Below are 102,477 nucleotides of genomic sequence, written 5' to 3' on the forward strand. Positions count from 1 at the left end.
TATTCCATGGGGACTGTTACAAGTCACCGCAGATTTGATGGTTTAACACAATAAACATTTATTCTCTTACAGTTCTGGATGTCAGAACCTTGAGATTGGTTTCACTGGGCTGAAACTAAGGTGTTAGCAGGACCCTGCTCCTTCCGGAGGCTCTAGGGGAGAATCTGTTTTCTGGCCTTTTCTAGCTTCTAGCGCCATGTGCCTTTCATTCCTTGACTCATGGAGCCTTCCTCTATCTTCAAAGCCAGCAGCATAGGATCGTCAACTCTCTGCTTCGTTATCACATCATCTTCTCCTCTTCTGTTTTTGTAGTCTCATCTCCCTCTGCTTACCTCTTATAAGGATACTCGTGACTGCACTGGGGGCCCGCCCAGATAATCCAGGATAATCTCCCCATTCCAAGAGCCTTAACTGAATTCCATCTGCAAAGCCTCTTTTGCCACAGAAGGTCACGTTCCCAGGTCCCAGAGATCAGGAACTCATATATCTGGGGGCCACTATTCAGCCTGAAACAGTGGTTCCGCTAGAAGCAAGGATTCAAGTGAAAATAGTATATTTGGAAAATGATTCCAGGAAGAAGAGTGAGGAAATGAAGAAGCCAGGAATTAGTATGTTATTGAGATTACTGCTGTGGGAAACTAGGCTCGATTCTACTGGAGAATTCTGGGAGAGAGTGTGGAACTGTGCAATAAAGGGTTACCCTCACCCAAAGAGAGGTCTGGCCTTTACCTTTGGCTCCCGGTAGGTGACCTCTAAGCCCTAGGAATGTCTTGCTTGATAAGAATATCTTTGTTTGAAAACTAACACAACATTGTAAAGCAATTTACTCCAATAAAGATGTTATTAAAAAAAAAAGTATCTTTGTTTGGGACTTCCCTGGTGGCGCAGTGGTTGAGAATCTGCCTGCTAATGCAGGGGACACGGGTTTGAGCCCTGGTCTGGGAGGATCCCACATGCCGCGGAGCAACTAGTCCTGTGAGCCACAACTACTGAGCCTGCACGTCTGGAGCCTGTGCTCCACAACAAGAGAGGCCGCGATAGTGAGAGGCCCGCGCACCGTGATGAAGAGTGGCCCCCGCTTGCCACAACTAGAGAAAGCCCTCGCACAGAAACGAAAACCCAACACAGCCAAAATAAATAAAATAGTTTGCAACAACTTTCAGATTGTTACCTTATTAGGACCTCACAGTAAATAGTTTTATGGAGTAAGTGGGGTAGAGATGATTACAATAATTTACAAAAAAAAAAAAAAAAAGAATCCGCCTTCCAGTGCAGGGGACGTGGGTTCAATCCCTAGTCAGGGAACTAGATCCCACATGCATGCCTCAACTAAGAGTTTGCATGCCACAACTAAGGAGCTGGTGAGTCCCAACTAAGGAGCCCACCTGCCAAGACTAAGACCTGGCGCAACCAAAAAAAAAAAAAACTGTATGGGGATAGACAGGCTAATGAACAGAATAGAGAACCCCAAAAGAGACCCACAAATATGCCTGACATTTAAAAAAAAAAAAGAGAGAGTATCTTCGTTTATCCGGGGCCTTGGTTATGCCAGATAGCCCATGCTAACACTGTGATTTATGGTTGGTGCCTTGGGCCACACTAGATAGTAACAATGTTATTTATGATGGGGGCCTTGGACCACCCAGTATTAGCTCGACCTCTGGAGGGGCTGGAGACTGAGGTCAACCACATGGGTGGTCAATCATATCTATGTGACCAAGACCCAGCAAAAACTCTGGACATCAGTGTTGGAGTGAGCTTCCTAGGTTGGTAGTATACCATGTGTGTTGTCACACATCACTGCTGGGAGAAGTTATTACTGTACGCACAGCTCCACCAGATGGGAACAAGTGGATACTTGCTCTTGGCGTCTCCTGGATCCTGCCCCATGCACCTCTTCCCTTGTCTAATTTTATTATTTTATTTTATTTTATTTTATTTTAGGCTGAACCTTGTGGCTTGTGGGATCTTAGTTTCCTGACCAGGGATTGAACCCGGGTCCTCAACAATGAAAGCAAGGAGTCCTAACTCCTGGACTGCTGGTGAATTTCCTCCCCACTTGACTGATTTTAATCCGTATTCTTTTCCTGTAATAAACCATTACCATGAGTATGAGAGCTTTTCAGTGAGACTTATTGAAACTGAGGGTAGTCTTGGGAACCACAAACTTGCTATTGATGGTAGAAGTGAGGGTGGTTTGGGGGACCCCAATATTTGCAGTTGGTGGTAGAAGTTTTAGAGTTGGGAACTCTTTTTTTTTTTTCTTTTTGATAGGTAAGACGTGGATTTATTTGGAGAGAAACACACTCCACAGACAGAGCGTGGGCCATCTCAGAAGGCGAGAAAGGCACCAGGGTATGGGATTTCAGTTTTTATACTGGTGGGTAATTTCATAGACTAATGAGTGGGAGGGGTATTCCAGCTATTTCTGGAAGGGGCGGGGATTTCCAGGAATTGGGCTACTGCCCACTTTTTGATCCTCATGGTCACCTTAGAACCGTCATGGCGGCTGTGGGTGTGTCATTTAGCTTGCTGATGTGTTACAGTGAGCGTGTGCTGAGGCTCAAGGTCTAGTGGAAGTCGACTTGTCCACCATCTTGGACCCATTTGGTTCTAATCCATTTATGTCATGTCCTCAGGCTCTATCATTCTTTCAAAGGTTTTGCCCTGTCCCCTTCCCTCCTGTTTCATTGCCCCCTCAGAGATTTTACTCCCATATTCTTAGGGGAAGCAGAATGGCGATGGTCTGTCTTCTGTAACTTCTTCAAGGTTGAGTAGGGGTGTCGACCCTGCCTGTCAGGGAGTAAAAATCTAAGAGTTGGGAACTCAAACTTTGCGAGAATGCACCTCAGCGTCGTCCCACCTGAGATGCGATGGAGCTGGTGTATTTATCCTCCAAGTCTCCTCTTTCATTGGCCAAGACTGCTCCTGGGGGCATTACCTGCATATCCTTTCTCCTGAGAAAAATCCCTCAGGCAGAAGGTTGCAGGTGCTGGCAGTACTGGTACAGCAAATGTCAGGGGGACATGGGCAGGACACCCACAGTGTGGGTGGAACACACAGCCTGTCCTGACTAATACTTGACATCTGTCGAGAGCTTTGTAAGTGCTAGACACCGTTCGAGCCCTTTATTTCCTTTTGGATCCTAAAGATACCCTATGGTCTATTAATAAGCCCATCTTTCTGATGAGGAAACTGAGGTATGGAGAGGTTAGGTCACTCAAACAATGTGCATTAGCCTGCTTGGGCTGCCATAACAAAATACCATAGGCCGGATGAGTTAAACAACAGAAGTTTCTCATAGTTCTGGAGGCTAGAAGTCCAAGATCAAGTTGTTGGCTCATTTGGGTTCTGGCGAGAGCTCTTTTCCTGGCTTGTAGATGACTACCTTCTTGCTGTATCCTCACATGGTGAGAAGAGAGAGCATTCTTCTGTCTCTTCTTAAAAGGGCACTAATCCTATTGTAACAGGCCTCCACCCTTAATGACCTCATTTCACCTTAATTATCTCCATAGAGACCTGGACTCCAGATACAGTCACATTGGTGATTGGGACTTTAACATATGCATGGTGGGGGAAGAACATTCCGTCCATAACACAGGATCACAGAGCTATTGAGTGCTGGAACTGATATTCAAACCCAAGCCCCTACCCGCTGCTTCTTATAGCTAGTGGAGAAGCAGAAAGCTTGCAGAGGGGAAGGGAGAACTGATGAGGGAGGGCAGGTGGGGATCATGGGAGTGGCTTGATCTATACCCAGGAAGCCTGGGACTGTGGAAACCTGAACTTCAGCCTACTTGGGGCCAAGAGCACCCTAAGGTTTTGCAGCTTGAATAGTTATTTTAAACCCTAAATTGGACCTGGTCACTCCCTTGCTCAAAACCTTCCATTGGCTTCTCATCACTCTTTGAAAAAAATATGGGCTCCTCCCCACAACCTATAAACCCCTGTCACCTCCCTGCCCTCATCTCTTACCACTGTCCTCCCTGACTTTACTCCAGCCCCCTTGATGTTTCTCAAACACACCAAGTGAGTGCCAGCCTCAGGGCCTTTGCATATGCTTTTGCTGGCATTTGCAGGGCTTGCTCTCTCTCTTCACTCAGGTTTCTGATCGGGACAAAGACTGTTTCCTAATATTCCTTTTCCTTGTCTTTTTTTCTTACTTTTTTTTTTGTAAGCAATTATTTTTCACTGTGCTAAAATATATATAACATAAAATTTTAGTAAATGAAGTATCAGTACATTCACAACGTTGTACAACCATCACTACTGTCTAGTTCCAGAACTTTTTCATCACTCTCAATGGAAACTTCACACCCATTATGCAGTCGCTCCCCATACCTCGGCCCCCACTTTCCTTGTCTTTTGTATTAATAGGACAAGTCCATTTTTAAGCTAGGTGCACCGCCATCCACGAAAAAGGGTACATTTCCCAGCCTTCCTTGAAGCTATGGCCATGTGACATTCTAAGCAATGACACATGAGCAACCGTGATGTGTGCACCTTCTGGGCAACGCCCTTGAAGGGGAAGAGCAGAGCCTCCACCTGACCTTTCCCGTCCCACTGGCTGGAAGGTGGATGTGATGAGGAATCATCTTGGCCCACCTTACAGGTGGTAGAACAAAAGACAAAAAGAGCGTGGACCTCCACCGCAATGTTGCTAATCATTCCAGCCCTGGACTACTTATACCTAGATTATTAAGTGTATGCTAAACAAAGTGGTCTCTTATTTGAGCCAATGTAATGCTGGGTTTCTGTTCCAGCAACCAAAATGATACTGTAACTAACACAGAATTTGGTAATAGAATCTAAAATACGTGGCATTTCCTTAGCAAGTGGGCAACTGGTGCGGATTCAGATATGACAGGCTGGGAAGCTGATGGCCTTTGTTATGCAGGGACAAAACATTTAGGAGGCCTGCTGCTATAGACTGAATGTGTGTGTCCCCCCAAATTCAGAGGTTGAAATCAAATCCTCAGTGGGATGGTATTAGGAGGTGGGGCCTTTGGAAGGTGATTAAGTCCTGAGAGTGGAGCCCTCATGAATGGGATTAGTGCCCTCATGAAAAAGACCCCGGACAGCTCCTGGCCTCTTCTACCAAGTGAGGATACAGGGAGAAAACAGCCATCTATGAAGCCCTCACCAGACACCAGATCTGCCGGCCCCTTGATCTTGGACTTCCAGCCTCCAGAACTGGGATAAATAAATATCTGTTGTTTATAAGCCAGCCAGTCCGTGGGATTCTGTTACAGCAGCCCGAACAGACTAAGACATCTGCCATCTGTGCTATCCTTGAAGACAGCCTGTAGCTCTAGGGAGAGTGGTTGGCTTTCTGGAATACAAGCCATGCACCAGCTATGGCTACTATGTGAGTCAGAAATAACCTTGCGTGTCCTTTAAGCCATGATAATGTTTCCCTTGCTATCCGTATCCGCTCAGCTCCTGAGTTCAGATGGCAAGAGTCTGGATGGCAAGTTCAGATAGTGATGAATACTGCATTTTCCAAATAGCAGATGTTTGGACAGTGAAGGGTACCTGCACTGGGGGACCTTGTTGTCACAGCAGCCTAACATTTGCCTTAACTGATACCCATAAAATAAACTGCTTCCTTTATTGAGTATTGCGGTGATTCAGTGAAGGAATACACATAAAGCACCTAGCGTGTGCCAGGCACATAATAGGTGCTCAATAAATGTTCATTGTTTCCCCCACCACCACCATCTCTGGTTTAGGGAAGGAGACATTCCTTCCCAAATTACCGGGGAAGATGCTCTGGTATCTCTTTTGTTTCCAGACAAGAAGCCTTGTCCCCAGACTGGCTTCCTCTGCAGCAACAGCTCCCGTCTGGCGGACCCTCTCCCCACGTCTCTCTCTTTCTCTCTCTCTTTCTCATTCTGGTAACGCTGTTCCCTCCCTGCGCCCCTTCTTGCCTGGTTATTGCCTTTCAACCTGCCCTTCCTCCTTCCTTGAACTCCCCTCCACTAACACAGTAAGCACACGGGCAGCAGCACAGTCCAGGACCAGTTTCTTGCAAAACTTTTTATGAACCTCCCCTGACTACTAAGTGGTTAAAAATATCCCCCCTGCCCAGGCGATTTTGCTAAGCTGGTGTGGGTGGGTGGGGGCGGGGGGCGGGAGGGGGAGACGCGGGAGAGCTCACAAATGAAGCAAATTGCTGAAAATCGGATTTTTACTGTCTTATCTAGGAGCCACATGAGAGGAGAAGAGATTGCAATTTCTGCCAGAACTTTCTCACATCCCCGCATCTGGGGCAAGAAAGTGGCGGAGAGCAGGGGAGGAGCGAGTGAGAGAGACGATGGGGAACGAGAACAGAAGGAAAGATAGAGGCTCAGGAGGGAGGGATTGGGAAGAGATGGGGGAGGAAAAAATGAAGAGGAGGAAAGGAAAATTAGGGGCAGCACTGAGAAAGGCATGGGTGCCCCCAGCAGGGTTGGATGCCACAACCTCAGCCTGATTACCTACAGGGGCTGTATCTCTTGCAAAGCCCCTTTGCTCACAGCATTCAGTTTGTTTTTGCTATTGTTTTTGTTTTTGTTTTTGCGGTACGTGGGCCTCTCACTATTGTGGCCTCTCCCACTGCGGAGCACAGGCTCCGGACGGGCAGGCTCAGTGGCCATGGCTCATGGGCCCAGCCGCTCCGTGACATGTGGGATCTTCCCGGACCGGGGCACGAACCCGTGTCCCCTGCATCGGCAGGCGGACCCTCAACCACTGCGCCACCAGGGAAGCCCAGCATTCAGTGTTTTGTTTTTTGTTTTTCAAAGATCTTTTTTTTTAATTAATTAATTTATTTATGGCTGTGTTGGGTCTTCGTTTCTGTGTGAGGGCTTACTCTAGTTGTGGCAAGCGGGGGCCACTCTTTATCGTGGTGCGCGGGCCTCTCACTATCGTGGCCTCTCTTGTTGCGGAGCACAGGCTCCGGACGCGCAGGCTCAGTAATTGTGGCTCACGGGCCCAGTTGCTCCGCGGCATGTGGGATCTTCCCAGACCAGGGCTCGAACCCGTGTCCCCTGCATTGGCAGGCGGATTCTCAACCACTGCGCCACCAGGGAAGCCCAGCATTCAGTTTTAATTGCTCATCAAGCTGGTGCAACAGGTAGGAACAACTCACCCATTTTACAGATAAGAAAACTCAAGCTTAGAGGAAGGAAGCCTTTGCTCAAGATCATAGAGCTAACTTATTCATCATGGGAATGACCAAACGAGGGTCTAGGACAGGAGTGGGGAAACCTTTTCTGCAAAGGACCAGAGTAAATATTTTCAGCTTTGCAGGCTGCACAATCTCTGTTGCAGTGACTCAGCTCTGCCCTTGTATGGTGCCGTAGACAACAGGTAAAGGAATGGGCATCTTTGCGTGCCAATAAAGCTTTATTTACAAAACCAAGTAACCCGCTGGATTTGGCCCGGGAGCCTTAGTTTGCAAACCTCCAGTCTAGAACTGGAGTCCAGTATGGTAGCCACTAGCTACATGTAGCTATTTATACTTAAATTCATTTGAATTAAACAAAATGAAACACCTAATCCCTCAGTCATGCTAGCCATGATTCAAGAGCTCAACGTCTGTCTGCCTGTGGCCATGCATGGTGACTACTCTTCGATAGTCCAGAAAGTGACCATCTCCATCATCACAGAAAGTTCTCTCGCACAGCGAGTGCTGCTCTAGAGCTTTTGTCTCTAGATCATGTTTTCTAGTAGTTAAAAAAATGATATTTGGGTCTGTGGAAAAGCCTTTCCACTTTCATTTGTTCAATCAACAAACATTTGTCCACTGCTGTCTGGGTGCCAGACCCTGCTGTGGTTCTGGGGGCACAGAGAAGGCCGAAAAAGGCCCATTCCTGACTCGCTCGTTGCTTTATTGTCTCTCCGAATTGCTCCTCCACCCACATATCTGTGTGGCTCCCTCTGATGCTTCATTCAGGTTTCTGCTCCCTTGTCACATCCTCCAGGAAGCCTTCCCTGACTGCACCAGCTAAAGAGAGTCTTTTCCTCACGCTCTTTACCCTGCCTGATTTCTCTTCACAGCTCTCTCTGATGCTATGTTACATATCCACTTATCTGCTTATTTGCTTTACCTCCTCCACCAGAATTGAAAGTCCATTAGGGCAGGGGTTTTGTTCTGCTTTCTCTTTAACAGGAAAGGTGGTCGTGAGCCCAGGTTTTCGAACTGACTGCCTGAGTTCGCGTACTTCCCTCCCCTCTTGCAGGCTGTGTGATGTTCAGCAAGATGCTTGGGCTCTGTCTGTAAAATGGAGATAATAATAGTATGTTGAATGGTGGCCCCCAAAAGATATGTCCATGTCCTAATACCTGGACCCTGTGAATGTGACCATATTTCGAAAAAGGATCTTTGCAGGGAATTCCCTGGCGGTCCAGTGGTTAGGACTCTGTGCTTCCAGTGCAGGGGGCATGGGTTCGATTTCTGGTATGCTGCGTGGCACAGCCAAAAAAAAAAAAGATCTTTGCAGATGTCATTAAGGATTCGAGATGAGGTCATCATCTTGGATTATCTTGACAGGCTCTAAATCCAATGACTTATAAAAGAAGAGAAAGGGAGACAGGTAATGACATGATCCAACCCAGAAACGACACACTAGTTCTGTTCAAAATTCATTGGCCAGAACTCTTCATGTGGCCCCACTTAATTACAAGGGGGCCAGGAAATGTGATTCCGCCCAGAACGGGGGTAACAAGAAATATTTGGAGAACAGCAGTCATGACTTAACCCCATGGGCATGGAGGGGTGGTCTGGAGAGAGATGGAGAGCCCCAGACCCAACACTTAGTGACTGGTTAGATAAGGACCCTATAAAGGAGGCTATAAAGGTGGGGATGGGGAACGCTAAGACTTTTCTCTGCATTGGTATGATGGCTGCTACAGGCAGAGGACAGGCGACCCCAGACAAGGGCCAGGAACTAAGCGATGAGAGCAGGTGAATGTCCATATGGCCAGGCTGGAGATCTTCCCTTATCGGTAGCCTGATATTCCATTCTTCCCATAATCCCACTGCATTGGGTAGGCTCAGGCTAGGAAGACAGAATCCACTCTAGGTATTTCAACAGGAAGGGGTTTAATGCTGGGAATCAGGCTGCAAACCTCCCGGTAGGGATGGAGAAAGTCCCGCCAGCATCCAAGAGGGCAGAGCGTACAGGAACTATGGAGAATCATTGCTGATAATCTCAACTCCCAGCTCTCAACATCAAAGTAGGCGATTTGCAGGAAGACGCCCAGAAGGTGCCAGCAAAAGCCACACAACGGCCACGTGCCAAGGCCTGAGTTGCTGCTCGCCATGGACGGGAGCAACGATGGCTGCTGTCTCTCTTCTGCCTGACAAATCTCGCGTGAATGCCTCTTAATTGTCGGCTCCTCCCTAAAGCCAGGCTGACAACGGAGTTTCAGACACGTAGTTCCCAGAAGTGCAGAGTTGCTAGCAGACACTCCAGCACACCTAAAAAGGTGACACGTGGAGATGGTGGCCAGAAGGATTCAGGGCAAGAAGTTGGACGTGATGCTGAGCCATGGTGGGGACTGGACCCCACTCCAGACTTCCAAGACAGCCCTCTTATTTCATGAGGTTATTCCTTCCCAGGTGTTTCTTGGATTGAAGTCCTCCCTACAAAGCAATACACATGAGGTGACAAGGTAGAGCCCTGGTGATAAAACGGATGTTTAAAAGTAAAGAATGGGGACTTCCCTGGTGGTGCAGTGGTGAAGAATCTGCTTGCCAATGCAGGGGACAACGGGTTCAAGCCCCAGTCCGGGAAGATCCCACCTGCCGTGGAGCAACTAAGCCCATGTGCCACAACTATTGAGCCTGCGCTCTGGAACCCGCGAGCCACAACTACTGAGCCCACGTGGCTAGAGCCAGTGCTCTGCAACAAAGAGAAGCCACCGCAATGAGAAGCCCATGCACCACCACCACAAAGAATAGCCCTCGCTCACCGCAACTAGAGAAAGCCCACGCACAGCAACGAAGACCCAATGCAGCCAAAAATAAATAAATAAAGAATGGAATAGTATTCAATGGTCAAAAGAAATGAGCTACAAGAGGACATGGAGGAAACTTAAATGCATGTTGCTAAGTGAAAGAAGCCAGTCCAAAAAGGCTACAGACTATGATTCCAACTATATGACATTCTGGAAAAGGCAAAGCAATAGAGGCAATCAAAAGAACTACTGTTGGGCTTCCCTGGTGGCGCAGTGGTTGAGAGTCCGCCTGCTGATGCAGGGGACGTGTGTTCGTGCCCCGGTCCGGGAAGATCCCACATGTGCGGAGCGGCTGGGCCCGTGAGCCATGGCCGCTGAGCCTGAGCGTCCGGAGCCTGTGCTCCACAACGGGAGAAGCCACAACAGTGAGAGGCCCACGTACCAAAAAAAAAAAAAAAAGAACTACTGTTGCCAGGAGTTTGGGGGGGGGAGGGGGGAATAGCTGAAGCACAGGGGATTTTCAGGGCAGTGAAACTGTTCTGTATGATACTGTAATGGTGATCTGTGAAATCATGCAGTTGCCAAAACCCATGGAACATGCAACACTGAGAGTAAACCCTAGCGTAAACTGTGGACTTTAGTTAGTAATACTGCGTCAATACTGGTTCATCAATTGTAACAAATGTACCAAACTAATGCAAGATGTTAATAATAGGAGAAATTGGCGGGGGGTGGGGGGATATAGAAAGTGTCTGCCCTATCTGTACGATTGTTCTATAAATGTAAAACTGCTCTAAAAACTAAAATTTAGGGACTTCCCTGGTGGCGCAGTGGATAGGACTCCATGATCCCAATACAGGGGGCCCGGGTTCGATCCCTGGTCAGGGAACTAGATCCCAAATGTATGCCACAACTAAGAGTTTGCATGTGGCAACTAAGGAGCCCTCCTGCAGCAACTAAGACCTGGTGCAACCAAATAAATAAATATTAAAAATAAATAAATTAATTAAATCTACCAATTAAAAAAAAATAAAGAGGGAGTTCCCTGGTGGCCTAGTGGTTAGGATTCCGGGCTTTCACTGCCATGGCCTGGGTTCAATTCCTGGCTGGGGAACTAAGATCCCACAAGCCACAAGCCTCGGCAAAAAAAAAAAAATTAAAGAGTGGCTTCTTGGGGCTGGATCATTCTCCAACGTGCAGGTGCTCTCTGATGAACAGGAGCTGACTGCTTGAGCTGCCAGGGGTATACTAGGCATTGAGTTTCCAGGCCCTATGATTGGCAGCCATGAACTTCTCACTTTGGGCAGTTGTGGGGACTAGCCTGGCCTGCTTCCTTTATCAACCTTGAAGGTCTTTCTCCAGGATCTGGGCTCCCTCGGCAAGAACTATCTTGGTTTCTCCTAGATTAGTAAGCAAACTGGACCTCAGTTTCACCATCTATAAGTGGGGATATAATATGTAGTAGTCAGGACAGCCTAGGTTATGCTACATAACAAACAAGCCCAGATTGCTGAGCTAGAAGGGGCTGTGTTTCCGGGTTCCAGACACACTGCTTGTCAGTAATCAAGAAAATGTGACTTTCAAAAGACTATCAGTTATATGGCAGGCCCAGGTTTGCAGCAGGTCCATGTGATGGGACAGATATTTCTGAGTCTCCACTGCAGAAACAGCAAGCACAGAGATGCCGACACTTTTGTAAACACAGTTGCCTGCCCCCTGCCTGGAGCCAAACAAGGAGAAAGGACAGTTCCAAACCCAGCCTCTCCCAGCATCCACTCTCCCAGTCCCAGAGCAAGCCATATTCTGTCTTCCTCTCCTCTCTGCCCCACATTCCTTCAGAGCTGGAGGTTAATAAACTCATCACTGATGAGCAGGGAACACATCTACAGAGGTTTTAATTACAGCAGAAAATTGGCCCAATTGGTACTTAATGTAGAGTAAGTATCGAGTTAACTGGTCAGGACAGGAGTTGCTGAGGTTTGCGTGAAGGTGCCCTGAGCCCTGCTTGGCTAGTTTTCCCTGGGAATATCCAAGGGCAGGTGGAGGGCATGGTTCTGGTTCTCTGGGGACTGCAGGGGGACCTCAGAGACCCTGGAAGAGGAAAGGAAGCCGGCGGGGGTGAAGGAAGCCGGCTGGGGTGAAGAGGTGAAAAGACATTTCTGAAACCTCAGCTCAGAGTTCTGCTCTCTAGCCTCGGTATTTTTCTCCCTTGTAATATCTGATTGCCAGCTCTTACAGGCAGCAGTGGATGAAGGGTTGGGGCTACCACAATGAGGGTGTAGGAGGAGCTGGGGAATGGGGTGGATGTCTGCGAGGATTGGTCCCTCAGAAGGTCAAGGCTGAGCTGAATGAATTAAACTTTCTAAGTGAGGATTGGGGAAGGAGAAATTTCCCTGGTCCTCTCATCCAGCCTCCTGTGTCTCCCCCAGAGGATGTGATAAATGGAAACCTTCTAGGAGAGCCAGTGCTCAAGAGAGAAAGGAATGAAAAGCCCCAAACAATCAGATGAAATAGGATAGGAGAAACCAACCCCACCCAGGATCCACCGCGGTTTATGAATTTTCCATACATCCCAGGCCCCCAGAATGACTCCGTCTCACCCAGAGAGACAGTTTAGAAGTAAGAGCAGAGTCCCTGGAGTCAGACTGCCTAGACGCTATCTCTGAAAACTTCACTTATTAGCTAGGTGACTGAGGGCAAGTGACTTAACCTGTGTCTCAGTTTTCTCATCTGTAAAATGGGGATGTAATTTTGAATGGTTAGTAGAAACTAGGCTAGGCTGCAAAAACAAAGAAACCCAACCTCTCAGTGGCTGAAAAATCACAAACTTTATTTCTCACTCATGGTTCATGTCTGTTTTGGGTCATTAGGGGGGAGGCTTTGCTCATCATAGTCACTAGTGGAGCATTCACATTCTGAAACACTCTGGAACACTGTCGGCTGTCACACCGGAAGGAAATACTAAGAGCTTTGGAAGTTCATGCACAGGCAATTAGATGCTCTAGAGGGAATGTTGCGTGTCAGTTTCACCGTAGCTCATTGGTTAGAACTAGTCACACGACCTCTCCCACAAGGTGGTCAGGAAGCACAGTTCTTGGCCGGCAGCACTGGTGGTGGTTGTGAGTTAATGAATGCAAGGTGCTTAGGTCAGTGTCTGGCATGAAGTGAGCACCCTTCACATGTTCTCAATTTTGAGTTTCATCGGCAAAAGTGATCCCACTCACGTGTCTAATGTCCCTCTGACGCTGGTTGAGCCGGACCAAGATGGACCAGTGGCTGGAAGCCTGGAAGGTGTGCTCCACGTGTGCACCAGCTGTGTGCCAGGGAAGTCCAACCACTGAGGTCCAGGTCAGGGCACACTCGTGCCTGACCCTGAACTCGGACAAAACCACAGAGCTACATCATGTATTCCAGGGTGGGAAATGTGAACTGGAGCCTCCCCAGACTCTCCACCCCCTGGGCCAACAGGCAACCCCCCACCCCTACAGAGACCCACCTTACCCCCGACACCATCCATGCCACCTGGGCAAGGGCAAGTGCAGATGCTCATATCGGCTCCAGCCTGCAGCCCTCCAGGAGGTAGGAGCCCGCCATACCCCTCATTGTCCTTCAGGTATCTGCCGGTTGATATCCTTTTCTCTTTCTTTTTTTTTAATACATTTATTTTATTTATTTATTTATTTATTTTTGGCTGCGTTGGGTCTTCGTTGCTGGGTGCAGGCTTTCTCTGGTTGCAGAGAGCGGGGGCTACTCTTCGTTGCGGTGCGCGGGCTTCTCACTGCCATGGCTTCCCTTGTTGCAGAGCATGGACTCTAGGCACGCGGGCTTCAGTAGTTGTGGCACATGGGCTCAGTAGTTGTGGCTCGCGAGCTCTAGAGCTCAGGCTCAGTAGTTGTGGCGCACGGGCTTAGTTGCTCCGCGGCATGTGGGATCTTCCCAGACCAGGGCTCGAACCCTTGTCCCCTGCCTTGGCAGGTGGATTCTTAACCACTGCACCACCAGGGAAGCCCTGCATCGGGTCTTATTTGTGGCACAGGGATCTTCGTTGCGGCATACAGGCTCTAGAGTGCAGGGGCTTAGTTGCCCCGTGGCATGTGGGATCTTGGTTCCCCGACCAGGGATTGAACCCACGTCCCTTGCATTGGAAGGTGGATTCTTAACCATTGGACCACCAGGGAAGTCCCCTGATATCCTTCTCTCCTGACTAACTCGGAACCAGGCCCTTTCACTCACACAGGTGTCGACCCAAACAGAGGAGGCGACAAATAACAGGTGAGGAAACAGGCCCTGAGCGATGGTCACCTGCTCAGGGTCTCCCAGCAGAAAGTGATGGAGGCAGAATTCAAATCCAGGCTGCTCTGTTTTCAGAGCTTGTAAAAACGTCACCAGGCTGCCTCTCTGAGGCTGCCCCTGTGCCCCCGACTAGCTCACCGCACGTCCGTCCCACCAGCCTCCCACAAGCAAACTTCCCCCTCGACTCAGCCCACGAGGGCAGGCAGCCCTGCAGAGCTCCTGGTTTTCCTGTCACCCAACTGGAGCTCTCTTCCAAGGTGGGAGCTGAGGCCTCCCAGGCACCCAGGGAGCCCCCTGAATGATCAGCATCGCCCAAGGGCCTGAAAAGCATGGGCAACTCCAGTGAAAGCCCAGGTGCCCTCCTCCGACAAAGCCTAATTACACCAGCAGAGCCCAGCCAGGCCCCAGGCCAGGCAGCCTGCAAAGCAGTGCAGCGGTGCAGCTTGGCGGCTCCCAAATCCTCATCCAGCCCCGATGGGGACGGTGGGAGGCCACGGCTGGCCTGGCCACGAGGGGCCATTTACCCGGGTTTTGTAGCCAAATCCATTGGTGGGTTTCCAGACGGGGGAGAGAAATGGGCAGTGTCCTGGCATGCTGGCCGGCAGAGGGGAAGAAGTGCCAGCCTGCCCTTCTCAGGGGGATGTCCCGGGGTACACAACACACTGCCCCTCTTGTGTTACAGGGGAAGCGAGGAGCCCACCCCCGCAAAGCGTACCAGGTTCCCAGCCTTCATTCCTGCGAGCTAAACCCTGCCTGGGGCCTCCCTGCCCAGAAAGGGCAGGAAAGGAGAGTGAAGGAGGATTTGGAGACCCGCCCGCCTGCTGAGAGATTAGGTGAGAACAGTATACAGAGGGCTGGATGAAGATCCGTGACCCTGAGAGGTGATTAACAGGCTTGCAGGGGTTGGGCCAGAGCACCCCCGCCCCCCGCCGCCACCCCGTCCTCAGCAGCCCCCCCCCCCCAAGCTGGGGCTGGAGTCCTAGCTCCCTCTTTACTCCTCCACACCAGCCTTGTGCGTTCAGAATCTGGGTCCTCCATCCAGCCACTCCCCGATCCAGCCACTCCCCCAGGGAGTCTGGAGGGATCACTGGAATAGTCGCTGCTGTCCTTTACTGAGCGCTTGCTGTGTGCCGCCGCTGGCTGTCAAAAGCTTTACTTAGCTTCTCAGCTCTGAGGCCAGTTCTGGGAGGCAGTCACTAGCACGGGGTCTACTTTTCAGATGGAGAAACTGAGGCACAGAAAAGTGAAGAAGCTTATCCAAGGTCACATCACAAGGAAATGACGAATCTGGGATTCAAATCCAGGCCTCTGGGGGACAAAGCTTGGGCCCCCACCCTTCTGGACGACAGTTTCTTTTGCTTTCTCCCCACCCCCTGACCTGCCCAGACTCCTAGACAAGGTAACACTAATAACACCACCATATTGTCCCCAGTCCTTTTACGGGCACCTCTAACCATCTGGAACTCAACTGAGCATCTAAAGGCAAGGAAAAAGTATCTATGCAGTGAAGCACATACCACCAAGTCCACACATCAACCAAAGCACATGCCCAAGAAGGTCTGTAAGCTCCAAGAAGATGGGGATCCCATTAATCTTTTCTTGAGAATCATAAGGTCTGGCATGTGGTCAATATATTTTTGTGGAGTTGAATTGAACTGATGGTTGTGGCCCTGACTTATAGCCTATTTACTCATAATTTAGACCCAATAATAACTACTGTAATAATTGGTTATGTTAAATGAGCATAGGAAGCTACTCAAGGTGGACAAACCAACGGTGATGAAAGCAAGAGATGGGAGAAATCCTGCCTCTACCACTCACTAGCTGTGCCTGGATTCCTCCTTCTGTAAGATGGGTTATTACGAGGGTTACAAAAAATTACGTTTGTCAAGCATCTAGCATGGTGCCTATGCTCAAAACACTTGAACATTAGCTTGAATTTTTGAGGAGACCCATGGAAAAACTATAAAAACCTACATAAGAGCTCAAAAAGCATGGCAGCCTAGCAACAAACTTGTGAGGTTTGAGAACTACAGAACGGGACCAGAACTTGTTTCCGCCACAAAAAGGAGGGCTGAGATCCTGTTTTCTATAGGAAACCTGAATGGGTATTTGAAAAACTACCTATAACATTGCTATATGTAATAAGAGCTAACAACTATCAACTCCTGGGCATTTGTAACTCCCAGCAATCCAATGAAGCGTGTACTATGATAACCCCATATATACAGGAGGAAATGGAAGCTCAGAGAAGTTAAGAAACTTGCCCAAGATCACACAGCATGTAGTGATCAGGCTGGGACTCAGGCCCGGCTCTGTCTGACCCAAAGTCCTGTCCTGAGAAAGATTAGAAGGATAAACGCCTAAAGATCAACAGTGATTTCCTCAAGGCCGTAAATGTGGGCAAAACTTATTGTCTTCTGGTACACACTGAGTGTGCTTCCTGCCTGTAATAAGAAAAAAAAAAGGGACTTCCCTGGTGGCGCAGTAGTTAAGACTCTGTGCTCCCAACACCAGGGGCCCAGGTTCACTCCCCGGTCAGGGAACTAGATCCCACATGCATGCTGCAACTGAGAGTTTGCACGCCACAACTAAGGAGCCAGCAAGCCTCAACTAAGGAGCCCACCTGGCGCAAACACATAAATAAATATTTTTTAAAAATAAAATAAAATTACAGTGGAACTTTAAAAAAAAAGCTAAATATTTAAAAAGTCTCCCTAAATATAGGTAAGAGGAAAGCTCAAGAGAAAGAAGTCTTTTTGGTTAGGGTCCCCATGGGAAGCAAACTGCAGTTTAGGTACATGGCTTGAGGTCTGTTATAAAGATTAAGGAAGCTGTAGGAAAAGCTCATTCATGCAACCTGGGGCCCTGTGAGGTTGGGGAGCCATCACCACCCCTGGGAGCAGTGGTTCTGGTCAGGGGAGTGACCAGTTTGCAGGACAGGCTCAGAGCTGGCTTCACTCCCCTCCCATACTCCATCGCCTACCAGTGCCTCCTCGTGGCTGAACCCACTGGAAGCCAGAGGACCAGGGAGCCCCTGACCCACCCCAGCACCCCAAGCCGGATGGAGGAGGGTGAAAGTGGGTCTTGAAGGCCACACGGAAACTACCTTATCCAATTCCGCATCCCCCATGGACTGTAAAAGAGGGAGGGACAGAATCAGAAAGCCATCGTGACTTTTGGGGACATATGTCCTGAAGCAGCTGTGACTCTCTTAATGTATACAGGCAGAGGGCAGGCAGCCCTTCTCTGTACCCTCACTGGGGAGCCACGGGCCCATTTTACAGCTGAAGGATTGGGTGGTTCAAGGGTCCAGGATTACTGGGAGTCTGGAGAATGCCCTCATCTTCAAGGGAGCTCAAACATCAGTTCCCTAATCCATGAAATGGGTATGATCATGGCTCTCCCACAAAGCTGCCGTGACGGTTACATACATCATTACACGTAAAAGTGATTGTCCCAGGACCTGGAACATAAAAACAGTAATAGACGTATTGAGTGACAGTTGTGTGCTGGAAGTTGTTTAATCGCTTTTCACGTGTTAATCCATTTAAGTCCTCACAATAACGCTATAAAGTAGGAATTATAGATTCGGTTTTGTGAAAGAGGAAACAGAAAGGTTAAGGAATGAGCTGAGGCCACACAGTGAGGCTGCTGGACCCTTGACCTTCCTTCTGACTCCAAATGCAGTGCTCTTTCTACCTGCCACCCCACACCTCCCGGGGAAAAAATGAGTGAAAAAACGGGAAAAGTCAGAGCTGGAGAAAGACTATATTTTCTCGGGCTTTTCTAGGACCTAGGAGGGGGCTGGTATAACCCAGGGAGAGGTGTATGCCTCCCTCTCCTTTCTTAACCGTTGTCTGTGTTCCACTCAGACCCTCCTCTCCAAATCAGGGAGAGGTTTGTGGCAAAGCTTATGGGAGAAGCATCTTTTTCAAGATCAGAAGAAGGGGGTTCCCTCTCTCCACACTCCCATTTCACTTTTAAGGGGGAAAAGCTCCCCACGCAACAAGGCAAAGCAGTGGGTTCCTGGGGCCTCTCGGGCCCCGTTGCCACAGCAACCAGATTCAGTAGCAGTTTCTGGTACAGGAGTTGCCTGGACCCACAGCTTGGGCTGGAAGAGGTTGAGGGGTAGAAAAGAGACCTCAAGAGCATCCTCTTGCATTCAGACTGGACCACCCATTCCCCAGGGCCAGTAGAGACTAGAGGTCCAAGTCCCAGGACATGGAGGAGGGGCGCTCCCCCCCCCCTTAGACCTCCCTCCTGTATCTGGGGCCACTGCTTAAATTTTCCAACTTTTGTCCACACTAGAAGACTGTTGTGAAATGTCTGAGGAGGGAAGTGTCAGGATTCACCCAGCATATGGGTCACATATAGCTCTAGGGGACGTTTTTCTTCTCTGTTTTCCTTCCCCCCACCCCCTTTGAATGAGGTATAATTTGCATAGGTAAAGTGCTCAGATTTTTTAAGTTTCAGCTCAGTGAAATTTACACGTGTATATACCTGTGTATCTGCCACCCAGATCAGGTTCATCCTTCCGGAAAGTTCCCTCATGCCCTTTCCTGGAAGTCAATATTCCCCAATCTGACTCTGTCATCACAGATTACTTTTGCCTGTCCTTGAACTTCATGTAAATGGAGCCATACCATGTGTCCTCTTCTTTGTCTGGTGTCTTCCATGTTACATTAAACCTGTGGGAATCATTTTTGCTGTTGCAAGTATTATTAGACTGATCTTTTTCTTTGTTGTGTAGTATTCCATTGTAGGGATTATTCACAATTTGTTTATTTACTCTACTGTTGATGGATGTTTGAATTGTTTGCAGGTGTATGTGTAGTTTTAGGAAATACTGCCGGTTTTCCAAAGTCGCTGTATCATTTTACATTCCCACCAGCAGTGTGTAAAAGTTCCAATTGCTCCACATCCTGTCAACACTTAGTATCAGCAGTCTTTCATTTTAGCCATTCTGGTGAATGTGATATTTCCTTGTGGTTTTATTTACATTTCTGTGACAACTGATGACACTGAGCATTTTTCCATGTGTTTATTGGCCATTTTGATAACTGTCCAAGTCTTCTATCATTTTATCAATTTGGTTTTCTTTTTCTTATTGATTTGTATGTGCTCTTTATATATTCTGGATATGAGTCCTTTGTCAGATATACCTATGGCAAATATCTTCCTTCTGGGGGAATATGTCCTACTCCAAATATTCTCCCCAGGTTTTGGGCTGGGAGTGACCACAAGAGTATATAGCCACAGATTATCCTTTTCTGGTTCCATCCTCTCGAAGAAGGCAGGTGCTCTGGTTTATTGAATACCTGAGACATGTCAAGGACTTTACATCTGTCTTACCCTTACACAGTCACAACATTCTTATTTATTTAACTCACTTATTCAACACATATTTGAAAATCTAGTAGATGCCAGATATTGTCGGACACACTGAGAACCAGAGTCAGGGTCTAAAAAGAGATTGTGTTCCAGTGGGAAGTGGTAAGGCAGACTGTAAACATGAAAACACAAAAACAAGGCACTATCAGAGGGTGGAGAGTGCTGGAAAAGTGGTGGATGGAGAGCAACTGGAGGTGGTGGGGAAGATCCCATGGAGGTGACACGGGGCTGGGGCTTGAAGAAGGAGGCGGAACCAGCCATGTGAGATCTAGGGGGAAGGGTGTTCCCAGAGGGGGGAACAGCTGGTGCAAAGGCTCAGTGGAGTAAGCAATGGGAGAGGGATCCAGAAAAGGCTGAGTGAGGGATTTGGATTGAATCTAAGAGTCATGGGAATGGACTGCAGCGTCCTGAATACTCAGTCCTGATGGGGTGAAGGCAGAAGAAGGGAGTCCAAGGCAGAGGTAACCACGATAATCCAAGTAATCCTGATGGGGGCAGGACCAGGGTGGGGGCCACAGAAGTGGGAAGAAGTGGGTGAAGTCAGGTTCTATTTGAAGATGGTTGTTATCGTCATCAACTTAGAGGGAACAGAATCTGAGAGGTTAAGTAACTTGCCCAAGGTCACACAGCTCAGAAATGGGGAATGGGCAAGAAAATCCAAGTCTGACTTTTCAATTATATGAAAGATGTCAGGTTGTGGGCAGTGTGACCTCAGGTCACCTAGAGAGGTGGGGATCCAGGGTGCTGGTGGGGTACTAGGAGGAGGGGTCCTCAGACCCAGAAAATCCACCTGTCCTTATGTTGGTCCCTGCTTGCCCCTGGACTGCAGGGCTGGCAAGTGACAAGCTGCAAATTGAACTGAGACCCGGTGGGGAGACATATCAGAGGTGTCCCGAACTAGCCTGGACCCCGTATACCCAGTGTAGTGTAGCCCATTCAGAGAGATGACAGGGGCCATGGGACCTCAGGAGAGCCTGGAAGCCCTGGCTGGTCCTTAAGTGGGAAGGGATGGGGGGTGGGGGTGGGCTTAGGATCTGAGGCTGCACCACCTTCATTATCCCAGGTTTATGTGTATAATTCCCCCACCCCCAATAGCTCCAGCGTCTCCTCTGGCTGCAAACTCAACTCTCCCGGAAGCAGCCGCGGAGCCGCCAGCCACCGAGCCATTAGCAAGCAGGGAAGGGGTGGGGGGAAGCAATCAGCAGGGGGGCACCGGGAGTGCAAGAGAGAGGTGGAGGTAGGCGGGAACTGGAAAGGATGGGAGGGAGGTGGCAAGATGAAAGAGAACAGGGGAAGGAAACAGGGCCGGGAGGGGAGGAGGAGCCACGGCGGGTTCTTCGAGGCGGGCATGTGTCCCAGACGACTTGGTTGGCTTGGCCGCAGAGAGCGGGCTCCAGGGGCAACCGAGGGTCTTCTGAGCCCTTTCTGGCCAATGCCAAGGTCGATGAGGGGCTCTGTTGGGCTCCCTCAGTCCAGGAATTACTAGAAGCCCAGGAGCCCCTTCTTCTGGGAACCAAAGTCCGAGGCCAGCTGCCAGGTCCCTGGCGTCCCCCATGACCGAGCGAGCCCACCTGCGGGGGCTGCCCCTCAGAGCCCCGGGCTTTGGGGGTGGGGGTGGGAGGGTCCCAACTGCAGGGCTCTCGGTCCAGAGCGATGACTACCCGCCACCCCCGGGATGACCCCCTCCGCTCTGCAAGTCCCTCCCGGCCCTCGAGCCCCTGGGTGGGGGAGCGCGCGAGGCCCCTCTATGCCGGGGGAAATCAATGCCTCGCTAATGTAAGATTTCCAGGCGGGGGGTGGGGGGAGCGCTTCATAAAAGATGTATTGTTTCGATTGCACGCTCGCGGCTCCCTCCCCGGCAGCCTGCAAGATGGCGGCGGCCCCAGCGGCGGGCGCGAAGCCGAGCCAGCCGGCCCGGGGAGGGGGAAGTGCGGCCCTCTCTCCGGCTGGGGAATGTGGGAAGAGAGGCTGGGGTGAAGGAAGGAAGGGGAGAGAGAGAAAGAGGGAGGGAAGAGGGGGCTGGGAGGCTGGGAGAACTAAGGGGAGGCGGGAGCCAGTCAGAGGGAGGAGGGCGGGCTGGGGGCGGGGGGCGGGGGGTGGGTGGGTGATGGCTGGGAACCCGGAGGAGGCAAGAGAAAGGGAGCCCAACGAGGTGGCACCTAGGGAGCCAGGAGAGCAAGCCAGGGATAGGGGGTAGACGGAGGGCTCAGGGTCCAGGAAGGGAGGCGGGCTGGAGTGGGAGGGGCGAGGGAAGGACAGAGGGAAGGAAAATGGGAGAAAAAGGCAGTCAGGGGAGCCTGGACAGGAGGGAAGGGACACCCCACCCCCACCCACAAGTTTTTGCTGGGCTCCACCCCGCCCTCCAGCCCCGCCCCTCGCTGGCTCTTTCCTGGTTCCGGTGCACATTCCCCCCCCCACCCCCGCCACACGCCACCCCCGTGGACACGAGCCAAGGAGCTCCCCCATGGAGGTGGCTGCACCCCATTGGCCTGGCTCCCTACCCTCCTTCCTGTCCTGGCACCAGGGGTGCCAAACTGAGAGGGAACAAACCTACTCCATCCGTCTCTCTCTGGGCACCCTGCCCTGCCCAGGGGCTGGCATGGGGCAATATCCCCAGTGTCTCCCAACTCAGGGCCTCCAGGGTTGACCCCAAAGAGCCCCCCTTTCCTTAGCAGGATGTTTGTACATCTACAAATGTCCTACCTTCTGGAGAGGCAGGCCGAGGTTCCAGAGAGGGGAAACTGAGGCAGAAGAGAGCCAAGAACACTATAGATCTCCTTACCCCCCAAGGGTCCCACCCTCAGTGCCCCCTCCTCCTGGCCTACTCCCCATCCTCCCTGGCAAGCACGATGAGAGTTTCATCGCCCCCTCCCCCCATTCCAACCTTCCTGCTTCACCGTAGGGGAGCTCTCAAACGCCTGAAAATATCTTTAAATTAGGAAAAAGAGCTAAGCCGCCAGGGTCCTTTGGTCTATTAAAGGACGAGCAGAGGCCACTGGCGCCACCACCCCACTTTACTGTGGTTTTGCATTTGAAGCCCAGACGGCAGATCCAGCTGGAACAATGATGGGGCCTGCCCAGCCGGCCCCAGGTCCTTCCTTTTAAGTGTCCCTGTGCCCCCTGCCAGGTGTGCCAAAATTAGGATGGCTCCCTTCTCCAGCCCTTTTCATCCCCCCTCTCCCCCACCCCACCCCCCTCCCCGTGCTCCTGGGACTTCCAAGGCACTAATGAAGCTCTTGCAGCTGCCTTTTCTTTAGGCAGAGCCTGTCTGGGGGAACCCGAGTCAGGGCCGTGCGTGGAAATCCATCCTTGAAGAACTGCCCCCAGGGATGGATTCAGGTGCCATGTTCCATGAGGGTCTTCGTACAGGACCCTCCCTTCCCCACTCCCTGCTGCTCCAATCCCTCTAGGTCCTGGTGACATCCACCTCCTCCAGGCAGCCCTCCCAGCCTGCTGGCACTTGCTCCCTACTGTTTCCCATGGGGCTGGGCAATGGAGTCAAGCTGCCTGGGTTCAGATCCAGGCCTCACCTCTTTCTAGCCATATGTCTCCCAGGGCAGATTGGTTAACTGCTCAGAGCCTCAGTTTCCCCATCTGTCAAGTGAGGATAGTTACAAAAATCTATGTCATGAGACTTTTATGATGCTGAAAGGTCATATGTGCAAAGTGGGTACGAGAATCCCTAGGCCTGTTGCTGCAGCCACACCGGCCCCTCACTGAACCCCAAACATACCCAGCATGCTCCTACCTCTGGGCTTCCACTGGCTGTTCCTTCTAGATACCCATCCCCACAGCTCCCTCCTCCCTTTAGTCGCATCTCTGCTAGTATGTCACCTCCTCAGAATGACCTTCCCTAGCCACTTAGCCATCACCGAGTTGTTTACCATCACCTGTTTTATTGCCACCTGACATTATATTACTTAGCTTAGGCTCTGGAACCCAAGGGCCTTGGTTCAAATCCTGGCTTCACAGTTACTGGCTGTGCGACCTTAGGCATGTTATTTAACTTCTCTGAGCCTCAGTTCCCTCATTTATATAATGGGGATAGTAATAAAACCTGCCTCATACAGCTGTTGGGATGGATAAGCAACTTGGTAAATGGAAAACCTTCAGAAAAGTGCCTGGCCCACACTAGGTGTTATTCCCAAAGTAATATTGTTTCTATTATTTCTGGGTACCTTCTCTCCTTCCTTCTCATCCTCACCCCTGACTAGAATGTAAGCCCTTCTGAGGGCTAATACTTCAGGGGGCAGTATTTGTTTTATTCACTGCTGTATTCTCATTGCCCAAATGGCCTGGTACATAATAGATGCTCAATAATTGTTTGTAAAATGAAAGAATAAATGAGGTTCTAGTGGACCTGTCCGAGCCTCGGTTTTCTCATCTATAAAATGGGATGATAATAGCATGTACTTCACAGATGTTGAGGATTCCATGAAATAAGTGCTACTGTTATTATTTTTAGCAATAATTCACAGTGAGTCTACAACATAATGCCTAGTACTTAGAGGGTATGCAATATAATTGATCTAGATCTAGAGGCAGGGAGAATTGTGGGAGACACATCTTATTACCTCCAACACTCTTGCTTTCTTCCTTTGCTAACAGAGCATTCGCTAGTTGATTGACTTTCTGCCTTGCTCTGTACTTGCTACCTAGCCTCCCTTGCTTCTCACTGGCCAGAAGTGTGGCTGAATGACACATTTCTGGCCAATGAGACCCAAACAGAAGTTGGCTGGGGGGTTCAGGGAAGGGTGAGCATGTTATTTGAGCCTCAGTTGCTTTATCTATAAAATGGGGATAGAAACAGCAACTGGCTGGGGTGAGGATCACACAACTGATATAGAGGGATATCTAGGTGACCATGATGCTGGCTTTGATGCCGTCTAGCTGCTGGTTTCCAACAGCACCAGGCACCAAAATCCAGATTGTTTGGTGAGGAAAAAGCAACCTTTTTGTTTAAGCCACTGCAGCTCAGGTATTTTGATACTTGCAGCCCAATGCATTCCCAAATGATAATATTGAATTTTTCTGGATCTCCAAAAATGCTCAGGATAGGGTAGATGGTTTTTTTTTTTTTGCGGTACGCAGGCCTCTCACTGTTGTGTCCTCTTCTGTTGCGGAGCACAGGCTCCGGACGTGAAGGCTCAGCGGCCATGGCTCACGGGCCCAGCCGCTCCGCGGCATGTGGGATCTTCCCGGACGGGGCACGAACCCATGTCCCCTGCATCGGCAGGCGGACTCTCAACCACTGTGCCACCAGGGAAGTCCCAGGGTAGATGTTTATTAATAATTTTTTACGTTAACAAAGTATGGATTGAGGCTCAGGTGCGGGAGCATAAAAAAAAAAGAAAAAGGGAAAGTGGATGCATTTAACTGGGCCCCTGTACAGTCCAGGGAGAGGTGACAAGAGACAGTCTATAAGGGAGGGAGAGTGTTACAAGGTGAATTGTGTCCCCTCAAAAAAGATATGTTGAGGTCCTAACCACCAGTACCTCAGAATGTGACTTTATTTGGAAAGAGGGTTGTTACTGATGTATTTAGTTAAGATGACATCGTACTGTAGGGTGGGACCTTAACCCAATATGACTGGATTATAAATTTAGGGAATTCCTGGCAGTCCAGTGGTTAGGACTCCGTGCTCTCACCACCAAGGGCCCGGGTTCTATCCCTGGCTGGGGAACTAAAATCCCACAAGACGCGCGGTGCGGCCAATAAATAAATAAGTTATTCTAAGAAAAGAGATACAGATACACGACAGGAGAACGCCACGTAGTGATGGAGACGGGCTGTAGTGATGCGTCTACAAGCCAGGGAACACCAAGGATGGCTAGCAACCACCAGAAGCTGGCAGAGGCAGGGAAGGATCCTCCCCTAGAAACCTCAGAGGGAGTGGAGCTCTTCCGACACCTTGATTTCAGACTTCTGGTCTCCAGAACTGTGAGACAATACATTTCCATTACTTTAAACCCCCAGTTTGTGGTACTGTGTGATGGCAGCCCTAGGAAATGAATGCAAGAGGCGAACACAGCAGGATACCATGCAGGAGGCCCACTCAGGCTTTCAGCTCCGTGACTTGGAGCAAATTGCCCACTCCTGGGTATGTTTAGCACTCTCTGCAGGCTCAGGGCACAAAGATGGATAACAAGGGTCCTCCGCCCATGGGCATGGCGTCCCTCCACATGCTGCAAAGTCCTTCCAGCCTTCCAGAATCTCCCCAGGCAGAATTAACACATCCCAGGGTGCCCTCAGGGCAGGTTTAGGCGGTTGCTGTCATTCCTGTGGATTTAAGATTATCGATGCCTTTGTCTCCCCAGCAAGCCAGGAACCTCCCTGAGGGCAAGAAATGGCCCTTTCATCAATGCAGCCCAGCATGACAGAACCATCTCCTGGACAAAACCAAGGGGTGTAGAACTTCCCTAGCGGTCCAGTGGCTAAGACTCCATGCTCCCCAATACAGGGGGCAGGTGCTCCCGATGCAGTGGTTCAATCCCTGGTGGGGGAACTAAGATCCTGCATGCTGCACAGCGCAGACAAAAAAGAAAGAAAGAAAGAAAAAAAAACCAAGGGGTGTAAACCCACTTAGGTGCCTGGGCACTCAGAAATGCCCCTCTGGTTGAAAGCAAGAGAATTCACACATGGGTCTCAATGAAGACCCCAATGCTGGTGTTGAAAATGCCTGGGTCCAAATCCCAGTCCTGCCTGGGACTGGCTGAGTCACCTGTAGGTAAATGGCTTGGTTGCTCTGTGCCTTAATTTCTCTAACTGTAAAATGAGGAACAATGGCAGTCCTACTTGGTAGGGCCATTTCAAGGATTAAGTCTTTTTTGACAATTTTTATTGGAGTATAGTTGCTTTACAGTGTTGTGTTAATTTCCGCTGTACAGCAAAGTGAATGAGTTATACATATATCTACTCTTTTTTAGATTCTTTTCCCATATAGGTCATTATAGAGTATTAAGTAGAGTTCTCTATGCTATATAGTAGGCCCTTATTAGTTACCTATTTTATATGCAGTAGTGTGTATATGAAGGATTAAGTCTTTAATCCATTTTGAGTTCATTTTTACCAGTGAAGTAAGAGAAGGGTCTAGTTTCATTCTTTTGCATGTGAATATCCTATTTTCCCAGCACAATTTATTGAAGAGACTGTCTTTTCTGCACTGACTCTTCTTGGCTCCCTTATCAAATAGTAGTTGACCACATATGCATGGGTTTATTTCTGGGCTCTCAATTCTGTTCCATTGGTCTACGTGTCTTTTTTTAATGCCAGGACCATACTGTTTTGATTCCTGTTGCTTTGTAATATAGTTTGAAATCAGGACATGTGATACCTCTGGCTTTGTTCTTTCTCAGGATGTCTCTGGCTCATTTCAAGGATTAAATGAGATCATGCCTATCAGATACTCAGAAGTCAGATGCACAGTAAGTGCTTAATGAGTATTGGTCCCATGCATGGGTGGACAGCATTAGCTGAGCGTGTGCATGGAGGAAGATGTGAGGCCAGCAAGCTGCCCCCAGGGCCAGAAGTTCAGCACTGGTGGACTAAGAACTCTCCCCTTATATCATTCCCTTCCTTATGTAGGTACAGGAAGGGAAAAGGGCTGATTGGGGGGATATGAGAGACCCAGATAGCCTGACTAGACACCTAACTTAACTCCATCATTACTGAGCACCCACTGTGTTCCAGGATCTGATTTATAATACAAAAGCCTCTCTGGCTGTAGCAAATCAGCTGGATGGAGACTGGTGGGGAGGAGAGGCTTTGATGAAAGTGAGAGACAAGGATAGCTTGGCATGAGCTGGTGGCAGTACAGGTGGAGAAAGGTCTATGGATTCAAGATAGATTTTGGAGTTGGAGTTGACAGAGTTTGCTAATGGACTGGATGTAAGAGGTGAGAGTAAGGGAGAAGTCTAGAGCAATCAAGTAGATGGTTTACCAGTCAGTGTTCATGTGCCTTCCCTCATGTCCCTCTGGCACGCAGCATCACAACGTAACAAATTATCCCCAAACCTAGTGGCCTAAAACAACGTGCACTTATTATTTCACAGTTTCTGTGACTCAGGAATCCAGGCGTGGCTTAGCTGGGTCCCTCTGGCTCACAGAGGTCTCACAGAGGTCCCACAGGGGTCCCACAGCTCTCACAGAGCTGCAACCAAGATGGCGGCCAGGGCTATGGTCTTGTCTGAAGGATTGAATGGGGAGGATCCACTTCCAAGCTCACTTGCTGTTGGCAGGATTCAGTCCCTCACTGGCTATTGGTCAGAGGCGGCCTCCTTTAGCTCTTTGCCATGTGGGCCTCTCCATAGGGCAGGTCACAACATGGAGATGGCTTTGCTCAGAGCTGGCAAGAGAGGGAGAGTGAGAAGATACCTAAAATGGAAGTCACCGACATTTTGTAACCTAATCTTGGAAGGGATATCCCACCAGCTTTGCCACATTCTTTTTGTTTTTCCTTCTTGAAGATTTTTTTTTTTTGATGTGGCCCATTTTTAAAGTCTTTATTGAATTTGTTACAATATTGCTTCTGTTTTAAGTTTTGGTTTTTTGGCTCTGAGGCACGTGGGATCTTAGCTCCCCGACCAGGGATGGAGCCCGTGCCCCTGCATTGGAAGGCAAAGTCTTAACCACTGGATCACCAGGGAATTCCCACCTTAGCCACATCCTGTTGGTTAGAAACAAGTCATAGAGTCCCACGCATACCCAAGGAGAAGGAACCACACAAGGGTGGAGATTGACGGGAGCCATTTAGAGCCCGCACTATGCACATCAGGCCAATGGCGCCATATCGCCGGCACCTGCAACCCTTTGCCTGACAGCTCTCTCTGGCTGCAGAGGCAGCTCAGACCTGCCTGGGGGTAACCAGACATTCTGGAAGATCCATTCAATGGACATAACCCAGCTCCCTCATCCTTCACATGAGATGACTCTGAGGTGTGTGCCCCACAGGTCTCGGGGTGCGGGGGGGAATTAAGCCCTAAGTGGCCCAGTATAATCTGCAAATGGATACACTCTTTGCTGGGTGCCCTCCCTCCTTGGTCTCCCCTCCCCTCTCCCCTGCCGGTGCTTCCTGCAGTTGCCTTCCAGGTAAATCACTTGCGTTCGAATCAAGGTGTCTCAGAGCTCATTCTGGAGAACACAACTGCGTTCATTTCCTAGGGCTCCTGTAATAAATTACCACACACGTGGTGGCTTAAGACAACAGAAGTATATTGTCTCACAGTTCTGGAGGCCGGAAGTCCAACATCAAGGTGTGGGCAGGGCCGTGCTCCCTCTGAAGGCTGCAGGGGAGAATCCTTCCTTGCCTCTCTCCTGGCTTCTGGTGGCTGTGAGCCATCCTTGGCTTTCGTCGGCTTGTAGCTGCATCGCTCCCATCTCTGCCTCCATCTTCTTCTCCGTGTGTCCTCTCCTCCTCTTAGAAGGACACCTATCGTTGGATTTAGAGCCCAGCCTAGATCCAATATCTATCATCTCAAGATCCTTGGTTGATGACATCTGCAAAGAACAAGGTCACATTCTGAGGTTCCAGGTGAACATGAAATGAGGGCGGGGCATTATTCCACCCATTAGACCAATGGAGAACAGTGGTGCTGCCATTAACTGAGCTGGGGAAGACAGGAGAGGTGCAGGTCTGGGGTGAGTGGAGGGGTCAAGAGTTCTGTTTCAGACGTGATACTTGGGCATACCCACCGGGTTTCCAAGGGGAGACACCCAGGGGGGCAGCTGAAGGCGGTGGAGAGGCCCAAGCTGGAGCTGTCATTGGAAGATAACATTGTCAGATATAAGTGGCATTTAAGTCCTCAAACCTGTTCAAGATCACCAGGGAGCTGATTGTAGACACAGGAAAGAAGAGGGCAAGCTCATGGCTCTCTGTGCAATATTAAGGAGAGGGGATGAGGAGGAATCAGCAGAAGAGACTGGTCAGGGGCAGTCGGGGAGGTGGAAGGGGAGCTCGAGAAGCATACCGTCCTGGAGGCTGAGCAAAGGTCCTTGAGTTTGGCAGGATGGAGTCCTTTCCCTGGCTGGGCAGGGACAAAAGCCCAACTGGAGTGGGATGGAGAGGGGATCAGAGAAGAGGATCTAGAGCCGGGGAGGAGAGACAGCTCGTGGAATGCTCTGCTGGGGACCGAGAATGTATTCGTTTCCTGTGGCTGCTGTAACAGATAGCCAGATCTGGGTGGCTTAAATACAACAGAAAACAAAACCAAAGCAAAACAAAACCAGAAACCCCACAGAAATGTATTCCCTCACAGTTCTGGAGGCCAGAAACCCAAAATCAGTGTCATCAGGCCCAAATCAAGGCAACCCTCTGGAGTCCCTAGGGGAAAATCTATTCTTTGCCCCGACCAGCTTCTGATGGCTCCGGGTGTCCCTCGGTGTGTGCCTGGATCACTCCAACCTCTGCCTCCAACTTCACATGGCCTTTTCCCCTATGGTTGTGTCTCCCTTTCTCTTCTCTTCTAAGGATTAGAGCTCATCCTAACCCAGGATGACCTCATTTTAAGATTCTTAATTTAATGATAACTGCAATGACCCTCTTTCCAAATAAGTTCACATCTGCAGGTTCTGCAGTGGGAATGTGGACATATCTTTTGGGGGGGTCACCATTCAACCCACTACAGGAAGGAAAGGAAAAGGGTTGGGGATGGGGAGGGCCTCCCACAGCTGCTGTTTCTAAATCAGCAAAACAAGGACCGTCACTGGCCTTGAGACGAAAGGTGGAATATGCACAGGACAGTCATGGCTACATCTCAGTACAGGAGAAAACCTCTCTGTCCAGAAACAGGGCGAAAGCTCCCAAGTCTCTGGCCACTGATACACGCCATTCCTTGGCACCTACCTAGCCCTCACCTCACTGGACCCCATGACTTTTCTCCTGGGTCTGAGCCTGCACCATGTTCTTTCAAGCCTCAAGACGTTTGCCCAGGGCAGGACTTCCCTGGTGGCGCAGTGGTTAAGAATCTGCCTGCCAATGCAGGGGACACGGGTTCAAGCCCTGGTCCGGGAAGATCCCACATGCCTCAGAGCAACTAAGCCCGTGCACCACAACTACTGTGCTCTAGAGCCCGCAAGCCACAACTACTGAGCCTGCATGCTGCAACTACTGAAGCCCACGTGCCTAGAGCCCATGCTCCACAACAAGAGAAGCCACCACAATAGAAGCCTGGGTGCCGCAACTGCGCGCAGTAATGAAGACCCAACGCAGCCAAAAAAAAAAAGATGTTTGCCCAAGGGACATTCCTGGTGGCCCAGTGGTTAAGACTCTGCGCTTCCACTGCAGCACTGCAGGGGGCACAGTTTTGGTCCCTGGTCAGGGAACTAAGATCCCACATGCCGCGTGGCAGGGCCAAAAAAAAAAAAAAAAGATGTTTACCCAGGAAGTTCCCCCAACCTGGATGGCCTTCACGCCGGCAACTGTTCATCTGTCCTCGAAGTTTCAGCTCAAGGGTCTCTTCCTCAGTGGGTGGGGGCCTTAGTTATGCCAAAAATCCCGTTATCGATTCCATCACAACACTCACTCTCTCCTGAACAGTTTCCATGATTGTAATTACATAGTTTTGCACAATTATTGCTTTTTTATTATTTATTTATTTATTTTTGGTTGCATTAGGTCTTCACTGCAGTGCACGGGCTTCTCTTTGCAGTGGCTTCTCATTGCGGTAGCTTCTCTTGTTGCAGAGCACAGGCTCTAGGCACGCAGGCTTCAGTAGTTGCAGCACTTGGGCTCAGTAGTTGCGGCGCATGGTCTAAGTAGTTGTGGCGCACGGGCTTAGTTGCTCCACGGCATGTGGGATCTTCCTGGACCAGGGCTCAGAACCCATGTCCCCTGCATTGGCAGGCAGATTCTTAACCACTGCATCACCAGGGAAGTCCCATAGTTTTGCACAATTATTTTTAAATGTCAATCTCTCCCCCCATTCTAGAATGTGGGCCTGGGGAGGCCAGGCCTGGGAGACCACCGTGTCCCTTACACCTAGCTCAGGGATGGCACACACACAGCAGGTGCTCAGTAAATGGGCCCAGGTTGCTGGAGGAATTCCTTTGTTCAGGTGAGGGGGATGCTCTGGGTATCACCCAACCCAAGAGGTGACTTGGTATCTCAGTGGATGTTCTGGAATCTTCTCTGGGGCGTGAGGGGGACACCAGGCGCACATACACACACACACACAAAATTATCACCCAGACCCCAATTTCTCGACGGACTATTTTCCTCCCCTGGGCAGAAAATGAACCATTATTAAAACAACACGGCGACCGGCTGGGAAAACCCATTTGCAGCGATTTATATCGCATCACCGCGGCTGGCTGCCTAGAGGAAATGGGAGGAGAAGCGCCGGGTTTAAGCACTGGGTGAAGAATCGCGTTGCATCAGAGGGAGAACAGATGGGTGCTTTTCGTCCCCTCTCTCCCCCTGCTCGGGCTCCGAGTCAGGAATCCATGTCAGCCCTGGGTATGTTCTTGGTGCGATGCGGGCGACTCTGGGAGTAGGCGGGCCAGGCTGCTGGCCCCCAGGGGCCAAGGGGGGGCTTGGGACCCAGCCAGGATGCCCTGTCCTTCTGCCCACTTCCTGTGGTGCCAGATGGGTCAGTGGCCCCTTGATCTGAGCCCCTTCCCCCAATCCCCCAAGGGATTTTCCTCTCCTTTTATTTCCTCCCTCATCCATTGCCTCTTTCCTCGAAAGCAGTACCATGTCCTGTCCCTTCACCCCCATGGCGGAACGCACAGCAGTTGGTCAGATATACGCAGACATGGGCTAACCCACCATTACCCCGCGCATCATGTTCTGACGTTATCATTTATGCGTCTGCCCTCCCCGCCAAGCTGTGAGCACACTCAAAGGAGGGCGCTCTTTCATTTCTTTCACTCATTTATGGATCCACGGTACTTCCACCCCCAAAGAAAGCCTGACGCACAGCCAGCGTTGGGGTGGGGGGGTGATGCGAGCATGACTGAGTCATTTGGTCGTTTAAAAGCCATCAGTGGCTTCTCGCCTTCAAAGTTGAAACCTGTTAGCGTGGCTCTAATGGCCCCTCCCAATCTAGACCCAAAACACCTGTTCAGTTTCATCCTAACACCCCGCAGCCGCCTGGGACCCAGGCACTTTCTAGTCAATTCCGCTGGATGATCCGTGGTCCCTATCTCACCCATGATGCTTTGCGTGGCTACCTCTGAACATTTCCGCACCTGGATACCTCACCCTGTCTGCGTCCACCTTTTGAAACTGGGAGTTTGACACCCAGAGCCCAATCCAGCCCACGGATGTGATTTGCTTGGCCCATGCAAGGTTCTTAAAAATTGTAATGAGTCGCCACCTTTTAAATATCAGGCGATTGTTGCATAAAAATCTGTGTTCCTGGCTTTCCATCAAAAGACACGGCCTCTGTGAAGCCGAGGGCACATGCCCAGCGCAAGGGGCAGCGCTCAGTAAGGGCAGCCCCACACCGAGGAGACAGCACAGCTTTGCCAGCTCTCATGCGGTGAGTAGCTAAGGGGACTCTGGACCCAGACGGAACCACTCAACCTTCCTGTTCTGGAATCTTCTGCTTGCCCACCTGAAGCAGTTCTCCTGGCTTCTCCACCTAGCTTGGTTTCCTGGGAGGCTGGGCTGTGTGGACCCCAACAACCTTCTGGGTCCTCTGGCTCAGGTTGGATTCAGCCCATGAGGACCCCTGTGGTGGTGGTGGTGGGGGGAAGTGAGAGACATATCTGTCCCTCAGTTTGGTCCCTCACCCTGTGGCCTCTGTGGACCACCTGTGTCCCTGTCGCTCGAGGTCACGGGTTTTCCCCATCCACACAGCCTGTGGTGTTTCCGGCTTATGGCAACTGCTCCCTCCCCTTGCCTCTCGGACCTAAGTGTGCTAACCCTCCCCCCTCTACTAGCCCAAGGTGTGGCATTATTCCTTGTGGTTCCCTACATCTGTCCATGCTTTATAAATTCGTCCCTTCGTTGAACTCTGATCAAATTACCCAATTTGAATGCACCCTTTGTTTCCTGCCTAGGGCCCTGACTGTGATACAGCCTCTATGCCTCAGTTAACCCACCTGGTAAATGGGGATAATACCTGCCTCTAGAGTTGATGCAAGGGTAAATGAGTTAGTACTGTGTAAGGAGAGGGCTTAGCAAGTGCTGATAAATGTTAGCAATTATTATTATTCTTTGCCACAGTCCTCACCACTCCTTATTGCCCCCCATCACTGAACTGAAGGTCACCTGTGCTACTGCTGATGCAGTTGTCTTCTTGACCTGGCTGCTCAGCATGTTTATATTACCTGCTGTCCTCTATAGGCGTGTGTTGTCACCAGCTCTCTGTTGTCACCTCTGCTGCAGAGTTCCCAGGCAGTCCTCCACCCCATGGGATGTCCATCCCTCCATGCGCTCCTCCATTAACAGTGATCCCAGGAATTCCCTGGTGGTCCAGTGGTTAAGACTCAGCGCTTTCACTGCCATGGCCTGGGTTCAATCCCTGGTCGGGGAACTAAGATCCCGCAAGCCTCACCACATGGCCAAAATATATATATATATATATATATATATATATATATATATATATATATATATATATATATAGGAGTGATCTATTCAAATGTTTGCCTTCCCCACTGTACCACGCCTTCCAGGGGCTTCGTAAATGTTCAGAGAACTGAATATCAGGGCCTGTATTAGTCCCCTAGGGCTGCTGTAACAAAAGACCATAAACGGGGTGGCTTAAACTAAGGAATTTATTCTCTCACTGTTCTGAAGACCAAAGTTGAAATCAAGATGTCAGCCAGGTGGTGCTCCCTCCACAGGTTCTAAGGGAAGATCCTTCCTTGCTTCCTCCAGCTTCTGGTGCTTCTCGACTTGTGGCTGTATCACTCCAATCTCTGCCTCTGTCTTCACGTGGCCTTCTCCTCTGTCTTTGCCCCTTCTCTTCTAAGGATACTTGTCATTGGACTGGGGACTTCCCCTAACCAGGATCGTCTCATCAAAAGAGCCTTAATTAGGGCTTCCCTGGTGGCGCAGTGGTTGGGAGTCCGCCTGCCGATGCAGGGGATACGGTGTTCGTGCCCCGGTCTGGGAAGATCCCACGTGCCGCGGAGCGGCTGGGCCCGTGAGCCATGGCCGCTGAGCCTGCGTGTCCGGAGCCTGTGCTCCGCGACGGGAGAGGCCTCAGCGGTGAGAGGCCCGCATACCGCAAAAAAAAAAAAAGAGCCTTAAGTATATCTGCAAAGGCACTGTGTTCAGATAAGCTCACGGTCCCAGGTTCTAGGTGGACATATCTTGTGGGGGCCGCCATTTGGCCCACCAGCCAGGTCCCAACAGCTTCTGGAGCCCTTAGCTTTCTTGCTTTCTCTCTTCATTCATTCAGTTTTTTGAAGCCAGTGGAGACGCAGAGCCTGGAAGCCCAGCCCCTGGCCCCTGGCCTCTGGCTCACAGTGGGTGGTTCCCTCCCCCACCCCCAGCCCCACCTACGGGGCGCATAGGTCCAAATGTCACCCAATGGCCCTCTGTTTCTGCTCCTCTGTGAGCTGCCGAAGAGCTGGGGTGAGCCCCCATCTGCCCCCCGGCTCACAGAGAACACCCCCCCACCCCGCAAGTACTGTGGTGGGGGTATAGCAGCCCTCTGCGGCGTCAGGCTGAGCTGAGCGGTTGTCATTTCTCTTCCACGTGTCAGAACTCTGCATTCCCTTCCACAGTTCACAGGCTGGCCTCTGACCTGCCTGCAATTTCTTTCCAGGGCTGACAGGTTGGGTTAAGAGAGACTGCTCCCCTGAGCCGAGACATACTTTTGGCTGCAGCCCTCCCCTTGCCAAGAAGGCCCAAAGCTCCTGGCTCTGCACTTTCTCTGGACAGAAACTGTTACCTCACTTTCCTACCATCCCCTCCCTCCATTGCAAAAGGGCCAAGCTGGCCCAGGGACCCGTTCTGTTCAGCCTGTTTGGGTTAACGCTTTTTTTAAAACTATAATTTCTTTTTGAGGTTAAAATTCACCTAAGATGAACCATTTAAAGTGTACACTTCGGGGCATTTTTGTGTATTCAAGTGTTGTGCAACTATCACCAGTATCTAATTCCAGAACATTCCTATCACCCCAAAGGGAACCCCGGACCCATCAGCAGCCACTTTCCATTACCCCCTCCCTTCACCCCCACCCCCCCGCAACCACTAATCTGTTTTCTGTCTCTGTGGCTTTGCCTCTTCTGGACATTTGATATAAACGGAGTCGTGTTATCTGTGGCCTTTTGTGTCTGGCTTTTCTCACTCAGCATCATGTTTTTGAGGGTCATTCATGTGGTAGGGTTCACTCCTTTATTGTGAAGCACATACTTCTAAAATACAGTTCTGTGAATTTTGAAAATATGTTCCACCCTGATCACCAGCATAGCTTAAGATATAGAATTTGCCAGTCCCTCGAGAGCTCCCCAAGGCCACTTTGGGGTGAGTGCCTTGCCTCAAAATATCACTTTCCCAGTGATCCTCACCTGAAGGTGGTTGTGTCCGCCGTCCCACAAGGGACATTTATCTCAACTAGGCACATGCTACTGGCATCTAGTGGGGAGAGGCCAGGGATGCGTCTCAACATCCTGCAATGCACAGGATAGACCCCCTACAACAAAGAATCGTCCAGCCCCAGATGTCAGTGGTCCAAAGTTAGGAGACACTGGGCTCCCCCGACTCCACGGATTACTTCTGCCCATCCTTGAGGGTCACGGGAATGGGATCATGCAGTGAACCCTATTTGTGTCATGTGCCTCATGCCCAGGGCTGTGTATGAGTTCGTACCTTGTTCTTTTCTTTTTGGCTGCGTCGGGTCTCAGTTGCAGCATGCAGGATCTTCGTTGAGGCATGCGGGATCTTTCGTTGTGGCGTGTGGGCTCTTCATTGTGGTGCGCGGGCTTCTCTCTAGTTGTGGCATGTGGGTTTTCTCTTCTGTAGTTGTGGTGCACAGGCTCCAGGGCATGTGGGCTCTGTAGTTGTGGCGCATGGGTTCCAGAGTGCGTGGGCTCTGTAGTTTGCGGCACGCGGGCTCTAGTTGAGGCGCCCAAGCTCAGTAGTTGTGGCACACGGGCTTAGCTACCCCGTGGCATGTGGGATCTTAGTTCCCTCACCAGGGATGGAACCTGCATCCCCTGCATTGTAAGGTGGATTCTTTACCACTGGACCACCAAGGAAGTCCCCATACTTTGTTCTTTTTCATTGCTGCACCATATTCCATTGAATGAGTATACACCAATGAATTTTCCATTTGCCCGTCGATGGTCACATGGCCGGTGTCCAGCATCTGGCGATGGTGAATGAATCTGCTATGAACATTCACGTATGTGACTTTTGGTGGCAGAAGCTCCCATTCCCATTGAGAATAAACCCAAGAATGGAATTGCTGGGTCAGAGCAATTGACAGCAATTAGTAGATCAGTCTGTGAGAGTTCAAGATCAGGGAATTTTGCACAAAACCCCTGACTTCTCTCTTGAAGAATCTATTCTGTCAATTCCGAGCCTGGCTTCCCATGTAGTAGCTCTCAGCTGAAGCTGAGTGGTAGCAAGCGGCTGCCGGCTTAAAAGGGGGTGCATATCCAGCTCCCCACAGCTGTCACCTTCCCTCCTCGCTGCCTCACACCTGCCGCATTTCTGGTTTTCTTCCCTTGTCGGCATCCGGCATTGAGGCCCCTGTCCTGGGCTCATGCAAGTTCGGGAAGCACCTTTTACCTTCCTCCTGCCCTACTGCAGCCTGGACCCTGCTGGCATTTTTCTTGGCAACATCCTCAGAACCTCCTCTCTGCCCAGACCACCAGGGTCTTCTATCTTCAGCTGGTGGACTCCTGCTGTCTGCTTACAGGTCACTTCCCCAGGGCAACCTTCTCTGAGCCCCTGGCTGGGTAGCACTTCCAGCTTGAACTCTCCCACAGCCCCTAACTGTCTTCCATCCCTCACATCGTGGATTCCTTACCAGTTCCCAGTCAAGAAGGACTGCATCTGTCTCCTTCATTTGCCCACCGCCCAACTCAATGCACAGTGAATACTGGCCATGGGGCATGGGGCATGAAGAAGAGAGAGGGAGAGCCCTCCTGCCTGGTTGCAGGAGGAAGCTGGGTTCCTAGGCAGAGCTTGACATGCACACATCACTCCTCAGAAGCTCATTCCCCATTGCTGGCCCTAGGGGTCAAGGCCTGAGAAACTACCCTCCTCGCCCGTCCCCCCCCACAGTCTATACCAGCAATGGCTGGCAAAATGCAGGGCCCCTTCCCTGGGATCCTTAATTTCTCACAGGCCAGGCCCACCCCCCAACTATCCCAGCCGCCCATGCACTGTCAAAATGTCCCCCAGTCACGTCCTTCACCTCCAGGACTCTCCCTGACTCCTCACCTGTCTTCCCTCCACCAACTGTGCTCTATGCCCTCGGTAGTCCCCCACCTCCACCCCCCACCCCCGCCCTCGGCCAGACCCCTCAGCTTTCCCTCCTCACCCCTCCTCTCTCCCAAGCACTCAGCCAGCCATCGCCTTCTGCTCCTTACCTGACTCCTCCAACCTCCCCGTGGCTTTATTTTCTCCCCCACTTTCAGCAGCCCCCAAGTCGGACACGCTCAGCTCTCTCCTTTCACCCGCACTTCGTCCCCTCACCCCGGACTCCTCCCCCGGCCCTGCGCCCTTCACCCTCCTCCCCTGGCCCCTGGGACTTGCCTCCAGCGCACCTGGTGGAGAAGAGGCGGGGCCTCCTCACCTGGCGGCCACAGAGCAGCGGGGCGGCGGCCCCTAGCGGCCGGGGAGGGAAGCGCAGCCCAACTGGCCTCCCCTCCCAGTTGGTGGGAATGGACCACCATTGCTGCCTGCCTGCTGTTGGTCAGACAGGACGGGGGAGGCTTCCTGGACTCTTGCCTTCCGGGAGTGAGGATGGTGGAGTGTTTGCAGTTTTCAATAGCGTGATCGAGAGGTGACATTTGAGGGCTTCCCGGGCTTCCCTGGTAGCGCAGTGGTTGAGAATCTGCCTGCCAATGCAGGGGACACGGGTTCGAGCCCTGGTCTAGGAGGATCCCACATGCCTCGGGGCAACTGGGCCCGTGAGCCACAACTACTGAGCCTGCGCGTCTGGAGCCTGTGCTCCGCAACAAGAGAGGCCGCGATAGTGAGAGGCCCGCGCACCGCGATGAAGCGTGGCCCCCGCTTGCCACAACTAGAGAAAGCCCTCGCACAGAAACGAAGACCCAACACAGCAAAAATAAATAAATTAATTCATAAACTCCTACCCCCAACCTCTTAAAAAAAAAAAAAAAGAGGTGACATTTGAGTAGTCCTGATGGGGGAGGGGGGTGCATGGAGGGAGGGCGTCCTGTTGGCTCTGACCCTATGCCTCAAATGTGACCACTTCTCCCCAGCATCCTGTTCCAGGCCTCCATCGCCCTCACCTGCATTGACTGTGAAATCCATCTCCCCAGTCTCCTGGCTCCCTCTCCAATCCTCTCTATAATTTTGTTTTAATTGAGGTAAAATTCGCAAAACACAAAATTAACCACTAACCATCTTAAAGCGAACTATTCAGTAGCATTTAGTACATTCACAATGTTATAACGTTGTACAACCATCACCTCTATCTAGTTCCAAGGCATTTTCATCATCCCAAAAGGCAACTCTGTATTCAGTGGCAATAACTTGCCCTCCCCCCTCCCCCAGCCCCTTGCGATCGCCAATCTGCTTTCTGTCTCTATGGATTTGCTGGTTCTGGACATTTCATACCAATGGAATCATACAATACATGACCTTTTAGGTCTGATTTTTTTTTCACTCAGCATAATGTTTTCAAGGTTCATCCACATTGTAGCATGTATCAGCACTTCATTCCTTTTTACGGGTGAATAATGATTATACAACATTTATTTATCTGATCAACGATTGATGAACATTTGGGTTGTTTCCATCTTCAAACTTCTGTGAATAGTGCTGCTGTGAACGCTGGTGTACAAGTATCTATTTGGGTACCTGTTTTCAATTCTTTTAGGTACTTAAGAGTGGAACTGCCGGGTCATATGGTAATTCTATGTTGTATTTATTGATCCTATGATCTGTTACATGTTCAAATAAGACCATGCCATCCCCCTGATCATAGTCTTCCCTTAGCTCCTTCTGTCACTGAGAATCTAATCCAGACCCTCCCTACAGCTTCTCAGGCTGTGTCTGGTGGTCCCACCAAGCTGGCCCTCTTGCTCTTCAAATTGTCCCGTCTGTTCCAACCACAGGACCTTTGCACTTACTGTTTCCTCTTCTTGGAACACCCTTCCCCCAGATTGCACATGATGAGCTTTCCGCTTTCAGGTCTCAGCTCAAATGTCTCCACATGCACAACCCTCCCAGCCACCTTAGCCTAAATCATACTCACCCACATCCCATCTCATGATTCTTCATTGCTTTGTCCTTCATAGGATTGTTCACGTTCTGAAATTTTCTTCTTGTTACTAGTGAATCACCAGCCTCCCCAATAAAGTGCAAGCTCCAGGAGGACAGCGACTTTGTGTCTCTTATTCACCATCATACCCTCAGCTTCCAAAACAGGGCCTGGAACCAGTGTCAGGACCAGGGTGAGGCAAAAAAAGAGAAAGCATATTTCAATGCAATACTTAAAAAAAAAATAAAACTTCATGCAAAAATTCATGATGAACAAAATGTCAAAATCTTCAATAAGAAGATAGCACCAGTTTTCCCGCCGTTCCCTTTCCCCTCAGGCTCCAATGTGGCTCCATACGGCACTCATATTGATCCTGCCTTTATTTATTCTTTTTTTGCGGTACGCGGGCCTCTCACTGCTGTGGCCTCTCGCTGTTGTGGCCTCTCCCGCTGCGGAGCACAGGCTCTGGACGCGCAGGCTCAGCGGCCATGGCTCACGAGCCCAGCCGCTCCGCGGCATGTGGGATCTTCCCGGACCGGGGCACGAACCCGCGTCCCCTGCATCGGCAGGCGGACTCTCAACCACTGCACCACCAGGGAAGGCCCTGCCTTTATTTTAAAAGTTGATTCTTTTGGTCAGTGTGGATTTTTTACATGAATTTTGGGTTTCTTAACTATTGCATTGCAATATTATTTTTCTTGATCGCTGAGTTTTTTTGACATCCTCTTAAGTTTTGTGGCCCAGGAAGTGCCTCATTCGCTTCCTCCCAGTGCTTGCCCTGTCTGGAGCTTAGTATTCGCTTCCTCCATCTATTGGTGTTTGAGGATGAATGGATGAGCCAGAGGGAGGCTGGGAGCCAGGCGACCACCAACACTTGAGTAGCAGGGCAGCGGCTCCAAGCGAGGTCCTGGGTCAGGCAGTCCTACTCAGAAGCTGACTTCAATTTTTTTAACTACTTGGGCAAGCCTCAGTTTTCCCTTCTGTAACATGGGGAGAAAGTAACTACCTCACGGGGAGATCATTAATAGTAAATGAGGGACTTCCCTGGTGGTCCAGTGGTTAAGACTCCATGCTTCCACTGCAGGGGGCACAGGTTTCCCTGGTCAGGGAACTAAGATCCTGCATGCGGTGCAGCAAAAAATAAAAAACAATAAAGATAACCATTAAAAAAAAAAAAAAGACTAGTAGATTGTATGATATGTGAATTATACCTCAATAAAGCTGTTTTAAAAAGCCAAAAAATAAAGACTAAATGAGACTCGGTCCACTTCTCAGCCAGCCTGGGGCTCTCCTCAGTCACCTCCTCAGACACCTCCACTTGAATATCTATTAAACCAAATGTAACTCCTGGATCTAACCTCCAAAACCACCCCTCCTTCGAGGGTCTCCGTCCTTCCAGGTGCTCAGGCCACAGGCTTTGACCTGCCTCTTTCCCTTGCATCCCACTTCCCGTATATCTGCTCCACCTTCAAAGTACACCCAGAATCCACCCGGTGCTCACCTCCTGTCACCTCCCTGCTCCTACCCCAGTATTGATCACCTGGACCAGTGCAGTCGCCTCCTCCCTGGTCCCCCAACTTCTGCCCTTGACCCCCACACTCTGTTCCCCCACCAGGGCCAGAGGGCACCTGTGAACATCTAAGTCAGGGCACATCCCTCCTCTGCTCAGAATCTTCCATTGCTCCCAGCTGACTCCAAGCAAAAATCAGTTCTCCCCAAAGCACACTAGGCCGGCACGATCTGGCCCATCACCTCCCTACCCTCACCTCCTCCTCCTTTTGCCCTTACTCCCTCCCTCCAGCCACACAGGCTCTCTCATGGATCCTTGAACACTCAGCATGTTTCTGCCTCAGGACCTTTACATGGGCTGTTCCCTCTGCCTGGAACCCCCTTCCCCCAGATCTCCCCATGACTCCTCCCATCTCTTCAGGTCTTTACCCAAATACCACCTTCTCAGTGAGGTCTTCCCTGACCTCCTCTATCCAAAATTTCTGTCTTCCTTCCTTAATTTTCTTCCATAGCACTTATCATCATCTGACACCCTGTATCTTTTGTCTGATTTCTCATCTGTCTTCCTGATTGGAATGTCAGCCCCAAGAACAGAGAAGCTTGTCTCCCTTGTTCACTGCTGTGCCCCCAGCACCTAGGAGGTGCTCAATACATGCTTGTTTTTTTGTTTTTTTGTTTTTTTGTTTTGTGGTACGCGGGCCTCTCACTGTTGTGGCCCCTCCCGTTGCGGAGCACAGGCTCCGGAGGTGCAGGCTCAGCGGCTGTGGCTCACGGGCCCAGCCGCTCCGCGGCGTGTGGGATCCTCCCGGACTGGGGCACGAACCCGTGTCCCCTGCATCAGCAGGCAGACTCTCAACCACTGCGCCACCAGGGAAGCCCAATACATGCTTGTTGACTGAATGCATACCTCCCCCCACACCCAAACACAGCAGTTGGAATTAATCCCCGCCCACGCAATATCCCCCCAGCTCAATTCTGAGACCACTTTACCTGGCTTTTCATTTGAGTGAAGGCATAGGACAGAACGGGGCTCAGTCACTGCCCAAGATGGGGGTACAGGGAGCTTCCAGGAGAGCCAGGGGCACACAGAACCCCACCCATCCACCCCTCAAGGCTTGGACAGATTCACCATCCACTACCCTAGCCCCCTGCTCGCTTTCCAGAGCTACTTCCATCGTGCTTTCTGTAGCTGTCTTACCCACGGGATGGGAATGCACCCTGAGAGGGCCTCCAGTCCTGCTGCCAGGCCACTAGGGCATTCTCAGCACCTAGCACCCGGCCACACTGAAGGCTGTCAGGGGTCCTCTGTGTTTGAAGAATAAATGGAAGGAATGAATACACGAACCGAATGATGAGAAGACCCTCAGGGTTGTACATCCTGTGCCGAGCGGGCTCTAGGAAAAGCCGGGCTGGGGACGCCTGCTGGGCAGTGGAGGTCTGAGCGTTGTTCCTGAATCCAGGAACGAACGTGTTTCATCCCCAACCCCAAGCCCCGCTCCCCCCTCGCACGTGTTCTGGGTCTGCGCCCCTCACCCACCCCCCAGCCCCGCCACACACCGGACCTAAGGAACCCAAGGTAGGACACCCATGACTGAGGGCGCCAGGCCTGAGACAGAGGACGCAGAGCACTGGGGACAGGGGAGGGTGGAGGAGCGCAGCGCCCAGGACGGTCAGCATAAGAGCCTGAAGCAGTGGGCACATCACACATGGAGGGCACAGGGCGAGGGCAGAGGGCACAGGTGAAAAGAGCCATCCACGTCTGAGTACAGGGTGCCCCAGGTGCTAGGTGCGCAGAATGTAGGGTCTCCAAGACGCCGGGGGATCGCTACATGGCGTGTCCTAGGCGTGGGGCAACCTGGGTGCTGGGGTTTTCTGGCACAGGGTGCAGAGAAGAGTGGGACGTCCAGGCTCAGGATGCACAGGACGTTGGGTATCCAAGGCGCGGGTCACGCTGGGCGTGGGAATCCCGAGGCACAAGGTAGGATGCCCGAAGCGAGGAGCGCCCTGGTAGTAGGGAGTAGGGCGTCCTGGTCGCGGGGACGGACACGCGCAGTGCTGAGCACTCAGAGCCCGGGCAGACTGCGCGCGCGCGCGCGCGCGCGCGCGCGGACGCGTTAGTTTCCGGAGCCGGGCTGCTGGCGCGGCCTCCACTGCGACTGCGCAGCCCAGGGTCTTGGGAGAGAAGAGGCGCTGGGGCTGTTTCGCGCCCCCAGCCTCTACTTATCCTTCGCTTCGTGAGCCCCTCGCCCGTGAGGCCAGAAAACTGAGATGGAATGGAGGCTAGTGAACTGATCCCGGCCACGACCAGGGGTGCTCCGCTGACCACGGGCTTTGGGAGAAATAGGAGGGGCTGGGGGGGCGTCCTGGCCAGGATTTTTCCAAACTGAGCCGGGGGTTTCTTAAAGCATGTCACTCCTTACCCTGATATAAGTTAAAGACACTGCCTCTCGCAGCCACTGAAAAATGCAAGTTAGAGCCATCTCCCAGGCACCCTCATAGGTTCCCAGGGTTGCTCCACAGAGGGAGGTGGGTGGACTGCTTAGGACCGGAGGGTGGAGTGGTGGGAGGAGGCTTGGAGCCAGAGGGCTTTGGAGATGCTCAGCTTTCCCTGAGATGCACGTTCTTCCCCCTTTCAGTCCTGCTGGGTTTATAGAAAGCTGACTGTGTAGATGTGGGGGGAGGGTTCCTGGTTGCCCCCTGTGGCACCGCCCCCTCTCCCCAGCACCCCAAAGCCTTCCGTGGGTCCTACCAGGTGCTGTCGAGATGCCTCAAAGTGGGAAATTCATGTGTGGAGACGTGGAACCTCCCCCATCCTCCCATCCTGGTATTGCACCAACCACAGATGGTTGGTGCAACCTTTCCGCAGCCACCAACCTCAACTTCATACGTATTTGGTCCCTCAGATCCAGCTGATGGGCCGGGTCACCCAGACTTAAGGCCCAAAGTCTGCAGCCAGGGAACCCTGGGTGTGAAGGAGGAACAAAGGTAGCCCACCTACTCTGTCCACCCCTGAAGTTTGGGGGCTGGATTTGGCCCAGGTTCCAGGCTATAAGAATCCCTGCCCTGAAACGATGGCTGCCCACAGCAGGGGGCGGAGGGTGGTGGGTGCCTTAGAGGTAGCCCCTGGTTACCCAGCCAGCCTGGAAGTCTGGAGTCTCTGCCTTTCCCTAAATCCAGCCACAGCCACCAGGACAGGCTTCTGGGAAGGGATTCTTAGGGGACAGGTTCATTCACTTGCAGATGTTCCCTTCAGGCTTTCTTAGATATTCACAGTTCCCATCCTAGCCTGCCCCAAGTTTTGTGTATTTACCATGCTGCCACCTGCCCCTCTGCTACTTCCACACTCTTTCCCGATTCCCCACCCATTCTGCAGAGCCAAGTTGGGGTGATAACGCATTCTCTTCCCTGGAGGTAGAGGCAAGGGTTTGCCCCCTCCCGATCCTCAGCCAGTCCCCTTCCTCTATAATCCAGATCGGGACTTGTCTGCCCTACTCCCCCCACTGTTGCCCGCTCTGTGTCTGCCAAGATTCAGCCCGGACTTTGTATGAACTGGCCGGTTTACTATTTAGGCCTCTCTTGGATGGACTCCCTTCCCCGAGCATCCAAGCCAGGGATTTGCTCCTCCCCACCCATCAGTCTTCGCGTTGCACCCATCTTTCATAAAACGCCAGGCTTCCAGGTTCGCTCTCCCGAGATCCTCACCGGATCTTACCTCTCAGGACCTTCCCGTACCCGCCCCCCTCAAGGATCCTTGCCACGCCCCTCCAGTTTTTCCTCAGCCCCCACCTTGCACTGAGCTGTCTATTCTGCCCAAGTGCCTATTTTTGGCCCGGGACCCGGTTTTATAGTCCCCACTGTGGGTCTTGGCAGTCACAGCTCTGGCTCCGGGGATCTAAGCCAAGTCGGACTGTCTTCCCCACCCCGGGGTGGGGGAGCGGTGCAGGGCTCCCTTCGGAAGCCTCAGCCTGAAACCTGCCCCTCGCCTCACTCGGCCAGATGCCTAGGAACACGCTGGTTCCTTGCCCTACTTCTTCAAGTCCACCGGCTGCAGTGCAGTTGCTAGGCTGTGGAAATCCGTACCGAGTTTTTGCTCTTGCCGAGAACCTAAAATTCAATTTTTTTTCTCCCTTCCCCCGACCCCCTCCCAAAGCGAGACGTTTGAGGTGTTTATATAGATACTAACCTCCCCCTAACACCACCCCCCCTCCCCGCTCCTCCGGCCCGGTCAGCTCCAAGCCCTTGTCCAGTTGCCAGGGATCTTTTGCTGGGGGTCTTGTCCCATCCCGCATATTCCAGTCCTGGCTTTGCGGCCCTCCCTCGCCTTTCATTGTAGGTCTGGTCTCCCAGGGTAGCGGCCTCCTCATTGCATTCCCGCCGCATCACCCCTGGATTGTGAAATCGCTTTTACCTGCCCGCTTCGGTGCAGCCAGCGCTCCGGATCCTTTCGTGTTCGAGTCCATCCCTCCTTTTGCCCCTCCTTCTTGCACGTAGCTGCCAGGAAGACGGCCCACGCGCCTCAGCCGCTAAGCAGCCCCCTCCTGGAGCCCCCTGCGAGCCCAGGTCTGGGAACTCTAGGCCAGGTCTTGCTTGTTCCCACTGCATTAGGCATGACGCATTACTCCGTCTCCCGAGGAAGAATCCGGCCCGAAATTTGCGTGCCCCGGGTGCATTTGGCCCTGTCGCAGCTCCCTTCGTTCCTCCCATCTCTAATCCAACCCGGGTTTTGCATACCCCTTCCAGATCGCTCCCATTTCTCCCCTCACCGGGCTCGGCGCCTTTCCGTTACTTCGCTACGGGCAAAATCCGCTCCGGGTCTTCCTTGAGCTTGTCTCCCCTCCCCCACTTCCCGTTCCAACGCCGGGATCCAGCTCGTCTCCTTCCCTCTCCCCGTTTTTCCGGAGGGGCTAGAGGGGGTGAAGGGGAGTAAAATCCATCCCGGGTTTTCGGGCCGGCCCCTGGTGCGCTCGGGCAGGTTGCTGCGGCCGGTCCTGGGCGGCGGCTCCGCGCCGCGTTTTATGCGCGCCCGCGCCCGCGCCCCCCTCCTGGAGCTGGTGCGCCGGAGAGAGGGGTGAGCAGGCGGCTTGTCATTGCTGGTGCCCGGCGCCGGCTCTGTCCGCGCGTCCTGCGGTGCCCACGGGCCCGGCTGGGCGCCCCCCCTTCAGCCACCCCGGGGGCGCGACACCGCCTCGCCTGCCTACAGCCGCGCCCCCCCTCAAGCTCCGCGGCGCCCGCCCCCTATCCGAGCCCCCTGCGGCCACTGCGGGGAGCCCGAGCCGTCGGCGCGGGAGCTGTAGTCGCTGCGGCGCCCCCGCCCCGCCGTCTGCCGAGAAGGCCCCGGCGGATGGGGCCCCGCGGGCCCCGGAGCGGCGCCGCCGGGCGGCGGGGGGCTGCAGGGGCGCCCCAGCTGCCCCGTTAACCCCTCGGCTGCCACCGTCGGAGGGGGCTGGGAAGTCGCCTGGGCGCACACGTGCAGCCTCCGTCGGGGCCGCGGAGCTGCGGGGGAGATGCGGGCAGCTGCTAGCGCCTCTTCGGGGGGCTCCGCCTCGCCCCAGCCCCCGGAGCTTTGACACCGCCCCCGCTCCGCCGCCTCCCTCCTTGGGAGGGGCGCGGACCCGGTCGCCCCCAGCCCCGAGTCTCCGCTGCCGCGAGGGGGCCGCCTTTGGAACTGTGTAATCCGCTTTTTTTTTTTTTAATTTTAATTTTTGTTTGGTGGCGGTGGTGCTGGGCCCCGCCAACCCTCGCCCGTTTAACCCCCGCCCCGGTTCCGGGAGATGTGCCGGGCGGGGGGCCTGGGTTCGCGGAGCCGCAGGAGAGACGCGCAAAGCCGACCCCGGAGCGGCGCTGGACAGGTGAGTGTCTGCGGGCCCAGGGCGAGGGGGACGCCGTACCTGGGCCAGGTGTGTGGGCCGAGGTAGGGAGGGTGGGAGCCGGGGCCTGTGCTAGCCGGGAAGGGGGAGGGGATGCTGGAGCCGCGGGCCACCGCACAGGAGCGCGAGGAGAATCGAGGGCGGCCTGCACCTCACCCGCACCGGCCAGGGGACCGGGAGGGGCAGCCCCCATGGAGTGTCGGGGGTGCGGATGCGCGGCCGCGGGGTGCCCGGTGGGGGGAGGGGACCGCGAGTGTGCCCGCGCGTGGCTGCGTGTGCCCGCGCGCGCGCCAGCCTTTGTGGGGAAGCGGCGCGGCGGTGCCTGCGTGTCCCCGGTGCGTGTGCGCGCGGGTGCTTGGCGCCCTGTTTGTGTAGGTGTTTGGGTGTGAGCGGAGAGGGTGCGTGTGCGCGCCGCGCGCGGGCCCCGGCCCCCAGGGGAGCCGCGTTGGGGGCTGGCACCGCAGGATGCCGGGCTGGGGGGTGTTTTTCTCTGGGAGGCAGAGGCGCGGGGGATGGGGAGGGGTCTGTCTGGGTGTCTGGCCGGCTGTAGCCACCGAGAGCATCTTCCCTCCGCGGTACCCGGTTAAGCGTGGGAAGCTGTTGGGTTTAATCCACCCGGATTCGGGCTTTGAGAGCAAGCCCTCCCTCCCTCCCAGGTGTTCACTGGGTAAAGCCTGGGGGTTTCAACTGTCATCTTTCCATCTGAGGGTCCTGTGACCGGAGTCCGTGCAGAAGAGGGTGGGCAGCGCTGTGTGTGCTCCAGCCCTGGCCAAAAAGTGGCCCCACAGGCATTTCTCCAGTGCACCTCTGGCACCCATCTGAAGACAGCCAGCCCCCTGCTTGCACACAGCCCGCACGCACATCCCTGTCCCTAGTCTCCCAGTCTCGGTCAGCACCCAGCCCCATCCCTACCCAGCGCCTCACTGTACCTTCCCCCGCAGTCCACTCCTCCCTCCCCCACCTCTCCCCCCCACAGTCATGGCAGCTGCGTGGGTGTCCCTCCGTCCCAGCCTTGAGAACAGGGCCCCCTTTCCTCCCGGCTTCTGCAGGACCCAAGGCCTGGGTTCCGCTGCCCACCTCCAAACATGTGGTGTGCAGGGGGAAGCAGGGGGAGGGGCTCAAAATGGCTACCAAGATGGCTGGTTGTCTCTCCGCCTCTTTCTCTTTCTCTCCCTCTCTCTGCTTGCCCTGTTCTCTTAGCTGCTTCAGGAGTCATCGAGGAGACGGGGTTGGAGTGTGAGGATAGGTGTGGGGTACTACGCTTGAGAGTGGCTATCTGCTCTGGGCCTGTGGATCTCAATCCTCCTTGGGGAGAGGCCGTTGATCTCTGCTCCCCTCTCCAGCACCCAAGGACCGGCATAAGCCTGTAACCTGACCCCAGTCCCAACTCCTTCACCCTGGCTAGCAGCCTGGGGGGCTCCCTGCCCTCCACGTGGTCTCCTAGGCCTGATGCCCTGAATCGGTCATCGGGGTGTCAGGGTGCCCCACGGAGGGTCCCCGTCTCTCATCCTCTCCATCTGCTCCATGGCCAGGGGCTCAGGACTCCGGGTCGGCCTGGGTCAGGCCCCAGCTCTGGGGGCAGGTGACTTCTCCTTCCTCCCCACTCCCCTCCCGCTAATGCCAAATGTATTGCTTAAAAGTAGGATGAAAACAGGGAGACTAAGAGAAGGAATACGACTTTCATTGTCATATCGAGAAAGTTATCCGTGATCTTCCTAACTAGCAATTTGCCTGCCATGCTGTTCAGAACTGACTTGCCCATTAATTACAGAGATGAAAAAATCATCTGGAAAGCAGAAAAGGGAACCAATTCGATCCCTGGCTGGCAACAGTGGCCCCCACGCACCGAGCACATACGTGTGTGCTCACATGTGAGTGCCCGGCCCCTCTGCTGGCATTGCCACCTTCTTCTTCCTCATTGGCCTCCCACGGGGCCTTAGCTCACCCCATGCGTGTTACTCCTGCTCTCCAGTGCCCTACCAGGCCCTCCCTCGCTCCAGGGGGTGCCCATCCCAACATCCACTCGTGGGGAGCTGGCCTAAGGCAGGCTCACCCGTGCTATGTCTGCCCTTGGACGTGGAGACGATGCCCGGGGTTGGGGGAGGGCAGGTAGCTGGGGACCAGCGCATCTGGGCTGTGGGGCCTGCAGGGAGGAGGTGGAACGCAGGAGACTCGAAGCCTGGTTTCTATTCTCAGCCTGCCCTGGGGAGCCTCTTCTCCTGGGGGGGCCCAAGGAGGACCCTGCCGGCCAGTGGGGGAGGGGCCAGCGGGCGCCCTGGCCGCTCTGGAGTCTGTTCGCATCAAGCGATCTGGTCCCGGCCTGGGGTCCACCTGCATGTGCGGGGCTGCCTGCTGCCTGCGCCTGGCATCTGCGTCCTCCCTGGGTGCCCAGGCTGGCAGGAGAGAGTGTGGCGCTTCAGCCCCAGCCTGGGCATCTGGGGGTGGGGGTGCCGATCCCAGGAGGCTGTGCTGCTTGGCCCCAGAATGGGTGCCCGTGATGGAGAACAGGAGGAGAGGGATCCCCGATGTCCCCACCCTCTGGCCACGGGGAGCTGAAGTTTTCAGTCTCTGCCCCCTCCTACCTCTCCAGCCAGACGTGTGGCCAAGGACACACAGGAGGCTCTGGTTTCTGTGTGGGCTCCTCTCGAGGATTCAATTTCCAGACGCCAGACATTTCCCCTCCTCCAGACCCTCCAGGGAGGCGGGGGGCGGGGTGGGGGGGATGCTCTGAGATGGGGGTTCCCTGGGTCCGGAGCTGGACCTGACCGCACCGGCACGCCTCCCAGCTCTCGCCTCGGCCACCCTGATGAAACAGAAAGTGGGGTCCCAGGCGGGAGGGGGCCGCTGAACAGAGGTCTGGAAGTGGCTCCCACTGCCCCTGGAATCCAGTCCTCTGTTAACACATCTGTCCGCACCTGTGTGTACCCGTTCTGTGTGATTGGGATGGTGACCTGGACGAGCCTGTGTGCAGCCGGCCACGTGTCCGACAGGCTGGTCCTGTGTTCGTAAGGGTCTCCTCTGTACTCGTGTTTGTGAGTTTTGCAGAGGGGCCGGCAGTGTGTGTGTGCGTGTGCGTGCGTGTGTGTGTGTGTGTGTTTCCGTGTGTGAGCAGCTCTCTGCATCTTGTGGGCCCCTGCAGGCATGCTCCCAGGTGTATGTATGTAGGGCTCCTTGGAGCGAGGCTGGGTGCACCTTTTCATGAAATCTGTGGGTATTTGCCAAGTGTCTTTTCACTAGGCGCTGTGCTGGGGACGCCGTGGGGACAGTGCCCCAGCCCTGTCCTCAGGGAGCACACAGTCCGGTGACAAAAGCGATTTCAGTCAAGGGGCTCCTGTTGTAGCAGTGGGGGAGAAGGCTTGTGTCTCCCCATCCAGAAGGGCCAGAGTCCCAGCTGGGGAGAGGCAGCCCTTGACTCGGAAAACAGCAGCCCCTGCGTCTTGGCACCACAGCACATCCCAATCCCGTGGGGTGTCCTGTGGTCCAAACCTGCATGACCTTCCCTGTCACCTCTTCCCCCTCACCCGCTCTCTCCTCACCGCTCCTAAACGCAGTCCTACCCCAGGACCTTTGCAATGGCCGCTCCTTCACTTGGACCCCTCAGCCAGACATCTGCAAAGACTTTGTTCCCTCACCCGCTTCAGATGTCACCTCCTCAGTAACCTTTACCCATGCAACCTGTTTAAAATTGCAGCCTCCCACCCGCCTCCTGACTTGCCGTCGCGCGGACGGCTTTTCGCACACTCTGTGATTTCCCGATATATAGTGCCTGTTTATCGTCTGTCTCCCCGACCAGGATCCAAGTGCTCAGGGAATTTGTTACTTGGTTTGCTTTCAGATGTCAGGTGCCTAGACTTATGCCTGGCCCACAGTAGGCGCTCAAGAACTCTTAGCTGAGTAAGTGGGAGGGGGCCTCTCAAAGGACTGGAGACCCCCAGGGGACTCCCCCCAGGCTTTGCACAGTGAGGGCTCCCCATCGACCCCGGTCCCTTTGGGGGATCCAGGGCTACCCACCAGGGGCCAGACCAGGCCAGCTCTGCACCTGTCCCATGAAGACACCTGTGCGGCCTCTCCCTGAGGTGGCCTCATGGGTGCCCTTGTGTGTGAGGGTATCAGTGTGGGCAGGCGGCTCCCCTGCAGGGCTGCATGCATATAGGGTTTAGAGCCTGGAGGGTAATGTGGGGCCCCCCTGCCCTTGCCAGGGGTAGGAGTGCCATGGTCAAGGACTGAGCAACCCCTCCTTTGTGGGAACACTAACCCAGGCTCTCTCTCACGCCGCACCCTTGTTTCAGTGGTCTGTCCCGGCGCTGGGGAATTAGCCAAGTAGAAGCCCCCCTGCCACCCTCTCCCCAACTCCAAAATTTGGGGAAGATAAAAATTGCAATAAATAGATACCCAGGCTAAAAATAGCCTTGCCCACCCCCCCAAAGCTAAAAATAGCCAGGGCCTCTCCCTCAGAGGCTAAAAATACCCGGTGGGCCAGGCAGCCAGGTGGTTACTCCTGTCCAGGATGGGGGAGGTGGTGCAGACAGTTGAGGGACCCCAGGCAGGGTCTCCCAGCTGTGGCGTTCCTGACGCTGGGGCTGTGTCATTCTTGGCAGGGAGAGTGACCTGTGCCTCCTAGGACATTTTAGCATCCCTAGCCTCAACCCTCTAGATACCAGGAGCATCCCCCCCGCCCCCCACCCCCGCCAGTTGTGACACCTAAAAACGTCTCCAGACATTGCCAAACAGCCTGGGAGGAGGAGCAAAATTGTGCGCCCTCCCAGGTGAGTAGCACTGCTCTAGATTGGGGTCGGCAGAGTCCCCCTGTGAAGACCCAGACAGCAAGTACTGGAGACTTTGGTGGGCTTACCAGTCTTCTTCTCCCTCTTCTTCTCAACCCTTTGAAAGTGGCAAAACCATTTTTAGCCCGTTGGCTGTGGGCAGTGTCCAGGCCATAGGTACCCAACCCCCACCCTGGAGCACCACCACCCTCCCGCCCCATTGCCCCTGGTGGTGGAGGTCAGGGCATCCTTGGATGTACCCTCATCAGCAGAGGGACAGCCCCACTGGGGGCAAGTCTGGTGCTGTCTGTCCCTTTCACCTCCTCCCACTCCCCTGCGCTCGCTCCCTCACTGGTTCTCAAACATGGCAGGCCCCGGCCAGCCCCAGGGCCTTTGCACGAGTCTTCTCCTCCCTGGGCACCTCTGTGGCTCCTCCCTCAGCTTTCCAGAGCTTTGCTGACATGCCCAGCCTTTCCCCATCACCGTGTTTAAGATTGCATGACACCCACACACACACGTACACACAACACTAGTACGTCACGGGATTGATCTCTTTAGTGTTTGTTCTTCGTGTCTGGCTCGTGCATGGTTGTCTCTCCAGCACCTAGATCAGCGCCTGGTACACAGTACGTGCTCTAGAAGAGACGCGTAGGATTGCTGGGTATCACTTCTAAGCTCCATAACCACTGTTGTGAGACTTTCAACCCGTTTCCTTGGGGAAGAGACAATGCAGAGGAGGGAGGTGGGGGGCTCGTCACACAGCCTAAAGTGGGCACAGCTGGGATTTGAACCTAGGGCCCTGAGACCCAGGGCCTCTTCGCTCTTGCCCTGCGGAGCACCGTCTCCCCATCCCTCTGGTCTCTGCCCTTTCGCTGCTAGCCTGGTGGTAGCAGAGGGCCCCAGAGCCTTCTTCCATGCGCTCTGCCTCAGGCCCTGGCTCCCGTGGGAGCCAGCACTGCTCTGCATGCCTGGAGTGAGTGCGAGACTTGTGGCCAGTCAGGGAACACCTTGGGGTGGAAATGGACCACAGGCCACCATGGTACCAACCCACTGTGGCGAGGAGCGTCAGAGAGGTGCCCGGTTGGCCTGCAAGTCAGGGAGAGCTTCCTGGTGGAGGGAGCTTCCCAGCTAAGATCTGGAGGGGAAAGAGGGATAAAGTGGAGGAGAGGGAGAGTTTGTGAGAGGGAGGAACCTGCCCTGAGGTCAGAAAGAAGGGGGTGGCTCCGGGGCGGGGGGGGTGGTGGTGGAAGGAAAGACATTTCCTGGCCGGGTGGGGAGAGAGAATGCCGGTCTTGGGGGCCGAAGGACTGTTTGTGGGTTTGCGTTTCTACCTGTCCACGGGGCTGGGGAGGCCTGTGAAGGGGTCAAGGCCCATGAGACATGGCTGGAATGTTTAGCATGCGCTCCCTCTGGCTTGCTTTGTAGGAGAGAACTGCAGAGGGCGGGTGGGTGGGGCAGGGGTGGGTAGTGGAGAGGCCAGTGTGGGTAGGAGGCCGCCACAGCTGTCAAGGTGAAGGCCCAGGTGGAGGCCTCGAGACATTAGAGGTGGACCCGTGTGGGGCTTTCGAGACAGAGTTGACATGATTTAGTAGATGATAGATTGGAAGGGGAGGGGGAGGGGGAAACTGCAGGTTTCTGGTTCTGACAGCAGTGTGGACCTGGAGAAACAAAGAGGGAGGGGGTGGGAAGCACCCTCTGCTCTCAGCAACACCCCTCCTCACATACACAGTCTGATCTCCCCTTGCCAGCAGGAGTCTGTGAGTACCCGAGTCAGGGCACGTCTTGTCCCCACTCAGAACCTCCACGGCTCCCACCTCACTCCCACAGGCCCTGCTCGCTCTGCCCTGTAAACCCGCCCTCACCTCTTCCCTCTCTCCCCTCACTCACTGGGCCAAAGCCACACTTCAGCACATTCCTACCTCAGGGCCTTTGCATATGCTGTTCCCACTGCCTGGATATGCTTTCTCCAGTACCTAGATGGCTCCCCTCCTTGAGACCTTTGCTAAAATGTTACCACCTTGGCCAGGTGTTCCCCGACCACCCCATCTACATTTGCACCCACGCATACCCCCTCCACTCTCTCTCTCCCCTACAAGCCTACTTTCCTCCAAAGCACTTGTGACCAGGTGGGAGCTAGGTAACTATCCACTGAATGGACAACCTCTTCTATGGGTCTGTTTCGTCTTTGTTCATTAAACAAATTAACAAGAACCCTCTCCTTGCCCGGGGCTGGGCATGCAGCAGAGAGCCAGGCCGACCCACGATGGAACCTTCCCTGGTGGGATAGACTTTCAGCTGCAGAGCCCAAGTCCAATTAGGGGAGTGAAATGTGGAGCCCCAGTGTGCCGCTAGTGTGGGTACAGGAGGGACCAACACAGTCCTGGCAGGCAGAGCCTTTTGGAGGAAGAAGGGACAGAGGGCAGGAGTCCTCTGGGTATGTGAGAGAGAGATGTGGAGGGTGAGGATAGGCCAGAGCAGAGAAGGTGATGAGAAGGTAGCAGGAGACCAGGGCCTGAAATGCCATGTTGAGGCCTCTGAGGCAATAGGGAGCCATGGAGGACTGTAGGCGGGGAGGGATGTGATTGGGTTTTCATTTTGCAAAGATCACGCTGGCTGCAGGGTAGAGATTGGAAGTGGTGGGAGTAGCAGGTAGACGGGGGAGACCGGGGAGGAGGCATCCAGGGAGAAGGGGAGGTTTTGAATGGTCCCACCCCCTGCAGTCCAGCGCCACTTGGCAGCTAGAGTGACCTTTTAAAATTTACAAGACGGACAAACCCCACCCTGTGGCACCGGCATCTAGTGGGAGAGAGATAATAAGCAAGTAAGTAAAACGCGTGGCTGGCATGCTAGCGATGAGGGCCACGTAGAAATAAAGCCAGAGCAGGATGCAAGAGTGCTGGGGCCAGCAGGGCCTCCCAGAGCCAGCAGCGTTTGCCTAAAGACCTGAAGGAGGCAAGGGAGAAGCTCTGCAGCTATCTGGGGAGGAGGGACCGGCCAGTGCAAAGGCCCTGAGAGGGGACTGTGCCTGGTGTTAGTGAGCGAGGGGGAAAGTGTAAAGAGGTGAGGGTAGGGAGGGGACAGGGCAGAGTGTGCAGGGCCTTGTGGGCCGACGAAGGGCTTTGGCTTTTGCTCTGAGTGAGGTGGGAGCCTTGGAAGGTTCTGAACAGAGGAGGGATGTGCCCAGACTCGGGGTGCTCACGGCCGCCCTCTGGTGGCTGTATGTGGAACAGACTGGGCAGCAAGGGTGGAGAGCTGGGAGACAGGGGAGGAGGCGACAGGGCTGGACCAGGGAGGGGACCAAGGAGTCAGGAGAAAGTGAGCAGATTCTGAAGAAGGAGACGCAGGAGCTGCTGTAGGGATGAGAGGAGAAGAGGGGTCCAGGATATCTGTATGGTTCTTGAGCGCCTGGGAGGACTGGGCTGCCCTCTGCTGAGATATGGGTAGATGAGGGGGTGGAGCTGAGGGTTTGGTGGGGACCCTGCCCTCCCTGAGCCCACAGCCTCCTTCCTGAAGGAGGTTATGTGACGGATACTCTCTGGGCACTTGCTCCATCTCTGTGAGGGAAGTCTGTTAGTCCCAGAGTAGGGATGGGGAAATGGGCTCAGAGAGGCCAAGAGCCTGGCCCGAGATCACACAGCAGATTGACACCCAGGAGCCAAGTCCTTGGACCTATCCCAGAGCCTCCTGGTTACCCACTCTGCCATGCCCGGGGGTTTCCTGGAGGAGGTGGGCCTGTGGAGCTGGGCTCTCGGGCTGCTGGGTTTGGGGAAGACAAGGCTGCTTGGGACGGAGCAAGAGGCAGGAAGCTTGTGTTGAGGGGCCCGGAACATTCAGACTCCCACCCACTCAAGCACTGAGGGTTGCCATGGCAACCTCACTCGAGGGCAAGCTAGCAGTGCCTCCCCTCCTCCAGCAGCTGGTTCTTCTCCTATCACCCACCCTCCCCTGCCCCATGCCAGGGCACCTGAGGACAGAGCCTGGGCCGTGTCACCCGGCCCTGGGACCCCACTGCACCCGCCCCTTGACTCGAAACTGATGTGGGGCTCAGGCAAACCCGGAGGCAGGTGTGGGACCCGTGGGCGGCCCACGTGACCTGGGGGTCCGACACACCTGGGGCTCAGAGGGTGGTGGGCCCTGTTTCCCATGGGTTAAATTGGGGCCACTCAAGCCCTCTGAGGCTCGAGGTGGGGACAGACACAGGTGGGGGCTCACCTGACCCCTGTGGGCGTGTCCACTTCTGAGGATGCTTACACAGATGCAGTGGGGGCCCAGAGGAGGGAGCTTTCGAGGGCCCCCAGGTCTCCCGAGCTCCCCATGCTCAGCCTGGGGTTCAAAGACCCCTTGCCAGTCAGGTGCCCCTGGGATCTCACTTTCCTCTTGTGTAAAATGTGGGTATACACTCCCCACCCCCTTACTAAGTTCTTCTGAGCATTAAAGGAGATACAGGCATGCAGTGCTCAGAACGGGGCACAGAGGTGTCAGCCGCTGCCCCTGGCATGGTGGGTGGTTCTGGCAAACTGGACATCCCAGCTGGATCCCCACACCCTGTAGTTGAAAGGCTCCCCTGAAGTTGTGTGGTTCAGGGCCCTGCCCCCATCTCTGCCTCAACTCCCCCGCCACGTGCCCTGACACCCTGTGCGAGTTTGCTAGGGCTGCTGTGACAACATAGCCCAGACTGGGCTCTGACAACAGAAATGTATTATCTCCCAGTTCTAGAGGCCCAGAGTCTAAGATCAAAGTGTCAGCAGGGTTGGTTCCTTCCTCTTCCCTGGCTTCCGGTGGTTTGCCAGCAATCCCTGGCTTGTAGACGCATCACCCCGATCTCTGCTTCCGTCTTCACGTGGCGTTCTCCTTGGTGGTTGGGGGGGGTGTCCAAATATCCCCTTTTTATAAGGACACCAGTCTGATTGAATTAGGGTCCACCCTAATGACCTCATTCATTTTAACTTGACTACCTCTTTATCTCCAAAGAAGATCCCATTCTGAGGTGCTGGGGGATAGGATGCCAGTGTATCTTTTTGGGGGGGGGGGAACACAATTCCATTCATCCCAAGGCCTCAGGGGTAGTCAGGCCTGGGCCTCCCAGGTGGCTCCCACCTCTCCACGTCTGACCTCACCTCCTCGCTTAGGTGAGCACCAGGTAGCAGGTAAAACTCCCCAGGGCCGAGTGGGCATGCCCAGGCCAGGACGAGAGGTGCCCAGTTCCCCCTGCTGCAGCCCCGAGGTGCGGACAGTTCTGGGGGTGCCTGGGGCTTTCTGGAGGAGCTGCTCCAGGGAAGGGGCTTCAGGGAGCAGCAGGCAGCCCATGGGGAACACTTTCTGTGCCCCTGAGGCAATGGTGCCCAGCCTGTGTGGGCCAGGCTTGGGCCCCAGGTCACAGGGCAGACGCCCCGTCCAGCTGCCCCCACCACCATCCTTGTGTTCATCTGGTCAATATTTGTTTGAGGACCTGCTGCACGTCTAGGCACCAAGGGACGGCCTCGGGAGCTTCCATTCTCCGGGGGCTACAAAGGAAATCCACGAGCGGACAAGTCAGATCACATAGCAGTGACGTGATTGGTGGGGATGGTGGTGACAGTTCGGCCCAGGACACTCTGTACTCGCTATGCACCAGGCATGGCCCTGTATGTTTCACGGGTATGAATTCATCTTGTCGTGCAGCTACCCTGTGAGGTAGCCCCATTTTACCAAGAGGAAGATGGAGACATGGGAGGTTATGGGATGGTGGGGACGGGACAAACGGGCACTGAACGCAAGGTGCTACGGTGTGGGGTGGCTGAGGCCCACTCATATCTCTGAGGAGGGGACATGAGCTGAGATCGAAGGGACACAGGCCAAGACTGCATGGTGGGAAGGAGCATGGCTGGAGCAGCGGGAAAGGGGCAAGAGCCGGGTGTGCATGACCTCCTGGGCTGTGGAGTGGGAACCTCGGCAGGGATTTAAGCCGGGGAGCAATGTGTCGAGATTTTTTTTTTTTTTTTCGGCCATGCCTAGCAGCTCGTGGGATCTTAGTTCCTCGAACCTGGGCCCTCGGCAGTGAAAGCACCGAGTCCTAAACACTGGACCACCAGGAAATTCCCGACGTCTTTAAAAAGTCCCTCTGGGGCTTCCCTGGCGGTGCAGTGGTTGAGAGTCCGCCTGCCGATGCAGGGGACACGGGTTCGTGTTCCGGTCCGGGAGGATCCCACATGCCGTGGAGCGGCTGGGCCCGTGAGCCATGGCCGCTGAGCCTGCGCGTCCACAGCCTGTGCTCCGCAACGGGAGAGGCCACAACAGTGAGAGGCCCGCGTACCGCAAAAAAAAAAAAAAAAAAAAAAAAAGTCCCTCTGTGGAAACAACCTAAGTGTCCATCAGTGATGAATGGATAGGGAATTGCCTGGCGGGCCAGTGGTTAGGACTGCTTGCTTTCACTGCCGAGGGCATGGGTTCAATCCCTGGTCAGGAAACTAAGATCCCGCAAGCTGCCCAGTGCGGCCAAAACAAAAACCGAAAACTTTGACATCTACACACTACTACATATAAAATAGATAACTACTAAGGACCCTGTATAGCACAGGGAACTTTACCCAATGCTCTGTAATGGCCTATATGGGAAAAGACTCTAAAAAAGAGTGGATACAGGTATAGATGATTCACTTTGCGGTACACCTGAAATTAGCACAACATCGTAAATCAACTATACTCCAATAAAAAATTTTTAGGACTTCCCTGGTGGCGCAGTGGTTGAGAATCCACCTGCCAATGCAGAGGACACAGGTCCGATCCCTGGTCCGGGAAGATCCCACATTGCCGCGGAGCAGCTAAGCCCGTGCGCCACAACTACTGAAGCCCGTGGCACCGGGAGCCCGTGCTCTGCAACAAGAGAAGCCACCGCAGTGAGAAGCACGTGCACCAGAACTAGAGAAAGCCTGTGCGCAGCGACAAAGACCCAACACAGCCCCCAAGAAATTTTTTTTTAATTTTTTTTTTTTAATGATGAATGGGTAAATGAAATGTGGTCCGGCTGTACAGTGGAATATTACTCAGCCAGAAAGAGGAATAACTGACACAGGCTACAACACAGGTGAACCTCAAAGACATTTTGCTGAGTGAAAGAAGCCACACACAAAAGGCCACAGACGGTGTGGGGATGAGCCAAAAAGTCCATTCGCATTTTTCCATAACTTCTTATGGAAAAACCCAACCGAACTTTTTGGCCAACACGATATGACTCCATGCATATGAGATGCCCAGAACAGGCAAATGCTTAGAGACAGAAAGTAGATGAGTGGTCGCCGGGGCCTGAGGGGAGAGGGGAGAGGGAGTTCTTGATTAACGGGGTACCAAGTTTCCGTTTGGGGTGATACAAACGTTTTGGAAATAGATTGCAATGGTTGTGGCACAGCATTGAGAATGCAGTTAATGCCACTGAATTCTATACTTAAAAACCGTTAAATGATGAGTTTTATGTTACACCCACACACCCACACACACACACACACGCACATATATATATATATATATATATAAAATACCATAATTTTTTTAAAGATCCTTCTGGGTGCCAGTGGCAGGTGAGGGGAGGTGGGGGGAGCCTGGGCTGCAGGAGTGAGAGGGGCTGGAGGGCTGCTGGGAAGAGGTCAGGGCCGTTTGGCAGAGATGGTGATGCCCAGGTCTGGAGGGGGGCTGCCGTGGATGGACAGGTGGATGCTGGGGTGTTCTGGAGATGCAGACCCAGGACTTACTCCTGAACTGGCTGTGGGGGCGAGGGAAAGAGGAACCCAAGATTTTGACGCCTGGGGTTTTGGCCTAAGGACCTGGGAGGAGGGGGGGGACCAGGCACTGAAATGGGGGACTGTGTCCAGTGTGGTCAGGCTCCAGATGCCTTGGAGACCCAGATGGAGGTGTAGACATGAGGAGAGAGGCGGGGCTGGGACACAGATGTGGCAGTCGTCCCGGTACAGATGGTGTCTAAAGACATGAGACTGGTTGGATCCCTGAGGCGGGGTGTGGACGGGCAAGAGGCCTGGGGTCCTGGGGTCCCGGGGTGCAGCCTGGGAGGAGGAGAGGAGCCGCCTCCTTCAGATGGATCCTCCCCGTGCCCTGACTCTCGCTGTGCTGTGACAGCACCCTCTGATGGGTCCCTTGCCGGTCTACCGTGTGTGTAGACTGTTGTCCTTACCAGAACCCTGCAGATTCGAGGTTGCGAGGGAACTGGGGGCATGAGTGGGGAGGACCCGCTCAGGGTCACGGGGCATGACATGGCAGGGTCCAGACCTACATTGGCCTGCTGCCCCCAGAGCCTGGCATCCAGCAGCCTCTCGAGCATTAACCAGACGCTAACCAGTTTAACTCCCTAAGGGAGAGCCAGGGAGGAGATGCTAACCAGTTTAACTCTCTCGGGGAGAGTCAGGGAGGGGAGCAGCCATCAGCCTAGGGTCAGTCCCCCACCCCCTGCATCTGACCATGGCTGGAAGATGGGGTGCAGGAGAAATGAAGTGGTGAAGGATGCCCCCCCCCAAACCATGTAAAATTGTAAAGTGCTATGAAATGAACCAAAACCCATCAAAGGCCGTATCTGGACAGGGTTGCGGGATAAGAGACAGTTGTGGGCTGAGGAAGTAGAGGGGGCAGTTTTCCTGAAGGCTGGGCGCTGGGGAGGGTGCAGAGAGCTGCTGCGGGTCAGGGGCGGGGAACAGGGCTGCAGGGCTGCCCTGTGAAACTACCTTCCCGTTTCACGTGAGACGAGACAGGCCTGGAGGGAGGGATGTCCTGCCCCATGAGCGAGCTGCCTTAATCTTTCTTGAGAACCTGTGCCGAGTCCCTGGCCTCAAGTTGCCCATGGTCTAGTGGGGAAGGTAATTTATAGAATGTAATTTCAGGTGCCGTGAATTTAAAATGGGGCTAAGGAATTCCCTGGCGGTCCAGGGGTTAGGACTCCGTGCTTCCATTGCAGGGGGTAAGGATTCGATCCCTGGTTGGGGAACTAAGACCCTGCATGCTGCGCGGCGTAGCCAAGAAACAAACAAACAAGAACGGAGCTGAAGGATGGCAAGTGAGGGTGGCGGGAGCGGTTAGGGTGGTCAGGGTAGGTCACTCTTCTGGGGTGACCTTGAGGTTGAGCCCTGAATGGTGAGAAGCTCCAGCAGGCGTTTGGGGATGCTGGGAGAGCACTCCAAGCAGAGGAGCAGCCCAGGCAAGGGCTCGGGCTGGAAGGAAGCTGGAGCTTCTAGGAACGGGCAGTGGGTAGGCTAGAGAGCATGGTGTTGCTGGGTCACCAGCGGCCTCTAGGCCCTGATGAGGAACAGAGACCCCAGGGGAGGGCAGAGTGGGAGGTTAATACTCGGATTTACATCATTAAATGGTCCCTTAGCACTGAGTGGAAGGCATGCGTGGAGGCAGGGAGGCTGGGAGGAGGAGGCCAGGGCAGGCGTCCAGATGCAGCAGGATGGTGGCTTGGTCCTGGTGGTGGCTCTGAGGGCCAGAAGTGGGCAGGTCGGTGACATACTTTGGAGGCAGAGCCCGTGGGACTTGCTGATGGAGTTTATGAAGGGGAGGGGAGGAGAGGAGTCAGGAATTGAGGAGGATTCCTAGGTTTGGGTTCTGAGATTCATTCAACAAACATTCATTGCTGTGTCAGGCCTGTTCTAGAAGCAGGAGCAAGACAAAGGAATTCAACGATGTCACTGCCCGGTGCAGGGGCCCTTCCATAAAAGGGAGAAATATTTACCTTTGAACGAAGGCCCAAAGGGGGTGAGGGAGCAGAGGAAGAGACCATGTGAATAAAGGGTGGACAGAAGATACATGCAGAGGAAGTGACAAGTGCAAAGGCCCTGGGGCAGGAGCTGGTGTGGTTGAGGAATAGCAGGAGTGGCTGGAGCAGAGGTGGGGACAGGGAATTACCTGGACTGGCGGATAGGCTTTCATTTTGTGGCGGAGGGGAAACAGTAGTCGGGGTTCTTTTGAGAGATTCCAAACTGGAAATAAGGGATTTGGAAAGTATTGGCTGGTCGGTGGTGTTGAGCCCGTAGGACAGGCTGGGGTGACGGTGGGAGAGGACAGACCACACTGGAGGACCGGTTAAAACACAGGTGCTGGGGAATTCCTTGTCGGTCCAGCGGTTAAGACTCTGTACTTCCACTTCAGGGGGCACGGGTTCGATCCCTGTTTGGGGAACTAAGATCCCACGTGCTGCGCCGGCGCGGTCAAAACGCGAACAAACAAGAAAGCATGGGGTGCTGACCCTCCTCAGAGAATGTGCATTTCTAGCAAGTTCCTGGCCAGGCTGCTGCCCCTGGGCTGGGGCCATATCGGAGAACCGGGGTGTAGATAAAGCAAAGGACTAAAAGTAAAGATCTGGGTGTCCAGTCTCGAGAGGATCCAGGGGAGACGGAGGCAGTGAGAAGAGGAGAGGACATGAGGGAGAAGAAGTGGATCAGAACCCGGCTCTGCTGTGCCTGAGGATGGGCAGACGGGGTGGGGTTGGAGAGAATTGCGGGGGTCGCCACACAACTTTCACCCCTCCTTCACCCTCCCTGGCCCCCCAGGGGCTGCACCCACCCCTCACCCTGCCTGCTTGTCTCTAGCTTACTCTGAAGGTTCCCCCTGAGAGGAAAGAGGGGACTCAGTCATCCCTGGTCCCTGATCTGTGGCACCAGCCAGCCGGATTCTAATTAGCTACCAGAGCCAGAGAAACGGGAAGCAGGGGACCAGGGGTGGGGACCTGGATTCCTGCCCGAGACCCAGAGGCCGCAAGCTACGGCCAAGACGCCTGGGTCCCCCACCCTGGACGCTGTGGTGGGTGAGAAAGCTGGGGTGGGGGAGACGAACAGGCAGGGTCTTGATTTCGGGTCGGGGAAGAGGCTTCCAGAGGGCTTTCCTCCTCCGTGATGGAGGGTCTGAGCCTGCCTGGGTTCAGGTGGGCCCTTCATAGCTGTGACAGCCTGAAGCGTTGCCCCAGCCACCCGAGGGGGGCTGTCAGACACCAGGAGGTGCTTCCAGGAGGTCCAAGATGCCCAGATGGGTGGGTCCATCCGTTGGGGTGGGAGTGGAGGGTGCAGTATAAGCCAGAGGCCTTGGAAGGGGTCAGCCTCTGGCCCAAGGGTGCAGCTTCTGTCAGATACGGCTGGCTCGGGCGGGTTCCATCGCCCAGCCCCTCCTGGGGCTGCAGGATGGAAGCCCTCAGCCACCAGCAGGAGGAGAGGGGACCGGCCCAAACACCCCTCCTACTAGGCCCGCTGGGGGTCGGCCGCGGCCCCCACCTCACTCTTCCTGTCCTCCCCAGACTGGTGGGCCAGGCCGTGGTACCCACCTGGTGATGCGGGGCGAGGCCGCCCGCACAGGCCACTGAGAGCCCCGGACGCGCCCCAGCCGCCACCATGGCCCGCCTGGCCGCCGTGCTCTGGAGTCTCTGCGTCACTGCCGTCCTGGTCACCTCGGCCACCCAAGGTAGGTGCTGCTGGGGCTGGGGAGGGGCCGTACCTGCAAATCCCCGCCAGGAGGGCAGATAAAACAGTGAAATACCTCCCGAGCACTCGGTACAGTACCCGCTTCAGACCACCCAGAACCAGGCCAGAGGAAGACTTGGGGATCATGCCCCCTAGCACCACCAAGGGGTCCCCAGATCAGCCCCTCACCCCCCAACCCAGAGCACCAGGGTCCATCCCGCCAGGGGTCCTAGAGCCTGGGATTCGGGATGTGGCCTCCCGGGACCGGGACAGGCCTTCCTGGTGAGCCGATGCTCTTCTGTCTTGTGTGTGTCTCTCTCAGTGTGATTACATCTCCGAGGCTCTCGCTGGGAAGAAGGTTTAATTAAAGCATGCCCGCTGACGTTTATTTAAAAACAACTAATTACCCGGCTCGGCCCTATGCCGTTCCCGGGATCCTGCACACACCACAATTAGTGCCCCGAGCCTGCCCGCCCACCCTCACCGATTACTCAATTACAATCCCCATGGTGGGCCCAGGCGGGGGCAAAGGCAGGGCGGGAAGAGAGGAGGCCCGCTAGCCTCACCCTCGCCCTGGCTGTGCCCCCTGCCTGCCCCTCCCAGCCCTGTCTGGAGGGCACTCATGGTGGACCCTGCTCCCCATGGCTGCCTCATACAGCCCCACCCTCCGGGGAGCCACAGAGGTGAAGGGGGCATTGTTCAGCCGTGTCACAGGGCCTTGGCACTGCTCCAGCCAGCTGGCACCCTCCCCTCCCCCAGCACCCATGTTCTCTACCTATCCAGGTCCTGCCCCACAGCGCCAGCTGGCCTGCGAGGGGCTGCTTCCACCCCCAGACCCATCCAAGCCAGCCCTCCACCCCCGGCCTCCTTCCCGGGCCCAGGAAGGGCTAAAATTAGCTGCGGAAGCAGATGATGCTAGAGGAACGCATGTAAAACTTTCCCGCAAGTGGGACTTAACTCATCCCAAAATACCCCGAGGGCCTAGCTGCCAACCCCATTGGGCCCCCAGGTGGCATTGGAGGCACTAGATCTGGAAAAAGGGGCCCATTTGGCCCTGCTGCCATCATGCACTGGTGCCTTCTCTTCATCTACAAGTGACAGTCCCCACATTGGAGCCCAGGGCCACTCTGTGCATCCCCCCTTCTCTCTGACACCCTGCAAGGCTTGGTTGGGACCAGTGTCCAAGAAGGTGGCTGCCCCAGCAGGCATGGACGGTACTGAGCCCACTCTGTCCAACAGAGACTAGCTGCCTTGATCATCTGAATGATAATAGTAATCAGTGGCTTGCCTTCTCACTATGTACCGTGTGCACTGCAACCCTCTGCATGGATCTATGAGATAGGCGTTATCAGCTCCTTAGGGAAAGAAACGGGGGCACAGAGGTGGTCAGTGACTGGACGAGGCCACCAGCCAGGAAGTGGCCAAGCTGGGATTTAAACCCCAGCCAGGGACTTCCCTGGTGACGCAGTGGTTAGGAATCCGCCTGCCAAGGCAGGGGACACAGGTTTGAGCCCTGGTCCGGGAAGATCCCACATGCCGCAGAGCAACAAAGCCCATGCGCCACAACTACTGAGCCTACGCTCTAGAGCCTGCGTGCCACAACTACTGAGCCCATGTGCCACAACTACTGAAGCCCGCGCGCCTAGGGCCCGTGCTCCACAACAAGTGAAGCCACCACAATGAGAAGCCTGCGCACCCCAACGAAGAGTAGCCCCCACTCACCGCAACTAGAGAAATCCCGCGCACAGCCACGAAGACCCAACGCAGCCAAAAATAAATAAATAAATTTATACAAATAAATAAACAAACACACAAACCCTGGCCATCTGGCTCCTGAGTCCCAGCTCTCAGTCTCCGAATGGCATGGGATGGAGACTGACGTGTGACAATGCAACCCCTCTGAGAGCAGGGCATGCCCATGGCAAGTTCTTTCATTGTCATGGCAACCCTGGGAGGTTTCCTAGGTGAAAGCAAGGAGGCCCCTCCCTGTGACGTCCTCCCGGAGCACAGCACCATGCACAGCACCTCCTTCAAGAACATTTTCTAGCACGGAATCCTCCCAGTACAGCCCTGGGCTGTGGTGGCCCATTTTACAGATCCAGAAACTGAGGCCTGGTGAGGCTCCAGCAGTGGCTGTCCAGGCTGTAGTGTGCATCAGAACCACTGGTGGGTGTATCCATCCAAAGGCTCCTGGTTTCATCCCCAAGATTCTGATTCAGCAGGCCTGGGTCGGGGGGCCCAGAATCTACATTCTGAACATGATGGGTACGCTGCTGATTCCTGGGACACACCAGGAGAAGCCCTGGTCCAAAGGACACACCTGGTCTGTCAGCTGGGAAGTGGCAAAGCCAGACTCTGTGGTTTCTTCCAGAACATGAGCGTGTTCCCTCCCGCACCATCTCTGGACCTTGCATGGGGTGATGTGAAGTTAGGGAAGTGCACCAGGCCACCCTTACCTCTGACACTAACTGCGAGTTTGGGGGTCCCCCAGACCACCCCCAGCTTTGATGATTTGCCTGAACGATTCACGGAATTCAGAAACACCATTATACTCGTGGTTATAGTTTATTACAGTGAACAGATACAGATTAAAATCAGCCAAGAGAGGGCTTCCCTGGTGGCGCAGTGGTTGGGAGTCCACCTGCCGATGCAGGGGACGCGGGTTCGTGCCCCGGTCCGGGAAGATCCCACGTGCCGTGGAGCGGCTAGGCCCGTGAGCCATGGCCGCTGAGCCTGTGCGTCCGGAGCCTGTGCCCTGCAGCGGGAGAGGCCACAACAGTGAGAGGCCCGCGTACCGCAAAAAAAAAAAAAAAAAAAAAGAAAAGAAAAAAAAAGCAGGAACTCTCCTGACAACGATAAGTGACAGCACGCATGTTGTCCAGCCAACCCAGGAAGCTCCCCTGAGCCTTGGTGTCCAGAGTCTTTACCGGGGCTCAGTCGCGTAGACATGGCTGACCTCAGCCTCCAGCCCCTCCAGAGGTCAGCTGATACCGCGTGACCCCAAGTGCCTACCTGAAACCACATCGTGAGTGTACTAGTTTGCTGGGGCTGCTGTGACAAAATACCACAGACTGGGAGCCTTAAGCAATAGAGATGTAGTCCCGCCCAGTTCTAGAGGCTAGACATCCAAGGTCAAGGCGTCAGCAGGGTTGGTTCCTTCTGAAGGTCACAAGGGAAGGATCGGTTCCCTCACTCGCTGGGCTTCGGTTACCTGGCCCACTCCTTACACCCATCAGGCATCTTCCACTAAGGGCTCCCTCAGGGCCTTTGCACTGGCTGTTCCCCCTGCCTGGAATGCTGTTCCCCAGCACCCGCATGGCCCCTCTCCTTGGTTTGTAGATGGCCATCTTCTCCCTGTGTCTCCACATCGTCTTCACTCTGTGTGTGCCTCTAGGTCCAAATTTCCCCTTTTTATAAGGACACCGTTCCTATTGGATTAGGACCCCATAGGGCCCTATTAATGGCCCACCTTAACGACCTCATTTTAATCTGATTACCTCTGTGAAGAAGCCATCTCCAAATTCGACCACATTCTCAGGTCCTGAGGGTTAGGGCTTGATTTCAGCATTTGAATTTGGGGAGGGGGAAGACCCAGTTCAACCCATAACAGTTAGCACAGGCTGCCTGGCGTGGCTCAAGGCCCCCAGGCAAACAAAGACACTCTTCTCAAGCAGGACACTTCAGGGGCTTCGAGGGCACCGCCCAGGAGCCAAGGCAAAGGCCAGACTCTCCTTGGGCCAGGTTCATGGCCTTACTACACAGGTGGGCACACTGAGAAGCCCATTTTACAGATGAGTAAACTGACGTTCATACGGTCCGCATCCCAATACAGTGAAGCTGGAGGTGGCGCCTCTTCAGCGGGGGTCTTCCCTCCCTTCCTGGGCCCGGGTGTGACTCTCTCCCCCTCCTCCCTGCAGGCCTGAGCCGGGCCGGGCTCCCGTTCGGGCTGATGCGCCGTGAGCTGGCATGCGAAGGCTACCCCATAGAGCTGCGGTGCCCAGGCAGCGACGTCATCATGGTGGAGAACGCCAACTACGGGCGCACAGATGACAAGATCTGCGACGCTGACCCTTTCCAGATGGAGAACGTGCAGTGCTATCTGCCAGACGCCTTCAAGATCATGTCCCAGAGGTGAGGGGCCCCACCCTGCGGGGCTCCTGGGAGATGGGGTGGCAGCAGTCCCTGGGGTCAATAAGGTGCCTGTCCTCCATGCGCCCCTGGCCAGCACATCCCGTGCACCTTTAGTCTTCCTTTTATGCATTCGACCCATGTTTCCTGAGCAATTACTAGGGGCCGGGTCCCGTGCAAACAGCAAATAAGACCCAGCCCATGCCCTGCCAGCCTGTCACCTCCCCAACCTGTACCCTCTGCCACAAGCCCGTTGCCTCCAGAAGCTCATCCTGAGATTGGTGGGGGCTTGCAGAGTAAACGCCGTGGTGGGACAGAGTGAGATGTCATGGGAACTGACAGACAGCCCAGAGGTCTGGTCAGGCTTCCCTGAGGAGGTGACAGTTGAACGCAGATGGCAGAAGTGTATGTGCTTGTGAATGTCAGAGAGAACGTGTGTGAGAATGTGAGGGAGGGAGTGTGAAGACTGTTTATGTCTGTAAGTGTGTGAGTGTGGGGTGCATGTGTGCAAAGCTGCAGAAGGCTCTTTCACACTCACACCCGCACCACCTAGAGCTGGTCAGCTCTTCCTTCAAATTATACCCTGATGGGACCGCCACTTCCACCACCAAGCCCCCCAGGACTGCTACAGTATCTTCTGCCCCCTCTCCTTGCCTGCTATAGTCTGTTCCCCCCCATAGCAGCCAGAGAGTGCTTGGGAGCACCTGAGTCAGGTCCTGTCCCTCCTCAGATCACAGCTCTCCTTGGCTCCAACCTCACTCAGAGCAAAAGCCTAAGTCCTCCCCTGAGGCCCCCAAGGCCCTACACGTTCTGCCCTGTCCTCTCCCGGCCCTCACCTCCTCCACGCACCTCCTCACTCGCTGGGCTTCAGTTACCTGGCCCACTCCTTACACCCATCAGGCATCTTCCACTAAGGGCTCCCTCAGGGCCTTTGCACTGGCTGTTCCCCCTGCCAGGAATGCTGTTCCCCAACACCCACATAGCCCCTCCCTCTCCTTACTCAGGGATTTTTATTTTTTTTATTTTTTATTTTTTGCGGTACGCGGGCCTCTCACTGTCGTGGCCTCTCCCGTTGCGGAGCACAGGCTCCGCACGCGCAGGCTCAGCGGCCATGGCTCACGGGCCCAGCTGCTCCGCGGCATGTGGGATCTTCCCGGACCGGGGCCCGAACCCACGTCCCCTGTACCGGCAGGCGGACTCTCAACCACTATGCCACCGGGGAAGCCCCAGGGATTTTTTGTTTTTACCTAACTAACCTCTCAGTGAGGCCTGCCTGACCACCCTCTAAAATTACAGCAACCCAGCCCCCGCCCCTGCCACTTCCCAGCCCCTTCCCTGCACTCTCTCTCTCCTAGTCCTGACTTCCATCCACAGTCCCATTGGCTGTTTCGCCTCTTTATCGTGTCTTTTTTATGTCTTCCCTCACTAGGCTGTCAGCCCCACGGGGAAAGGGAGTTTTGTCTGTCACCGCTGTGTCCACAGCCAGATACACCACAGGCGCTCACTGAATTTTTGCCAAACGCCTGAGAGAATGCAGGGTTCACTCCAGGATCCTGAGCATAAAACTGGAAAAGGGAAGGAGGCCTGGGGCCCGCTCTACAGCTCCTTGGGGATGCTAGAGTATGTCACTGGGTGGGGTCACTGAAAGCCTCCCGAGAGTTTTGGGCAAGAGACAGGCGTGATCAGGTGGGTGGGCCAGGCCAGAACCGCTTCATCCCCTCCCTCCCACTGTTTCTCTCGCGAACATCGGGAATTCTCCGGCGGTCCGGGGGTTAGGACTGTGCTCTCTCACTGCCGAGGGTCTGGGTTCAATCCCTGGGCGGGAAACTAAGATCCCACAAGCTGCACAGAGCGGCAAAAAAAAAAAAAAAAAGGAAATAATCAAACATCCATTCCCCTCCAGCAATCTTGTCCCTCTTCCCCGCTTCCCGTCTCCTGACACCCCTGCATGGACAGTCCCAGTCCAGCCTCTCTCTCCTCCTACCTCCTGCCTCCAAATTCTCCCTGCCCACTTCACTCCGCACCCGCCTCAGGGTCCGTGATGTTCTCCGCCATGTGCCCAAGTACGTAGCACAGCGACTGACCCAGTTCCGACGCTCGTGGGGTCTCAGTCCTAGAGGAGTGACACTGAGCAGGGTGGTCACGGGGGCTGAGGGATTCTGATGAGGCCACACCTGGAGGCTCTTCATATTAGTTAGGGTCCAGCTCCACTACTCTGACGGAGACCCCCCCAGGATAAACACAGTGACCTGAACAAGATCAGAACTGAAAAGGCCCTCAGCACCCGCTTCTCTCTGTCTCAGCGCTGCAACCCACCCCACCCCCACTCCCACCTCCTGGGCCAGAACTCAGTTACGGGCACTTCCTGGGCACTTCCTCCCAGCTGCACGGGAGGCTGGGACGTGCAGTCTCCCGCTGGAAAGCCAGCGTTTTTGTGTTTTTCTTTTTGTTTTCATCTTTAACGGAGGTGAAATCCACGTAAGATAAAATTCATTTTAAAGTGAACAATTCAGTGGCGTTAGTTACATTCAGAATATTGTGCCTCTGCCTCCGTCTAGTTCCAGAACATTTTCATCACCTCAAAAGGAAACTCCGTCGCCCTTAGCAGTCACTCCCTGTTCCCCGCCCTCCCCCGAGTTCCTGGCAACCCTAATCTACTTTCCGTCTCTGAATTTGCCTGTTTTGGACATTTCATATAAATAGAACCGTAAAACACGTGGCTCCTGTGGCTGGCTTCTTTCACTGAGCGTGATGTGTTCAAGGCTCGTCCACATTGTAGTGTGTATTAGAGCTTCCTTCCTTTTTACGGCTGAATAATATCCTATCGTATGGATGTACCGTGTTTTGTTTATCCACTCATTTGTCGATGGGTTGTCTCCACCTTTTGGTGATTGTGTAAATGATGCTGCTATGAACATTCGTATACAAGCATTCCTACAGGAATACACCCGCAGTGTTACAGCAGGTGAAAGCACTTTGGGGACTAGAACTAGTTCTCTGGGTCATAGGTAACTAAGTCTCTGTTTAACCTTATGAGGTCAGTGTTATATTTTTAAAGAAGGGGGTTGAGGTGGGTGGGTATAAGCAGGTCCTCATGAGTTAAGCACTCATTGGTTAAGGGCAGGATGGAAGGGAAGACACAGGAGCCCCCTCTGCCCTGTACCTGTCAGGAAGCTCCCCCAAACCACTTGAACACACCCACAGTCAAGTCACCGTTCTGCCCAGCCGAGACTTGGCCTGCTCCAGGGAAACGGAGACCTTGACCGTGGGAACAGACAGCAAGAAACATCTCTTGTTGTCATTAACTAGGCCTCCTGTTACATGGTAGCCAGCCTCCTGAGAAGTTGACAGGGACTCGGGGGTGTTCCCCATGGGGAAGCAAGGATGGCTTCAGCATGAGGTGAAGACTCTGCCCCTGTCCTGACTGCAGAGCCTCACAGCAGCGCTGTCCAAAGGGTAGGACATGTCAAGACATGGTCTGAGGTGGACACAGGCAAACGCTGTGAGCATTTCATTCATAGCATCTTTGCAAAGACACCACCTTGCGTGTATGGCTTCACATCTTACTCTTCTGTGAACAAAGTGGGGGCTGTATGGTCAATATAGGAAGAAAAAGGAAAAAAAGGACATAATGGCACTGGTGACTCAGGATGCAAGTGATGAAGTGTGTCTGGGGAAGCAGTTTATGGGGCCACCCCTCTGGCCCAGCCCTAAGCTTCATGCCATGCCAGGGCTTAGAAATAGAAGAATCCTATCTGGTAGGAGAGAGCAGGCAGGAAACAGAAAACAATGCCCACACAAGGTCCCTGGCGTGGTCTCCACAGTTCCTTCCCAATCTGGGGTTGTCCATTCCTCTCCTGACCCTGCCCCACCGCCCCCCCCAGTTCCAGGCCTGTCTTTTGCCAGCTGCCCGTCTCTCCTCCACAGGTGTAACAACCGCACCCAGTGCGTGGTGGTCGCCGGCTCCGACGCCTTTCCCGATCCCTGTCCCGGGACCTACAAGTACCTGGAGGTGCAGTACGACTGTGTCCCCTACAGTGAGTCATCTTGTTCCTCATGCGGACGCGGGCCCTTCCCCCTTCCAGAAGCGAGTGAGGAGGAGACACCTTGAGCGCACACACGCGCACACACACACACACACACACACACACACAGGGCTAAGTCGGGGCCAGGCACACGGGGGACAGCGGGGCCTGCTCCCTCCCTCACACATCCTCTTCACCCAGACACCCTTGTCCACACTGGTGTCTGCCCCACCCACACCCCCACCCTCACAGACTCTGTCCCCATCCACTGGGCACCTTCTCCAACTCTTGTTACTCTGGCCTGCTCACCCTGCTTCTTCACATGCCCTTGGGCTTATTTATACACTCCAAGGCCACACCCACGTACTCCACTTGGCACACTTATATCTCTCCTCTCCTCTCCCTGGACCTTGACCTCGCTGCCCTCTAATTCCTCTGCCTCCCTGCTCTTCTCTCACCCCTTCCCTTCGTGACCCCCTCTTACACACCTGCTCTTCCCTCTCACTCACCCCCCTTTCTCTGAGTTCCCTTTCCTTCTCTTGTCCCCCTCACCCCTCACGTGCCCCCAGTCCTGCCCCTTCCCAGTCCTGGAAGCTGGACTCTGTACTCATATGGAGGCAGACCACCCTCTGAGGCCTGGCGGCAGATCAGGTGTGAAGGGCTAGGGGCATCTTCCACAGATTCCTAACTCTTGGTTTGTTTGCCCGTTACCACAGTCGTACTTCCTGTCTGCAAAGGAAGTGCCACCATGTTGGACTGAGGGTGGCACCAGGAAGCCTGAGAAAGGTGATCTGGGGAGCCAGGGGCCTGCCATTCTTGCACCTGGCCAAGGGGAGCAAACAATGACAGGGTCTCTCCTCCTCAGCACCCCACCCTTAACGTGGCCCTTCTTTCCAGCCCTTACTCTTCCCTCCCTTTCCCCCATCATCCATCCCCTCCCCTGCACCCCCAGCTTCATGTAGGCAACCTGGAGGTAGGGCCTCCGGGCAGAGGCGGGAGGAGGCAGGGCCACCAGGGTGTCTGAGTGTGAGGGGGTAGGGGCGGGGGCGCAGGAGGCCCTGTGACTCTCCCTCCTCTCCCCTCCCACCCCAGCCTTCCCCCCTCTCCCCAACCTTTGATTTCTCCTCGCAGGTGACTGCAGATGTGCTGGGGGAGACGGGACGGCTTATGTGCTTCCATAACCTTCTTCTTTTACTCCTCACCCTTTCCTTTCAGCGACCAAGGCCTCCAGCCACTGCCTGAGAGGGACGCCCATCTGATCCTTGAAGCCTCCCCACAGCACTGGGGACACCGCCCAGCCCCATGGCTGGGGCAGCAGGGAAGGGGGGCAGGAGTTGGGGAGCGTAGCACAGTGGGGAAATCAGGCTGGGTTCGAGGCTCGGCCCCGGCCCTTGGGTTTTCTGGCTCTGGAACTTGAGCCAATGACGTAATTTCTCTGGGCCGCTGCAGAAGGAGGCGAAAGGCCAGGAGATCACGTGTGCGAAGCGCCTAACCCAGGGCTGGCCGCAGAGGCTGCTCCTGGTGACAGAGTGCTGGATGTAAACTCCTGCAGGGCAGAGGCCTCATCTTCACCCCCCTCCCAGCGCCCAGGCCCAAGCCTGGTTCAGGATGTGCTCAGTAATGCTTTGGGTGCCCTTTCGATCCAGCTGAACCTACACCTTCCTCTTTAATGGTGGGAGGGGAATCAAACACCTTCCCTGAGGTGTTGCCCGGAGTACAGAGAACGTGGGTCAAAGCTCCTTGTGCACCGTCAGCCGTAGGTGTGAGGGAAACGGTGCCTGCTTTTGATAGCCAGGTAGCCTCAGCCGTGTTGCTTCACTTCACTGGTCCCCTTTCCCCCTCTATAGACAGGGTTCTCGAAAGGCTGCCCGAGAGGTGCTTAGCACGGTTCCTGGCGCAGAGTAAGCGCCGGGCACTTGGTAGTTGTTGCTTTTCTTGTGACTCCCTCATCATGATTTTTACCAATTATTATAATTGCTATCGGTAATCAAAAATAAAACTAACAACAGATGACAAACCCAATTTCTCCTGAAGCAGGTAAGATAAAGGGCAGGAAAAAAAGAAATCCCCTGATCCAAGTGTCATCCAAAGTGGATACCGTGCAGGGAAAGGAGCAGGAAAAAAGTTAGAGGGTGTGGGGAGGAGAGGGGCTGAGAGACCTCCTGGAGCCAAACTCCAAGTGTGGGTGGGAGGGCGTGACCCTCAGAGAGCAGGAGGGCTCAGGGGATGGGCAGCCCCCAGTCTGATGGGGGAGAGCTAGCCTGAGCCCTGGGAGAGGCAGGGGCACGCATACACGCATACACGCACTCGTAGTCACAGACATGAAGGATGTGTCTTGCGGGGGCTGAGCTAACTCCCGGTCCCAGAAGAAGAGGGCTGGTGTTACGAGGGTGATGGAAGCCACGCCGCAGAACAGGGAAGCCGGGCACTCACTTATCCCCCAGAGTTTCTCTGAGCACCTCCTGCGTACCAGGCCCTGGATGAGGCGCTGGGAAGGGAGCCGAACACTGCTCGACCGGAGAGGTGGCAGGAGAGCGAGGCCCTGGTCAGAGGTTCCTAAGGGGTCAGGGACACAGAGCCTGGAGGGGGCGTGCCCTGGGCAGCCATGTTGCCCTGGGCTTCAGAGGCTGGGGTGACCCCAGTGCTGGTCAGGGGTGGGTGCAGGGGCTACCGTGGGAAGGGAGCGGTGGGTGTGCAGGGCTCCCTGCCGCACACACATACCGGACAGGCCCGACTAACACTGGATTTGCCTTGCAGCGGAGCACAGTCTAACCATGCCCCCTTCCTCCCCCAGGTGCCGCCCGCCCATCCCAACAGCGGGCTGGGGAGCTCCCGGCTCCTGGGCCCCCAGGGGGGAGCTGGGCAGAGAAACTGAGCCTCGGGCTTGCCCCGGGGGAGTGTGGGAGCGTGTCTGTGCCCCACCTGCTGTCCTGCCCCATCTGTGATGTCCCCCCCACCCCAGCCTCTTCCCTCTCTGCCTCTGTCTCCCCCACCGGGCTCTTTGAGGCCCAGGGGGCTCTGCCTGTCCGCCTCTCCGTCATTCTGTGTCTGATGCTGCCACCCTCTCTGTGTGTTGGCTTGTTTCGGGTTCTGAGGGTTTGGGGAAACTCAGCTGGAGTCTTGCAAGGCCGGCACAGAAGGGGAAGGAGTCCAATGTGTTCTCTCTCGTGAGGCTACCAGGCCCCAGGAGGCACTGAACCCCCTCCCCTGGGCCCCTGGTTCTAGCAGGAGGGCAGCAGGCCGGGCTGAAGGGGATCTAAGTGATTCCTTCACCCTCCCCACCATCCCTTCCTGGTGCCCCCCTAAGCGGAGCTGCCTCCCAGCTGGGGCTCCCCTCCCCAGTCCCCACTGCACTGAGGGTGCCCCTTCCCATCTGAGGGCTCTGCCCCCATGCCTGCCTGTACACCCCCCTCCCCCCCACACCCCTCGTCTCTCTTGGTCTCTGTCCTCCCATGTGTCTCCCCTCCCTGTGACTGTCTCCCTGACACCCTCCCTGAAGGAAAGGACTTGGGGGCGGGGGCTGATGCTACCTTCGGGGTTGGGGAACCAGGAGTGAGGAAAGAAAGGAAAAGGGGGCGTGTTGCCAGAAAAGAAACGAAAGCAATTTAATCTTTTTTTTTTCTCTTTTTTTCTTGCACATTTTTTTTTTCAATTTGTTTTCTCTCTCTCTTCCGATGCTTAAAGTAGAAGTGGAGCAGAAAGGTAAACGCACTGTTACCAATGCTAACCCCTAACTCAGACTTTGTTTTACCTGCACCATACTTATGTGACCCACCCTCCCCTCCGGCCCCTTCTTCTCCCCCCACCCCAAACTTGGTCCAGTCGCTATTCCCCACCCCAGTGTCCCCCTGGTGGGGCAAGCCCTGGTGCAGCCGGGTGACTCCACCCTCCAGACACCTGAGGAAGCTCCTCTCTGAGCCCGGGCAGGATCTTCCGTCTCTCTCTCTGCCCCTCTCTCTCTCTCTCTCTCTCTCTCTCCCTCCCTCTCTCTCTCTCTCTCCCCCCAAGCCTCCCCACCCCCCGGCCCACCTTCCTAGTCCCTGGCCCTTGCGGGGCCGGGGGGGACCTGGCCTTCTCTCATACTTCTTTTGCCTCCTTCAGGAGAAGTGTGTAAGCATCCAGGGCGGGTGGGGAGGGAGGGACCCCCTTCCCTGGCTCCTGACCAGGGGTGAAGGGCACCGGGTGAGCCGTCTCTCTCCTCTCTTCCTCCTGCCCCCCGCTTTTGTAACATGTGTCAGGGTTCGGGGAGGCAGGGTGGAGGGGACACCTTTGTTTTCCTTTTGGGGAGCAGTTTCCTCCTCTCTCTTTCTCTCTCTCTCTCTCTCTCTCTCTCTCTCTCTCTCTCTCTCTGGCTCCTGGCGGCTTCAGTTCCTTCTGGTTTGGCGTTTCCAAGGCCCAGAGCTGTTTTGGAGCATGGAGTACCAGTTTCCCCCAGTCCCAACCCCTGTCCTCCACCAGCGGGGGGGCCCAGCCCTGGGGAGGGGTATAAGCTGTCCCCAGCCCGGGGAGGGCAGCCTGCCAAATCGGGACGAGGGGGTGGGGGCGGGCCTCAAGGTTGGGGGAGTGAGGGGCGGGGGAGCATTTTCTCTGGTTCTGAAATACTTGCGAAGCTGCAGTCAGGGTTTCTTCTGGGCTGTTGTGGTTAGAGGACCAGGGAGAGGGGGGCGGGGGAGGTATAGGCCGGGTCGGGGACTTCCACGAGCACCATAATTTCTTGCGGGTGAACCCTCCGGCGGGGGCTGGGTAGAACTCCGTAGGGGGCAGAGCTGTCCGTTAGTGGAGTGGGGCAGGGCTGCAACTGCAGGCCTGGGCTCTTGGGGATGGTCGCTTCCTCCCCTGAAGGTTTTGGGAAATTTGCAGCTCTGAGGCAGGCAGCAGGGGCCGCGGATGGAAGGGATGACCTTTCAGGATCACTTCTGCCTTGAAATTACGGTGGTCGGTGGAGCATCCCCTTTGAGGGAGGTGGGGCGGGGTCCCTCCGAGCTGCTCCCCTCCCCCTTGTCCCTTCCCCCATCTCACAGAGGCCTGGGCAACCAGCCCACCGCCCTGCCCCTCACTGCACCCCTCCACTCTCTCCCTGTCTTTCTCCTGGAGTCTCTCTCCCACCCAGCACCAGACACTCTTCTTGCAGGCCCGGTGGTGGTTTGGATACGGCAGCCTGGGATCTTTTCTCTTCAAAGGGCGGGTGGGAGGAGGCTGGAGGGCAGAGGAGGTATTGGGAGCTTGGTGCTGGGGAGGGGGTCCTTGCTGGCAAAGGCCCCAGGCAGACCCTTCCTCATCTTCTCCCCCTTCCCCAGGGTAACCTCTAACCACGTTTTCCTCCGCCATGCCCTGCCGACCAGGCTAGGCTCTGAGACCTCCCACTGCCCCCCCCCCCCACAAGCACATCTGCTCAGTCGTCACAAAGCTGGCGGGGGACCTAGCTTGGGGAGAGGGGAGACCCAGGGACAGGGGAAAAGGGCAGAGGCCAGTGTGCTGAACAGAAGGTGCAGGCCAACCCCTCAGGGCACTGGGGACAGGGAGATGGTGGAGCCCCAAGCTCCCCTCCCCCTCCTAAAACAGGGCATGCTCCTGGCTGCTCTGTGCCTGGAGACCCTTGGGTCAAAATGTCCCCCTGCTGCTGTGAAGGGAGGGCTGGATCTCCGCACCCACCCACCTGAGCCTCCTGAAGAATGAGGCTGGAAGTGGGGGAATGAGAAGTGTCCAAGCCCCTCTAACCACTGGGGCCAAGCCCCCGCCCCCCAAGCCGGCACCAAGTCCCAGCCCTCCCTGTCCCCTCGGGGCCAGCTGCTTTGGTGACAGACCAAGCAGGAGCAGAGAATTCACTACAAACTCTCACCCTGGCCTGTCCGTGGGTTCTGCTAGCAGGGAGGTGAGAGGGAGGCCCCCAGCCGTCCTGGATGGAGGGACATCACCTCTACAGGAGGAGGAGGGGAGCCTGGCCACACTGAAAGTCCAGACCCCCCACCGGGTCAGTAAGGGGAGGCTAGGAGCAGGCGGCGCTGGGACGTGACGGGGCAAGGGTGGGCAGGCTATTGGTGGCCAACGAGATGCAGTTGAGGTTTTCCTCCTTTTCAGGGAATGGGGGGGTGGGGCGGGGCCCCCCACCTTTCTGACATCAGCGCTGCCTTGGTCCCTCCTCCCGAGCCGGGGATGGTTGCAGGTAAATCGGGGTCAGGGCAGGGGAGGTGGGGGGGCGGGGCCTGCTGGGGGCGGGCTGGGTCTTTATCCTAGCACCTGGTTCCCTCCCTTGCCCCTTCTGAGCTGGACCTGGGACTGCCCCCCCAAGGGACCCTCAGTCGGGCCTGGGCCTTGGAGTGAATTCTCTGCTCACCCCCCTCTCTCCTCGCCAGCACTAACCCTTTCTTCCCAGGTGCTCTCCAGTGTGCCTCCCTTGGAGCCAGGACCTCGCCGAGCCCCACCACCACCACCTTGTCTCTCTTCCCTCCACACAGCTCTCCTCCCCCCCACCCAACTCTCCCGGGAGTCCTCTCCCTCCCCAAGTTCTCCCCCTCACCCCTGTGCACCAGTGTCAGTGTCTGCTGCTGAATTAACCCCATGAGAGACCCTGCCGGCTGGGGGCAGGGCTGGGCACCCTCAGGAGGGGCTGGACTTTTCCGAATACCCTTCCTCAGCTACTGATTTCATGGGTACTGGGGGTGGGGGCTGCCACAGGCTGCATCAGGAACCTCGGGTGCCTCTCCCACCCTGGAATAGAAGTGCGCTCCTGACACCCACCCACAGTGGGTACGGAAACATCACTCTACCTTGCAGTTTTTGCAGGAGGAAGAAAAAGGAGTTAAAAAAAAAATCTGTGTCCTGGTGTGGTTGGTGAAGGATGGGACCCTTGACCCCTAGCTCTTCCATAGGGGCGCAGATGATGGCGAAGGGGCAGGGCCCTGAGTCCCTGGAACCTCAAAGCCACCAGTGGCTGCAGTGAGGAAATCTTTCCACTCCTGCTTAAGGCACACGAGATCGTCTCTGGGATGCCTCTTGCCAAACCCCTTATCCCCAGCCTGTGGGGTCTCTAGCAGCCAGGGAAGGAAAGAGGGGCACTACCTTCCACCACTAACCCTGCTCTTAATGGCCTCCAGGGTTGACATCTCCAGGGAGAGGGGCAGCTGGGCGGGGCAGGGGTCCCAGCCCGGAAACCCCCTTCCCATCACCAGCCCTACCAAGCAACCGTGACTGCAGCAGCAGGAGGGGACAGCCTGGCACCCCCCTGGCCGCGTGACCAACTTGCCTCTCTCTCTCCCCCTCCTTTGCCCCTGCTCCTCTCCCCGTGTCCTCCCCGCCCACCCACCTGGCCCAGTCTTCGTGTGCCCAGGGACTCTGCAGAAGGTGCTGGACCCCACCTCGACACACGAGTCGGAGCACCAGTCTGGCGCATGGTGCAAGGACCCACTGCAGGCGGGTGACCGCATCTACGTCATGCCCTGGATCCCCTACCGCACGGACACGCTGACCGAGTACGCCTCGTGGGAGGACTACGTGGCGGCGCGCCACACCACCACCTACCGCCTGCCCAACCGTGTGGATGGCACTGGCTTCGTGGTCTATGACGGCGCCGTCTTCTACAACAAGGAGCGCACGCGCAACATCGTCAAGTACGACCTGCGCACGCGCATCAAGAGCGGGGAGACGGTCATCAACACGGCCAATTACCACGATACCTCGCCCTACCGCTGGGGGGGCAAGACCGACATCGACCTGGCCGTGGACGAGAACGGGCTGTGGGTCATCTACGCCACCGAGGGCAACAACGGGCGGCTGGTGGTGAGCCAGCTCAACCCCTACACGCTGCGCTTCGAGGGCACGTGGGAGACCGGCTACGACAAGCGCTCGGCGTCCAACGCCTTCATGGTGTGCGGCGTCCTCTACGTGCTGCGTTCCGTGTACGTGGATGACGACAGCGAGGCGGCCGGCAACCGCGTGGACTACGCCTTCAACACCAACGCCAACCGCGAGGAGCCCGTCAGCCTGGCCTTCCCCAACCCCTACCAGTTCGTCTCTTCCGTTGACTATAACCCTCGTGACAACCAGCTGTATGTCTGGAACAACTATTTCGTGGTGCGCTATAGCCTGGAGTTCGGGCCACCCGACCCCAGTGCTGGTGAGGACAGCTCAAGTTCGCTCCCAAACGCCTCCTAGGTCCCAGGGTCGGGGGGTGCACTCTGGGACATCTTAGGGGGCCTGGAGGTGGGTTCGGGGGAGCCCTGGAGGCAATGACAGTGTGACATGGCAAGGTGACAGAGGCTGTTCTAAGCACGCAATTAACTCCTCTGACCCTCGCAGCCTAGGAGACGGGGCTTATCATTGCCCCGTTTTACAGATGAGGAAACCCAAGCACTGGGTGAGTATGGGATTAGCTTGCTCCTTTGAGGATCTGGACCAAGGACTCTGGGCTCTTAACCAAGCTGTGCTATGTCTCCTAGAGGCCTGTGCATTTCGAGCCCTGGAACCTCTTCAACCAAAATCTTGGGTGGAAGCCCAGTATCAGTAAAACAGCAAAGCCGAGCCGCCGATGTTGGCCGGGATTCGGGGCCCCTCCACAGTCTCATTCCGCCCTCTCAGCTGCCCCAAACCAGCTCTGAGCAGCCCCACGGCTCCAGGGAGTCCCATCTAATCCAAAAGGAGGAGCTGAGGCCCCCAGAGGGAAGGGACGTGGCCAGGTCAGAGAGCCCAGAGTAAGAGGAGAATGAGGATGGGAGGTGGCTGTGTACAACAGCCTCCAGACACCTCCTTCCTGGCCCGTCTTCTGTGGTTGCTCTCTCAGACTTCAAAGTACAAATGAGTGAATTTTTGCCACCTTCCAATGCTTCAGATGGTCCCAGGGGTACGAGGGACCTCTGTGGGCAGACAGGGGCCAGGGGAGCTCTCCCAGACCTAGTGGGGACCAGGATATCTTTCAGTAGGCCTGAAGCGTGGGGGTAACCCCATCTCATATCCCCTCTCCCTTCCAGGCCCAGCCACTTCGCCACCCCTCAGCACGACCACCACGGCCCGGCCCACAGCCCTGACCAGCACAGCCTCGCCTGCGGCCACCACCCCACTCCGCCGGGCGCCCCTCACCACGCACCCCGTGGGTGCCGTCAACCAGCTGGGACCTGACCTACCTCCAGCCACTGCCCCCGCCCCCAGCACCCGGCGGCCCCCCGCCCCCAATCTGCACGTGTCCCCGGAACTCTTCTGTGAACCTCGAGAGGTGCGGCGGGTCCAGTGGCCGGCCACCCAGCAGGGCATGCTGGTGGAGAGGCCCTGCCCCAAGGGGACTCGAGGTGAGTGCAGAGCCGAGGTTACCTCCGCTGCAGCTGGCTTGGGGAGTGGCCACTGCTGGGTCTGGCCAGGGAAGGGACGGGGGACATGCCCTTAACTCAGCTCAACGTAGATGCACTTACCTGTCCATCTCCCCTGGCAGAGTGTGGGTTTCATGCAGGGGTCACGCCTGATGTCTGCAGCTGTGTCCCCAGAGCCCAGCAGAGCTCCCAGGACACAGCAGCAGCTCAGTTAGTGCCCCACGCCTCGTCCCCCGTCCCCTCCTGCGATACTAAGTACCCGCCACGTGCAAAGCGCTGGGTGGACCCTGCGGGGAGCCCACGGGAGGTAACTTGAGTCCTGGCTTCAGACTGAAATGGAAGAGGCCCGGGAGCAGCTGGTGACAGGACACAGCAGCTGAAGTACCAGAGAGGGTGGAGCCAGACCGCATGCTCTAGGGATCCCAAGGGGAGGGTCAGAAGAGGCTTCGTTGGGGGGGGGGGGGCCTTCCAAGGCGAGCTAAGCTAGAAGGTTCCAACTGTGGTAGGCAAAGACGGAAGAGGCGCCCAGAGGGAGGGTTTAGGGGAAGAAGGAGTGGCTTATGTCACCTCAGAGTGACACCTCTCTTGACTGTCCGGCCTGCTTCATGTCTGGTCTTCCGTGTTCCCCTCACCTCTCTCCTCACCCACTCGTCCCCCTCTCTCTGTCATCTCCTTTCTCCCTGCTTTGGCCCATCCTTCTCTCCTTCCCTGTGGCTCCCTTCTCTGTTCCTGTGTGTCTGTCCCTACAGGAATTGCCTCCTTCCAGTGTCTACCAGCCCTGGGGCTCTGGAACCCCCGGGGCCCTGACCTCAGCAACTGCACCTCCCCCTGGGTCAACCAGGTGGCCCAGAAGGTACCAGCAGAAGCTGCCCCTCCCAGTCAGGCGCACGTGCTCACAGAGCAGGCCCTGGGTGCCCGGGCACAGGGCACAGTGGGGGCAGTGGAACAACTGGGGAGACAAGCAGGGGTCCACTCCCTGGCCTGCAGAGGGAGCAGAGATAGATGGGGAGGGAGAAGGCAGACAGGGAGAAGGGGCAGCAGAGAGAGGGATGAGAGGGGCTGAGCAGGCTGGGCGCGTGAAGAGGGAAGCAAAACGGTCCCCGACAGCCGGGGCATCCCACTCCCGCCTCACACAGATCAAGAGCGGGGAGAACGCAGCCAACATTGCCAGCGAGCTGGCCCGCCACACCCGGGGCTCCATCTATGCGGGTGATGTGTCCTCCTCTGTGAAGCTGATGGAGCAGCTGCTGGACATCCTGGATGCCCAGCTGCAGGCCCTGCGGCCCATCGAGCGCGAGTCAGCTGGCAAGAACTACAACAAGGTAGAGCCTGGCAGCAGGGCCAGCAGGGCAGGGGGCACTGCCCTGGGAACTTAGGAGATAGCCGGCCTGTTACCGCGGAGCTGGGCTGCCACCCATGGTGACGGGAGAAGGAAGGACAGACCCCAGGTCTACTGGGGCTCCCTCCTGAACTGCCCTGGATGGTCCTGGGGGTGTGGGCTCCCTTAGGAATGGTTCTCGCTTATGGCCTAAGCCCAGGTCAGTAGCAGAGGCAGAAGAGCAAGCTCCCTGGGGCCCAGACATGAGTGTCGGGGTTAGAGGAGTGGGGCTGGGAGACCAGCCCTGAGAGCACCTCCATCTCTCTCCCCAGATGCACAAGCGAGAGAGAACCTGTAAGGACTATATCAAGGTGAGGCTCAAAGGCTCCTGCTGGCCGAGGGGGTGGGGCAGCCCTTGTCGCTCCTGGGCAGGCCCCAGGTGGCGCTGGAGATGGAGTTTCGGAGAAGGGGGTGCAGAGCCCAGCCCAGGGAACTGGAGGATGTAGGGGGAATCACGGAGCTGCCCCCGCACCGTTGCAGGCCGTGGTGGAGACGGTGGACAACCTGCTGCGGCCAGAGGCTCTTGAGTCCTGGAAGGACATGAATGCCACCGAGCAGGTGCACACGGCCACCATGCTCCTGGACGTCCTAGAGGAGGGCGCCTTCCTGCTGGCCGACAATGTCAGGGAGCCTGCCCGCTTCCTGGCCGCCAAGCAGAACGTGGGTGAGTGCTGCAATCGCGCTAGGGCAAGTTCGGGCGCAAATCTTGAACGGTGGGGGCCCCCTCGGCCCGGAGACCGTGGGCCTCTTGCCACAGCCCGGGCCTCTGGACTGTGGACAAACCCCCAACCTTGTGTGCCCTGCCGTCCCCTGTCCCCACAGTCCTCGAGGTCACAGTCCTGAACACAGAGGGTCAAGTGCAAGAGCTGGTGTTCCCCCAGGAGTACCCGAGCGAGAACTCCATCCAGCTGTCCGCCAACACCATCAAGCAGAACAGCCGCAACGGTCAGTGCCCGAGCCCCGTGCGGGCACCCCTGCTCCTCTCGCGGAGGACGGCGGTTCTTAGCTTTTATCAGACTGAAGAATCCGGAAGGAGGTTGGGACCCGTGGCCACACACAGGGGTGTCCTTCATTCAAGCTAGTGTTAACGTTTCAGGGGATTCGTGGAGACCCCCCCCGAAGCCCCACAGAGCCAAGCACGCTTTGCAGTTTGCAGGGCTCACTCCTGTGCAGTGGCAGTTCAGGGAGGCTTGCGCCATTTGAGATGAAGGTCCAGAGAGGTCAGGGATTTGCTCAACGTTACACAGTAAGTGAGAGGTGGGCCGGGGACCCAGCCTGTGTGTCCCGGCCCACTGTCCTGCCGTTGAGAACTGCCTATAACTGAGCAGGGGTCCCACAGAAGGGCTCCCAGAGCCCCACTTGCCTGGGCTGCAGCCTGCCTGGCTTCAGAGGTCCTGGCGGCCAGCGTGGTGGAGCTGCACACCAGCCAGGGGCTGACAACACACCCTGCTGTGCCTGTTCTCCCCAGGAGTGGTCAAAGTTGTCTTCATCCTCTACAACAACCTGGGCCTCTTCCTGTCCACCGAGAACGCCACGGTGAAGCTGGCAGGTGAAGCGGGCGCGGGGGGCCTGGGGGGCGCCTCCCTGGTGGTGAACTCCCAGGTCATCGCAGCGTCCATCAACAAGGAGTCCAGCCGAGTTTTCCTCATGGACCCTGTCATCTTCACTGTGGCCCACCTGGAGGTGAGCTGAGGCGCCCCCTCCCTCCGTGAGGTCCCAGCATCCTCCATTGTCCCTGGCTGTGCATCCCCCCCTACTGTGTGTTCACCCACCCCGAGAGCAAGTTACAACCCCTCCCTGGGGCCCCAGCCCCCACCTCAGCAGCTTGGGCCATTTTGTCCCCAGAGGTCTCAGACTGTCACCTGGAGCCCAGAGCCCCAGGCACCCGTCTCCTGCTTGTCGCTATCCCCATAGCCGGGTGTGCGGGCTGGAGTGGGACTCCCTGGATCTGACCCCCCGGTCACCACCACACAACAGGCCAAGAACCACTTCAATGCCAACTGCTCCTTCTGGAACTACTCGGAGCGTTCCATGCTGGGCTACTGGTCGACGCAGGGCTGCCGCCTGGTGGAGTCCAACAAGACCCACACCACGTGTGCCTGCAGCCACCTCACCAACTTTGCCGTGCTCATGGCTCACCGCGAGATCGTAAGCTGGCCAGCGCTCCGCTCCTCCGGGCGGGCCCACTTTCTGGCCCGGCTTTGCATGGCATCATAGAAAGTGCTGCATGGGCGGTGCCGGGGAAGGCCAGCTTCGTGGGCATGGGGGGCCTGAGTCTTGCCCGGGGCATGAGGCCACACGTCTGGTTCTCTTTGGTCACGGTCCCACCTTCTCCCAAGGCACTCTGGAGAAGCACGTTGGTGTCACCTTTGTCATCTCTCCACGAGCCTTCCAGAGCATGAGGAAGTGAGCGTGCCGCCTGCAGAGGGGTGGGGGCCAGCAAGTTGGCCAGGGGGGCAGAAGGCCGGGTGGGCTGCACCAGTGGTGCTCGTGGCCCACGGCCTTGCCCGTAGCTGGCACCTAAGCGGAGCCCTGGCCACGTGCAAGACCAGAGGCGCTAAGTACACCCCCTGCTCCTTCCCCCAGTACCAGGGCCGCATCAACGAGCTACTGCTGTCAGTCATCACCTGGGTGGGCATCGTCATCTCCCTGGTCTGCCTGGCCATCTGTATCTCCACTTTCTGCTTCCTGCGGGGACTGCAGACTGACCGGAACACCATCCACAAGAACCTGTGCATCAACCTCTTCCTGGCCGAGCTGCTCTTCCTGGTTGGGATAGACAAGACTCAGTATGAGGTGAGCAGGACTCCAGGGCAGGAGAGGATGCGGGGAGAGACGACACCGGCCGGCCGGGGCAGCCCCTCACCTGTGGTGCTGCCCACTCTCTAGATTGCCTGCCCCATCTTCGCTGGCTTGCTGCACTACTTCTTCCTGGCTGCCTTCTCCTGGCTCTGCCTGGAGGGCGTGCACCTCTATCTGCTGCTGGTGGAGGTGTTTGAGAGCGAGTACTCCCGCACCAAATACTACTACCTGGGCGGGTACTGCTTCCCAGCCCTGGTGGTGGGCATCGCAGCCGCCATCGACTACCGCAGCTACGGCACCGAGAAGGCGTGAGTGCCCCCTTCGCCCCCCGAGTCTCTCCCCCTTGCTGGCTCCCTGCTCAGCAGCATCCCTCGGGCCAGGACCCTCAGGGCACTGGCCTCCCTTCCCCTGAGCCCCGCGGCCGAAGCCAGCAGAGTCCCTGGGCTCCTGGAGTCAGAGGGAGGGAAGAGCCTGCCCCGCCCCCACCTCTCAATACCCCGGCCCTGCTTCCTTCACAGCTGCTGGCTCCGAGTGGACAATTACTTCATTTGGAGCTTCATTGGGCCTGTCTCCTTTGTTATCGTGGTAAGTTGGAAGGCGGCACCCCCAGTACTGAGTCTCTGTCCTTCATCCAGCCTAGCTCTGACCCCAAGGCCCCCCTTCTCCCCAAGCCCTTGAAAAGCATCAGAACTGAGCAGCCAACTAAGAAAACGAGAGCAGAGTGGGCCTGTAGAGCTCCAGCACTGAGGTCCGTCCTTCCAGGAGCTGTGATTTGAGCCCCGGCTCTGTGTCAGGCCATGGGCCCTGCCCCCCGGCCCCGAAGCCACATTAACAGTTACACCAGTAGGCAGGCACCTGGGGGCAGGTACAGCAGCAGAGGGGACCCTGAAGAAGGGGGGTCGTGGCTGAGACTTGGCCAGGAGCTGACGCTAGGAGGCAGAGGGACCCTGGCCCAGCCCCTCCCCTTGTCCCGCCCCCAGGTGAACCTGGTGTTCCTCATGGTGACTCTGCACAAGATGATCCGGAGCTCCTCCGTGCTCAAGCCCGATTCCAGTCGCCTCGACAACATTAAGTGAGCACCCCCTCGCCCCACCCGTGCCCTGGGACTTCCCAGGCCTCTCCCAGCGTTTCCTAAAAGGTGGTGTTCTCGCCTCTGGTGTCACATACTGTGATTTTAAGGACAAAGATGGTGCTTTACTGTGTTTGTTATGTGTCTATTTAACGAGTATTAGAAAACATGGTATTAGCACATCCATCTGTGGTTTTAGGCACATAATTGCTAAGGGTGAGACTGAGTTCAAAAAGCGAGTCCAGGGAATTCCCTGGCGGTCCAGTGGTTAGGACTCTGCACTTTCACTGCCAAGGGCACAGGTTCAGTCCCTGGTCGGGGAACTAAAGATCCCACCAGCCATGCGACTCGGCAAAAAAAAAGTCCATTTCAGGGCAACTTAAAGACAGATAGGCAGCAAAAGATAGTGTAAAGGTCTGGAAATATGGCCAAAAGGATGAAGGATGCAGGAGAATGACTGGCCATTCACAGAGCCCTGACCCCTGACCTCTGCCTGCCCCTCAGGGTCAGCTTGGGTGAAAGTGTCACTGGGCAGGCCTGCTCATCCCAGGGCAGCGTCCAGGCCTGCTCAAAGAGGGACACGCAGCAGGGCTCTGGGGGAGGCATCTCTGCTGGCAGGGACTTTGATGTCCCCGTTCCCTCTCCACCTCTCCCCAGATCCTGGGCCCTGGGGGCCATTGCGCTGCTCTTCCTACTGGGCCTCACCTGGGCTTTTGGCCTCCTCTTCATCAATAAGGAGTCGGTGGTCATGGCCTATCTCTTCACCACCTTCAACGCCTTCCAGGGGGTCTTCATCTTCGTCTTTCACTGCGCCTTACAGAAGAAGGTGAGGTCCAGGGAAGGGACCAGGTGCCTGCCTTCTGTAGCGGGACCTGTGTCTGCCTGGAGGGAAGCACAGGCTCACAGGGAGGATTTAGGCGGGGGTGCAGAGGGTTCTGGAAAAGAGCAAGATACAGGGGCCTAGAGGAACGAGAAAGCAAGGCAGATTTGGGGAGTTGGGACATGGTTGATGGACCCTCCCCGGGGTGTAGGGCACAAGTCAAGCATGTGGAGGGAGATGACTCTGGGTGCCACCCAGACAGAACATTTCCGACTTTAATAGTTGTGGGGTAAAATGTGAATTTTGTGGTGATAGGAAGTTTCTTTTTAAAATAAAGTGTGTTACAGTCTGAATCTTAAAAAAAAATAAATTAAGGAGACAACAGAAGCAGAAGAATGTGGAGAAGGGTGTACGGGCAGTAGACTCAAGACTAAAGCCAGGGAAACTGAGCCAAGGCGTTTGTAGATTCATATCCTGAAGGCAGTGGGGAGGCCCGGTCAGACTGTTGTTGGTCTTAGGGGACAGTGAGGTGGGTAAGGCTAAGGAGGGGATGAAGGAGGCAGTGATCACAAGTCTTGGGTGCAAGGTTGACTGTTCTGCTCAAAACTGTCCCATGGTCCTCATCGGACACACAGTGACATCCTTACGGAGGCCCCCAGGCCCATACGGTCCAACCTGGGCTTCCCCTTCTCTTCCCTTCCCTCCAGCCACGCTCTGTCTTCTGCTCCCTCAGACACCTAGACAGGGACCCTCCCCAGGGCTTGTCCCCTGCCCCTCCCCACATATCCACAGGGCCCACTGCCTTATTTCTTTTAGGTCTTTGCCGAAATGTCTCCTTAGTGAGGCCTCCCCTGATCTTTTTGAAATCGTGCCCCCGACCCCCACTGACAGCACTGCCTAACTCCCGGCCATAGTTCTCGGCAGCACCTCACACCGTCAGACGCCCTACATAACGCACTGATGTTTCACCCGTGGTCAGTCTCTGTCTGCTAGAAAATACCAGCTCTGAGAAGTAGGGCTTTGGGTCTGACTTGTGTCTGTCCTCGGGGCCTACAGCACGCCTGGCGTATAGAGGATGCTCATTAAAGATCTGCTGAGTGAATGAATGGACGAGAAATTATTGGTGGAGGTGGAGGAAGGAGGATGGGCCTGAGTGAGAAGAGAGCCTTCTTGGCTGGCTGTTGGGAGACAGGAGACAGTGGGGCTTCTGACCCCACCAGCAGCTTGGTCACTGGACCCCCGAGGCGGGGGCGCCTACTGCCTGTCCTCCTCGCCCCCCCAGGTGCACAAGGAGTACAGCAAGTGCCTGCGTCACTCCTACTGCTGCATTCGCTCCCCGCCCGGGGGTGCTCACGGCTCACTCAAGACCTCAGCTATACGGAGCAACACCCGCTACTACACGGGGACCCAGGTATCCAGGCCGGGGGCTGGGGCGCCAGGCAGGGCTCCCTGGGGCTGAGTGTTGGAACCGAGAGCCCAAGAGGCAGGGCAGTTCTCTGCCCAGGTCCCTGGTGGTGCTCATCAGGCAGGTGGTCTCAGAAAGAGCGTGGAGGGTGGGCGGCCCAAGGGCCCCCTCACGTCTGAGCTGTGTCCCCAGAGCCGAATCCGGAGGATGTGGAACGACACCGTGAGGAAACAGACGGAATCCTCTTTCATGGCGGGCGACATCAACAGCACACCCACCCTGAACCGAGGTGAGACTGGATCCCTCACCCCCGGCTTCAGTCCCTCAAGATTCCCGAGCCCAGGTCTCCTGGCCGCCTTGTGACCTCTGACCTCCTGGGCAGGTACCATGGGGAACCATCTGCTGACCAACCCTGTGCTGCAGCCCCGTGGGGGCACCAGCCCCTACAACACTCTCATTGCCGAGTCGGTGGGCTTCAATCCTTCCTCACCCGCCGTCTTCAACTCCCCAGGTGAGAGCACTGTGGTGCCAGGAGAGGGTGACAGCCCAGGTCAGGTGGCATCCTTGTGCCTCCTGAACTGGAGCCGAGACTTGGCATCCTGAGCCCGCTCTCTCCTTCTCTCTTTTCCCTCCTGGCCGGCACCTGCAGGGAGCTACCGGGAACCCAGTAAGTGTGACTGTTTCCTGGGAATATTTCCATGGCCGGGAGGGGAACGTGACAGTGGCCTCCTCAAATGGCCTAACTTAGAGAGAAGAACTCGAGTGCCCCCCCCCCCCCCCACACACACACACATACAGACAGTCTCTGGCTTGGCAGCTGGCTGGAGGGTGTCGCGTTAGGTGGGGAATGAAGGTGATGGGGGGGACAGAGCGTTGGAAAGGGATCTGGTCACCCAGATCTCCTCATACTGCTGAGACTCTAAGCTCCCAGCTGCGAGGGGACCCTGGGGGAACTGGTCCCCACACGTACCTCCACTAGTCGTCTGCTGAGCTGGTGTCCTCAACTGCCAGTGAGGAAGAGAGGGAACACAAGACCCCAGTCCCCAGGGGCAGGGGTGAACCCAGGGAAGGCCAGGTGAAAGCAGGCACCCCCGTCCACGTGGCCTGCGCCCCTCTCACTGCCCGGCTCTCCTTCTGAGCAGCTCCCTTCTGCCTGCAGAGCACCCCTTGGGAGGCCGAGAAGCCTGCGGCATGGACACGCTGCCCCTCAATGGCAACTTCAACAACAGTTACTCCTTGCGAAGCGGGGACTTCCCTCCAGGGGATGGGGCCCCCGAGCCACCTCGAGGCCGGAACCTGGCCGACGCTGCCGCCTTCGAGAAGATGATCATCTCGGAGCTGGTGCACAACAACCTTCGGGGTGGCAGCAGCGGAGCCAGGGGCCCTCCACCACCTGAGCCCCCCGTGCCGCCAGTGCCAGGGGGCAGCGGCGAGGAAGAGGCAGGTGGGCCCGGGGGTGCTGACCGGGCAGAGATCGAACTTCTCTACAAGGCCCTGGAGGAGCCACTGCTGCTGCCCCGGGCCCAGTCGGTGCTGTACCAGAGCGATCTGGACGAGTCGGAGAGCTGCACAGCGGAGGACGGGGCCACCAGCCGGCCCCTCTCCTCCCCTCCGGGCCGGGACTCCCTCTACGCCAGCGGGGCCAACCTGCGGGACTCGCCCTCCTACCCGGACAGCAGCCCCGAGGGGCCCAGTGAGGCTCTGCCCCCACCCCCACCTGCACCCCCCGGCCCCCCCGAAATCTACTACACCTCGCGCCCGCCGGCCCTGGTGGCCCGGAACCCCCTGCAGGGCTACTACCAGGTGCGGCGGCCCAGCCACGAGGGCTACCTGGCGGCCCCAGGCCTCGAGGGGCCAGGGCCCGATGGGGATGGGCAGATGCAACTGGTTACCAGTCTCTGAGGGACCTCACGGACCAGGGGCTGGTGTCCCAGGCCGGGGACTGAACCCTGGGTAGGGCTCTGGTGGCAGAGGGAGGCTGATGGAGACTGGCTGCTGGGCCACTCTCTCCAGGTGCCCCTTTGCCATGGGCCCTCCAGGCCCCTTGGGGGCTCTGCTCTGGGGGTCCGAGGTGCAGGGTTCACAGACAGGGTTTCCCACCAGCCGTGTGCACCAGCTCAATTTGGGGCAAGTGCAGTGAGGAACCAGGAGGTCCCCAGGGGAGTGAGGAAGGAGAAATTGGAAGGGTGCAGCTCACTCTTGACTTCCCCCTCCCACCCCCTACTCATCCTACTCCCTGGAGGGAAGTGAGGGCTCTGGTTTCCCTGGGTCAAAGGCCCTGCTGGATGGAACCCGTCAGCTGCTCCTCTCTTTGCAGCCAGAGTGCTGCCAGTTGCACCGGGATGGAGCAGTGGGGACAGGACAGATGGACAGGTTCCTCTGCACTACAGTTCCCTGCTCCACGGAGACTGGGGCCTCTGACCGGGGAGAGAGCCCTAGCGGGGAGAAAGCCCCAGGGCAAGAGGAATGGGCGGTTGTGGCTGGTGGTTTAAAGGTGGAACTTTCTCCGAAGCTCCTTCTCTCTGCTCTTCGTCCCAGCCTTCCCAGCAAGCCTGCCCCCTCAGCCCTCCTTGAGTGCACCCAATGACCCCCTCCCTTGGGGCGACTCCTGATGAAGCACAACTCCCCGCAGGGCCCCCAGCCCACAGGGGTGGCCATACTTGAGCAGTTCCCAGTCCTGTGGGCTTGGCTATGGGGAGCAGATTTTGGGTCTGCATCTCCCTGGGGAGTGGGTCCTGGGCTTGGATCTTTCCCTAGGGGGCCCTCTTACCCCTTCCCTCTCTCCTCTTCCTCCGTCCCCATTGCTGTAAATATTTCAATGAAATGGAAAAGGAAAAAAAAAAAAAAAAAAAGACAAAAAAAGAAAGAAAGAAAATCTCATCACTTGAAGCCACCAGGAGCCTGCGGCCCGGCCAGCCCGGGATTTCTCCGGAGCAGAGCTGCGCCGCCGGGCCCTGGCAGCCAGGACTTCTCTGTGTACGTGTGCATCCCCAGCCGGGTGGGCGGGCCGCCAGAGCAGCTTTTTACAATCCAGAGACAGAAAACAAAATCTAGAAGCAACATCGAAACAAAGAACCCGTTTCCTTTCCGGCACCCGGCACCCGTTTCTGTTGCCTCCTTCCCTCATCCGCCTCTCCCTGGCATCAGTCAGCCCTCCTGGGGCGTGTACCTCACTGCCTGCCCCAGGACTTGGGGCCTGTCTCCCCTTCCCCTCCCCACTGGCCCGGGGGAGGCACCCTCACACCCAAAGATGCTTTTGCCAAGGTGGCTGCGCTGTCCCTTGGAGTTCCTGCTTCTTGTACATTGCTTCTGGGACTCGGCCTGGGAGGAAGGGGCCGATTTCCCGCCTAGAGAGGTTGAGAGGGGAAGGAAAATGAGGGCAGCAGGGTTTGACAGATGACTGAGGAGGGAGGGCTGGGGGTGGTGAGGTGGTTCTCCTTCACGGGGTGGGGAGGTGAGAGGTGAGAGACTGCCTTCCTTACCCAACACGCCCCCGCAGGGGAGACAAAGCCAGGTACCAGGGCCTGGCTGGGGTCAGGACACCCATGTTCAGAGGGTTCAACCCCAAACCTGCAGATGCTGGAAGCTCCAGGCTTGGGATGTCTCCTGAGTACCTCTCCCAGTCCCCTCTCCAGTCTGTCACCCTGGCCTTCCCAGCAACACCCCCCCCCCAACTCTTTGGGGGTAGCATAGTCCCACTGCCATACTAGCCCAGCCCTGTCATTTGCCATTTCCCCAGGGGTGGCCCTCCACCTCTGCTCTGACCCCTCATCTCTTTTGTCCCTCCCTCTTTTCTCACAAGTGCCATGAGTTTTCAAACATCTTCGGGTCTCAGCCTGCTGCTGCCATGAACTTTGGGTTAATGGGGAGGAACTCCGGGGAGGAACTGGGGGAAAGGGACAGATAGGTGGCTGGAGGGACCCTTTTTGCTGCTAAAAAGCCCCTCCCTTCTCCTGAGGAGCTAGGGCTGGCTTGTCCCCATCAGTTATAGGGGAGAAGGAGCCAGACCCAAAGATGGTGGTTTGTCCCACATGGGGGGACAGGCGTGGGGAGAAGGTAAAGGTGGGTTCCATCTGTTTTCTGGTAGGGAGTTTTAACCCGTTTCACCAGACCATGGGTGAGTCTGGACGGGCAGGTGAAGTAAGGATAGGAACGGTCTTGCGCAGATGGCTCTGTGAGGAGGGCAGGAGACAGCTCCGTGGCTTTCCTTGGCTTCACTAGGCCAGGAACTCCTCTTTGGGGAGGGCTGGCTAGAGACCTGTGAAGAGATGGTGGGAGACAAGGGTAGATGGAAGAGTGGGCCCGGCCCAGGCATCAGCCCAGCTAGAGTCAGAGAATGCCTCTGACCAGCAAAGAGGTCTGGAAGAGAGGGTGGGCTGGGGGAGTTCCCAGGGGAACTCCTGCGTCCTCTCCCCTGCCCAGTCCTCCTTTTATCTCTCCAGACTCTGACAGTCAAAGGGAGAGAGAGGGTACAGCGGGTCCCTTGGTTCCCATTCCAGCCAGAATCACCAAGGTGGATTCCCAGGCCTCAGAGTTGTGTGGCAGGGCCCCCTGGTAGGGCTGGAAACCACTGCAGTCCAGCACAAAGCTACCCGGAGAGCCCAGGTGTCCCCCCACCCCAACCAGACCTGGTGCCTTGATGCCCCCACTCCAGCTGGGACGGTATAAAGAAGGAAGGGTCTTGGTTTCCTCTCCTACTCCCTTTCTTGGGCTCCTGAATTCATTTGCTTTCAAATCTTATTTTTCTCTGGGTTTGGTGGGGGTTTTTTGGCTTTGGTTTTGGTTTTCCTTGCCTTTTTCTCTGTGTCTCCACCTCTTTCCCTGTGTCTTTCTCACTGTCTCTGTGTTCCCCTTCTCTTACCCTCTGTCCATTTGGGCCTCCTCCCTCTTTTCCCATGCCCCCAGTCCCTCCTTGGTCTCCTTTTCGATATGCCAAACCAATTTTGGGTCGAGTGCATTTAACGAGAACAAAACAAAAGGCTCATAACAACAAGAACGTTTCAGAAAAAAAAGTTTAAAAAAATTGTTGAGTCAAAAAAAAATCAAACAATAAAGAAATTAAGATTTCTTGGAATGACAAGAGTAGCGTGACTCATTTGCGGGGGGAGGCAAGAAACAGGTGAGTGGATCTGCACGGAGCATCCCCGTGAGGCTGGGACCGAGTGAGGAACCTGCACTGCCGCATTTAGAACCCACAGCAGAGGACTGGTGAGTCACAGAATCATTAATGTTTATAGAACTTGGTAGGTTCAAGGGCCTGCTAGGCAATGCAGGTGCAGTTTCTCTCTGAATCCTCATAAATGCTCTGGGCGGAGGTTATTCGAGCTCCATTTTACAGATGGACAAACTGAGGCTTATAGCACCTGGATGCACATCCAAGTGTCTGTGGGCCAGGCCACTGTGCCATGTTGCGCCTCAAGCCCTTCTCAGCCTGGACTTCGGTCCACAGGCTATATTAGAGCATAGCACAGGAACTGTATGCTGTGCCTGTCTGATTCCAGCTGCTATTTCTAGACTCCCACACGTTACTGGAATGGTGCATTTTCGGTCAAGACAGCACAGTGGAATTGCATCATGTGTATTTCACATTCTCACAGTGCACAGAGAGAGAGAAATGACCAAGTAGTGCAAGCACTTCTCTCCATGCCCCTCTGCCCGCAACACTGGCGTCCAGGATGCCGCACTCAGCCATTCCTCCTCCCCACTCCCCAGCTACTCCTTCCCAGTCTCCACACTGGTTCCTTCTCATCTCTTGACCTCTTAATGTTGGCGTGCCCAAGGGCTCAGCCTTGGACCTTTACCTATACTCACTCCCTGGGAGATCTCATCTCATTAAATGGTTTTTAAATACAGCTGACACTTGAGCAACACAGGTTTGAACCACACAGGTCCACTTAGATGAGGATTCTTTTCAATAAGTATATTGGAAAAATTCTTGGAGATTTGCGACAATTGGAAAAAACTCGCAAATGAACCATGTAACCTCGAAACCTTCAAAAAAATTGAGGCATGTCATGAATGCACAGAATATATGTAGATACTAGTCTATTTTATCATTTACTACCATAAAATACACACATATCTATTATAAAAAGTTAAAATGTATCAAAACTTATGCACACACTGACAAACCGTACACAGCCCCATCGACTGCACTAGGCTACCATAAAGCAATCATATTGCTGCTTCTTCATTTTCAGTGCATGAATCATTATACCTGTAAATAAAAATGAATTTCTTTTTCACATTTTCTTTTCATTTTTGATGTCTAGTGTTAGTAATATGTGTAATATCTACAGTGTTTTTTATAAGACAATATTGATGTAGGTACTGACAGACGATTCATCTTGTAAATAAATGATATACACTTTCGGTATTGATAAATACAGTACCGTATTGTAAATGTATTTTCCTTACGATTTTCTTAATAAGTTTCTTTTCTATTGCTTACTTTCATGTAAGAAGACAGCATATAATACATATACAAAATATGTGTTAATTGACTGTTTATGTTATGGTTAAGGCTTCCAGTCAACAGTAGGCTATTTGTAGTTAAGTTTTGGGGGAGTCAAAAGTTATACATGGGGCTTCCCTTGTGGCGCAGTGGTTGAGAGTCCGCCTGCTGATGCAGGGGACATGGGTTCGTGCTCCAGTCCGGGAGGATCCCACATGCCGCGGAGCGGCTGGGCCCGTGAGCCATGGCCGCTGAGCCTGCACGTCCGGAGCCTGTCTTCTGCAACGGGAGAGGCCACAACAGTGAGAGGCCCGCGTACCACCAAAAAAAAAATTACACATGGAGGTACTTCGCTGGTGGTCCAAGTGGTTAAGAATCCATGCTTTCACTGCAGGGGGCACAGGATCTGGGAACTAAGATCCCCACATGCCACAGTGTAGCCAAAAAAAAAAAGTTATACATAGATTTTTGATTGACAGGGGTCAGCACCCCTAACCCCTGCATTTTTCAAGTGTCAGCTGTACTATCTATTATGCTGATGACTTCCAAACGTAGAGCTCCAGCCTGAACTTCCATCTTGAGATCCAGATTCATTTACATCCAACTACCCACTCCACATCTCCCCCTGGGTGTCTGGTAGGATCTCAAAGTTAAACCCAGTTCCACGCACATGTATACACACACCACTGTTCCAGTTCCTCCCACAGGCTTCCCCACCTTGATTAACGGCAAGTCCTTCCTGAGACTCAAGATAAGACCCCTGGAGCCCCCCTTGAACTCACTCATTGTTTCATACCCCATATCTAATCTGACAGTAGATGCAGTAGTGCCTCTAACTTTGAAATACCCAGAATTAACTAGTTCTCACTACTTTGGTTCAAGCCACCACTGTCTTTCACCAGGACCACAGTAACAGTCCCCTAACTAGCTCCCTTGTCCCTCTTCAGGGGACACACAAAACAGAATGATCTCAGTAAGCATATTTTTTGTCCCTCCTCTGCTCAAAACTCTCCAAAGGCCTCCTCTCTCACCCAGACGAAACGCTAAGGTCAGCACAATGGCCCACAAGGCCCTACAGCATCAGATCTCATCCCTACGGCTCTCCTCCTTCCCTCCACTCCAGGCACACTGGGGTGCTCACTGTCCACAAACATGCAGGCAACTCCTGCCTCCCTCAGGGCCTTTACACTGGTTGTTCCTAGGGTTCACCTATTCTCCCTTTAGGGCTTATGAAAATAAGAGCTTCCCAGCAGGCCTTCCCAGGCTACTCCATTTAAATCGCAACTGGCCACTCCAGAACTTCCTAACCCCTGTCTTGCTTTGTCTCCCATAGTGCTCCCGTCTCACAAACTGCCTTTTTTGCTTGTTTATTGTCTGCCTCCCCCACCAGAAAATAATGTACAATGGTCTGTTTTTTCACTGCTGTTCCCTACTGTTTAGCACAGTGTCTGGCACACACTAGGTGCTCAATAAATATCTGTGAAAGGACACACAGCTGAATGGAGCACAGGACCCAGAGTAGGCCTGAGATGAGAGTTGAGACCATTCCCTCAGCTGCTCTCAGTTCCCATGCACCCCTCACTGTGCGATGCTGTTGTTACTTCAGCATGGCCCTGAAATCTAAGTTCAGCAATTTAGCTGGTGCCCAACCCTATCCTATGCTGAAGAGGAACTGGTTCTACTAGACTTACAGAGAGATGCTCTGTGAGCAAATTCAGGAGCTTTAAGCGTAAACTTAATTATTTATGATTTTGACCTCATGCTCTGACTTTGAAATTTTATCCTAGCATAAGATGAGAACACAGCCAGTTCTTCCACCTTTTTGTCCTTTACTTTCCCGGCACTGTACGCATCCGACTCCTCTACCCACACAGTGAAACCTGCTGTGCCTGACAACCTGTGACCCTCAGTGGTTGTTAGTGGCACCTGTACACACTTGGGGCAACCATTAGCACGTGCCCAGGAACAGTAACATTTATGTTGATATTCATTTCAAAGCTCTTTCCTACATTTCATCTTATTTAATTATCACAAGATATATATTATCCCCATATATCAGATGAGGAGACTGAAGTTAGGGTGAGTAAATGACTTACTCAAAAAAATAAGATTACTATGCAGTTCAAAGTGCCCACACCCTGTAGATGCTTTACATATGCTGTCCAATTTAATCCTTTCAACCACCCAGTGAGGCAGGTTTTAGTTAGCTCCAATATACAACTGCAGAAGCTGAAGCCCAGAAAGGTTCAGGAACATACCCGTGTTCACTCAGCTAGTAAGAGAAAGATGGACCAGGCCTCCATCTTGGTCTTCCTGTCCCAGGGGCTGCATTGAGGGCTGTCTGCACCCAGCTGCAGTTGCCCAGGCCCCATCGCTGCCCACCAACCCCACTCGGCATTCACTAAGGGAAGCTGACTATCTGGCTCCCCACATCAGAGATGCCCACTAATCATGCCACACCCTGATGGCCCCTATGTAGCTAGTATGTTAGGATTGTCCAGAGTGGACTCACGTGAGTTAAGCCAGAGGGAAGGTCTTAATGCAGAGCAACAGAGGATTCGCTTCAGATCCCCAAAGGCTTCAAAGCATTGGAGCCTCTGCCGTTGAGAAAACCTCCTCTCTCCCGTGAACTCTTGGGAAGGCCTAGGGGTGCCAGGCTGAGGCTACTCCTTTATCCCTACAATATCCTCAGGCTTATTCTGCTTCTCTCTTACCCTTTCAAACATCTCAGTCATGGCAATGAGCTGTGATGACAGGACCCTCCCCCATTTATATCCCTTCTTACTTCACTGGGACTCACCTTGACCAAAACCCTTGCAACCACTACTCTTTTCTGTCTGTCCTGCCCCACTGTCTTCCATCAACCTTTGCCTCTGTCCAAGTGATCCCAGCTTCTCACAACTGAAGCCCTCACTTTAAGCCAACCAGTCCTCTCCTGGGAATTGACCCTAAGGAACCATGCATGTGCATGAAGACAGCGACAAGAAAAGTTCGCTGTAGTAAGGCTTCTAAGAGTGAAACACAAGAGAGAATCTAAAATTTTAGCAAAGAAAACTGTTACATAAATAATGCACATCCATAAACAGAATACCATGCAGCCATTCCAAATGATAATGCAGAAGAACACTAAAGGACGTGGAAATATATTCATAATAATACCAAGGGTAAAAACCTAGATATAAAAAACAGGGTAAAGTATGACCTCACTTTTGTTTCGATGGCATGTATATACAAAAAGTGTGTGTATACAAATATGAAACTGTATATATACAAGTGTATGTGTGTATGTGTATATGTGTGTATAAATAAAAAATATATGCAGGGACTTCCCTGGTGGCACAGTGGTTAAGAATCCGCCTGCCAATGCAGGGACACAGGTTCGAGCCCTGGTGCAGGAAGATCCCACATGCCGCGGAGCGACTAAGCCTGTGCGCCACAACTACTGAGCCTGCGCTCTAGAGCCCGAGTGCCACAACTACTGAGTCCATGCGCCACAACTACCGAAGCCCGCATGCCTAGAGCCCCTGCTCGGCAACAAGAGAACCCGCCGCAGTGAGAAGCTCGCGCACCATCTCTCTGCAACTAGAGAAAGCCAGCGTGCAGCAACGAAGACCCAATGCAGCCAAAAAATAAATGTTTTAAAAAAAGAAAAAATAAATTTTAATTGACTTTAAAAAATAATAATAAAATATATGCAGAATATAAAGCTATACACCAGAATATTAACAGGGTAATTTTAACTTTCTCGCAGCTCTGTATTTTAAAAATTGTTTGCATTAATATGTATTACTTTTGTAATAGGAAAAAGTATTTGTGTGCCCCACTTTCTATGGAAGAACAAAGACCAAGAATAACCAGCACAAATGGAAGAAGAAAGAACAAGGTGGGGAACTAGCCTTACCAAGACGGGTTATAGTGTGGTAATATTTAAGGCAATGTGGTATCTGGCACAGGAAGAGACAAAAAGTCCAATAGAAGAGACCTGTGACTAGATGGAAACTTGCTCTAGGCAGAGATTACAAATCACTAGGAAAAGGATGGATTAATCCAGAGGATCTTATATTTTTTTGGTCTTGAGATCCCTTTACCCTTTTAAAGATTCATGAGGATAAGGAGGGGGATGACTGGGAGGAGCACAGAGGATTTTTAGGGCCGTGAAAATACTCTGTATCATACTGTAATGATGAATACATGTCATACATTTATCCAAACCCACAGAATGTGCACCAAGAGTGAACCTTAACGTAAGCTGTGGATTTTAGGTGGTAATGATGTGTCAATATAGGTTCATCAATTGTACACAAATTCACCACTTTGGTGGTGGATGTTAATGATGGGGGATACTATGCATGTGGGAGGGGGAGAGGTATATGAGAAATCTATGTCATGAACCTAAAACTGCTCTAAAAAAGAAAATTAAATCTTTTTTTAAAAAATGAATGTGGGGCTTCCCTGGTGGCACAGTGGTTGAGAGTCCGCCTGCCGATGCAGGGGACATGGGTTAGTGCCCCGGTCCGGGAAGATCCCACATGCCGCGGAGCGGCTGGGCCCGTGAGCCATGGCCGCTGAGCCTGTGCGTCCGGAGCCTGTGCTCCGCAACGGGAGAGGCCACAACAGTGAGAGGCCCATGTACCGCAAAATAAAAATTAATGGGGACCCTAATGAGCTGTTGTTTATGGGGATAGAGATTATTTATATTTACTGAATTGGAAATTAAAACTGAGCAAAATTTTCAAATATTTAACTAAATTAAATTGGTTAATAAATCTATTAAATGTTAAAATAAATAACCTATTTTATTAAAAAGTAACTATATGCATATTTTAAAAACAAAGTAGTGCAAAGAATGGCATTGTTTTGCATTTTTGTAAAACTCCTACTGTCTGGTGTAATGAAAGGCAGCTGTATTCTCACATCAGGCTTCTGCAATCAATCTGTTGCAATATCCTGTTTTGGTTGAAGTATGTGAAGAAAAGCCAGCCTCACAAAGATACATAGTTGGAAAAGGGAGGAGTGCCATAGCCTTTTCAGCTAATTGGGGATATTTTACTTTGTTACTATACCAAAACTCAACAAGTGGTGGTGTATTAAAGTTAGTTACAATGTTGAATATGAAACTGTATCAATAAACTTTTCATACTCTGTTACACTGAAACCCATTGGTCTATCTTACAAATTTTCATTGATCTTTTATGACTGATTTTGTAACATCATGCATTGGTCTTTAGGAAAATATTGATATGCTGAGTTATTACATTTCACTCTACAGTATTTTTTAAATATATCTGTTAATAATATCACCACTGATCTCATCAGGAAAACCTTTAAATATTGAAAAGTTGTCAGGCTGATGGTGGTGAATAAAAGTTTCCTAAATGTCTAAGTTTTGCTTAAAAGCTCAAATATTATCATTGGCAACACACTGTTAATTTTCCTTCAAGTGACCACTCACTGCATTTGTTTCTGAGAAAATACATAGCATATATCCTAGTCTGAATAATTAATAATTAGCAATTATTCAAGTAAAAACTGTGTTCATGAAAAAAGTCAGCAGTTCCACCTCCACTCAAACAACTGTACATTACCTCAACTACCATCATTCTCCAGCATGCGATAGAAGTGCTCTATGCAAGCGTCGCATTTCACCACCCAGAATATTAGAAAGACCTGCTGTAGGGCTAAGCTTTAACACAATTACTACTTTCACTGCTTCTTCAAGGACATTCTTAAGTGAAACTGTTTTAACATTGAGCGTGTGTGTGGTGGTGAGGAATACAATGACAACCACTACCACAATATGGTGACACTGCACTGTTTCCTGCTAAGGGGCCAGAAGTTTTACCCATTGTTTTTGTACCAACAGTGCACAGACAACACAGCACAAATGAGAAAGGCAAATAATGCCTTAGAATTGTTATGAAAATAGTTTATCTCATGGATTCCCTAAAAGGTTCTTGGGGATCCCCAGGGGATCACATTTTGAGAACCACTGGACTACTCAATAAATGGAGCTGGGACACGTGGTTATCCAAATGAAAAAAATTAAACCTACCTCACATCATAAACAAAAATAAATTCCAGATTGTTTGTTTTTTAAGCTAAATATGAAAAGTAGACCTTCCAGAAGAAAATACAGTAGGATATCTTACTGATTGCAGCGTAAGATTTCTTAAGCAAGACACAAAAAAAACACAAACTATAAATAGATTCATAATTCTGATGACATTAAAATAATGATGATGATGATGATAATAATAATAAATTATGAACATCAGAAGACACCATACAAATGAAAAGGCATGCCTCAGATGTAAGAACTCCTGCACTCAGTAAGATGAAGACAATCCAGCAGGAAAATGGGCAAAGATATGAACAGGCAATTCACGAAAGGCAAATGGTAAATAAACATGAAAAAAAGCTCAATCTCACTATTAATCATGGTAATGCAAACTGAAACCAATAATTCACACCCATCATAAAGACAGACATGTAAGAGTCTGACAATAGCAAGTATGGATAAGGACACTGAGCAATAGCAACAATGCTGGTGGGAGTGAGAATTGGAACAATCATTTTGAAGAATAAACTGGCAATATCTAGCAAAGGTGAATATTCCCAAAACCCAGCAATTCAACTCCTAGGTATGTAGCCTAGAGAAACTCCTGCATGTGTACACAAAGAGCCATGCACAACAATAAACATTACAGCACTGTTTGTAAGAGTAGAAAACCGGAAACAAGCTAAATACCAAGCAAGAGGTAGATAAGTAAACACTATCCAACAAAACTTTCTGTGATCACAGAAGTGTTCTTTATCTAAGCTATCTAATGTGGTAGCCACTAGCCACAGGTGTCTATTAAACACATGAAATGTGGCTAAGTGACTGGGGAATTGAATTTTTCATTTAATTTTGATTAACTGAAATATAAATAGCCACATGTGGCTAATGGTTACTACATCAGACAGCACAGCCATACACCAGTGAAAATAAACGACTAGAGCTATACACGTGTCATATATATACCTCTGAAAAGCATTATGTTCGGGGCTTCCCTGATGGCACAGTGGTTAAGAATCCGCCTGCCAATGCAGGGGCCACAGGTTCGAGCCCTAGTTTGGGAAGATCCCACATGCTGCAGAGCAACTAAGCCCATGCGCCACAACTACCGAGCCTGCGCTCTAGAGCCCGCAAGTCACAACTACTGAAGCCTGCGTACCACAACTACTGAAGCCCGCGCACCCTAGAGCCCGTGCTCCACAAGAGCAGCCACCGCAGTGAGAAGCCCACGCGCCGCAACGAATAGTAGCCCCCGCTCGCCGCAACTAGAGAAAGCCTGCGCACAGCAACGAAGACCCAACACAGACAAAAATAAATAAATTTATTTTTTTTAAAAAGCATTATGTCTGACCCCAAAAAAGCAGCTTCAGAAGGTAGGGCTGGGGGACTTCCCTGGTGGCGCAGTGGTTAAGAATCCGCCTGCCAATGCAGGGCACACGAGTTCGATCCCTGGTCCGGGAAGATCCCACATGCCACAGAGCAACTAAG

General features: G+C 54.4%; 1 protein-coding gene and 2 long non-coding RNA genes across 5 annotated transcripts; 1 reads left to right on the forward strand and 2 right to left on the reverse strand.

The window, feature by feature from the left end:
- Nucleotides 1-28,806: 28,806 nt before the first annotated feature.
- LOC132421800 (uncharacterized) lies at nt 28,807-46,155 on the reverse strand. 2 transcript variants are annotated; one of them, XR_009518774.1, is made up of 3 exons: nt 45,907-46,155; nt 39,984-40,159; nt 28,807-29,127 (listed from the first exon to the last, which is right to left on the reverse strand). It is a non-coding gene; the product is annotated as an uncharacterized lncRNA (long non-coding RNA). The 2 variants fall into 2 exon arrangements; XR_009518775.1 differs by lacking the exon at nt 28,807-29,127 and adding an exon at nt 35,793-36,896.
- Nucleotides 46,156-46,558: 403 nt separating this feature from the next.
- On the forward strand, nt 46,559-92,013 carry ADGRL1 (adhesion G protein-coupled receptor L1). 2 transcript variants are annotated; one of them, XM_060007854.1, is made up of 23 exons: nt 46,559-47,347; nt 63,392-63,555; nt 67,472-67,685; nt 71,610-71,719; nt 79,020-79,820; nt 80,671-80,985; nt 81,753-81,856; nt 82,140-82,325; nt 82,654-82,692; nt 82,862-83,045; nt 83,204-83,326; nt 83,850-84,064; nt 84,359-84,529; nt 84,968-85,177; nt 85,271-85,491; nt 85,702-85,768; nt 86,164-86,255; nt 86,910-87,078; nt 88,355-88,483; nt 88,670-88,766; nt 88,860-88,988; nt 89,127-89,144; nt 89,637-92,013. In XM_060007854.1, the coding sequence occupies exons 2-23, from the start codon at nt 63,486-63,488 to the stop codon at nt 90,377-90,379; spliced, it is 4,407 nt and encodes a 1,468-aa protein (XP_059863837.1). In that variant the 5' UTR covers nt 46,559-47,347; nt 63,392-63,485; the 3' UTR covers nt 90,380-92,013. The 2 variants fall into 2 exon arrangements, with proteins under 2 accessions (XP_059863837.1, XP_059863838.1); XM_060007855.1 differs by lacking the exon at nt 89,127-89,144.
- On the reverse strand, nt 84,222-87,783 carry LOC138414035 (uncharacterized). The gene is made up of 3 exons (XR_011246399.1): nt 86,958-87,783; nt 85,009-85,147; nt 84,222-84,800 (listed from the first exon to the last, which is right to left on the reverse strand). It is a non-coding gene; the product is annotated as an uncharacterized lncRNA (long non-coding RNA).
- Nucleotides 92,014-102,477: the final 10,464 nt, after the last annotated feature.

Source organism: Delphinus delphis, chromosome 3 (genome assembly GCF_949987515.2).
Source record: "Delphinus delphis chromosome 3, mDelDel1.2, whole genome shotgun sequence".
Classification (NCBI taxonomy): Eukaryota; Metazoa; Chordata; class Mammalia; order Artiodactyla; family Delphinidae; genus Delphinus; species Delphinus delphis.

Excerpts from the sequence above, each read along its gene's own strand:
- ADGRL1 (XM_060007854.1), top strand. The coding sequence starts at position 63,486 with ATGGCCCGCCTGGCCGCCGTGCTCTGGAGTCTCTGCGTCACTGCCGTC. Across the intron at positions 83,046-83,203 it reads GGCCGCCAAGCAGAACGTGG|TCCTCGAGGTCACAGTCCTG; the intron begins GTGAGTGCTGCA and ends CTGTCCCCACAG. Across the intron at positions 85,492-85,701 it reads AGCTACGGCACCGAGAAGGC|CTGCTGGCTCCGAGTGGACA; the intron begins GTGAGTGCCCCC and ends CTTCCTTCACAG.